The following is a 141,843-nucleotide window of genomic DNA, read 5'->3' on the forward strand; positions in this document are numbered from 1 at the left end:
TGGAAGGCTGATGAGAAGGCCTCTTGATTCTATCAGCTGGTCACATGCCTCACAAAAATCCCACCATTAAATATTTATTCCTTTGGGAGTCCCCAGTTGAGAATCAAATACCTCTGGTCAAGGCAATACACCATAAAGTTATCATCTAACATTTTGGCAGGAACTCCACTTCTGCCCAGGGAATTTCCTTCTCCTTGGCTGGCTGACTCTTTCACATTCTTCAGGTCTGGTACAGCCTTCTCTGCCCACTCTGCACCCCTGATTCAGAAAGGAAGGTTAGTCCTCCTGTTTTCTACTCTCATTACTCCCTAGCGTTTTCCTTGGATGCACCTATTATAACTGTTTAAATGATTATTAGTGTGGTTATGTACCTATAGTCTGTGGCTTTGGTGAATGGACAGCTCCAGTTGGTTACCGGCTACCTTTCTCTGCATTCTTCACTCCCAGAGCTAGCACAGTGCCTGATACAGTAGACAGTCAATAAAATTTATATGAAGTTGGAGCATTTGGGGAAAGAACAGAGAAAGAGGGAAAGTGTCACAAAAAAAGTTAGAACAGATGATTCCAAACCCTCTGATCATAGGCCTTCAAATAACCTGTATTTCCCATGTCACCCTGCATGGGGCCTATTAAGATGCCCAATGGAACTACAAGGGACTGCAATAGAATTTAAGGAAGCAGAAGCTTCTTAGCTGAAGGGAAGAGGCTTGAGGGGCATTCTGGCCTAGTCTAGCTCCCCACTTTTCCAGAATGCAACAGAGAGCTTATAGTTCTAGACCAAGACTTATGTGAAGAAATCTCCTTTTCACATTTTTTGGTTTGTTTCTGAGGTCGTAGAGTATTGATAATTATTACAAAAACACTAACAGCTACCATTTATTAAAAGCTTACTATATGCCAGGCACTGGGCAAGTACTTTATACCTATTTAAATACAATTATCTTAACTAATCTTTTCAACCATCTTGGGAGGTAAGTACACTCTTATCCCCTTTTTACAGATGGGGAAGAAACTCAAAAAGAATAAGTGATTGACTGAGGTCACACAACTAGGAAGCAACTGAGCCAGGACAGAACTTTGAGGCCAAGCTCTCAACCACAAGCATAGGCTACATTCCACTTACGTCCCTTAGGAGATGCCAGACCGTCCCTTGTCCCTGCACTCTCAAACTCACTCAACAAATATAAACTGGTGCTCTTTAATTTTGGATGTATTTGGGATCTTGGGATTGCTGCTATTCCCTCGTCTAGGAACCACCAAGACCTGGCTCATGATTCCTGGAATCAGAGAAGAGGAGAGATGCCAAAACATCTGGAACTGCAGGAAAGAACAGGTATTAACAGCAGGAAGGCCCCACTTTCTTGATGTTCCCCTGCAAAACACTCCCTGGCTCCTGGCCCTGCTGTTTGAAAGATGGGCTCATTTTCAGTCTTTCCTCTGCATGCTTCTCTTCTTCTGGTGGTGATGTGGAGACTCATTTGAGAATGACGGTCTTCAGGCATGTGACAAGTGAGCCACACAGGACCACACAAACCAAAATCAGCCAATTTAGGAGAGAAGCTGCCACTGAAGCTGGGCCCTGTGATCTTGGGATGGTCAAGACCCTGGATTATTGTGTACAACCCTTTACAGGAAGTAAGAACATCATATATCTGACACCTGGAAATGGTCTTTGTTCTCTTTCTTCCCTAGTGCTCTGGTGGTTTTGTTCTTCCAATCATTCTCAGAGACTGAACTCCATAGCTCCAAATTAGGTCTAGAATCAGTTTGAATCTATGATGGTACCAGACTCCTGCCAGTGAACTTGGTCTGAGACACTTTCTGATTTGTTTTTTCAACTTGCATTGATCCTAAACTGGCTGCGGTGGTGCACACCTATAATCCTACTGACTCAGGAGGCTGAGGCAGGAAGATCACAAGTTCAAGACCAGCCTCAGAAGATTAATGAAGCCCTAAGCAACTTAGTGAGACCTTGTCTCAAAAAAAAAAAAAACAGGATTGGGGCTGTAGCTCAATGGCAGAACACTTACATAGCATGTGTGAGGCACTGGGTTTGATCCTTAGCACCACATAAAAATAAACAAATAAAATAAAGCCACGCTGTCCATATATAACTACAAAGTGTTTTTTTAATAAAAATAAATAAAGGGCTGGGGTTATGGCTCAGTGGTAGAGTGCTTGCCTAGCATGTGTGAGGCACTGGGTTCGATTCTCGGCACTGCATATAAATAAATAAACTAAAGGTCCATTGACAACTAAAATGTATTTTCCTAAAATAATAATAAATAAGTAAAAGGGATGCATCTCAGTGGTAAAATACTGGGGTTAAATCCCCAGTATAAAAAAGAAAAAGAAAAAAAATCTCCAACCTCTATTGATCCTGATATTACCTTCTCTTTACTGGCAATGAACTCCTAAGTGACAGGGTCCAAGTCGGTGTTGAATTGGCCAATTGGCATCTTCCTCTGTTCCTACTTTCTTCATTTGTGTTGCAGAGATCAGAGAGCTAGACTGCGTTTCCCTGATTCCTTTGCCATCAGGTACATTTGTATGACTGGAAGACAGAAAGGAGGAAGAGGCCTTGTTTCTCCTATTTCGGACTTTTTGCTGGCAAGAAAGATCCTGGAGATAGAGGGTTCTCCCTGTAACAGCCATTCCAATTTGCTGGTCTCCACTTTCTAATTCCTGGTTGACAAAGATCAGGCAATGTGTTTTTTAAATCAATAGTTCCAGTGGGGGCCTTTTGATTTTTTAAACTTACTGATCATGTCAAATATATGAGCTCTCCTGGTGTATTTTCTGGGAGTCCACTTCACAAGTACTTACAATTTTGTAATCACAGTTTCCCTATATTAAATTCCCTTCAGTTTAAAATACCTAGAGTGGTCTGGCATGGTAGCACATGCCTGTAATCTCAGCGACTCAGGAAGCCAAGGCAGGAGGATCGCAAGTTCTAGGTCAGCCTAAGCAACTTAGTGAAACCCTGTCACAAAAAAAATAAAATTAAATAAAACTTGGATGTATGTAGCTCAGTGGCTGAGTGCCGCTGGAGTCAATCCCCAGTACTGAGAAAAAAAATTAAAATACCTAGAGTAGCATCTGTGTCTGCACTGAACCAAGCCCTCACATAGTTGTAAAATGACTCCTTGGAGAGAAAGAAAGGAAGGGCGGGGGGAGACAGTGTTGGAAAGAAAAGATTTCTTTTTGGAGAGAAGAATTTCTTTTCTTATCTATCACTAGGTTCATAGCTAAGATCCCTATAACAAAAGACAGATTAACAAGAGAAAAGCACACAAATTTATTTAATATCAGTTTTATATGACACAGGAGACTTCATAAGAAAATGAAGACCTGTAAAAACAGGGAAAACTGTAATATTTCTGCCTGGGTTGGATGCAGGGTGGACAGTCATGCAGAAGTATGATCGGATCAAGGCAGTATGACCTACTGGAACACAGTAGAGGGAACTCAGTAAGGCCTATTTGCCCAGATTCTTCTTATTGACTCTGTGTCTTTGAGGACAAGGATATTCATTTCCTACTTGTTTACAGAAGGCACCTTTGGAATGAGGGTCTTATGGCTTACTTCAGGGAAGAAAGGAGGAAAATGGCCTGTAATCCCAGTGACTCGGGAGGCTGAGGCAGTAGGATCATGAGTTCAAAGTCAGCCTCAGCAAATTAGCAAGGCCAGAAGCAACTTAATGAGACTCTGTCTCTAATAAATATACAAAAAGGGCTGGGGATGTAGTTCAGTGGTTAAGTGCCTCTGGTTCAATACCGGGTAACACACACACACACACACAAAAAAAAAAAAAAAAGGAGGGAGGAAATCAGAGAGTCAGAGGTATTATAGCCTGTGTGAGGGAAGAGGGAGAGTGGTGTTTCCTGTTTTTGCCAAGCTGCTGTATTTTAGAATAGTGTGTCCCAAATTCCATCACTAGTATGTGAAAAGTAAGGGGTCAGTTAAATAGAAATAAAAATACATTATCATAAATAAGCCTCTCTACTATAACTGGTAAACTGTCTCATTCATAGTAAAACAATGACATTCAAACTTCTCAAATCATACATATTAAATGTTTTTGGTTCTTGATATATCATTTAGATCTCAACAAAGATATTTAAAGCAATCTGGGCATGGTGGCTCATACCTGTAATCCCAGAGGCTCAGGAGGCTGAGGAAGGAGAATCATGAGTTCAAAGCCAGCCTCAGCAAAAGCGAGGCACTAAGCAGCTCAGTGAGACCCTGTCTCTAAACGAAATACAAAATAGGGATGGGATGTGGCTCAGTGGTTCAATCTCCAGTATGAGAGGGAGAGAGAGAGAGAGAGAGAGAGAGAGAGAGAGAGAGAGAGAGAGAGAGAGAGAGAGAATATTTAAAGCAACAGGGAAAAAAACCATAAAAACAAAAATAAACAACAACAACAACAAAAATCCCTAAAAACGATAAAGGCAGGGCTGGATGCATTGGCACATGACTGTAATCCTCAAGACTCAGGAGGCTGAGGCAGAAGGATTGCAAGTTCAAGTCCAGACTCAGCAACTTAGTGAGACCCTGTCTCAAAATAAAAAATAAAAAATTCTGGGGATATAGCTCAGTAGTAAGTGCTTCTGGGTTTGATCCTCATTACTGACTCCCACAAAAAAATAAAGGCAAGGATAGAGCAGATAGACAGGTGGGCAAAGAAACAGCATATATTTCAAAGGTTTATTATGGCTATGGATATGGAATAGACAGCAAACAAGTGCACAGATACAATGTGAAAGTTCAGAAATGTGGAAGTTGACTATAACAAGTATGTGAGTGAGTGAGTGAGAGAGAGAGAGAGAGAGAGAGAGAGAGAGAGACTAATAATTCTCTTTCCTAGTTTGAAAATTCAACCCCTTTTCTCTCTGAAAGTCCCAAATGGGATGAGGAATGATATAGAAGGTAAAAGATGGATGTGCGTTAGGAACATAGGAATCAAGGTGAAGTGATAAGCCTGCTTAAAAGAAGGAACAATGGAGTGGGAATAATGAAAGAAGACCTGGAAGCATTCAGGAGGTTGTAAAAGGAGTGAACTTAAATTAAAAGGAAGGAAGGAAGTGGCCAAAGGTGTTTTGAGGAATAGATTAGCAAGAAAGCCAACTTCCTCACTCCTAGATAACTTCATGTCAGCTGCACAGGGCCTGGAAAACAGTACAGCTGACATAAACATTTACTGAACTGAAGAACAAAGTCAGGGAGGAGCAGGGAGGTGAAATGGCACAGGGGATGATATGTGTATAATAATAATCACTGATTTTTTTTTCTTATTCATTTTCATTTTTTTTCTTTTTCATTCTGGGATTTAAACGCAGAGGTGCGTAACTACTGAGCCACATCCCCATCCCCAGCCCTTTTTATTTTTTATTTTGGGAGAGGGTCTCAACAAGTTTCTTAGGGCCTCACTAAGTTGCTGAAGCTGGCTTTGACCTTGCAATCATCTTGCCTTAGCCTCCTGAGTTGTTAGGATTACAGGTGCATGCCACTGCACCTGGCAATAATCACTAACATTTACTGAGGACCATAAGCTCTGCTAAGCATTTAAAATGCATTATCATTTTGAATCCTGGCCAACACCCCACGAGGTAATTATTAATATTCCCATTCAATAGATTAAGAAACTGAGGCTCAGTTTAAGTAACTCCATCACACAGAGAGTAAGTGATGGAGTCAAGATTTGAATTCTGACTTGTCTGACTTTAAATTCAGTGTTTCTCACTGCTACACTATATGTATTCCCTTTGGAGTCAAGGGGAGGTCTGTATTCCCCCAGCTCCCCTAACGCCCTATACACCAAAAATGTAGAGAAGATTCCAGAGGGCATTGTCCCAAACCTGGTCTACCAGTGAGGAGAATACTAAGAGAGGAGGGATGGGGGTAAGGCCCTCCAACTGAGGAGGGACCATATTAAAACCTCATCTTCAACAACACAAAGAAAAACAATTTGAAACTTAATCATCTCCCAGAATTATGATCCCTCCCCGCAGCAGGGAGCACATTAGCAGAGCTGAGAAATGATAATTCAGCAGCCCCCAACCCAGCAGGGAGGGAAAGAGAGGAGGAGGGAGGAGGAAACAGAAGCAGAGATGCAGAAATGGGGGAAAGGGGGAGAGGCAGGGCCTGACTTCTCTTTGCTTCTTTTGCCTGCTCAGGTCTGAGACAGGGCACCAGGGGAATGGCCTAGTGGCACTTGATCCTTCCACTCTGCTCAGATAGGACAGGGATCAGGTTGCTCCCTAAGTCAGTTCTCAGCACCGGTGGATTCCTATGTCCAGAGTTGTATTTAAGCCCACCCAGGTCAGGTCTGCTTTGTGGTTTTAGCCTTGGTGGGGAAGAGCTCGAGCCACCAGGTGGCCCTCGGCGCCCCTTGTCCGATGGCACCTAGGAGAGTCAGAGGTCCGTCAGGACCCGAGGTGCTGGACAGCTCCCGTCCGCAGCAACGTTTCTCCCGAGCGCTTTAGAGGGGTGGAGCGAGGCTCCTCAGCGCCGCAGCAGTCCCCACCCTCAGGAGAAGCCCGAAGGCTGCCGGGAGCTCCTGGGGAAAGGACTCGGGGTCATGAAAGGGTCCCGATGGAGATCTGGTGGGGACTTTGAGATTGGAGCCCCGGGGGCAACTTCTCCAGACGCATTCCTTCCTTCTGAGTCGAGACCCCCTCACTCCCCACACCACCCCCCGCGGGGGACAATGGCGCCTTCAGCCCCCAGAGATGAATGGGGCCTTTGAGAGCGGCACGCCATCGGGTCAGCAGCGGCCACCGGGTCCGGGGCTGGGCTGGGAAGGGTGGGGAGCTCTTGGGGGAGGGAAAGTATCCCATGGTCCCTGTCTTAGAGATTGGTGGGTTCTGCAAAGAGATTCATCCCAAACAGGCAGTTCCTGGTAAAGGGGTTCTTAAGAGGGTGGGGAGGGAAGGATAGGCTGCTCCTGCCCCACACCTCCTACCGGGAAAGGGGCAGTTCTGTGTCCTCTCCTTAGAAGGCAGCAGAGCAAATTGCATGGAGAGAGAAACTAGCAAGTGCCTGCTACCTCTTGTCTTTCCTCCCCAAATCAGGGTTCCAACCTTTGTTTGGATGGCCAGCTTCTCCCACCTCCTGTAAGTGCCCATGTCCCTTCATCTGGGCTGCCCCTGAGGCCTGGTCCCCTTTTCCTGCTTCTATCTCCCTTCCCCTTCCTGCACTACATAGCCTACCAGGTTTCTATGGAAACGGGCTAGGAAGGCTCTGCCAGGAGGCCAAGGCCACTACTGCTCTTGAGGGGAGGAGGGATGGAATTGAAAGTGAGGAGCTGGAGGTGAGTTCTAGCCACTCATAGAAGGGAATGGAGCTGTGCTGGGAATAAGACTTTCAAGTGTTGGTGGGGTACAGCAGGAACAGGGAACAGAGATGTAACTGAGTGATGTGACTGAGAATTGAGGGGCTCCTTTTCATTCCCCCAATTCTCAGTGCTCCAGATATCTAGAAAAGCTCCCACAGAGGGGAACTTAGTGGGTGAAGAAGGGAGACAGGTAGTACCAAAAGCTCTGACCTTCCCTCCTTCATAAGGCTCTATTCCTTTTTTCTCTTCCTGTGGACATGTCCTCTTGAGAGGAGGCCTCCAGGGAACCAGACTGTACCTAATGGGAAAGGAAATCAGAGTGGGGTGTGGGTGTTCGGGGATGTTCAGGAGTCTCCCCTAGATAGGAGGCTAGAGGCCTAGGAATGCCAGGTAGTTTTACAGCATCTTTCCCTAGTGCCTTCCTTGAAGAGTTGGTGGGTAATGCCTGGAGGTTAGCTTCCTCCCCTCTGTCCATCCCTTAAGAATGTTGGGGTATAAAAGGAGGAAAATGGAGGTGGCCTGGGAGTGGGGAATTGGGAAGCAGAGAAGGGTGAATGGGCCTAAAACAGAAGGGCCTGGGGAGGAGCGGATGATGGGTGGGGAGGAGAGTGCATGGCTAGGGCAGGTAGGGGGGTTCTTAGAAGCTTCATCTGGCAACTCCTAGGATAAGCTCCATCTCTCACCCACTCCCACCTCAAACAAAACTGCCTCTTGGCCAGGGACTATTTATTGGAAATCTCAGAGTCCTGGGAGAGTGTGTTGTGGGAATCCCTTGAGAAGGGGCCTCCCAGGTTATCCTAAGGTTCAGCAAAGCTTCCCTGGGGAAGAGGGGAGTGAAAGGGGTCCCCTGAGAGCCTAGAGTTTCCTGGATCTGAGCCATTGCTTCTCCTTTGGCCATAGCCCCCAGCATAGCCGTCTTGGTGTTTGCTTATTTTGGTTATTTTTTGATCAGATATTTTGGCACTGTGCACACTGCCTCCTGTTGCCATGGCAGCCGTGACAGGGGCTGAGGCACCGTGAGAAAAATACCAAAATTAATGAGTGAGCGAAAGTGCAGCCGAGAGAAAAACAAGGTTAAAAAAAGAGTTAAAACAGTAATGAAAACAGGCTTCCCAGCTCTACAGCAGAGCAGCTGCTGAGGCCTCCCCAGAGCAGCAGCCCCCACCCAGCCTGGGGCTCCTGGCATCTCCCAGACCTCGAGGCAGGACTCACTCACCTTCCCCCACCCAGCCAGTCACAGGCCCAGCAACAGCCACTTGGGGACCATCCTAAGCACAACTGTAGATCAGCTCCAACAGCAGATCAGCTCCCATATCAGGTAGCTGCCTGCCTCCCAGAACAGCATCTCAAGGAACAGCTTCTCATCTCCTAGACAACGGATTCTCAGCTATGGCCCCCACACAACAGTGGTCCAGCTATATTACCAGGAAATGGCCTCCCAGCTACAACCGAGCTTCAGAGTTATAGCTGCAGGCATAACAGCATCCCAGCTAGAGTTCTGCACCCAAGAACAGCCCAGCCACAGTCCTGGGCAACAGCATCTTAGCTATAGCCAATCCCCAATATGCTATCATCATAGCTATAGCTTCAGGACCAATAGCATCCCAGCTACAGTCCTATATACAACAGAAGCTCCGTTCTCATCCCAGATAACAGCCTGCTTCTCAGGTACAGGCTCCTAGCAACAGCTTTCTATCTCCTAGGACCTAAGCATTGGATCCAGCTAGAACCCCCACCTTTATCATAACAGCTTCTCATCTATAGCCAGCCTCAGGTGGGCCAGCCTTATATCTATAGCTTCAGGCCCAATAGCATTTCACTTACAGGTTTCCTCAACATGTACATATGCATAAAATATAAACACACACACACACACACACAGCTTGACAACATCATTTCAGGTAATCTGATTTTCTGGCTATACCTAGGCACACCAGCATCACAATATCACAACAGTGTCCCAGCTATAATCAGAGGCCATTATGATTTTGGTTACAGTTGCAGGCCCTAAAGCATCTCAGTCCTCTATCTACAAGCCAATCCAGGTACCCATATATCACAGAAAGCAAATCCAACAACTCCCATACCTAGCACCAATCCAGCCTCCATTCCCTAGACACAGTCCCTACTGGAATCTCAGTCACTATCGGTTTCAGGAGCCTCCCCCCCGTGCTCCACTTGCCAACCAATACTTCTTCCAGTTCGGTACAAGGCCTGGCTTCTCTCATGTACAAATGCCACTTCCCTTATTCTTCCTCCCAGCCCCAGCCCTCTTGACTGCCCTCCTCAGGGAAAACATTCCCAAGTACCCATACCTACATTGACCCAACTCATATCCCCACAGAACAGCCTGGCAGTTGGAGTAGGAGGGGATGGAAAGCAGGGAAGAAGTGTAGACACACCCTGGTGGTATTGCCCTGGCCCAGTTCTGCTCCAACCACTTGGTGCAGGATTTGGGTTTGATGGTAGTGGATCAGGGAGGATGGAGGAGAACATCTGGGAGATTAGCATTTCCTGCCCAGCTCTGTGGCTGCCGATCTTGCTCAGCCCAGAGCAAGGGAGGAGAACAGAGGAGCCTTTGAATGGCTCCCAGCAAGCAGCCTGGGGAGGGTTTGCTGCAGTGGGCAGCAGACAAACACTGGGGGCAGGGAGACTGGGGCAGCTCCCTGTGGAAGATTTCTTCTCTCTAGGCCACTGATTCCCTCTTTGGAGCTGTCCTCAGTGATGGGATGAGTATGGGCTTTTCAAGAGACAGACGTTACTTAGAGGACAGATCCTCCTTTCACCAGCTGATCCCACCTCCCATCCAGAGACCCCAAACTTGGGTTCCTGAGCTGAAGGCAGGAGCTGAGGGTCAGAGTGTAGGGTACAGACCAGAAAGGGAGTCCAGTTGGGTGTGGGTGTGGGGGCAGTTGCTGCTCTAGGAGAGATTTTGGACAGTCCTTGCTTGCTTCCTTAGCTGGCCACAAATTCCACCCTTACCCTGAAGAGGAAGAGAGGTCAGAGCTGGGAAGAGGAGGAATCAGAGAAAAGAGACAAGGGATAGAAGAATGGTAGGGATGGGGAAATGGGTAGGATAGGAACAGGAACGAGAAATTAGAAAGTTAAGGCAAAGAGACCCAGAGACCGGTCATAAAGATGCCTTTCCATAAGCAACACCAAGCCTTGCTAGAGTCAGCCTTCCTCATTCTTATGACCTAGAACACCCTTCCTGGGCCTATTAAGAGGAGGCAGGCAGGAGGTCCTATTGAATTGGGGCACTTGGCAGCCTAGGGTGCCAAACCCGGAGCGCCGGAGGTATTTCCCAAGCTGCTCAGGGACCCCTAGATGGCGCCAGAGAGCCAGAACTGAGAGGGAGAAACCGAGTATTGGAGTGTGTGAGACACTGCGTGTGACATCGTGTGTGACTCGTTGAGTGTGAGTGTGACAGAGAGCGTGTGGCACTGTGAGGGCGTGTGACACAGGCCATGACACTATGCGGCCTCGCGGGGTAGGGACCCGTGTGACTTGGTGTGAATGTGTGTATGTCACCGGTAAAATGTGTGTGGCCATAGCTCTACACAACCCCAGGGGGCAAGTGATCAGGCGACCCTCGAATAGCCTGAGCTCCTCCGGCAGGCCACTTCATCCTCATACTTGTATATTTTCCTCATCCTCAACCTAGAGCCCCCAGGTCCCATCACTTTCCGCCTCCCACGGTCCCCTCTATAGCCCCACCCCCATGGCTTGCTGCGGCCACCGAGGCTGACCGCTCTGCGGCTTCGGTAGGAGGGGGGAGGGGCGGACTTCCCCGGAGCGCAGTGGGAAGGATGGGCCAAATGGGGAGATTCGGGGGTCTGGGCGGGAAGACCGTGGATCTGAAGGGGAAGTGCCCAGGGAAGAAAGCGCTAGGGGAGACACTTCCTCGGCCTCGACTTCCAGGGATGCAGAGTGGGGGACAGGTGTTTGAGTGAGGCAAGGAGGGGAATTCGGGAGGGGGTCCTAGATGCAGGCTTGGGTGGGATAAGTGTTAGGCGAAGAGCGGAGGAGTAAACCTATGTACCCAGGCCTCCGGCAATCGGGAGATGGCAATGGGGAGGGGGTCCCGGCTTTAGGGAACGGCGCTCAGGGTCCCCTCCCAGCGGGACCAGAGCAGTCCCGAGCTCCACCTCCCGGCCGGAGGGGGTGCGGAGAGGCGGGCGGGAGGCAGGCGGGCGGGCCAGGAGGGAGGGGGAGGGAGGGGGCGGGCCGGGCTGTGCGCTCCGCTCGCTGCTGGCTCCGCCGCCGCCGCCGCCGCCGCTGCCGCCTCACACACTCCGGGAGCGGGAGCGCGGCGCGGACGCGAAGCCGCCGGGCTGCTGTGCCCAGAGTCAGCCGGAGCCGGAACCCGAACCGCAGAGCCAGCCCCAGCCGTGCGGAGCCGCAGCCCGGGCCGGGGCCGGCAGCGGCTCATGGACAGCGGGGCGGGCGGCCGGTGCTGCCCCGAGGCGGGTAAGGATCCGGAGGCGGTGGAGGCGGCAGAGGCTCGGGGCCCGGAGCGGCCATGGCCGGCGGGAGCTGAGGGAGGGGCGCTCAGCGGAGCGAGGCCGAGGGGATCCAGTCCATGCCCAGCGCGCGGGGGCCGAGGTGGGGGCTGCTGGAACACCAAGTGGGGGTTGCAGCCGGGCACCCTGGCCTCAAGGTCCACTACAAGAAACCGAGAGAGGGGAGGAGGTACCGAGCCGGACCCCAACCCCGGTGTCGCGCACTCGGGCGCGCCTTGGAGCGGCTGGGATGAGACTCCAGGAGCGCGCGAGATGGAAATGGTTTTAGGGAAGCGCGCGGCCCTCAGTTTGGTGGGGGGCTCCCCGAGGATGAAGCTAGCAAGAAACCTTATCCCCAACACACACACAAACACACACACACACACACACACACACTTGTTGGGCGACTAGCTCATCTCACTCAGGCGCTTCCAGCTCTCCGCGGGCACCTGGAGGACCGTACCAGACATACACACGCATACATACATCCGAACATATGTGAACACAGACATACCTCCCGCACACCAGCGCCCAATGGGGCACCGTCACCAGCTTAGAATCTGCTTCGGCGTCTGCACGATCAGCAGCAGGGACACACAACCTGTGTCCGTAGACAGCAACAACACAACCGGGTGTGACACTGGGCAACATAGACACACAAACACAAACCCATGCCCTCGTGTACGAGTGCCACGGCCATAGTTCTCAAGATGAACACTCAAAACCTAATCCCCCCATCCTCGTATTTCTTTAAGGAACACACCCTAACATAAATTATGTTCCCTACTCCTTGGCCAGAGCACAGGTACACAGAGCACAGGTCTCACTTGCTCCCACCGCCTGCACCCACACAAACACAACCCAATGTCTCAGCACACGCCTTGATGGCACACACCCTAACACAGTAAGAAGCACCTACAGCAGCGCCTCACGGTCACAAACACGGAACCTACTGCTTCACACATCTTAACACTGGGTGTCACACACACCTTACACCAACACTGTCACATTACACCCTGCGGGGCATACACAGACAAGCTCTGCCCCTCTCCCTCGGAGGCCAGATTCCGTGGGGAGAAACCGACCCAAGCGCCCTGTCACCTTAATAGCGACATTGTTATTGTAAATATCTGTACAGCGGGAGCCCTGTGGCCGGACCAACCGGCTTCCCGGCGGGCGCCTCCCCCAACCCCCACTCCCGGGCCGTACCGGCCGAGTATTCCGGGAACAAGCTGGACCTGGCTGGCCGCGCCATACCGCCTCCCCAGGCTCCAAGGCCCTTGATTCCTTTGCAAAAGGTGCAAGCCTGAGGCTCTGTTTACGACCCTTTCCGGACCACTTAGCTGAGTTCTGCGAGGCACCTGGGTCTCTGACTCACCTGGGTCCCGCACACCTGGGTCAGTCTCACACCAGGGCGCCCCCTCTTCCCGGTCCCGGCTGCAGGCCAGTCGTGTGTTGGGGAAAGGCCTGGGGGCCAGAAGGGAGACCGTGGCAGGCGCGGGAGTAGAACTGGTGGGTGAAATGGACTCGCACCCGTTTCCCCCTCCCCCAGCTACCCTAGCTCAGACTTCTGGCCTCAGTTTCCCTAGCAGTGGTGGGCAACGATTCGTTCCGGCAGGAAAGATTGGGGGTGATGCTGAGGCCACTGGGAATTGACCGTAGGGCAAGAGCCCCTTTTCCGCCGGTCGCGAGAGCATCGGTTTTACGAGAGTGTCCCCGCCCGGCTGGGTTCGCGGCTTTGTGATTCCGGCGCCGGCTTCCTCCCCGCCCCCCTCCCGGCGCCCGCTGCGCGACTCGCCGCGGCGCCGGCTTGCGGGGGACCCTAGGCCGAGGCCGGAGATGCCAAGGAGCAGGGATTCCCCGCGGCCGCCCGGGGGGCGGGGGACGCAAGTGACCGGCTGGCCTAGGCGCTTTCTCACTACGCTGCGCGCTCGCCTGGCCTCGCCTTAGGCTTCAGGAGGCCGGCGCCGCGGGGGTGGGGGCGGGGCCACTCGAACCCTAGGAGCCGCCGCGGTCCCCCAACTATACACTGGCTCAGCTGCCTCTGGGAGGAGACACTCCGTACGCTGGGTGTGTTCTGGGAGCGCCCGCTGACCTTAGCGGTGCGGACCCGGCCGCCAGAGCAAGCAGAGGCCAGGACTTCGTGCCGGAAGACGCAGGGCGCCTTCCAGCACCTGCTCTGGGTCAGTCCTAGGGAGCTGCCAGAAGGTGTTTGTGAGAACCCTGAGGTCTGTGTGTGTGGGGATGAGTGGGTGTTACCTTCGTTCTTGACGTGGGAGTCTGAGGGGATTGAAACGTGTAATAACTAGACTAGGGCATGGGCTGGAATCCAGAAAAGAGGCGTGAGAAGAGAGGCCTCCAGAGATGGCCAGAGGCAGGGTGGTAGAGGGCAGGCCTAGGTTCAGTTCTGGTCTGGCCGCATTAATTTTTCCCCTTCCCCCTTCCATCCCCAGTTCCCAATTCCTGAAGGCACTTCCGCTGGAAAAGGGTGTCTGGCTGGTCTGGTGTCCTCCTACCAGAGCCCTTTCTACTGTGGTTACTTCTGCAGAGAAGCTGGCCAAAAAACATTGAATATTACTAGGAAGAATGGGGTGGAAAGCCAGGAAGGGGGCCTACAAAGGTGGGGAAGGCCTAAAAGGGAATGAAGGTTGAATAAGGGGAGGTAGTGAAGGAGGAGGCCCTTCTGATGGGGTGAGGGCTGCTCCTGCCCTGAGCAAGGATAGTTGGTGCTGCAGAGAGCAATTCTGTTCAACAGATTAAGCATCTTCTATCTGCCAGGGCCCGTGGCAAGTGGAAAGGATGCAGTAGTAAGATATGTATTATAATAGACTTTAGATGCACCAGATCTCCTTTAATCCTCCCAAATAACTCCCAATTTCCATTTCATTGTATAGAAACTGGTTCAGAAAAGACAATTCACAGCTAGGAAGTGTGAAGTGAGGGTTCAAACAAACAATCTGGCCCCAAACAACAGATGCCTGGACGTCTGCAGAAGCTAATGGAGGGTGGTGGAAGAGGGGAAAGAGCTGAGGGCCGTGCCCTTGCTTGCTGTGGGTGGCCTCTGAACAGCTCCACCCCATGCAGCTTCACTTGCTTACCCTTCACTCTGTTCCTTTGGTGTTTGCCTGAGGAAGCAGTGGTTATTGTCTAATAGTGCTGGGGGCAGGGGACAGGGAGCATCCGAGGTGTCAAAGCCTGACCTGGCATAGCTCTCTGGTCATAGCATGCAGCAAAAACTCTGGAAATGAAGGTTTCAGGTGAACCTCTGTCATCAACCCTTCCCAGGTATGGATACAGATGAGGTCCCCTTCACTTTCCTTGGACTCTTGTCCCCTCATCCGTTGCTCCTATACCCCTGATGTTTCTTCTGCTCCTGAGGGAGATGGGTCCCTGTGTCTGTCCCTGCTTAAGCTCTGGCTTCTCAGTCCCCTGGACACCCATGCCACTGGGTGAATGCGAAGCACCCCTGCCCAGGAAGGCAGCCAGAGCCTGGGGAAGGGCAGATAAGGCACCAGTGGCTTCAAAGGCCACCGCTGAGACTAATGACTCCCCATACCAACTGCAGAGGACAAAGTTCAGAAGTGGTGGGGGCAGGGATGAGTAAGGGCCACTTAACTGCTGTTCCTGCCCTTCCCAGGAAGGGAAAGTCACCTGGCTTTCTATATCCTGATGGACCTTTGAATGAGCCACAACAGCCTGGGAGGCCTGGGTTCAATCCTAGAAGGCTAGCCTCCTCTTCCCTTTCTGTTCTGATGGTGGGCAGTGTTGGCAACAGGGCTGAGGTTCCTGTGTGCTGGGGTGGAGGTGGGGGGTAACACAATAAACATCCCTTTCCAGCCTTAGGGATTACTGTTGATTCCCTTCCTGAATCCAGCCTTTCCTCCAGACTCTGGTATTTGAAGAAGCCCTGTTTCTCACATCCGAGCTCTTCCTCATACTGTTTCTCTGGCCTAAGACGATTAATATATTTTTGAGTCTCAATTTGACTTGTAATACGGGGACAGGGCTGTAATAATGAATATTATCTGTTTCAGAGGGTGGGGGGATTAAATGAGATCCTGTGTATGAAACGCTTAGCCGTGCCTTAGTGAAACCTTGCCTGCTGGGATGGTAATCGTGGTGCGCAATGATGGTGGTGTGGTGATGAGAGAGTTTGTATGGCCTCAGGCTTTTTCTTTCTTTTTTGATGCTGGGGATGGAACCCGGGACCTGGTGCGGGCCAGGCAAGCCCTTGACCACTGAGCTACACACACCCCCAGTGTTCAGTTTCTTAACTCAGTGGATCTATTGTATCCCAGAGTTGTTCCCAGATTGTCTGGGACCTTTGCATCACAATTGCCTTGGGGGTTTCTCCCGGTCCCACCTTCCAATCAAAATTCCTAAGGGTGGGGCCAGATAATACTTATTTTGAAAGAACTCTCCAGGTGCTTCAACCTTGAGAGGTTCTGCTTCTCTCCCAGAATTTACCACTCCCAACTCTTGCGTCCAATCTGGGGAAGACTCACTCCAGGCCCTTATTCCTCTACTCTTCCTGAATCTCAGGAACACCCCTGCACATTGACCCCAAGCTTTCCCTGTCTTGCATTTTACCCTGTGGTTCTCCTGGTTCTAACTTGGAAGCCGAATACTGTAATCCTTCTGGACTCTATCCCTTACTGGAAGTAAGGGATCCTCTAAGGGTGAGAGAAATAGTGGGGTGGCGGGGGAGGGGGGACTACCTAAGAGGTCTCAGGTATTTGACCCTGAGATGGGGAGGAAGTCCCAAGTTGAAGACTGAATCTGTGGTTTTTGTAAAATTCTTAGGGGCTGGGGATGTGGCTCAAGTGGTAACGCGCTCGCCTGGCATGTGCAGGGCGCTGGGTTCGATTCTCAGCACCACATACAAATAAAATAAAGATGTTGTGTCCACCGAAAACTGAAAAATAAATATTAGAAAATTCTCTCTCTTTAAAAAAAAAAAAAAAATTCTTAAAGGTTTGCCTGAATGGTTAAGTAACCTTGATCTGGAGAGGGGGAGTACAGGCAAGCAATTACTGTTAAATTTCTCTTTTCTGCAAGGTTCAGGGTCATTCCCGTGGGCATCCCATCTAACCCCTAACCTGCCAACGCTTACACAGAGAATAGGGTTGCACAGTTATCCCATGTTGTGTATGTGGAGGAGGGTGGTGGCCAGGTGAAGGCACCCAAGAGAGAATGGGGTTCTTTGGAGACAGTCCCTTGGGGATGGATTTGGGTTGGGACTTGAAATGATAAAATGAACTCTTTGCCAAGGTCCATGCAGATGAAGGGGATGTGGCTGGAGGGCAGATCCAAATGGAGCATCAGATATACTCCTCCTTCCTTTAAAGAGATTAAGATTGTAGCTGAGAATAAACATAGACACTAATTTGATAATGGCCTCACACACATTGAGTACTTTAATACTGAGGAGCTACTGAGGAGGGGCTTGTGTTTAGGGAAGTCTCCCCAGAAGAGGTGAAGTGTTTGAAATGTGTAAGGAACCATGCATTCAAGGAGCATTTGCTCTGCCCCCTAGGTGGAGAAAGGGAATCGGGCAATCATATGCAAGTTGTCAACTAAACAACCCGTGATCAAGTGCTCCAGGATTAGCAGATAGTCATTGAGTAAAAATAACCAGTCCCTGGAAAGCTATTTATTGAGAGCCTACTGTGTGCCAGTCAGACCTGTCAGCTGCTGGCCCGGTATGACTGCGCTGAAGATGTTGAAGTAAGCAAAGTAGAGACTCTCCCACTCTGCTTACTGTCTTGTGACAGAGGTTAGCAAGTTTTTCAAAGAAGGACATAACTACAATTGTGCTGAGTACTTCCAGAGACCATTTATTAAGTACTTACATTGGGTTAGGTAGTCAGTCTATATTTTCTCAAACTGCCCCCCTTCCAGGAAATAGGTAGTATCTTTACTATTTTCAGATAAGAAAACTGAGGCTCTAAATAATTTGTTCCAGGTCACATAAACAGGAAGTGGGAAGCCTGGCATCACAGTGATGCATGCCTATAATCTCAGTGACTCAGGAGGATTGCTGGTTCAAAACCAGCCTCAGCAATTTAGCGAGACCCTGTCTCAAAATTTTAAAAAGAGATGGTGATGTGGCTCAGTGGTTGAGTGTCCCTGGGTTCAATCCCTGGTACCACCACCACTACCAACAACAACAACAACAAAAAACAGGAAGTGGGCAGCTGAGGTTTGCCTTCGGATAACAACTATTCTCCCCACTGCTGTCTAACATATGCCAAATGGGTACAGAGAGGCAGCCCAACAAAATTGACAGGTAGTTCTTGCTAGAACCATTGTCATGGTAGACTGGGCCAGTCTTTACTGTTGTACCCAGGATTATAAGTGCCCAATAAGCATTCGTTGAATGCATGAATGAGCACCTATTCTGGGCCTGGCTTCGAAAAGCCGCATGGGTGGGGGTTGAGGGAGTGAGTATACAAAGTTCTACCCCTTCCTTCAGGATGCTTGGTGTCTGCCGGGAGAGAGAACAACACAGGCGGGCGGTGTCCAAGGCAGCCTATGATTCATTGCTTTAGGATTGGAGCAGACAATAAGTGGCTGTGAGTTGGAGGAAGGAGAGGTCACTGTGGGTTGGAAAGGCCTGGGAAGGCTTCCTAGGGGGGCCAGAACCTGCCTTCAGTGGGGTGGGTGTGGTCATCAATAGGCCTGGGGTGGGAATTCCAGAAGTAGAGCTGGTCTTCCAGGTATGCTGAGGGGAAGTGGGGAAAGGAGACTGAGCCTGAACCCTCCACAGAAATGCTGTTAGAGACTTTGAATTTGAGTAGAGAGGCTCACCATGATTTTGTTGCAGAGGAGCGCAGTCACAACTGGGCCAGCAGCTAACAGGTCTGACTGGGGTCAGCAAATGGACAGCCTTGAAGTGGAGGGGGTGGAGAGATGGGTGAAAGAAGAGGGTGATAGTGGTGATGGGGATGCAGCTTGTGATTGGCTAGGACATACAGAGCTAGCTGGGGTGGGCAGGGAGAAGAAGGTGTGAGGTGGGGCTGGACCAGTTAGAGAGGAGGAGAGGCCGGGTGTGCAGTCGGAGCTGGACCTGTGTAGGGATAGGGGTCAAACAGGAGCCAGATGATCACCCAGAGTGGGGGTGGGGAAGGGGCCAGGGATAGGCTGGTGGTGTCATCGAAGCTCTGTCCCAGTTAGACCTGCTGGGCTTCAGTTGCAAAGGACAGGTCAGGGCAGCTCCCAATGCCAATTTGAGGGCCTTTCAGCCCTGTGACCCCAATCTTGACCTCTATTCTCTTTGTGCACCTGCCCATGGAAAGAGGCAGAGAGAAGAGCCCTAGGAACTGTTCACATGCATATGTGTTTGTGTACACACACAAACGCAAATGCTCCTAGACACATGTTTGTGGGGGAAGTTGGAGAGGGCTAACACCTATTCTTCACCCTAGCCATTTTTACAAGTCTTGGTTAGTTCTGATTCAAGTTGGACCCTTGTGGGGGTGCTGTGGGTGATTATTGTCAGGAAAAGGGAATTGGACCTGTCACACTTCATATACTTATTATTGATGTGGCATCTCAGAAGAGAGAAATGAGATGTGTTCCCCTCTCCCTCCAGACAACCTGAGTAGCTCTAGTATGGGCAGTAAATGACCCCAGAAACTGGGTCATCTAGAGAGTACCTGCATCTCTTTCCTACTACATAGGTGGGAAGGGGTGATCCAGTTGGGGGTGCCCAAAGCCTAACCACTTGCTCTCTCGGTATCTCAGTATCAGGGTAATTACCATGGGTGACTAAGGCAGGATGCTGGTGAGAAGGAGGTGTTGGGCAAAGCAGAGAATAGGGAGGGAAAGAGGAAAGGAGGGAGGGAAAGAGGAAAGGAGGGAGGGAGGGAGGGAGGGAGGGCTGGGACCCAGGGAACATCAGGTGGGTAAGGGCGTTCCATGGGCGGGAGCTACTCTAGGCCTGCCAGGCCTCTTACAGGATCCTCCAGCTGGGCCAGGCACAGCTGCTACACCCAGCTGTGGGTAGAACTCAGGGTTCTGGACTCTGGTTTCTGGAACTGGGTTTGGGGGCTAGGATTGAATCTCCTTGTGGGAGAAGAGTGTGTAGGTGGAAGGGGGACAGCGGGGGCCTGGCTCTGGGCAGTCCTCAAGAGCAGCTTCCATTTTGCCTCTTTTCCTTGCAGCCCTCCTGATTCTAGAGCCTGCCAGGATGGGGTCCCTGAGGCCCAGCCCGGGCCCTGGGGGGCAGCGATTGCTGCTGCCCCCCTTGCTGCTGGCACTGCTGCTCCTATTGGCTCCATCCACAGGCCACGCCACTCGGGTAGTATACAAGGTACCAGAGGAACAGCCACCCAACACCCTCATTGGGAGCCTCGCAGCCGACTATGGCTTTCCAGATGTGGGCCACCTGTACAAACTAGAGGTAGGTGCCCCATACCTTCGAGTGGATGGCAAGACAGGTGATATTTTCACCACTGAGACCTCCATTGACCGTGAGGGGCTCCGTGAATGCCAGAACCAGCTCCCTGGTGAGCCCTGCATCCTGGAGTTTGAGGTGTCTATCACAGACCTCGTGCAGAATGGCAGTCCCCGGCTGCTAGAGGGCCAGATAGAGGTACAGGACATCAATGACAACACACCCAACTTCGCCTCACCAGTCATCACTCTGGCCATCCCTGAGAATACCAACATCGGTTCGCTCTTCCCTATTCCACTGGCTTCAGACCGTGATGCTGGCCCCAATGGCGTGGCATCCTATGAGCTTCAGGCTGGGCCTGAGGCCCAGGAGCTGTTTGGGCTGCAGGTGGCCGAGGACCAGGAGGAGAAGCAGCCACAGCTCATCGTGATGGGCAACCTGGACCGCGAACGCTGGGATTCCTACGACCTCACCATTAAGGTTCAGGATGGTGGCAGTCCCCCGCGTGCCAGCAGTGCCCTGCTGCGTGTCACTGTGCTTGACACCAATGACAACGCTCCCAAGTTCGAGCGGCCCTCCTATGAGGCCGAGCTGTCTGAGAATAGTCCCATAGGCCACTCGGTCATTCAGGTGAGAGATCCCCTCTATCTTCCTGTCAGGGTGACCCACCTTTAAAAATGGGAGCCCACCCCAACCAGCTGAGAACTCCTTTCACTTAGGGGATAAAAATGTCAGAACTGTGTCTAGATTTCTTCTCCCCATCCCTAGTCAGGTGAGACCCTCCCACCACCCAACTGGTGATTTTATTTTTCTCTGTCAAGCTGTTAAGTGACATCACATCTGAACAGTGCCTACCCCTCTCCAAGGCAGATGTGAGTTAGAAACTCTGGAAAATGAAACTCCCCCTCAAGTCAAGGAGAGCCTTCTCCCCTTGCAAGGGATGCTAAGGTGGAACAAAAGGGCTGCTTTTTATCAGGTAGAACCTTCCCAAACAGGAGCAGGTGCCCTTTAATCAGGTGGGATTTTCCTGAAACTGGGGATACAGTCTCACTGCACCCCTCCCTGATGGAGTCCAATGAGATCATTTAAGTCAGATACTTCCTCCAAGTTCTGAAAAGTCATACAGGGGTATTTGTATACTCGCTTCTGCCCCTGGACATGGGGCACCCACGGGTGTGGGGTGTTTGGCACAGTAGGCGGGGGTCAGTTCCCCTCATGGAAGTTCTCAGCACTCCTCTCCATGGGAACTGCCCCAGGGGCTGGGCAGCTTGGTGGGGCTGGGGCCTGGGAGGGAGCAAAGAAAGCGTCCCTGCAGACAGGTGGGCGTATCTCCTGCTGTCATCTCGGCACTGGCCTCCTGCCAGCCCAGCTCCTTTTTCCTTCTCCACGGGCTGAAGCTGTCTGTTTGATGAGAGGGAGCTGAGGAGGGCTCAGCTGCCCTGGAGCCCATCACCCAGCCCAGGAGACCCTCATCCTAGGTCCCCATGCTGAAGTGGGTGGTGGGAGTTTCATCTTTTTTCGGAACTGGTAGACTGGAATCTGGACAGGAGGATGAGAAAGAAAAGGGAGACAGACAGTGGGAATGGTGAATAATAATAGCCTAAGTGCCAGGCTCTGTTCTAAACACACCATGTGTATTATATAATTTAATTCTTACAGTACAGGGTAAGTGAGCATATCCCCATTTTACAGATGGGAATCTGAGCTCACAGAGATTAAGAAACTTGCCTAATGTCATAGCTGATAGATTCAGAGCCCACCATGGCTCACGTCCCACAGTGTGGATTTTTATAGCCTATGCGTGTAACAGCTTTACATCCTCCCAGCAAGATACAGCAGAAAAGCAGGACAGAGGGTCAGCTGAGAGGTGGACAGGCTAAAAAGAGAGGATGGGAGAGAACAGGTGATGGGAAAGAGGCAGGATCAGAACTTAGCAGGGACAGGAGGCAGACAGACAGAAGTCAAGAGTCACAGACAGAGACAGAGACAGATGGCAGGAGACAGATAAAGGGCTGAGCCACCAATCTAGAGACAGGGAGACAGTGGGGCGCATAATCACATAGTTGGTGACAGATAAGACTGAGGTCTGCAGTAGGAGAAACTGTTAGGGTTGGGCCCTCATAGATTGGAACAGGCAGCAGGGTAGCTGGGAACCTCTGTAATAAAAGCCCTAGCAGGTATGGTATGAGTCCCTTCTAAGGGGAAGAAGGCCAGACAAGCAGTGGCTTGAGATCCCACTACCTGCAGTGCCCCGCATGGTATTAGCAACTGGTTTTGCAGAGACAGAAAGGAGGATAGATGGACAGATAGATAGGCTGATGGACAAAAAGAAAAAAAAATATTTAGGGAGCACTCTCCATGTATCAGGCAGAGTTGACATTTTGACATGTATCATCCCACTTAATATTCCACAGTGAAATCAATTCCATGATTAATCCCCATCTTACACATTTGTAGACTAAGGCTTGGGGAAGTTCAATAATTGGCTCAAGATTACATAGTTATTTGAGAAGTGGTAGAGCTAGGATTTGAACCCAAGACTTCTGTTTTAGAGAGTCTACCAAGTTATGCCTATCCCCCTCTGCACCCTGCCCTGCCATCACTTTGCCCTGGTGGTGACCTAACCCTAACCCTCATGTTTCACTCGAGAAGTGGTACCTCATGGCCAGTTCCACCTGGTTCTTTTTGTCCCATTCCTGCCCGTGTTTGTATAGACTTGGACCCAGTGCGCGTCGGCGTTGGCGTGGGAGGGCGTGCCCACTGCAAAGGGACAGACAGTTCATTGTTTGATGCTGGGAGCCCAGCCCGCTGCCAGCAGGCTCTGTGGCCTGCACCAACCCCTCCCTCCTGGCCGCAGGCTCAGGCCGGATTCCTCACATTGGTGCCTTGCCAGCACCAGCCAGCAGTCGAAGGAACTGCTGAAACAGGTTTCCCCAGTTTAACAGAGCAGTGGCTGGGCCTGGCCTGGCAGGCTCCCTCTGACCCACATCACTATCTGGCTGCTTTCAGAAGAAATTCCCTCACCTGTAGCCTCCAGGTGGGCATGTGGTTCTCCACTCTTGCATACACACATTCACACATACCTTCTCATGGTTACACATAAGCACACACAGCTCACAATCATATGCGTGTTTGTGCATGCATGCACACCATCTCTACTACCTACACACCTTTCCATCTCAGCAGTTGGTTAGGAGCCACTTTAATTGGATGAAAGTGTTGCTGGTTAGATCCTAACCGCCATATTTGGGTGGACCAGTAGAGGAATGAGAAGGAGTTTAATTCTGCCATGTACCATCTCTACTGGCAGTTTGCATCACTATTGAGGATTTGCAGGCTGCATCTGGGCTCTTCAGGAAAAGAGCCAAAGTGCCAGGGCTGGGGAAAAGGTTGTACACATGCCACTTTTGGAAAGGGCACTAAGTCAGATTTGTTGTGTTTGCCATGATCATTGGAAAGGACTTTGGCAGCACACATGTACCCCTGAACTTGCTATCCCTGGTCTAACCCAGTCTGTTCTCCTTGTTTTTTGCTTCTACCCTATAGGTGAAAGCTAATGATTCAGATCAAGGCGCTAATGCAGAGATCGACTACACGTTCCACCAGGCACCTGAAGTTGTGAGGCGACTTCTGCGACTGGACAGAAACACTGGACTCATCACTGTTCAGGGCCCCGTGGACCGTGAGGACCTGAGCACTCTGCGCTTCTCTGTGCTTGCCAAGGACCGAGGCGCCAACCCCAAGAGTGCCCGTGCCCAAGTGGTTGTGACTGTGAAGGACATGAATGACAATGCTCCCACCATTGAGATCCGAGGCATAGGACTGGTGACCCATCAAGATGGGATGGCTAACATCTCAGAGGATGTGGCGGAGGAGACAGCCGTGGCTCTGGTACAGGTATCTGACCGAGATGAGGGAGAGAATGCAGCTGTCACCTGTGTGGTAGCAGGTGACGTGCCCTTCCAACTTCGCCAAGCCAGTGAGACGGGCAGTGATAGCAAGAAGAAGTACTTCCTGCAGACCACCACCCCACTTGATTACGAGAAGGTCAAAGACTACACCATTGAAATTGTTGCTGTGGACTCTGGCAACCCCCCTCTCTCTAGCACTAACTCCCTCAAGGTGCAGGTGGTGGATGTCAATGACAATGCCCCTGTCTTCACCCAGAGCATCACGGAGGTGGCCTTTCCAGAAAACAACAAGCCTGGTGAAGTGGTGGCTGAGGTCACTGCCAGCGATGCTGACTCCGGCTCTAATGCAGAGCTGGTTTACTCTCTGGAGCCTGAGCCGGCTGCCCAGGGCCTCTTCACCATCTCACCTGAGAATGGAGAAATCCGGGTGAAGACGTCCCTTGATCGGGAACAGAGAGACAGCTATGAGTTGAAAGTAGTGGCAGCTGACCGGGGCAGCCCCAGCCTCCAGGGCACAGCCACCGTCCTCGTCAATGTGCTGGACTGCAATGATAATGACCCCAAATTTATGCTGAGTGGCTACAACTTCTCAGTGATGGAGAACATGCCAGCGCTGAGTCCAGTGGGCATGGTGACTGTCATCGATGGGGACAAGGGGGAGAATGCCCGGGTGCAGCTCTCAGTGGAGCAAGACAATGGTGACTTTGTTATCCAGAACGGCACAGGCACCATCCTGTCCAGCCTGAGCTTCGACCGAGAGCAGCAGAGCACCTACACCTTCCAGCTGAAGGCGGTGGACGGCGGCGTCCCACCTCGCTCAGCTTATGTTGGCGTCACCATCAATGTACTAGATGAGAATGACAACGCACCCTTTATTACTGCCCCCTCCAACACTTCCCACCGGCTGCTCACCCCCCAGACACGTCTTGGTGAGACTGTCAGCCAGGTGACAGCCGAGGACATTGACTCTGGTGTCAACGCTGAGCTGACCTACAGCATTGCTGGTGGCAATCCTTATGGACTCTTCCAGATCGGGCCAAATTCAGGTGCCATCACCCTGGAGAAGGAGATTGAGCGGCGCCACCACGGGCTGCACCGCCTTGTGGTGAAGGTCAGTGACCGTGGCAAGCCTCCACGCTACGGCACAGCCTTGGTCCATCTTTATGTCAATGAGACCTTAGCCAACCGCACACTGCTGGAGACCCTACTGGGTCACAGCCTGGACACACCACTGGATATCGACATTGCTGGGGACCCAGAATATGAGCGCTCCAAGCAGCGTGGCAATATCCTCTTTGGTGTGGTGGCTGGTGTCGTGGCTGTGGCCTTGCTCATAGCCCTGGCAGTGCTTGTGCGCTACTGCCGGCAGCGGGAGGCCAAGAGTGGCTATCAGGCTGGTAAGAAAGAGACCAAGGACCTGTATGCCCCCAAGCCCAGCGGCAAAGCCTCCAAGGGAAACAAGAGCAAGGGCAAGAAGAGCAAGTCCCCGAAGCCTGTGAAGCCAGTGGAGGACGAAGATGAGGCCGGATTGCAGAAGTCCCTCAAGTTCAACTTGATGAGTGACGCCCCTGGGGACAGTCCCCGCATCCACCTGCCCCTCAACTACCCACCAGGTAGCCCTGACCTGGGCCGCCACTACCGTTCTAACTCCCCACTGCCTTCCATCCAGCTGCAGCCCCAGTCACCCTCGGCCTCCAAGAAGCACCAAGTGGTGCAGGACCTGCCGCCTGCAAACACATTTGTGGGCACCGGGGACACCACGTCCACGGGCTCTGAGCAGTACTCCGACTACAGCTACCGCACCAACCCCCCCAAATACCCCAGCAAGCAGGTAGGCCAGCCCTTTCGGCTCACCATGCCCCGGCCCCCACCCCACCCCTACGTCGGGGCCATCTGGACCGAGGTGTGGGAATGACAGCAGGTGTAGCATTCCTGCCGCATTCACTAGTCCACCTGGGGGCCAGCCTGAGCCATAGTGGGAGGTGGGACCTCAGATCTGGAGACACTGGGGCCTTAATGACCTTGCTGCCTCACCTAGGCATGGGGGTTAGGCTGAGTGGAAACCAAGGGAGGGCATGCTCTATGGTCTCCTCCCTGCCCCCTCCCCACTGGGGAGAGGCCTGTGACTTGTCAGATCCCTGGGTGCTGGACCAGCTGCTGGGGCTGATGGGCAGGTGAGCAGAAGGGTTTGGAAATGGGGGTCAGGAAAATTGGGAAGATGTCTATTCCAAACCTGGGTCTCTGAGACCAGCCATAGGTGCTTTTCTAGAGGGGAAACAGGGAGATCTAGGGTCCTGGTTGGGAACCAGATGGGGAATCTGCTAGGGAGGGGGTCCTCCCAACTTGTGCCTTCTCTGTGTACTATGTATTAACCTCTTCCTCACCCGGGGCTGGGCCCCATATCCCCTACCCCAGCCCTATACACTTGTCCCTGACAATAAAGTTCTCTATTTTTGGAGTTTTGGTTTCTTATTTTCCTGGAACTGAGAGAAGAAGCGAGAGAGACTGGAAGCAGCCCTTGGTCCTCAGGTCCTGCCTCAATTTCCCCATCCCTCCTCTTTACCCCTTCCCAGCTTAGACTTGCCTATTCTACTGCAACCCTATCTTAGCATACCATCTCCCCACCCACCCCACACCCAAATCCATGTCTAGGGAAAGTTCCCTCCTGAACAGCCTTCAAATGGAGGCATCTGGTAGCCTGTTCCCTTGCCCCATGCTTCAGACCTTCTCCCTAAGAATGATACCCTTCTCCAAATAAGGGTGGGTAGAGATGCACACAAGTCTTGCGCTGTCTCCATGGTCCAAGACTTAATTTTTCCAGACTGTCCAATTGGGAAGCTCAACAGACCTCAGACCAGACCACCTGTGGTGTAGCAAGCAGCCTGCTTGCCTTTGGTGACGCCAGAGAACCTCTTTATTACACCAGTCACCCTCCCTCAGGGCCAAGATCTTCCCCCAAGTCCCTTTCCCAGCCTCTTCATCATGACACCACCTACACCCAGCAATTAGCTAGCCCTGCCCTGTGTCTCACCACTGTGATCAGGGCCTGGGCTGTAGGGAGGGAGGGCCCAGGGAGAGGCAAGGGACTTCTTGAGTCTTTGCCATGACCTGCTCTGCCCCTCCACTCTTGGGTGCTTCCTTCAGCTCCTTGCTCTGACCAGCAGGGCTGCTGGCCTTCACTCTCTCTCTCTCCATCTCTCACTTCTTGCTCTCCTAGGTCTGCCCTGTCCTTGATTTGTCCTGTCCTTGGTTGTGCCTAAGGGAGGCTAAAGTGTGGGTGAGGGGCCTCAGGTCCTGGGGGAGTCTCTGAGGCCAGAGGCAACCTATCTCCATGGTGACCGAAGAGGCTCAAGACACTCCCAGGAGGTCCAAGGCGCCTGCTTTCTCCTTGATACCATCTACAAACTCCCTGATGCCCTGGGATACCTCCAAAATAAAACCTCTTAAGGACTTTGGAGGAGTGGGGAAGTGAGATGTGACTGAATCATATTTCTTTTGGGCAAATTAAATATTTATAGCGTGACCTCCAGCAACTCACATTCTTTCTCTTCCATTTCTGGCCTTGTAACCTCTGCTTCTTTTCCCCATTTCCCTAGTTCCTTCATTTCTTTCCCAGGTCTGATTTTTCCCTCATCAGCTCCATCTCAACCCAATCCATCCATAGAGCCACACCGAATATATTCTTCCAACATTTCAACACAGCCAAGCCATACCACCTGTTGTCATCATCAAAATATAGGCCAGGGGCTGGGATATAGCTCAGTTGGTAGAGTGCTTGCCTTGCATGCACAAGGATATGGGTTCAATCCCCAGCACCAAAAAATAAAACAAAACATATATATGCTAGGATGGGGATATAGCTCAGTGGTAAAGCCCTTGCCAAGCATGTGCAAGGCTTCAGGTTCAATCCCCAGAACTGAAAACAAAAACAAACCACCATGGGCCGAGCTCCTACTGTGTGTTCAGACTCTTTGATGAAAAAATGGTTGTACTTGTAGCCCAAGACACAAGTGAGATGAATCATGTCAAGTGAGAAGTTCCAAAGTAAATCTATTCCCAACTTGTTCCAAGCAACTACTTCGATTGCTGCTATTCACTGCCATTTTTTGAGGCCTTACTAGGTTAGGTGCAGGTATCTAAGTTCATTCAGTCCTCATGACTGATATGAGCTGGTAGGTCCTCTTATTCTTCATTTTTCAGAAGTGAAAACTAGTTAGTGATTGAACCAAAATTCACACAAAACATCAGAAAATCTGATTTCCAGAATTTCCCATTATCCATGTGCTATTTTAAAAAGGGTTCGTGATTGGTAGTAAGAGATTCACTATCATTAGCCTATTAAAGGATCTGCAAACCATGCAAGAAGGGGGAAAAGGGTTAAACTCAGCTCTTGAGTTTCCTGAATTTATCTGACCAGAGTGTCTTTCCCTTTTTTTGAGGAGCATGGTATGGGCTTCTGGGAAGAGATTGTGAATTCTGAACCAACTTGTCAACCATGAGCCAGGACTTGGGCAAGAGGGTCCCATCCCCTTGCCTATGGTCACCGTGTGAGCAAACTCCTGAGGCAGGAGTGAGCATGACTACACTGGAGGCAGGGAGAGGCCAGAGAGGAGTGTTTGGGCTGGAGTGGAGGGTGCAGGAGAGAGCTGAGAGATGAGATTGAAAGCACGGTAGGTTGTGGAGGACATGGATGCCTTGCCAAAGGAAATGGAGGTCCCTGAAAGCTCAGGCATTTTTCAGATGAACTGAGTTTAGAAAATTCACTGGAACTTAAAGAGGAGCAGAGGTGAAGGTCCAAAGTCAAAATTCTAAGGTTTGAACTAAGAGGGTGGCAATGGGGGTGATGGGTGGACTTGGAGGAATTTAGGGAGAAAGGATCCCCTGGATTCAAGGCCAATATGGATATGGGATGTGGGGAGCTGCCAGGATTCCCAGATGGATGGAGGTCTGCCTTCTGTGTGTGGGTAATGGAATGGTGATGAGATCATTGTCTCTGTGGAGGCTGATTGAAGAAAAATATTTCGGTTTCAGACCTGTTGACTCTGAAGGGTCAGAAGGGGCAGCTAATTAGAATGATCCAACAAGTGCCTCAAACATCAGAACTGGAGTTAGATTCAGTTCCAGGCTTTGACGCTTTGATAGTCATAGAATTATAGGAAATATTTTGTTGAATACAACCCAACCCTCCATTTTACAGAAAAACAGCATAGGAAAAGAGCTCAGGTGACTTGCCTGGTGGGCAGAACTGAAGCCCTCCATTACCAGATGTGAGCCCTATAGGGAGGGAGAGCTGCTAATCAAAGTCTTAAAAGAAAACTGAAAAGAGAAACACCCACAACCACGCTGCCCTGTGCCTTCCAGAACTTTCCTGGAGCCTGTTCACCCCAAAAGCAAGAGGACTATGCTCCTTTATAACCCCAACCCCAAATGTGCATGTTAATTCTGGGGGCCTCATCTCTCATTGCCCAAATTTTTCAGCGTTGGGGATCACAGTATAGGTTCCCAAGGTGGGGCAGTTCTGGGCCACCTTCCCATTGGTGCCATAGTTCCTTGTCCTGATAGCCTCCCCACCCCAGCTGCCCGCAGTCAGATGGAGACTGTGTGTGTGGTAGGGGGAATCAGGAGGGAGGTCTGCAGACCTGGGACCACTTCCTCTGGTCATCCTCACAACCTCCTACTGAGAGCTAGAGAGTAAAGACAAAGTGCTGCCAACGCAGGGAGGATTCGAGGAGTCTGGAGGGTCAGTGGCAGGGCCTGGGCCCTGCTGCTCCCACCTGGCCTCCAGGGAACCTGGAGGTGCCTTCCACACTTCTAGTTTCTGGTTGGCAGGAAAACCAGTGGCAAATCCCAGGTGGGTGTTTGGGTGGCTGGCTGATTGTGCCAAGTGCCAGGCTGAGGTTGCCAGGTTCCTGGGCTGATTGTTAACCCATGGCAGGCAGATGGGGGCTGCTGGCTGGAAGCAGCCTGCCACTGCTCCACTCTCCTGAACCCCAGCACCCAGTCTAAGCTCCAAGTCTAACTCCACCAAGCCAGAGGCCCCTCCTGGAGCTCCTTCCTATTTCCTAGAAGGAGTCTCCGTTTGAGGCCAACTTGCCTAATTTCTGATGGATGCCATTCCCTCCCCCATGCCAGTCTCCTTTCAGGGCCCTGCCCTCTACAGTCAGTATTCTGTTTGCTGATCTGGAGGACAGGGGAGTTTCCACTGTTCTGCTCCCCCACCCCAGGTGCCCTGGCTTGTTCTCAGGCTCCCTCTCCAGTTCCCTTCCACCCCTTTCCACTCCCAGGTCTCTCTGGAGGGGAATGAGGTGAGGCTGGGGGTGGTGGGTGGTACTCAGCAGGGAATCCTGAGGTGGCCTCAGCACTCAAACCAGGATGAGGAACAGGATGAGAAAGAGTTGGCACCTCATTCGGATGGAGGCCATGGGAGTAACAGAGCAGTGAGACAGGTGAGGAGCTGGAGTCTGGAAGGTGCTCTTGGGAAATTAGGGGACTATTCTGGCATTGGAGAGCTGTTTGGGAGTTAGAAGTACTGCTTTTAGGAAGCTGTTCTGGAAGCTTGAGGTTGTGCTGGTGTTTAGAAGCCATGCTGGCATTTGGGGAATTGGCTGGCGTTGTGCTGTTCTGGTGTTGGGCTCTACTCTTATCAGGGACTGTTCTGAAATTAAAGGGAGACTGTGCCTGTATCGGGGAGCTAAACCAGAACTAGAAGGGCTGTGCTGTAACAAGTAGTCATGCTGGACAGAGTGACTAGAGTGGCCTGGGGGCTATAATAACACTGAGGCCTGAGCTATGTGGGACTTTCTTTGTGTGGACTTGGCTGTTCTGGGAGCTGTCCTAGAATTGAGGAGCAGTCCTCTACTGGAGCCTCTGCTTTCTGGGGTCTACGCTGTGCTCTGGGCTGGGACTTCTTGGTTGCTGCTGAGGCCTGAGGGGGCTTTGCTGGGGCTGGGGCCTGGTGTGGTGCTGGCAGCCAGCAGTGACACTCTCTCTTCCTGCAGTTACCTCACCGTCGTGTCACCTTCTCGGCCACCAGCCAGGCTCAGGAGCTGCAGGACCCATCCCAGCACAGTTACTATGATAGTGGCCTGGAGGAATCTGAAACACCATCCAGCAAGTCATCCTCGGGGCCCCGACTCGGTCCCCTGGCACTGCCTGAGGATCACTATGAACGCACCACCCCCGATGGCAGCATAGGAGAGATGGAGCACCCTGAGAATGGTGAGGAGCGTCGGCATGGTCGAGGCACCCCAGGAATGAGTAGAAGCCTGAGAATGGTGACAAGACCTTAAAAATATCCTCCATTTATTGAGTTCTTCTTGTGTGTTCAATAGTATTCACCGTGCTGAGTGCTTTCAGGTATATATTCGTTTACTCCTCACAACCACTCTCTGATCTGAGAACTTTATTGTGCCCACTTTACAGTGGAAGAATCTGAGGCTCAGAGAGGTTAAGTCACTTGCCCAAATTCATACATCTAGGAAGCAGCAGACCTGGGAGGGATACACACTCAGGTTTCTCTGAGACCAGAGCCCTTGCATTCAGCACTACCTTTCACTGACTCCCTGGGAACAGGGACCCTGAGAACAGTGGCCAGAAGGCTCAGGTAACGGTGAGGAAAACTTAAAGGCAAATGGTAGCCCCCTAATAAGGTGGGAGGGCCTTGAGAATAGAGAATGGAACCCAAATGCTGTAAGGAGCTCAGAAAATTATAGGATGACCCCCTGGAGAGAGAAGTGGGAGAAACTGTGGCTGAGGAAGAGCTGCAGGGAGGTCTGGGAGGGGAAAGACTGTCTGGGAGGGGTTTGGTGGGTGATGGAAGGGAGGTGTGGGCCTGAGCAGAGGTCAGCGTGGAGATGGATGATGTGTACTGTCAGAATGTGTGTGCGCTGTGCATGTGTATGTGCATGGCTGTGTGTGCATGAAGGCGTCCAAGGCAGCTGTGAAGATGGGGAGCCTGAATAAGCTAGCCCTTGGGGTGGCGAGACTCTTAACTTGGAGTTGTCCTTGGTTCTCATCCCCTCCTTCAATCCAAAATCACCCCTCTCCAAAAGATGAAAACTTCCACTCCCCACCCCTCAGTCAGAGGGCCCTGTCGAAATCTCCTTGGCCCTAGGTCTCAGAGGGCCCTTTGCCCCACGCCTGCCCCTCCATGTGTGATCTCATGCCCGTCTCGTCCTTTTTGTGCCCGCGCAGAGCCGGCTGGCCGGAGCAGGCCCTGAGGCAGAGTGCCAGGTATGTGGGAGCTGCTCTGGGGTCTGGGGTCTGTGGGACTCTGCCCAGCACCCAGCCCCGCCCACCAGTGCTCCGTGCCACACTGGGTCCCCTAACTCTGCCCTGAAGATTGGCACATTGAGGGTTAACAACAGAGCTGTCCCCTCCTCACCTTGCCCTGGCTAGAGGCCAAGCCAGGGTGGGTGGTGCCAGGGGAGCCCTGCCCCAGGCAGTGCTGCTCAGTTATGTCCCTAAGGGTGGGTCACTGCCTGGTGCTATCCCAGAGCGAGGGCGGGATAGGGGCAGCTGTGACAGGAAGTGCTCATGGCCCAACCGTTCCCATGGAGATCCCTGCTGCCCAGCAACCGCACCGGCTACTGCTGATGTCAGGCGGCCAACTCCTGTTCCCGTGGGTGTTCTTCTGGGCAGGGAGCCGGGGAAAGGCCAGGGGTGGTGGTTGGCAAGGGGGCTGGAGTGAGGTGGGCAGGGGCTGCATGAGTGTGCTTGTGGGTGTATGAGTGTGTGTTTGTGTATGAACATCTTGCATAGAAGCTCTCCCCTCCCCCTGGCTTTAAAGCAAGGCCTCCCGTGCTGGGCAGAGAGGGCTTCCAAGATAAGTGGGAGCACAGGAGGTCTGAGGAGCCTTAGACAGAAGGTATGTGCCCATCTTTGAGAACAGAGTTGTCCAGTGCAACAGATGTGTGTCCATGCCTATCAGACTGTGTGTGTGTATGTGTGTGTGTGTGTGTGTGTGTGTGAGAGAGAGAGAGAGAGAGAGAGAGAGAGAGAGAGGGAGAGGGAGAGAGAGATATGAGAGGAGTCTGGTGAGTTCTTAAATGAGGATGGGGGGGTTTCCTCCAAACACCAAGGGGTAGAATTGCATGTTTAAACCTGTCTGGAGACAGACGACAAGTGTGCAGATGAGTTGTGTGTTTGTGCACCTGTCTGAGGGCAGATTTGGTGGGTGTGTGAGAAAAGCACGGGAGGGTGGGTGAGACTAGAAGAAACGTGTCTATTGAAGGAACGTGTCTATTTAAGGATAGGTTTTTGTGTGTGTGCATGTGTGCATCTGAGAGGGTTATGTGCACAGTGGGCTTTTGGTGGAGAGTGGGAGGGTGTGTGTCTATTTGAAGGGTGTGTGCCTGTGAGCTCAGTGGGCAGGAAGAGTCCCACACCCCTGTGTAGATACCAGTGGGAGACCATGGAGCAGATCTTTTCCAGGCGCCATGCCCGATGACTGTCCTCCCTGCTCTCTCCTGCAGACCTCCGCCCTCTGCCTGATGTTGCCATGACGGGCACGTGTACCCGGGAGTGCAGCGAGTTTGGCCACTCTGACACATGCTGGATGCCTGGCCAGTCATCTCCCAGCCGCCGGACCAAGAGCAGCGCCCTCAAACTCTCCACCTTCGTGCCTTACCAGGACCGAGGAGGGCAGGAGCCTGCGGGCGCCGGCAGCCCCAGCCCCCCGGAAGACCGGAACACCAAAACGGCCCCCGTGCGCCTCCTGCCCTCCTACAGTGCCTTCTCCCACAGTAGCCATGATTCCTGCAAGGACTCGGCCACCTTGGAGGAAATCCCCCTGACCCAGACCTCGGACTTCCCACCCGCAGCCACACCGGCATCTGCCCAGACGGCCAAGCGCGAGATCTACCTGTGAGCCCCCTTCTGGCCGGCCGGCTACTCCTCCCCTAGCCGCCGGCCAGCTCCCAGATGGGCCCATTCCAGGGCCCCCACTCTTGACCCCTCCAGTGTGGACTCCACGGCCAGGGCCCCCCAGTGTGGGGGAGTACTGGCCTCCTGACCACACTGGCCCTTCCCCCATGCAGGGTCCAAGTCCTCTCCCTCATTTCCATCCCCCAGCTCCCAGGAGCCTCTTCTTCCCCTTTATGGGGCTCCTCCCAGCTGATGCCCAAGAGGGCTCCTCTACAGTAACTGGGCTCCCTTCTCTCAACTTCTAGGGAGTACCCCCTCTCTTTGGGCAGACGGTGGAGTCAAGGGTGGGCAGCACACTTTTAACTCATAGTTTCCCACATGACCAACCAGGGTGGGGATAGCATGCCCCATTTCAGCCCTGAAACAGGGCTGAACTGGGGAGCCCCTCGCCCTTGGAACTTCCAGAGGAAACTCTTGACCACCAGGGGCTCCCTGAAGGGCTTTTGTTACCAAAGGTGGGATGGGGAGGGGTGGAGTAGGGCGGAGGCCTTGTCTTCCAGTACTGCTCCTGGGCTGGCCCACCTACCTACCACATGTCCATGCCTGGGCCCATCTGAGCTCCCTACTTCCCTACTGGTCATGCAGTGTCTGTATATAAGGACCTTGGAATGATGTCCCCATTTCTGCCTGATTTGCAACTTTTCTCGTTGATGTTGTGTTGTCTAGGGGGACCCCTCTGGGGGGGGACCTGCCCTGTGCCCCTCCTCCCTGCCGCAGTGCCCCCCCCCCAGGCCTCTATTGTTCCATGTTGTAAATACCCCTGGGCCGTGGTGGGATGGGGTGCAGGCCAGGGAAACAACGGGTGGGTGGGGGTGGGGATGGGGGTAACATTCGCCTATCAGCAGAGCTGGGCTTTTATTTAATTTTTTTTAAAAAATACAAATCTCTATTTTTTTGGAACTGTTGCGCTGTGCCCTGGGGGGGATCCCCGCTCAGGCTGGCCTCCCACGTCCAGATGAGCATCACAGAGGGGCCCTGAGGCTGTGGGGGGGCAGCTGGACAGGGGTGGGATGACTGTGCCTCTGGCCTGGTTGGGTGAGTTGGGAGCAGGAAGGTTTGCTCAGGGGGTGGCTGGTAGCTGCCTCCAATATGGGGGGGGCCTGCACCCTGCCCCCTCCCTGCCTCTCAACCCCCAGCCCCTGCCATGACTGACCCGTCAGCCTGTAAAACCACCATTGCCTTGATCTCAGGGGGTGGGAAGGGCTGCCTCAGGGCACCCTGGGCTCCAGGCCCCCTTCTTCCAGTTGGGCTTCCCTTCACCAAGGTCAGAGGTCCCATGAGGGAGGGGGAGGGGAGTTGGGGGGCAGAGAAGCCCAGTCAGCCATGATGAGGTGGGGTTCTTTTCTTCACCTCAGGGGGCCAGGGTGTGAGCGGCATCCTGCAGAGCCCCCATCTCCCACTGTGGCCATCTCAAAGCCTCAGCCCCTCTTCCTTCCAGAAACCCCCACTGCCTTGGCCCATAGCTCTCCGGCTTCCCAGGGGCCCAGGCTGGGAGGCTGGAGACTCAGGGGTATGGCCCTTGCTTGACTTAGTCTAAGCTTGGGGCAGGGGTGGCCCAAGTGTGGGAGGGGAGGGTACAGGCTGCTGGGTCATCTGGTGCCTTTGGGAGCTGTGCTGCTGGGGTCTTTACTCCTGTAACTCCAGAGACCCCACCCCAGAAAAGCCAGGGGGCTATAGAATCACCCTATTCTCTGTCCCCCTTACCCCTCACTTGGTTTGGGGTAACAGTGCTGGGAAGGAGAGCATTGTTAGGCTGGTGGCCCCGGCCTCCACAGCCCTTCTATGGAGGGTAGTGGGTAGAGTGGGCTGGGGTGGCAGCAGCCAGGTCTAGGGGTTGGCCAAAGGCTCCTTTCCCTGGGGGAGGCCCAGAAAGTGGGCTGGGGGCTTGTTAAAGAGACAGCCCCTTTCCCCTGCACAAACGGGGCAGGTGCAATAGTGGTAGAGTTGGTAGCATGAGGTGCCCATTTGGTGGGGCTGAGGCCTCGAGGGCTGTCCTGGGTCCTGGAATTCTGGATTCAGGCAAAAAGATTGTATGAGGCCTGTTTGCTTGGTGGAGAGGGTGGTCCAGACAAGAGGCATTCCTCAGGTCAGTGGACTCCTGTTGGAAGCCTCTGAGGCCTGGTCCCCTGCCCTGGCCTTGGAAAACTCCTGAGCACTGAGTGGAAGGGCAGAGGAGCATTTTGCACAATGGAGAAGCCAGAAGGAAGGGGGTAGCCCAGATGGCTGGGAGGGCTGAGAAGCACACAGAAGTCCTTCCCACAGACCAAGGCAGAGCCCCGGCCCCCTGGTTGGGGTCAGGGTTCTGAGTCTGTTACCACCTGGGCACTCAAGAGGTGAAACCAAAGGTGGGCAGGGGATGGGTGACAGCACTGGGGACTAGGTTGGTCCTAGGTCTGTGAAGCCCCTCCCAATGCCTTGTGTCGCTGTACAGTTTTATGTACAAATAGGCGACATTTGGCCAGAGGAGACCTCCCTCAAACCCAGCCTGACCCAGTCAGTGTCTTCCTAGAGGGGACCTAGTTGGTTCCCATCCCCCTACTTCAGAGCATATCTCTTGGTAGAGGAAGAATATATGGGGACAAATTTCTCTCCTAGAGTCCCTGAAGCATCTCATGGGGCAGGGAGTGTCTCTGGGCAGCCCTGACCTCTGGGGGCTCCCTAGCCCCTATGTCTCCCCTTGGGAGTCTCTGGGGGACTTGTATTCCTGCTGGGGGCCATGGGAGCATGTCTCCCTCCCTACTCAGGCTCTTGGGGAGCCTGTTTTTCTCCCAGAGTTCCTGGGAGCACTTGAGACAAGTCAGTCTTGGGCCAACTCTCTTCCCAGGGAAGGGGGCTATCTCTGATGCGCCCGAAAAGGGATGTTTCTGGCCCTCCCCCCATCTCTCCCATGGGGGGTGTCTTTGCCCTGCAGCACTTTGGGATGAGGCTGGGCATCTCTGAGTTGTCTTTTCTCCTAGGGGCTCTGGGATACCTCTCTCTCCCGAGGGCGGGGCCTCTGGAGCCATTTCTTCCCTGGGTGGGGGTTGTCTCCGGGCGTTGGGAGGGCTTGTGTTGGCTGTGAGAAGGTCTCTTAGGGGGCGTCTCCATGCGGGACTTCTCTGGGAGGGGGGACTGTGTCTCGCCCATGGGGTTCCGGGCGGGTATGTCTGCCCATGGGGAGGGGGAGACTGTGTCTCCTCGGGTTATCTGAGTGGGGAGGGGGGCCGTGTCTCTCTCGTGTGTCGGGGAGGGAGGTCGGGGAGGGGGGTTTTGGGCGCGTCGGGTGCCCACTTTGGGGTCGTGTTTCTCTTGGTTCGTGCCACTTCCCACCGCCTCGCTCCTCCCGGGAAGGGCCCCCGCCCCGCCCCCACTCCATCCCCATCCCTGGCGCTGCGAGCACAATCCCGTTGATTTGTAATGATTTCTGTCTCTTTCTGTCTTTCTCTTTCTCTGACCTCCCCCCTCGCCGCGAGCATGCGCAGGCACCGCCCCTACCCCCTCCGGTTCGGTTCGTTTCCGGTTTGTTTGCTGAGCTGTCAATGAAAGACCCGTGTAATTATTCCCGAGCTTTACAATAAAAGTGTGAAAACCGGACCCCACTCCACTTCTTCCAGGCCCTCGGGTCTGCGTCCCGGGGAGAATGAAGCTAAGTCTGGGTTGGGGGGCTTGAAGAGGACTGGGGGGACACGAGGGAGAGAAGGGACAGACCCAAGCTGGGGTTAATCGGTGCCTGGGGCATGGGGGCGAGAGGACGCAGACTGAGGACAAACCTAGTTCGTGTACCTCAAAGTGACATCTACCCCATCTGCTGGGCCCCGCCCGCTCCGGGGGCTCCATCCGCACCGAGCTCAGGTGCAGACCAGGGATGGGGGGACGCTGGGGAGGATTATGCTGTGCTGCTTTCTCCCATAGGTCGCCCTCCTAGGTCATGCTGGTGGGGACTGGGGCCCTTCTGTCGTTCCCTGGTGTATCACTTCCCGCTCCTCTGGCAACGCGTAAGAATTGCGGAACTGTATGGGAGAAGGGGCGGGAGACATCTGTCTGTCTGTCGCTTCCTCCCACGCTCAGGAACGAGGGTTGGAAGTCGGTTTCGGGGAAGCGAACCGAAAAGGTCTCAGCCCGGGTCTCTGATTGTGCTCCCCTCCCCTCTTCCGGCCTTCTCGGTCCGGTCCGGCTCCGGGGTAAACACCGGCTCCGGAGAGGCCGGAGAACAGAGACCGGATTAGCAGGTTCCCGGCCCCGCCTTCCCGGGCGCGCCTCCTTCTCCCGCCCCGCGCCCTTCCGCCCAGCAGGCGCCCTCTCTCCCCCGGCCCGCGCTGCGTGGGCCTAGCTCCCGGACCCCGGGGTCGCTCCAGCCACTGGGATTAGCTGAGCGCAGGGACTAATCCCGGATGAGCCTCCGTGTAAACCCGGATCTACTGTGGGGACCGCGGGCGTCGCTGGCGCCCCTTCATCATTCCGGGACGCAAGGCATCTCGGGACCTGGAGCTCACACCGAGTCCCCCCTGCTACTTTTGGAGAGACGTGGTTCTGTGTGCAGTGGGTAGGGACCAGGCCGGGGTGGCGTGAGGGGCGATGAAGAAGACACAGTGAGAGCAGGCACACCGCGAGCTTGGTGTTGGAAGGGAGATGGGTAGGGAGGACGATGGAAAGGCAAAGGCCACCTTGGCGGCCTCTGATTCGCCAAAGATTAGGTTAGCCCCCCCCCCCAGCCTGCAACCCTGTGTGTGCCCCCCACCAACCCTCCAGCTACAGAATCACAAATCCTCCTCCTACCAGTGTACATGGTGACCCACCCTTAACCTTAATCCGTGAAGCAGTCAGCTGGGAAGGGCTCACATCATCCCCATCCCTGACTTGATCAGAAAGTGGAGGGTGAGGAGCCCTTCCTAATAGTGCTAAGCCCAGAAAAAGATGTCAGGGTTCAAGAGAGTTGGGGGGGGGGAGGTTGGGTGTGGCCAACTGGGTACCAGAAGAATCATGACCCTGATTCATTTACTCATTCTACAAACATTTCCTGAGCCCTTCCCTCATGCCAGACCAGCACAGGGTACTGGGACACCCCAAGAATGACACACAATCTCTATGGGAAAGGCAGACAGGTAAACAATGACCACACCATGTGTTCAGCCCTGCCTTAAGCCGGAAATTCCAGCTGAAGAACCAAAGGAGTTGCCTCCTCCAGAGTCCAGAAGACTTCCTGGAAGGGGTGGTGCCAGAATTGCATTTTGAAAGGCACATGGGAGAAAGCTCACTAATGAAGGAATCGGCATTTCAGGTGGAAGGAATATGTGTGCAAGGACCTGGAGGTGGAGAAGAAGGTGGAGTGGCTCAGGAGAGCAAGAAAAGTTAGAGAATAACCTGGGCCAGACTAGAATGACCTGCTAGTCAACCTAAGGATTGAGAGAAGGGGAGGGCTGTTGAAGGATTCCAAGCCTCTGAAAGAAAGGTCAGATTTACATTCTTTATAGATTCAATCTTCTTCCTGTTCCTGCCCCAAGTTTCTCTGGGAATGCCTGGATGGGAAGTGGAGAGACAGACAATAGGAACCAGGTATACTTCAAGTTGGTTAAGATGATCTCTACTTCCTTCCATTATACCTAAGGTCAAAGAAACCTGGCTGTACCGGTTCCTTAGTAGCATGATTTTGTGCATGTGACTGACCATCAATTTCTTCATCTATAAAATGGAGATAATAATGAGGTTTATGGTGAGGCTTCAATGAAATTATTTGTCCACTCTTGTTTAACACATATTTGACACTATGTGGCAGGCATTGTGCCAGGTACTAGAGTTAAAGCACTGAATAAGACAGGCAGGTTCCCTACTCTTTCTCTCTCCTGAAACATACATTCCAGTGGAGAAGACAGACAATAAACAAACAAACAAATGAGATAATTACACATTGTGTTAAAGTGTTGTGAAGGAAACAAACAGTGGGACATGAGAGAGGGTAACTGGAGGTGGGGTAGAGGAAGGGGCTGCTTTCCTCAGCAATGCCAGAGAAGCTCTGAAGAAACCTGAAGGTTTGGAATTCAAAAAAAGAACATTCCAGGTACTAGAAATTGCATCTAAAAAGTGAGAGGCAAAGAATTTAGCCTGAGTCCACTAAGATGCTAAGCTTCCAGAATTACTCAGAATTTACCCAGAAGGTCAAGAGACCTTCTCTCACTTTTCCTAACCTTCTGGGTAAGTTCTGAGTAAACTGAATAGGAGAGTTCCTGACTGGCTGAACCACATGTCCCCACCCATCACCTGGATGGTGTTGGAGAGTTGCTGGCCTATCTGCCCAGCTTAATCTTGATTCCAGCTGTTCCATAGCTGCCTCCCTCTAACCCCCACTCTGCTCGAGGACTGGTTGATCTGGTCCACTCTTGTTCCCCCCTCTACTCTGGGGGTTCCTAGTCCTCTCCTTAGGCAGGAGGGACAGATTTGGCTCCTCCAGAATCTCCAATTCAGAACCTGGGCTGGACAGAATTTAGCATCTGGCCTTCAGGAGCTGAGGGGAGGAAGACACCCAAAGGAAGATAGCCAAAGTGTTGAAAGGTTTAGTCCTTGTGCAGTTTCTCCCTTGGCTTGGGTCTCACTTCAGGGAGGGGACCTGGATCCCTGTCCAATGTCCCCTTGAAGAATGCTTTCCACACATGGATACATTTCCCAGAGCCACCCGCCCTGTTGCAGAGCGCACACACAGCTCCTCTCACACACTCACCATCCAGCTGCACACTGTGTCTCCATGACAACCGGGAGGCCTGGTCCATGGATGTTAGAAATAAGTGCCAGAGGAAAAGGAGAGAGGGAAGGAGGGAGGGAGAGGAAGAGAGAGAGAATATGAGGAGAGTAACATCAGAAATAATGAGACTTAGAAAGGTAGCCTTTCGAGGAGGCCCCTATTCTTCCCTGGCACCCCCTTCCAGGAAGACATGAGTGGACTGAGGGAGGCCCTGAGGATATGGTGGGGACTAAGGACGGGCTAGGGGCTGTCTGGACACAGGTAATGGGGCACAGTGGGCAGTGAGAGAGGAGCAGGAGCAAGGGGAGCTTGAATGGCAGTGAGGAGTCAGGATGAGGATACTTGGTCTGGGTAAAAGGCATATGAGGGGTTGGGTGGGGGGTGGGGGACTTGGGGGAGCTACTTTCCCTTATTCCAGGCCTAATTGGCTGTTCCGGCTGAAACCACCTCTTAGTCACTTAGTCTAATTAGAATTGTTCCGGAGAAGACTGTGGGGGAGGGGAAGGAGATGCAGGGGTGTGAAGGGGGAAGGGTAGGTGAAGACAGAGTTGGGTGGGGGAGGGGTGGGAGTTCCTTCTCCGACCTTCTTCCCATTCTATCACCACGGGGTGGGTTGTAACTGACCAGGTTGGGGTCACTCTAACACTGGCCTCTCTAGTTGTCACTGCCTTCTCACACTCACCTGCTTTCTGCTCTGCCCTGTCCCCACCCATGCTATCTCTGTGTGTGTCTCTCTGGTTCTAGATCTCTCTCACTCTCTCCTGCTTTCCCTTGAGAATCACTCACCTTCCCTTTTCTCCTTCCTCAGAATCTCCTGACCTCTGGCCAACCACAAAGATTGTCTAACAGATAAAGCCAGTGTGGTGGCCACCCCTGTCATCCCTGCTACAAGGGAGGCTGAGGCAGGAGGTTTGCAAGTTTGAGGCCAGCTTCAGCAACCTTGGTGAGACTCTGTCTCAAAATTTGAACGGGGAGGGGTGATTTGAGGAGCTAGGGATTTAGCTCAGTGGTAAAATGCCCCTGGGTTCAAACACCAATACCAAAAAAGGAAAAATAAATGAGTACAATAACTCCTAAATTTGTCATTTGTCCTGTGGATTTAAGATGATCATGCATACAAACTGCTTAGGAAAGGAAATTGTAAGGGCTCAATAAATGACTGCTCTCATGGTCACTCCAGATTCCCTTCCTTTCTTTGGAGCCCTGCAAGAGCCAGGACATCTGCATCTTCCAAATCCCTTCCTCCTGTTGCTACTTTCCCCTACTCTTAGGTGCCCAAATGACTTCTTCCTAGACCCCTCCCCTTGCCTTGCCCCAATGGTCACTCAATGGGTGTCCCTGTGAAGAGGAAATAGATGCTCAGCAGGTGAGGCTTGGATTCTGCCCCTGCCTACAAGATCTGGAGGACAGACTGCTATAGCCTAGGGTCTGTTTTTCCCTGCTCTGTGGGTCTCTGAGGGGTGGAAAGGGGACAGCCATAAATGATGTAGGGGAAGCATACTTGCTAAGGGGGACAATAAGAGATGAGCAGCGTCCAGAAGCCTAAATATTTCATGGGGCTGCAGCACTGCAAAGGGCAAAGTCCCTGAGCTGTGTTTGTGAGTGTGCATGTGACTCCTGCACGTGGTTTAGAGCTGTTCCACCTGCACTGTGTCCTCTGCATGCCCAACCTTTAAATTCCTGCACCCTCAGAAAGCTGCCCCCAGGTACCCTTTCCTAGCCATAATGCTTCTGAAATCCTCCCAGTAAATACATATTTTCTTTCTTACAGCTGTGGGAATCTGTTAGGCTCTGGGGCTGTGTTTTTACCAGGTCACATTTCTTTTTGCCTGAGTTTTCAAACCCCTACTTAAAAAAAAAAAAACATTTTGGGAATTGAACCCAAGGCCTCATGCATGCTAGGCAAGTATACTGAGATATACTCCCAGCCGAAGTTTCCTTCTTTAGCTTCCCCAAGGACCCTTACTCATCCCCTCAGCATTATCAGGAATCCAAATGTTGGAAAATCTGGTAGTTGGGTGCAGAGGTAGACGTGTGGGCTGGTGGGAAGGAGGTCAAGGTCTCCCTAATTTTATGTTGACTGAGAGGAAGTGGTCCATCTGAGCAGGTGGGAATGGAGGATAGCAACAGGGTCTAGTGGCTTCCATGCCTACACTCACAGATGAGCTGGGGGACTGCCTCTGCCAAACCTATACCTCCCTCCAGCTGATCCCAGGAGGGATACTCCATGAATCCAATCTAACTCCATATGGAAGTAGGGGAGAGGGGAGAGGAAGGTGTCCCTTTCAGTCTTCATCCCAGGATTCCCTTTGTCCTTTTCCCTGACCTTATCCCTCATAGATCACTATTTTGTTTACTTGTTCAATTTTTGTCTCTTCCCACTAAAATAAAAGCTTACGGGATTCAAGAACCTTGTTTAATTTATTTACCACCACCTAAGTACTTGCTAAGTGAATGAATGAAAGAATATCTGAGGCTAGGGATATAGCTCAGCTGGTAGAGTGCTTGCCTTGTATGCACAAAGTCCTGGGTTCAATTCCCCAGCAACACACACACACACACACACACACACACGAACACACATGAACAAGAAAAAGAAAGAAAGAAAAGAGAAGAGAAGAAAAGAAAAGAAAAAATCTGCTTGGGGATTGTGCAGCCAGAACAAGAAAAGGGAGGAAGAGGGAAAATAGGCCCAGGTGAGTGGGATGTAGGTGCCAGGGACTGTGGTGGGGTGGAGGAGGGGAGTTTGGGAGGAGGGGAGTGTGGGTGGGAGAGGATGGGAGAGCACCAGGGAAGAGATGGGGTTGAAGAAGACCTGGGATGGGCTGGACCCAGTGGCGCACCTCTGTAATCCCAGCTGCTCACGAGGTTGAGATAGGAGGATCTTGAGTTCAAAGCCAGCCTCAGCAACGGTGAGGCCCTAAGCAACTCAATGAGACCCTGTCTCTAATAAAATACAAAATGGGGCCAGAGATGTGGTTCAGTGGTTGAGTGCCCCTGAGTTCAACTCCTGGTACCAAATAAAAGAAGACCTGAGATGGAAGTAGGCAGAATTAGACATGGGAGAGCTTTGGAGAGAGGGATGAAGATTCATGCAGGGGCTTTGGGAAGAAGAAGACTGAACTTGGAATAGGGAGCCCTCAGCAAGGCTAAGCCTGAAATTGGGGTCTGGGGCCACCAGGAGAAACTGAATCTTAGGGGTTTCCCAGAGCCTCTGGTTCCATCAGTGTCCCTCCAAATCATTGTCACCTCCAAATCTGGGCTGGATGCCCAGCCCAAGTACCTTCCTCTAGCCCTTCCAAGCCCAGAAACAGGAAATTGTAAGGGCTCAATAAATGACAGCTCTCTTGGTCACTCCAGACTCCTTTCCTTTCTCTGGAGCCCTGCAGGAGCCAGGACATCTGCATCTTCCAAATCCCTTCCTCCTGTTGCCAGCAGGGGTACCTGACCCTCTGATTACCCTGCTATATTCAGAGAGGCCCCTCCGGAAACCTTCATCCTCCCAAATCAAAGGTGACGGCAATATTAACTCATTAGCACTAAGCCACCAGAGGAAACTGGGTTGGAGGGAGTAATTGGTCACAGGGTTCAGCCTGGTCCCTTTGCCCTCTCCCCAGGCAAGGGGCTTCCTGAGAAGGCAGGCAGGGGACAGGGGAAGTAGCCTAGAATGAGGGTGGGGAGATTCCTATCAGAGGGATAGTGTCTCCCCCAGAATTGGCCAGAGTGGCTGTGTGCACAGGGGTGGGAGGGGAGCAGAGGAGATTGGAGGTGTGCACCTGCAGTGGTTGTCATGGCAACCTGACTTGGATCCCAAGGGGGTGGCTTCTCCCCCAAAGCCCTATGAAGCCTGGAAAAGGAGAGTGGAGACCGTGTGTGTGTGTGTGTGTGTGTGTGTGTGTGTGTGTACCCACAAAACTCTACTCCTGGGAGAGGATTGCTAGCCTCCTCCCTCTTCTCTTCCCTACTTCTCTGGGTGAGGCTAAGACCAAGCAGGTGGCCATGAAGAAAATGTGTCAGGGTATTAGGAAGGAGGATGCCCTTCATAAGGAGGACAGGGCGGGGTAATATGGGCCTTGTACTGGGGTGGTGTCCCAGTATATGTAAAGGACAGTTATACTCAGCTGACCTACTCCAGTCCTGCAGCCAGACCACACAGGAGAGGGATTTGGGAGGAGATGCTTATTAACAAAGACAACAATAATCACAGTTAACTTTAATTGAAGGCTTATTAAATCCAGCTTTGTGGTTATGGTAAGCATTTTACAGGCAGTGTCCCATGTGACTCTTACAACAGTACAGGGTAGGAATTATGGGCCCCATTTACAGATGAGAAAACTGAGACTCTAAATAACGTGATTCCAGGTCAAGATGCTGGAAAGAGACAGGAAAAGACTCTGTAGGAAGGGAGGAGGCATAACCCAGGTTGCCAGCCCCTGAGGCCTTAGTCCTGTCCCAGGCCCTCCAGGTCACTCATGCTCAAGGGTCCCCATGCTCTTTGATAAGATTAGACTGGTACTATGCCAAGGGGTAGGGCCTGGGAACTTTAGATCTTGCTTGGGCTGGGCAGGAACAGCTGAGGGCACCTGTGAGGGTGTGGGGTACGCTGAACATTGGGCATCGTGATTGGCACGAGCCAGGGGAGCGGCTGGCAGCCTTGTTCCTGGTAAACACGAGGAGAGGTTACTTCACAAGGAAACAGTAATTAACTTTAATTAGCACCTTGCATCTCAGAATATTATTAACATCTCAATTTCTCTAATCAAGGCAGCAGGAGAGGGGCGGCATCTGCTTTGCCGACTCCTTCCTGGCTCTGCTCCCTGGCTTGACATGGCTCCTGCTCAGCCCCCACCCCCTGGATGGCACCCAGGAGTGCCTCCTCAGGGCCGGGTTGCCAAGGGGAGCCAATAAGTGAGGGGTGCTTGGGTCCACAGGACAGAGAGCAGGTACAGGCCAAGGACACACAGCTGGCCTCAGCCAACAAGGGGTAGGAGGACAGAGCTGTGTTTGTGGCCACCTTATCTTTCCAAATAGACTATAAGCTCATAAGGCAGTGTTGGCTTATAATCCTACCCAGACAACAGCATGGCTGCCTCACTGTTTGCCCTTTATCTCTTCCTCCCTTTTTTCTTGCTTCCTTCTTCTCTCCCCTCCCTTCCCTTCCCTCCTTTCTCTTCTTTGAGTTAGCCTTCTTTCTTTCTCTGTCACTGTCTCCTTCCTCTCCTTTCCATTCCTCTCACTCCCCCTCTCCTCCTCACTTGAATCCTCCATTTCGACAAACACGTTAAACATCCCTTACAGCATGGGACTCCACTCTCACCTCTGCCATACAGCAGTGGGCAGAGGATAAATCCCATCCTGGAGGAGTTTAGAATCCCACAGGGGAGATAAGGCTTGGGTGTAAAGAACTCTAATTTGGGCTCCATACAGATAGTCATCAAAATGTGAGGGATGTACAGATAAAGCATTGTGGGGGTTCTAGGAGGGAGGGAGGAGTGGGAGAGGTGAGGGACCTAACTATGGGGCACTAAGGCAGAGATCTCATGGGGCACCTCGAGGGCAACAGGAGCCTGAGGCCATGAGGGCATGTGATGCTGACCTGCACTCTTTAGAAGAAGGCCCTAACATCAGGGAGGAAAGCCCTGAAGGTGTGGGAAGTAACACTCTCTTCATTATCCCCACCCTCAATGGCCGTTAACCCTGCCACGTGTCTGATATTAATAACTGACTGTCCTTCTTGGTCTAATTACTGCCGACTGCTGCTTGCACAATTGGTTATTTGGCAGTATCCTCAGGGCTTTCTCTCTGGTCCATCCCATTTGTATTATCGAGTGCCTATTATGTCTCCAGGGCAGGGTCTGCGCTGGTCCACAGTGGCCTCATCAGTACCCCTCACCTGTGGCTGCACTTGAGACTACAGTATCACCCCACAATCTCCAACTTTGAAACAGCTAGAAGACAGTGATAAGATTAAGGTTCAACTGTAAATCTTGTTCTACAAATTTAGAGGGCCAGTTCAACATCTGTGGAGACCCAGTCTCAAACCCACAGGACACACACCATTTGATTTTATTATGTTTACCTTGGTTCCGGAAACTGATCTCACATCAAGTGTCCGGGTGCCAAGTAGGGACAGGCTATATTGGACCACCCTGCTAATATGGGCCATGACACCAAGACACCATGACACCTTTCCTCTGCTATAGTTGTATTCACCATTTAGGATTGACTTTCATGAAACTTAGAGGATTAATGTAATTCTCACAGTAACCTGGAGAGGCCGGAATCATAAACCCATTTTATAGTTGAAGACACAAGACAAAGAGGTGAAAAGTCACCGGCTGGGAAGAAAGTGAAAACAGGGCGGGGACAAGCAGTGCTGGGATCACGTTCATAATTGCTGTCTCCCCGCTTTACTGTGAGCCCTCGGTCCACCCAGAGCTGGGGCCATGGGGAGGCCTGAGCATGGGCCTTGGCCAGGGAACTAGAAGAATGGCCACTTGCCGGGTTAGCAAACAGAGCCTGTTAGCTCTCCCTCTCCTCCGACTCCTCCCTACCTTCCACCCAGCTCCAGCTCCCTGAGGGAGGGCCGGGGGCTGGGCCTCTATAATTATAGAGTAGCCTGCACAGGGCGGAGAAAAATCTGACGTTTCCAAAGGCCTTTTTGATGTTGATGATTATGGCGATGACGAGGCTGTCCGAAGACTGGGGACTTTTTTGTTTCTCTCTCCATCGGGGTCTCTCCTTCTCTGCCCTGAGGACTGGTGTAGTGGAGGAGGACCAGCACCGGCTCCTCTTTGCAGGGGGATGAGGACGGACTTGGCCAAAGGGAAACCCGGCGACTCAGCCCACCCTTCACCTCGCGCTGGGCACAGGGGTGCGCTGACGCGATCATTAGCATAGCATTTGCATAAAGAACAATTGAGGAGATTGGAGTCGGGCCTCAGAGGAAACACCTGCAAGGAACTGTGAATGAAAGGCTCTCCACCCCCACCCGAGGTCCCTCCTACCTCCACCCAGGATCCCGGGAAGCGGCAGAAACCCAGCATAACAAATGATGATGGCGATCAGTTGTAATTTACAGAGCGCCTACTAAGGGCCAAGCACTGACGTGGGTGTTCCCTGCCTCACGCCCCACCCGAAGTGATGATGTTTATAATCCCCATTTTTACAGAGGCGGAAACTGAGGCTCAGTCCCCACCCCACCTGTCCAGGTCATGTAGACTATGTCATGGCTTTTTTTTTTTTTTTAATTGTATTTTTTTTTTAGTTGTAGGTGGACACCATACCATTATGATTTTATTTGTTTGTTTTTATGTGGTGCAGGGGAAAAAACCCAGTGCCTCACGCATGCCAGGCAAGCACTCTACCACTGAGCCACACCCCGGCCCCAGAATTGGGCTTCTTAAAGGGTCTTGTGATTCAGTGCTCCCAAATCTCACTGTGGGGCAGAGTGCTCTGGGCTTCCCTCAGGCTCCATGATTCAGTCTCTATGGGTTCCCAGGATCTCAGGAGGCTTGGAATTGGGTCTCAAAGACAGGCTTTTACACACAAACACACATGCTCACGTACACATATGCCCTGCGCCCTGCCCCTCCCCCACCATGCTTCTGGAGGCAGAGGAGCTGGCTGACTTGGCCCATAACCAGGTTAGCCAAGATCCAATTAACTAGTTAGCGCAGGCAGAGCTGGGGGCAGGCAGGGCGCGCAGGAGAGCGGGACGGATGGGTCGGGTAATGTGCAGAGACAGCCAGAGACAGCAGCTCCGCTCTAACCTGATAAGCAGCTCCCAACATCTATGTGCCCCGCCTGGCAGGCTGAGCCACCTGATTCCAAGAGGCTGAGGGGCGGGTGCCAGCGGTCAACTTCTGAGTCCTCTGTCACTTCACAACACCCTAAGCCTGTGTCCTCCCCTCAGCAACACTCACTCCTGCTCTTTTTTTTTTTTTTCAGGGCTGTGAGGCAGGCAGCTTCTGGGAGATACATCTTCATCCAAAGGAGGCCAAAGGAGAAAGCTGGGAATATCTGTCATGTGCAAGGAAGGAATGGGTGCAGTCACTACCTCCAGGTGGGAGGGTGGGGGAACGCTGCTGGAGGAGTTCATGGGGATGTGGAAATAACAATAGCCACTATTTATGGAGTTCACATTTATGTGTACTCTCTCATTTACACTCCTGCAACCCTTGGCTGTGGGTATTATTAGAAGCCTCAATTTGCAGATGAGAAAAACGGAGGCTTAGAGAGGTTAAGAAACTTGCCTAAGGTCACACATCTATCAAGCCTCCTTAGCCTCAGAAACCCACAATCTACTCCCCTGGACTAGGTCTAGCACTGAAAACAATGTCACTGACAGCAGTACTACTTGCTTTTGCATATCACTTTGATACTAGAGATGGGAGCTGTTCAGTCCCTGTCTCAACGTCAGAGCTTACAAAGGCTTTCTGGATTTACCATAGGTAGTTGTTTTATCATAAGGTAGTTGTTGTTTTAGTTCTGACTTCAGTTTTACAGATAAAAGGAATTGGAGCTTGGAGGGGCAATGTGACTCCCAAGACTCACAACTGGCAAGTATCAGTCAGAACTTGAACCCAGGCTAGTTCTCATCTGTAGTCTAGTGCTCTTTTTTTTGGAGGAGGGTGGTTACCAGGGATTGAACTCAAGGGCACTCGACCACTGAGCCACACCCCCTGCCTTATTTTGTATTTTATTTAGAGACAGGGTCTCCCTGAGTTGCTTAGCACCTTGCTTTGCTGAGTCTGGCCTTGAACTTGTGATCCTCCTGCCTCAGCCTCCCAGACTGCTGGGATTACAGGTGTGCACCACTGTGCCCGGCTTAGTCTAGTGCTTTTAAGGAGACAATGGAAAAAGAAAGACATTGCATCCTGAGGTCAAGGTGGATCATTTGTCTATTTATTTGTTTTTCATAAGCTTGTTGGAAACCATGTGTGTGGTTGGCATATTTATTCGGGGTGGAGGAAGCAAATGGCTTCTTGCCTTCATGCAGCAGAAGGAGAGGAAAGCCCTGAAGTCTGTGAACTTGGAGCTGTCTTGGTCAGGGGACTTCAGGGAAGGAAGGACCAAAAGACATCCTTTCTCTGTTCCTTATGGCTCCAGACTATCTTTTGTTTGATTTTGTCATGTTTTTTCAGAGGCAGCAACTGAATCCCAGAGACCTTAGGAACTCTCCAAGGTCACACACAGAGACAGAAATACAAACCAGGCCTCTGGACTTGAAGGCTCATTTCCTGTCAACCTGGAACCCCCACTCATTGCAGGATGGAGGCTTCCTAACACCACAAGCCCTGAGTTCTGGTTTGTGTCCTCCTCCCATCCTAGAATGAAGGAAGCCCATTTCCCTCCTGTGCTCTGAGAGGAGAGAATCAGTGGAACCCCTGCAGCTAGGGCTTAGAGTTCTGCATGTGGGATGAGCACCATGGAGCAGGAAGAGTAAGAGGACTGCTGCTTTCATGGGACACAGTATTTGGGCCACGCCTGCAAGAACATGTGTGTACTCTCTGTTTTCTCTGATACCAGCACCAGAAGGGTTAAGACGTCCCCAGCCCAGGGGACCAAGGAGTTGTCCACACAGGAAGCTACTCTCCCAGTCTCAAAGGCCTCTGGGGAAGGGGGAGGGGAGCAACTTTCTCAGTCTCTTTCCCAGGCTCCTCAGCCTCCCTGGGGATCCAGCTACATGCCAGAGAGGTGACCCCTGACCCGGCCCCCTCCACTGACTCCCCAGCCCGGGTGAAGGCTCTGATCCAGGCTCAGGGCCCTCAGGGCACTGGGAGGCTGAGACCACCCCCACATCCTCACCTTGTTTTTTTTTCCATCATCCCATTTACTCCCCTTGGGCCTCGCTCCACTCCTGTTCCATATTCACCATGTCCAGACCCCTAAACTTCATCCTCCGCTCCATCTCTGGGCCCCCTGTCCTCTCCTCCCAGCCCTCGCATTTGTAATCTTCTAAAAATAAAAGCTTGTGATTCAAGTAGGCAACTCCGGAAATATACAATCCGGCTCAGGCATCCTCTGGGTGGGGACAAGGAAGGACCCACATACAAACAAATGCCCAGACCCAGCAGCCCTGCACCCACAGGTAAACACAGGAACCCAGTCTGTTCCTGAAGAGAAAGAAGGCAAGGGGTGGGGGGTGGAACGGGTGGGAGGGAGGAGAACACTACCAGGGAGCTCTTGAACTAAGGTCCCTAACAAAGATGGTCTGGGGTCTTTCTCCAGGAGTGATTGCTGTCTTCCCACTTTCTAGGCAATGGCTTGGAGAAGTGTGGGCTGCCTCCCAGAAGGCCAGTTCTGACCATCCAGGGTCAGGACTAAAATCTAGGGAACCCTCCCAACCCCTCAACAGGTTGGGGTCATATCCCCTGAGGGTATCCAGTTGCTCTGCTTCCCAGGGATGGATGGGAAGAGGGCCATTTTGGGCAAAGCTGATCAAGCATCTGTTCCCAACCCTCTGCCTCCTCCTGGATCCTGGCCAGGACAGAGGCCAAAGCAGGCCCAGGAGTTTGAACATCTGAGATCTGCTTGTGTTTCCAGCTGTGCAACCAAGTAACCATGGGAAATGGGTTCTACAGTAGCCCAAAAGGACACTCTAACTCATCTGTGGCAGTCCAGGGCCACATCCTCAGGATGGCAGAAGGACCAGACTATACTGTATTTCAGTGAGATTTACTTCCCTACTGGGTCCTACAGCATTTCTTTTTTTTTTTTTTTTTTGGCGGGGGGGCGGTACTGGGGATTGAACCCAGGGGCACTCAACCACTGAGCCACATCCCTAGTCCTATTTTGTATTTTATTAGAAACAGGGTCTCACTGAGTTTCTTAGGGCCTCACCATTGCTGAGGCTGGTTTTGAACTTGCGATCCTCCTGTCTTAGCCTCCCAAGTTGTGGGGATCACAGGCGTGCGCCACAGCGCCTGGCCCTACAGCATTCTGATGGGAATTGTGGAACAGCTCAGTCAGAGTGCATTCTGGGGGCCTCATGGACCATAGAAATTAATGAAAAGAAGATTGGTTAACATTTTTCAAGTATTTCCTGGGTGCCAAACCTGGACTAAACAATACATATATATTATTCTCAGTCCTGTCAGGAAATCACTTTTATCATCCCTAATTTAAAAGTAAGGAAACTGAGGCACAGATTGCTCGTAGAGTTGGTCCTGGGTCCCAGTAGTAAATGGCAAAGCTGGGACTGGAATTCAGGTCTGTCTGATTCCACAGTCTTTTCCTCTTAACCCCTGTGCTAACAGCCTGAGCGTATGGCCCACCACTGAGGCGGCAGCTTGAAAGCAACAGTGTTCCCAAATTTAAGTGCACACTCCGCATGTCCCAGGGTAGTGACCTGCTGGGAGACTTGGGTTTCCTCCTGCACTGATTTGGGCTTGTACTCTGCCCTTGTGCCAAAGTCAGTGGGCACAACACAAGGGGTCAGACCATCTCTGGCTCCTGTTCCTGGCCACCCTCAGTTCAAACCTCCCGGTGGCAGCAGAGAGGACTGCTGCAGGGGCTCTGGGAAGCTGCCCATCAGCCTCATCCCTAGATTCTTGTCCCTAATGACTAGCATCCTGACTGCCCTGACTGCCGGCCTGCAGGCCTGGCTGACCCTTGCTGACCCCAAACAGGCTGTCTGCTGTGGCAGTCTCCCAGGGGCAGCAGCAGAAGTCCTGTTTGCCTTTCCATTTCCTTTGGGGGCTAGGGGCTGGGCGGGCCTGATGGTGGGCTTGGAAGGGGCCCTCCCATAGCAGGATTGCAGGGGAGATAAGACTGGGGCTAGAGAGATAGCTTAGTGGTAGAGCCTTTGCTTAGCTTATGCATAGACCCTGGGTTCAATTACCAGTACCTCCAGGAAAAAAGAAAAAAAAAAAAGAAGAAGAAGAAAAAAAAAAGAAATATTGACTTGAGAACTTGCCCTTCTCTCTTCTTACCATATTTGGGTCATTTTCAGCCAGTGTTTTCCTGGCACATCCGGCTTTACATCCTAGGGAAAAATAATCCTATCCTCCTAGGCCCTTAGGAAGCTGTTCAGCTCTTCCTATACCATGAATAATTCCCAAGAGCAGGCATTTTGCATTGAAGCCTTTTTGGTTTAGACAAAATTTATCTATCATATCAGAAGGAGATGATGTTGAAGGATCCCACCCTTCAAGTTGGTAAACATGTACTCATAAACCAGTACCTGATGTGTGTGCAGTGTATATGTATATATGATATATATGCATATATATCATATGTGTGTGTGTGTGTGTATATATACACACACATATATACCATATTTGTATATGTATGTATATGTGGTTGATATATGTGACACTGCTGAGCATTTCATGTGCATTCTTATTTAATACAATGAAGGCTGGGGGAGTAGCTCAGGGGTAGAGCACTTTCCTATCATGTAAACATCCTGGGTTCCATTTTCAGAACCAGGAAAAAATAAAAAACTCAGCCTGTGTGCAGTGGTGTGTGCCTATAATCCCAGCTACTGATGAGTATGAGGCAGGAGAATCACAAGTTTGAGGTCAGCCTCAGCAACTTAGTGAGGGCTGGGAATGTAGTTCAATGGCAGAGCACCCCTAGGTTCAATCCCTCGTACCACACACACGTGTGCACACATGCACACACAAACCACCTTCAAAATGACCCAAAGACTTAGGGTCTTTTTGATTTTGGATGAGAAACTGAGATTAGAATCTTACAGTTAGTAAGCGGATGAGCTGGAATTTAAACCCAGGCCTGTAGATTAGGGAGCTTTTTTGTAGTCACTTCTTTTTTTTTTTTCTTTTTTGATACCAGGATTGAACCCAAGGGTGCTTGACCACTGAGCCACACCCCCAGTCCTATTTTGTATTTTATTTAAAGACAAGGTCTTGCTGAGTTGCTTAGTGCCTCGCCATTGCTGAGGCCAGCTTTGAATTGAGATCCTCCTGTCTCAGCCTCCCAAATTGCTGGGATTACAGGCGTGTGCTACCACTCTCAGCTCTTTATTTTTATTTAGAGACAGGGTCTCAATAAGTTGCTCAGGGCCTGGCTAAATTGCTGAGGCTGGCTTTGAACTTGTGATCCCCTTTCTCAGCCTCCTGAGCTGTTGGGATTACAGGCATGTGCCACTATACCTGGCTTGTGGTCACTCTTCTAACTTATGGGCCTTTGTACATGCCCCACAAGTGCACATGCCCCACAAGTGCACATGCCCCTCAGATAAAGTGGGCAGCATTTCCTGAAATTCTGTAACTGCTCGGGGCAGTTCTGATGGGCTAGGCCATGTCCTGCAACCTGGGTCAGGCTTTGCGCTAAGCCTCTAATTGGCTGCTGGCCAATGCCTACCTTTCCTACCAAACTCCTCTATCAATCACTTGTGGTTGCTTTGACCCTCAGGAAGCACTGTTCCGTCCATCTCATTATGGCAACTCTTGATAGTTCCCCCTACCAAAGTAGCCCTTTCTTCCTTTCATGTTTGTCAGTTAAGCTACTAATTTTTATGTGTTCTCTGTCCTTTGCTTTATAGGTTCAACCTGAGCCTCCTTCCCACTGTGACCTTGGGGTTTCAGGAAAAATTCCATTCAAACTTCTCCTCCCCATTCCTACCAGGATGACCTTGATACATAAATTTAATTCTACCCCTCTGTCTGCGGCTCTCTTATCTCAACATTTCTCTGGTCTTGTCCCTCCTGTACCTCCTCTGACTATCTCTGCTCTCTCTTTCACCACCTCCCCCGAGCCAATGCCACGGAACCACCCAACACATGTAAGTGTGACTGCCTTTAAAATGTAACTTTCAAGGAACCTGAAGTTGATTGACAGTAAACAGAACCTTGGAGACCCAGACATCATCTAGGGCTTACGCGGACTCAGCCGTGGAAACCTGAAAACACAGCAAGATGGGAGAGAGAGAGAGAGAGAGAGAGGGCTGGGGATAATCAAAAGAATGAGCTGGAGGGAGAAGTGGGAAATGGAGGAAGCGATATTGATTCAGTCAGGCCCCAAGAATTCTTTACTGTGAGTATGCAAAGGGCCCTCTCTCTCTCTCTCTCAGATCTGCCAATCCAGGAGTGACAAAGAAGCTTCGAGTCACAGGCTAATGTGGAATGATAAGTAGGAGCTGCCTAGAAGAGAGTGCCATTATTGATTAGCAATGTCTGCCGTGGTCGCTGGGTGAGAGATGGTGGGGTGTGCTAGGATTTACATCCTTGCTCTGGTTTCAGTGTCTTCACTATTGAGCAACTAAGGAGCCCAGGGTGGGGGCGGGGGAGTATTTGGCCAAGGTGAGCTGCAGGCAGCTCTCAAACCTCTTGCTGTCTCCTAAAACCCAGGTGGCATTTCTCAGTTAGACTTAGACCAGGGACTGAGGGAGAATGAGGAGTTCAGAAGCCTTGAGTAAGGGATAACTGCAGAGGAGCAGCAAATCTGGAGCTGTGGGAAGTTCGTGGATACATTGGACTGGACCCCAGAGGGATGCCCAGTTTTTATTGGGGGATCAGGCATCTCACTTTGCCCAACACCTCCTGGGTATCTCTGCCACCTCTCTCTCTCTCCCCTCCCCCCCACCCCCAGCTCTTTTTTTTTTTTTTTTTTTTTTTTTGGTATTAGGAATTAAACCCAAGGGCACTTAACCACTAAGCCATATCCTCAGCCCTTTTTAAAGGCAACCACTAGGGGCTGGGGCTGGGGCTTTGTGGTAGAGCGCTTGCCTCATGGGTGTGAGGCACTGGGTTCAATCCTCAGCACCACATGAAAATAAATACATTTAAAAAAAGATATTGTGTCCATTTACAACTTAAAAAAAAATATTAAAAAAAAAAAAAGCAACCACTAGGTTGCTTACATCCTCACTAAGTGGCTGAGGCTGGCCTCCAACTTAACAATCCTTCTGCCTCAGCCTTCTGAGCTGTTTAGATTACAGGCATGCCCACTGGACCCCGGCTCTCTGCCACCTTTCTTGAACCTCTTCCGACCTCCTCTACTTTTTTTGTTTAATATTTATTTTTTTAGTTGTAGTTGGACCCAATACCTTCATTCCATTTATTTATTCTTATGTGGTGCTGAGGATTGAACCCAGGGCCTCGCATGAGCTAGGCGAGCACTCTACTGCTGAGCCACAGCCCTAGCCCCTGGACCTCTTCTACTTCTGTCCGCCACAGAGAAAAAGGAAGATCCTTGAAGCAGAGGCCTGGGCTTTCTTTAGAGAATCCAGTCAGAGGGAAAGAACGGGAGGTGAGAACAGGGCTAGGGTGGCACAGCGCCCCAGGGGCAGAGGCCCTGGCCATGTGGCAGTGAAAGAGCTCTGAAAAGGGCAGCAAGGAGGAGGAGACGGAAGCCGGGCAGGAGGTGAGCAAGGAGCACCTGTGCGCAGGTTTGGTGTGTGGGCTGGAGGGAAGAAAGAACCTCCAGGTGACAGGAGCTGCAGAAAGGGGATAATGATACCCTGGCAAGGCAGCAGGGGCCTGGAGCCCAGCCCAGCCAGGGGGATGGCACAGCTAAGCCATCACGTGCCACCCACAGGCTGGGGGACATGAGCAGGGAGGGGAAGTTGGCCTGAGGTGGCCGGGACCAGCGCAGCCCTGGGGGTTTGCTCTAGAGCTTCTGCCTGCCTGCCTCCCTCTGTCTCTGTTGCTCTCCTCTCTCTCTCCTTCCCTCTCTTTCAATACTCGAGATTGAATCTAGGGGTCCTCTACCCCTGAGCCACATCTCCAGCCCTTTTTGATTTTTTTTTTTTAGTCGTAGACACAATACCTTTATTTTATTTACTTTTATGCGGTGCTGAGGATTGAACCCAGTGCCTCACACATACTAGGCAAGTGCTCTCCCACTGAGCCACATCCCCAGCCCTGTTTTTGATTTTTATTTTGTGAAAGAGACTGTGTTTCCCAGGCTGTTCTCAGACTTGCAATCCTCATGCCACTGAGATTGCAGGTGTGCACTGGTGCCAGCTCCATCTGTCTCCTACTTTCTCTCTTCTCCCTCCTCAACCCATCCACACCCCAGAGTCTCCACTGGGAGCAGAATAGTGAGAATGCAGGTGTCAGGAAATACCTGGGAGCTGCGTTAATCCAGACCATGTGCCCAAGGCTGTGAGAAGAAGCCAGGCCACTAGAGTCCCACGAGCAGAGAATCAGATCTGGACACTGCACACCCAGTTTTCACAACAGAAAACTGAGCTGGGCATTGTGGCACACGCCTGTCATCCCAGCAGCTTGGGAGGCTGAGGCAGGAGGATCACAAATTCAAAGCCAACCTCAGCAATTTAGGGAGGCCCTGAGCAATTCAGGGAGACCCTGTCTCTAAATAAAATATAAAAAGGGCTGGAGATGTGGCTTAGTGGTTAAACGCTCCCGGGTTCAATCCTGGTACCAGAGAGAGAGAGAGAGAGAGAGAGGTGAAGATCTCCCCAGAGCTGGTGTCTCAGACAGTCCCTTCAGTTTGCCATCCACTTTCATCTCCCTTCTTCTGGGGAGCAGTCCTTCTCTAGGGAACTCCCTTCCCAGTGTCTATTCAGAGAGGGCTGACCTTCCTGACCTTACCTCAAACCCCAGGGTGGACACGAGACCGAGACCGTATGTCAATTTGTGCCTGTCATCCCCAGGCCACTGTGATTCAATAGAAATTGATCCAATGACATCAGCACTGAATCTTTTGCTGAACTACTGGGAAAAGGGTGTTTCTTTCTGTTTGGTTTGTCACATGGAAGATTTAAGCCTCCCATGCTTAGATTATTTGGAGTGGGGCTACCAGAGAGTAATGCTATCTCCAAAGGAGAGCAGGCCCAAGTCAGAGAGGCAGATGTCAGATGACATCATCTGAGTGCCTGGATCCAGCTATGCCTGAAGTCTATTCCTGAGCTTTTTAATTATGGGAGTATAAAAGCTTAAACCAGTTTGAGCTGATTTTCTGTTGCTTGCATCCAAGAGACTCTAAGTCAGCTTTAGAGAAATAAGTGGAGAGAAGAGCAACCCAGAGAGAGAAACGACTACAGGGGTAAAGACTGAGTTTGATGGGAAAGCAGGAGTGTATGTGGCAGAAGGTGTCCATTAGGATCAATACTGAGCTGACACTTAGCAGTGAAGCAGGAATATCAGAGTTTATTGAAAAGAACACAGCCAAAAATGTTTTTCTGAGAGGCCAATCTGAGATGGGGAAGACCTTGTTGCTGCTCACTTGGTTATCTGTATAATAGTAGTAGTCTATAGGAGCCCCTTGTCTGTGCAGGGTGTGGGTCTAAATGGGGTGGAGAGGAAGACAAAGTCAGTTGGAGTTTATCCGGTCAGCGAACAGTTGCAACAGACATCTATACTAATAGATCCTATGATGTCAACTGAATTCCAAGACAGATCTTTAAAGACAAGCGAAAACATTCAACCTCCCCCTCTTGTTGCATGTACTGGAACTCCTCCCCTAACTCAACCCCTTCCTTATTGGATGTTCCCAGATTCCATCTGAGGTACAGTATGTAAATCTCAGGGATAAACACGAGAGACAGATGGCAGAACTAAGTGGTTCAGGTTGCACAACTCCAACACGTTATGAGATGCAGCCCAGAGAGGGCAAGCCCCGCTGGCCCCCTCACCCTCTAGTGGCAAGATGTGCTGAACCCTCTTTAGTTATAAACCTAATGAGAGGAGCTCTTGGGGGTGCCAGGTGGGGTGGAGGCCACGGGAGGAAGCAGTGTCCAGAACTGATAAGAAACTCCCTTCCCTGGTCCCACGCACACTGTTATGTCTGCACTGGGAATCCTCAGGGGTGAAAGGGAGGACAGGACCCTAAGGAAAGACAGAGAGGGTAGAAGGTCTTGTTCCTGGTGCCTGGGAGACTCATTACCCCACTTCCTTCACTGGGCAACTACTGATGTCTTTAAAACAAACAAACAAAACAAAAAATACTGCATAAATACGATACAGCCTTAGCTGAGCATGGTGGCACATGCCTGTAATCTCAGCGGGTAGGGAAGCTGAGACAGGAGGATCATGAGTTCAAAACCAGCCTCAGCAACAGCAAGGCGCTAAGCAACTCAGCAAGACCCTGTCTCGAAATAAAATACAAAATAGGGCTGGGGATATGGCTCAGTGGTTGAATGACCCTTAGTTCAATGCCTGGAGGTAATAACAATAATAATAATAGTAATAGCAGACTTCTAATGTATTTGTACATATAAAATATACCTAAGCTGGGTGCGGTGGCCAGTCTGTCGTTTTTTTTCCCCCTAATAGTGGAGACTGACCCCAGGGCCTCCCACATGCTAGGCAAATACTCTACCACTGAGCTACATCCCTAGCCCTTTTGTTTTTTTTTATTCTGAGACAGGATCTGGCAAATGTTGCTCAGCCTGGCCTTGAACTTGTGATCCTCCTGCCTCAGCCTCCTCAGTAGCTGGGATTATAATTATGCACCACTGTGCCTGGCCTAACTCTTCTTTTCTTATAGTTATATGTTAATTTGATTTATTTATCCATTCTTTTACTGATGGACGTGTAATTTGTTTCTGAGTTTTCGCCATTGTAAACAAGAGCATTGAATATACTCTGTGCACATGTATGAGTGTTTCTTGAGGATTCATTCCTAGAAGAGAGATTCCTGGCTTAAAATGTGTATGAATTTTTCATTTTGAAAGATAATGCTTTCAAAGTGAAGGCTTTTCCCTGTGAAGGAGCCCTCTCTCCCACGGGCTGAACTAGAGACAAAAGACAATCAGGGTGGAGAGAGCATGGGTTGTCCATTCAGACATATTCAGTTCAAATCCTGGCTCTGCCGCTTTCTTTCTGTATGAACTTGGTTAAGTCTCTTAACCTCTCTGAGCTTCTGTTTCCTTAACTGCCAAGGAACACATAACGGCTGCCTCACAAAGCTATCGTAAGGATCTAATGGTGTCTTTTGGGCCAAGCCTTCAGCATGGATGGGCCTGGCACACAGTAGGCTCTTGACCAATGCTAGCTTTCTTTCCCTCCTGAATCCCCTTCTGCATTCATCATGGAAGAGCAGGTCTGAGGAGAGGCCTGGGAGACTGATTTATTAGTGAATGTCATGCAGAAGACAGCCTCCACTGGGACCTTTCTCTAGATGGTCTCTCCACCCCAGCCACTGCCTTTCATACTCTTGGTCTCTGCCCAGGAGAAAGAAGAGGATCCTTGAAAGAGCAGTGAGGTGTCTGGATGCTGTTCAACCTGGCAAGAGTGGAGCTGAGCGGCAGGTGACGAGGCCTGTGGTAGATGTAGTTATGATGGTTTGGGGAGGTTGTGGGCCTGAGGGAAGTAGCTTGCCCTATTTGTTTATGTATTTGTGGTGCTAGGGATGGAACTCAGGATCTCAGACATGCTAGGCAAGTACTCTACTGCTGAGCTGCATCCCAGCCCATAGCTCACCCTTTCTGAGCTCAGTTTCTTCCTCAGTAAAAGAAAGGAGCCAATACCCCCAGTCCTACCTTCCTCAGTGTCTCTGACAGTAGATGTCTCCACAGGCCAAAGGGCAAGAGTGAATCCAGGTAGAAATACTTTTCTTTCTTTCTTTCTTTTTTTTTTTTTTTTTTAAATACTATTCCCTCTACCTCATATCCTTTTTTTTTTTTAAATACTTATTTATTTATTTAGTTATTGGCGGACACAACATCTTTGTTTGTATGTGGTGCTGAGGATCGAACCCGGGCTGCATGCATGACAGGTGAGCGTGCTACCACTTGAGCCACATCCCCAGCCCTAGAAATACTTTTCTAAAAACAGTCCAGATGGGGAAGGAAGGACTGAGCCAGACTGGTTGAGTTATCCCTAAAGTGATTTCCCGTGTTCCCTTGACTGTATTTCCTGGTTCCCGATTCCTGGGCGCTGGGGAAGCTGAGATCTGGCCATCGCCTCACTTAGCATCTCACAGTGACATCCTGGCTTCCTGCCCAGGCCCACTCACAGGGTGTAGTGCTGACCCTGTAGGCCCCAGTGCCCACCCCATCAGCCTCACAGCAAGGCCTGAGCTGGCGGGAAGGGACAGACAGGAGTTTGAAAGCCCAGTGCTCTGTCCAGCTCCACCTGACTTCAGTGGCTGAGAGGCTAGACCTGGGCCATCTCACCCAATGCCTTCCTCTCCAGGGTCAGGACAGCTTCAGTTCTGTGCCTGAGCATGATCCTGGGCTGAGCCGGAGAGAGAAAAGGCAGGACAGAGAGTGAGGAATTGAGCAGTGAATGTGTCCCCTTTATGGTCCCTTAACCCACAATGGAAGTGGGCCCTAGGGTGCCTTGCCAATAGCCCCAGGGGATGGACAAAGGAGCAAGAATACCTAGTAGAACCAGCCTTCAGGTTGAGATTGGGGATGAAAGGCACTCAGTGCCCCCTCGGTTGCTAAAAGAAGAAAAGGAAAAAGTAAAATAAACCAATATGTGCAAAGAAATGGAAGAAAGCAGTGCTTGGGGTAATGACTTCCAATGGGGGAGAATCAGGAAGGGAGTTACCATTTATGGGACACTTAGAAGACCCCAGATACTGTACCAACATAATTCCTTTCTTCCTGGTGACCACCTTCAGGGGTATGGGCTATCTTCAGCGCTCCAGTTAGCAGATGAAGAAACCGAGGTTCTGAGAGGTTCTCAGTCACACTGCTAGAAAGAGGCTGCCCTCCAACGGAAGCTCAGCTCTACCTGTCTGACCGCTAAATTGAGGCTGCGTGTTCCTCCGCGGGGCTCAAGACCATCCTCCAGCGCATCTACCTAGCCTCGGCCTTGCCTCACACCCAGCCTCCTCCAGCTTCTCCATCTCCTGAGAGCTGCTCCAGCCTCCCCACTCGCTCCTCACTTGGCTTCCTCTTTGGAAACCAGCCACAGGTTTTTTTCTTCCATGTGAGGGAGAAAAAAATGGTCTCGTTCCCCACCCCCAGGTCTTCCCATCCTCTCATCCATCCAAACCTAAGCATCTTTCTCTCTCTTCCCCCCTCCCTGCTCTCATCTTGTTTTTTTTTTTTTTTTCTTTCTGTTTATCCATCACTAGAATCCACCACCCCCTTCCCTCTTGCCTGTAGGTTCTGTGGCTATAATCAAATCATAACTTTTATTAAATTTAAGATTACTTTTTAATGGAATCAATTTCTTGTGTGGTGCTTCTCTGCCTGCCTGCGGGCTCCGCCAGCTCTGGGCTCAGCACCCACCCGCACAATTGTCTCTGCCGCTGGCATTTCTGGCTAAGCTGCTTCCCGAGGAGGGGCAGCTGTGCCATCCCGAAACACACACACACCCAAGTGCACCTTGTCGCCGAGCCCCAGACACACAACCACCAAGCCCCAGGCGCCCACACGGAGTGGTGGTGGGGGCCAGGGAGCCGGGATGGAGGTGGCGGGGGCAGGAGGAGGGAGCTGCAGAGGGACGCCGAGGGCGCCCACCAAACCCGGAGCTGAGCAGACATTTCTCAGCCTGTTAATTTCCTACAGTTCTGTTTTCCAGCCTCAGAAACAAGCTGGTTTCTGCCAGTCCACCTCCTTCCCACTGCATTGTGCAGCTAGAGCAGGGAGGGGCTGTGTGTGGGGGGAGGGGAGTACCGAGGAACAGCAAGGAGACCCGGGTCTTCATTGGATTTTTAGAAGTCCAGGCATCCAGGCAGGATGCAGAGAAGCATCTGAAGCTGTGACCCCCACCCCCTCAAAGTGAAGCCCAACTGAGAGATTTGCAGTCTGAACCTGCCTAACCCTACTGTCTGGGCCACAGGAGGAAGGGAGCTTGGGGGTACTGCAGGCAATGTTGTTCTGGAGGTAGGAGAGGGAACAGGGAGGGCAGGGGTTGGAGGGTCACTTTGGTGGAGGGGATATGGCTGGAGAGTGCTGTTGGGTGAGCAGTGCCCTCATGGGGCCTGTAGATGAGGGTTTGCTGATTCAGCAGAGAGACTTAGACACATTCTTGAGCTGTCTGGGCAGTTCTGGACTCTGCTCCTGCTTTTCTGGGAGGCTCCCTGGCAGTGTCAGATAGACAGAAGATCCTGGGTGGACAGGTGGCTCTGGGGCCTGAGGGTGGCCATCTTGTCTTCCCACACTGTCTCAGCGCACCTGGTTACTGAGTGTCAGAAGGGAGCCTTGTGTGCATGCAGTTGGACAGATAGTGGGGTGGGTAAGAGTGCAGGCTCAGGCCTCAGGGAGGTCTGTGACTCTACATTCCGATGCTTTCTAACTGTGTGACCTTGAACAAGTGACCTAATATCTCTGACCCTGTTTCTTCACCTGGAAAGGAGGATTCCACAGAATAATGCACGTGGAACATCTGGCATGAAGCCTGGCACAGTCGGAGCTCAACAAGGGGACTGCAGGTCTTCTCTCTCTTTTTTTTTTTTTTTTTTTCTTTTTTGGTGCTGGGAATGGAACTCAGGGCTTCCTGCTCTCCTGCACACTAGGCAAGTGCTCTGTCACCGAGCAACAACCCAGTCTTAGAAGACTGCATGTCTTTTAAGCACCAACCAAATGCATCCACATAGTTCACAAGCTGCCTTGCCTACAGGGGTTGGGACCTGAGCCATGTGGTAGAGGGGACAGACTTCTCCAGGCGGGGGGCTGGGCTTCTGAATGAAATTCAGGCTGAGACCAGAGAACATGACGTGAGGACAATTCCCAGGATTGGAACCCAGGACATGACAGGGCTTTGATCAACCTTCAAGAGGAGGAGTGGTTAATGTCTGTTGGGAAGACAGGTGGGAGACTGATGAAGACACCTGGATACCGAACCCATTCCCTCACCTTGGACTTCCAGGGACCAGTGAGCTGGAAGGTGGATTCCCTCTGGGGCAAGATAAAGGGAGAATATTCTGTGGTCTATCCCTGCAACCTTGCAGCCTGGGCTAGCACCTGTTGGTTTTGGAGACTTTACAGGGCTCTGACATCCTTAGACAAGGGGAGTCTATAAAGATTTAATTAGGCACTGTGAATGGGTGACCTTTGCTTCCCATGCCTGTCCTCCAACCCTAGGGAGAAGGAAGAGACTTGTGAAGAATGCAAACAAGGGGCAGAACTGGAAAAGGCTGAGTTTATTAGTAAAACCCCACGTTTCCTGGAGCTTGGGAATAGAAGCCAACATGACCGGGATCACAGTGCAACCAGGGGCTGCAGCAGCTCACCCCATCAGGGCTGCACTTTGGGGCTTCGCAGCTGCCAGGGGTGGCTGGAGCCTCCTCCCCTAGGCAGGAGCTCACCTCCCCTCTTTCCACTCCCCTTAAAAGGAGGCCAGTCCAACTGGCTCAGCATCCCCCTGTGTTTGACCCCTGGCACAGGCATACCTGCTGAGTCTACACCTGGACCTACACATCTGCAGGGGCTTGTCTGAGCCTAGATGTTCCCACAGGGCCACGTATCAGGCACACGTAGAGAGTTTTAGTGCCCACGGGGACTTTTGATGTTTGAACATTATCTCCAACTCTCATCTCATTCACAAGGCAACTTAGGCCCAGACAGGGGTGAGGTGGGAATCACAGACCACGTGACAGAGCCTGGCCAAGGCCTCCTGACTCTTTCCCACACTGCTTGCTGTGCTTTGTGGCGCGTGCTTCTGATACAGCTATAACCCCACCTCCGTGGCACACCCTTCCACCACATTTACCACAAGCCAGGCACTTTCTGTGTATGCCTAGAGACCATATGGGGCAAGCACTATTGGGATTCCATTGTATAGGTGGGGAGACTGAGGTTCAGAGAGGTTAAGTAATTTCCCTAGGAAGTGGTAGAGCTAGAATTGGGGATTTTTTCCCCTTAGTTTCTAGTGCTGATAACTGAACCCAGAGCCTCCCACATGCCATACAGGCACTTTCCCACTAAGCCACATCCTGGAGTTGGAATTTAGAACCAGAATGTCCGGCTTCAGACTCTAAGCTCTTCACAACTCTGCTATCCATTTCTTCTCCAAAAGCTTCACCTGCACCTGCACACATGTCCTTTCCCTTCCCCTTCCCCTAGCCTTCACTTTCCCATTTGTCCTTGTCATCACCACCATCTTCACAATGCAGCATGTTCTTACTTTAGTCTAAGCCACAAATTCACCCCCATCCCAGCCTCAGCATGGCCATCCAGCTTGCCTTCCTCTTCCTCTTCCTCACAGTCATCTTCAGCCTCATTATGTCCACTATCATCACCAACTTCACCTTATATGACATCCCTAATTGCTGTCCTTATAGATGACCCAGACCTGACTCCTCCCATGGGATGGGAGGCGGGGCTTACAGTCGAATCCACATAAGTACAAAAAGCTCCGTAAAGGTACAAAGCCAGAATGTGGAAAGGCATTACTATGGTTTGGATGTGAGGTGTTACCCAAAAGCTCACGTGTGAGACAATGCAAGAAGGTTCAGAGGAGAATGATTGGGTTGTGAGAGTCTCAACCCAATCAGTGAATTAATCCCCTGATATGGATTAATTCCTGAGTGGTAACTGAAGTGGTAGGGTGTGGTTGGAGGAGGTGGGAACTGGGGTGTCACTTTGAGGTATATATTTTGTATCTGGAGAGTGGAGATCTCTCTCTGCTTCCTGATCATCATGTGAGCTGCTTCTCCCTGCCACACTCTTCCGCCATGATGTTCTGCCTCACCTCAAGCCCCAAGGAATGCAGCTGGCTGTCTATGGACTAAGACCTTTGAAACCGTGAGCCCTCAAATGAACTTTTTCTCTTCTCCAGTTGTTCTGGTCAAGTCATTTAGTCACAGCAGCGAAAAAGCTGACTAAAACAGGCATTCTCCCTCTTGGAGATTTTCTGGAAATAAACGTGGGGGTAAGGGTGAAAGGGGAAGTTTTAAACAGCCAAAGAGTGTGTGCTGAGGGAAATGAATCAATGGTCAAGGAGATTGCTTGTCATCTTTCAATATCTATAGAAATAACAAGTCTCCAGAGAGGGGGCTAGAGCGCCAAGGGAATAGAAGACCAGAAGATACTCTACCCAATGCGGCCTCTAATGAGCTATAGGGGAAGGACAGAACCATAGACAGCTTCCGCCCACTCTGGGTGTTGGCCAACACCCCATCTTCTCCAGCCGCAGTAGCTCTTGCAGGCTCTGGAAGCCAGCGGCAGCAAACAACACCGCCCAGGAGTTTTAGAATTTATTATTCCTTTGAGTCCAAACCCTCCCCACTTCCCAACCCAGTGAGCTCGCTCCGTTGGCTCTTCGTGTGTGTTGGCTGCCAGAGGTGCCATCATCCTGCACAGGAACTAGGAAGAGAGGGCATTGGCTTCCCGGATCAGAGCCTCCACCCAGAGTTCCAGCCAAGGCCCCAGAGCTCCCAGGACCTGGAGGATTTTTTTTTCCCTTGGTTGTGTTTGGAATTGGCTGATTTTCTGGGCACCAGGCCCAGCTCAGTTTAATTTTTGTTTATTTTTATGTACAGATTCTCTTCTGTTTGGGGAAGAGCTTTGTGTAAATTATTATTATTTATATGATAAAGAATAAATCACACCAAATAAAAAAACCCACAATCTCTTTTTCTCAATAGAATTACTAAATTAGGGGCTGAAAAGAACAGCCGATATGCTGGGGTTTGGTTTCAGGAAGCCTTTGGACATGGATTCTCACAAAATGTCTTAGTAAACGGGCTCTGTTATCCTGGATTTGATGCTACTCTAAGCCAGCAGAGGCACATAGGGCCTCCCAGGAAGGCTATGGTGGTTTAGGCCTAAGGGTATGGGCTCTTGGTCCTCCACACATCCCATCCCTTGGGAGATGAGTTGGACATTTTGAAGTGATTTACTAACTCAGAATGGGGAAAGAACGGGGGAAACAGAGTTGGGGATCCTTGCCAGAAACATGATCAAATGCTTTGAATTGGGTGGGGGTGGGGTACATAGAACTTACTTGAATAGTGGCATTATTACATCAGGGGAAAATGAGCCAATCATTGCTTTGCCTATTCATTAAATTTGCATGCTTCAAATCTATTGGTTGGAATGAAATAAGTCAGGAGGGAGGGATACAGATGGGCAGAGGACTAGCTTGGCCCAGAGAGTGTCCCCAAGTGGTTCCCATCCCCAGTCAGGGTAGGGAGAAGGCCAACTCATTAAGAATATTGTACCCTCTTTGCCCCTCCTCAATTCCTCACCCCTCTCCTCTACCTCTCTACCTCATCCAGCCTTTCATAAAATTCTGTTTGGGGACCAGAATAAGATCCACCCAGGGCAAGGAATCCATCCTGAGAGCTAATATGCTAAAGGCTAGAGAGAGGGAAAGTCATCAATAGCTGGTGTTTTGTTGTTGTTTTTTAATCTCTTAGAAACTTAGGCTACCAGAGATTTTTAAAAACAGAACAGGCAGCATTGCTTAATGTGTTCGAATTTAAATTATGTCCTCTTCCTAGAATGGACCCCCATCTGCCCACCCAAGTTCCACCTCTGCTTCAAGCCACCATCACGGTTAAGAGCATGGGTTTTGGGGCCTCCTCTTGAGCTTGAAAATCTACTCTGGCATGTCATAGCTGTGGAAAATCTGAGCAAGTTACTTAACTCTCGCTGAGCTTTGGTGTGCCAGTCCCAATCTGTAAATTTCATAATAGCTCGTGCATACGCACACACATTTAGAGTAAGGATTAAATGAGAAATCCATGTAAAAGATGCCTAACACGCAGTAAGTGCTCTATCTGTGTGGTCATTAGTTATTTTAAATACTTCAGTAAGCTATCCCAGAGCTTCTGAGCTGGGAATTGACCTTATTCTGCCCCAAGACATACTATAAGTGCACCAAAATTTTACCTTAAAGCTGGGTGTGACTGCACACACCAGTAATCCCAGTGACTCAGGAGGCTGAAGCAGAAGGATTGTAAGTTGGAGACAACCTTAGAAACTTAGTGAGTCCCTGTCTCAAAATAAAATAATTTTAAAAGGGCTGGAGATTTGGCTCAGTGGTAAAATGCTCCTGGGTTCACTCCGTTATTCTACGTACAAAAAGAGATCATGCCACTAAGGTTTCCACCTAAATAACTTTTCACAGTCTGTCCTGAACCAGCTATTGTGTATGAGTCTGGCAGTCCCTACTCATGCTTTGCACTAATTAGGCACTCAATCAACAAATGCTTAGTTAAAAAGTTGTCCCAGGCCAGGCCTGGTGGCATAGTCATTCCAACAACTCGGATGAGGCAGGAGGATCTCAAGTTTGAGGCCAGTCTGAACAATTTAGTGAGGCTCTAAGCAATTTATCAAGACCTGTCTCAAAATTAAAAAATCAAAAAGGGCTGAGGATGTGGCTCAGTGATAAAGCACCCCTGGGTTCAAACCCCAGTACCAAAAAAAAAAAAAATGTCCCAGGCTGGAGGTGTAGCTGGGTGGTAGAGTACATGTTAAGCAAGCTCAAGGCCCTCAGCTCAATCCCTATCACCAACAATAAATAAGTAAAATGTTGCCTAACTAGTCAAATTTCCATATCCTAGACAATCCCCATTAAATTCTAATCTCTTTGTTCTAGCTCCCATACAATGCCTGGTTCAACCACTCACAGGAGAGTAGGCCACAGGGAACAATGAGAGGTGGGCTGGGGACTAGAGGGAGGTAGGAGAAGGGAGGTGGGAAACAGAGGGGGCAGGGAAGGGCTCCCAGCTCCCAGGCCATGTGGATCAATCTCTTTCTACTGCCCCTCTGAGGGCACTGACAATTCCATCTTCTCATAGGCATGTTGGTGCACGCCTGTAATCTCAAGTTTGAGACTAGCCTGGGCAACTTAGTGAGACCCTGTTTCACAGAAAAAAAAAAAAAAAAGAAAGAAAAAGAAAAGAAAGACCTCACCCCCCAAAAAAAGTTCTGGGAGGTAGCTCAGTGGTAGAGTACCTCTGGGTTCAATACTCACTGTAGCAAATAAAATAAAGAAACATTCACCTTCATTTTTGATTAATCACTAGCTGACCTGAGACAAGTCTGCTTGTCTAGTTCCTCCTTGTCCAGCCAGACAGGATGAGTATTGATTAGATAGGGGATCAACTGCACAGGCCTTGACTCTATGTTGTCTAAGAAATTCCTTGAGAGGCTCATGTTGGTGAGGCAGGTCTCTGAGTGACTGGGCACTATGCACTTGCCTATAAGTGCATATACACTTATATGTGCATATTTGTGGATAAGCACTGGCCCTTTTATCTTGGAATGCAGGCAATATTAATTTGTTCATTGATTATTTATTGAGGCCCTACTATGTGCCAGCACTATGCCATAGGCTATGATGCAATAGTCACTAAAGGGTGGATCTCCTGCCCTGGGTATGTCTTTCTCTAGTTCCCACACAGAATTTTATGAAGGAGGGGTGATGGGGCCACACGCGGAACACTCTCTGGGGCAATCGCTTCCTTGCTCATCTGCATCCCTACCTCCTGACTCATTTCATTCCAACCAATAGTTCGGAAGCATACAAATTTAATAAGTAGGCAAAATTCCTACCCATACAGAGCTTATTTTCTAGCAAAAAGAGGAAGTAACAGTAAACAGAGAGAGAAATAAATAATTTAATTTCAGCTTGCAAAAAGCTATAAAAATAATAAAACTAGCTAAAGGGATAGAGAATGGCAATGCGTGTTGAGGGAGCTCCTTTAAGCTGGGTGGTTTGAGCAAAGAACTTAATGATGAGAATAAATCAGCCTCAGAAAATTCTGGAAACAGCACCCCTGAATGGTGGCACACGCCTGTCTTCCCAGCAATTTGGGAGGCTGAGACAGGAGGATTGCAAGTTTCAAGGCAGCCTCAATAACTTAGCCAGACCCTGTCTCAAAATAAAAATAAAAAGGGCTGGGGATGTAACACAGTGGTAAAGCACCCCTGGGTTAAATTTCCAGTACAAAACAAACAAATTTTCTGGAAACAGCATCCCAGGCAGAGGAAACAACAAGAACAAAGGCTTGGATGAATATTTTGAAACTATGACTCTAGGTACCTATGTCTTCTTGAGGTAAAAGTGAACCAACTTTTATTGCATACATACATCTTTTCATTGCTTTTAAGAATCATGTCAAACTTCTCATTGAGGGCTACAGCTCCACTCCAAGCCCACTAGCCCTCCAATTCCATTGGCCTCTTCAGTTCCTTTAATAAGGCAAGCTTCCTCCTGCCACAGGGCCTTTGCAGTCAATTCCTACCATCTTGAATGCTGTAACAACCCCTTTCTGCAGTTAGATCTTCCCTTCTTTAGACCTCTGTTAGTTTGAGATAGGCTATCCCTCTCCCTTCCACACTAATCAGATTTCTCTGTTGGATGTTTTCCTGTTAGGAAGCTCCTACAGACACACCCCTTATCTCATTTAGTAATTATGCATTAATTCCTATCTTATCTGATATCAATATCTGACTTCCCCACCTCAGGAGAAGTGGAATCTTGTCTGACCCCTAATTCCAAATACAGTGCCTGGTACCTGGAAGGCACTTGATAAATATTTGTTGAATAAAGATTATCGTGCTCGGGTCAGCTTTGGGCACCATTGAGTCCCCAAGATGGGGAAATAAGATAGGGAAGGAACTCAAAACTACTGATGAATGGGGTGTAGGGGAAGACGTCAGAGTCGTTCAGCCTGGGGTGAAAGAGAGCTTCAGGGGAGTACCATGAACGCCTTCAAATTCCAGGAGCCTGCCCCATCCTGGAGGAAGGCAGTGGCGCTCGGGGCCCAGGAGAAGCACCGGGCCTCCGATGAAGTGGGTGGAGCTCCCCAAAGAAGGTCTAGTACTAGGGAGAAGTTTCAGGAGTGGCACAGGTGTCTGAAGAGGGGGTGAGTTCTCTGTCCTTGGAGATCTGAACACAGACGTCAGGATAGAGGGAGGGGCCCCTGGCAGTCTCCACTTCAACGCCACTGTCCCCAGAGTAGGATTCCGCCAGCGATCGGGTCCCTCCACCCCACAGTTGGTCCATGTTAGCTGGAAAACGCGGCCGCCGGGTGCTCCTGGGCTGGGTGGGGGCAGCGGGCGGGGGTCGGCCTCCCGCGGGACCCGGGACTCCGGAGGCTGCTCCTCCCCCGCGGCCCGGCTCCCCGAGGGTAGGGAGCCGGGGGAAGAGCCGGGGAGGGCGGGGGAGGCTCTTCCGCGGGTCTTAAGTGGCTCCCCAGCTGGAGCAGTGGAGCGTATTTTAAGTGGAGTTTACAGACAATGGATCTCTCTAGGGCTTGGAGGGGAAGGAAGCTGAAATTCAGGACCATTCTGTGAATTCCCAAGTTCTTTGTGTCCATTGTGTGGGGGAACAATGCTGTTTGTTGGGCTTATTCACTCGAGGTGGGGGGTGGGGGAGACGGTGGGGCCCGAGTGGAGGCTCTGGGAGGGCGGGGCTGCGCAGGGATGTGGGACGCCCTTGCGAGGCCTGGGTGGGACCCAGGGGAGGCTGGGAAGGAGCGAGTCTGGTCGAGCGGGTTTCATTTCCAGGCTGGGTGTCTACCCCTAATAGAAATATCACTCCCCCTCCAGCTCTTCCCCACCCTTCCTCAGGGATTCTAAGCACCCCTCACCTCTTCCTGTACCCCTCAAGCTTTTGACCTTGACTTGTTTTCCAAAGACTGCCTACTATGGGGTGGGGGGCCAAGTAGAGCTGTAGAGTAAGGTTGGATAAGTCACTTCCTCCTTGGGGGCTCACCTTGCTCTGTGTCCAGGGTCAAAGAGGTGGCTAGGCATAGTCACAACCCTGTGGGCTCAGGTGCTCCTTGGACCAAATCTAGTTTCTCCTCCTGTACCACATCCCCAGTCTCACCAAGTCTGAGCCCCTTCCTTGACCTTGCCTGGTGATAACACAATTCAGGCTGCCAGTGGAGGCTGTGCATCTGTGGAGCAAGGAAGTGAGATATAAAGCCCCAGCTCAGGACATAAAACCCACTCTTCAGAAGATCCCCATTTGCCTGGTGTCCTGGCACCTGCCTGTTATCCCAGCGGCTTGGGAGGCTGAGGCAGGAAGATGGTGAGTTCAAAGCCAGCCTCAGCAACAGCTAGGCGCTAAGCAACGCAGTGAGACCCTGTCTCTAAATAAAATACAAAATAGGGCTGGGATGTGGCTCTGTGGTCCTGTGCCCCTGAGTTTAATTCCCGGTACCAATAAGTAAGTAAATACATAAATAGGGCTGAGAATGTGGCTCAGTGGTTAAGCACCCCTGGATTCAATCCCAAGTACACCCCCCCAAAAAAAATCCCCAGTTTTGGGAGATTTAGCAGCTGCAGAACCCTATGCATACCTTATCTTATACTGCCTGGATTGAAAGCTCTGCTCTCCAACTTTAATATCGGTGGGCCTCAGTTTCCTCTCTGTGTAATAGACATATAAACAACATCTACCTCACTGGGTTTACCAGAAAGATTAAGTGAAATAATGTATCTCAAGACCTGTCTGGAAGGGATGGAGGGCTCATGAGTGTCAGTCACATACTTGTATGTAATTGTTTCTCCATTTTTCAGGTATGGAAATCAAGGCTCAGAGTAGATAAGCATCAATGAACAAATGAGGGCATTATAACTCAAGATCAGTCTAGTGGATTCTGAAGCTGAGTTTCTGACCATTGCTTAGGGCCCTCCTGCAGAGATGGGACTGGTGCCCGTTCTCAGTAGGCCTCTCCTGACTTTCCAAGAGCTCCTGCCAAAGCCCCCAAATCAAGTTTTCTTCTCTGGCCTGGGGAGTTGCACTGTTTAAACAGGGTTGGGGTCTGAGGCTCCCTTCTAGTCTTTCCCACCATCTCATCCTACAGCTGAGTCCCCTTGCTCCTCAGTTACCACTGCAAGGTTGTGTCTTATGCAAGAGGGGTACCAGGGTCAGAGCAGCCTTGGGTCTCCAGGGCTGATCCTTTGCATCTGGCCACTGAGTTACAGTTTGGCTGGTGCTGGAGGCTCAGACCTGGCCCTGTTGGGCTTGGGGCCTGGGGATAACAAGGGAGGCTGTCTGAGCCTTGGATCTTCACAGAGAGCAGGAGAGGTACAGATCCACAGAGCTGGGAAGAAGATGAACAGAGACCTGAACCTTGGGGTGCCATGATGGGGGTGGGGGTGCTGAGCCGTGGGCTCCTTTCCATTTCTAGCCTACCCTTCCACCCACCCTAGCTCAGTCTTGTTCTCACCCCCACTCTCTCCATCCATTTCTCTGGTTTATCGTTCTCCACTGAAGGAGAAGAAGGAAAAAGAAGGGGATGGAGAGAGCAGGGGGAAGGGGAGTCCACTCTGTCCACATGAAGCAGTTCTTGTTCTGTGAATGAAGGTGCTGAGGGTTCAGGGTGGAGGAAGCGGGTGGAGGAAAGCACCGGGTAGGGCAGCCTGGGATGGGGTTGCCATGGGAACAGCAGCTTGTCAGGAGCCCTGCCTTCAAAGCCGAGGTGGTGTGCTGCAGGTTCCTGGGGGAGGTGGTGGTATATGCAGGGAGCAGTTCTGATGTGAGCCCCCTGGGACTCCAGCTCCTGGATTCCAGATCAAAACCCTAACCTGAGCGGGAAGTGGCATCACACGATGCTTCCTGGCAGACTCCCCTCAGCCTCAAGCCCTCTCTTACTGAATGTAAGGAAGGGATGGGGGTGGAATCTACACTGGCGGCGGTGGTGGGGGTTGTGGTGGAAGTTCTCTGCCAACACTGCCCCCACTATTTCAAATGGGGCAGAAGCAAGATGGGCTCTTGGGGGGGGGGCAGTGATGGGAGATAGGGGGGTTTGCTTTGTCCTCTAGGCATAGGCTTGAGGCCAGGCTCCTCAATGACATATACTTGAGCCCTCTGGCTCTAACCCCCTGCCCTGGGGTTTCCTTGGAGCCTGGGAATAGGACTCAGAGAGAAGCTGTGGGGGCTGTGGGTGAGGTGTGGATGGCACTGTCACTTCTATCAGCAGGGCCCTCTGGCCACTAGGGGGGGCCATGACCCAGCTTCCATGGGATTGAGGGACAGTCTGTCCTAGAAACCAGAGGTGACTCAGTGAAGCAGTGTGACTGAGATGTAGCCTACATGGTACTTGTCTTTCATGCGCTGGCCCAACTAAAGCACATCCCAGCCAAAGCTAGGGCCTTAGTGGGAACAGCACCCTGGAGTTGCCAGTTGGCCCTCGTCTTCTGGGCTAGATGCCCTGCTGCCCACTCAGACCTTTCCAGAAACCACCAGTAGATTCAGAACAGCCCTCAAGCACCTGCCCCTCACCAGACATGCTGGGCACATCAAGGAGCTTCGAATTCAACGGTGGGGGAGGGGGGCGGGGAGTGGGGATGGGCACTCTGTGCACATCAGAGGTTAGAAACATGTTTACTGGGGTCCTGACTTCCTGAGTCTGAGTCCTGACTTTGTTATTTCTAACTATTTGAAGGACCTAACTTGAGTCATGTGGGCAAGTTTTCTAACTAGAGCCTCAGTTTCCTCATCTGTATAACGGGGATATTAATGGAACCTAGCTCATGGAGTCATAAGGAAGATTGAAAAAATATGCTTAGAGCCTTTAGTCAGGATCCAGCACACAGAAACCCTCAGTAAAGGTGTCTGTGTTGGAGGTGAACCAGCGTCCAACTGCTGGCACAGAGGTAGAAGCCACATAATGAGGAGTCTTGAAGAAAGAAAAACTAGTCTGAGTGAGAGAATCTGAGAGGGCTTCCTGGATGTGGTGCCTGATGTGAGCCCGACGGAAGGCAGCTGGGCAAGGCTGAGAAGGAACCAGAAACCTCAGTGAGGAAAAGGTTATTTTTTGTTGTTGTTTTTTCTTTTTCTTCCTTTTCTTTCTTTCTTTCTTTCTGGAGGGGGGAGATGTACTGGGGATTGAACACAAGGGTGCTTTACCAGTAAACTACAACTTCAGCCTTATTTATCTATTTATTGGTAACAGGGATTGAACCCTGGGGCACTCAACCACTGAACCACATCCCCTGCCCTTTTTTGTATTTTATTTAGAGACAGGGTCTTGCTGAGTTGCTTTGAGGCTGATCTTGAACTCCTGATCCTCCTGCCTCAGCCTCCTGGGCTACTGGGATTACAGGCATGTACCACCATGTCTGTCTTATTTTTTATTTTAAGACAGGGTCTTGCTAAATTGCTTGGGGGCCTCACTAAATTGCTGAGGCTGGCCTTGAACTTGTGATCCTCCTGCCTCAGCCTCAGGCATGTGCCACCACACCCAGCAAAGAAAGGCATTTAGAGACCTTATTTTATTTAATCTCTGCGGCACAAATTGGCAGCTCCTGGACCTGTCTATTTCCAGAGGCTCACCCCCCCAACCTGGAACCCTGCCCTGGGCTCCCTCCTCCCCTTTCCCTTCCCCCTCTTCCTCCTTCGCTTCAGAGAAGCCAGCTCAGAGAGAGCAAGTTTCACCGACAGTGACCACTGCCTGTGAGTGCTTAGGAGAGTGGCTCTCAAACGGGTGATTTCGACCCCAGGGGACATTTGGCAGTATCTGGACATTTTTGGTTGTCACAGCTGGGGGATGGGGGGTATTACTAGCTTCTAGTGAGCAAAGACCAGGGATGCAGTTAATCCACAGCCTCCCATGACAAAGCGTTACCTGGTCCCCAATGTCAGTAATGCCGAGGTCGAGGAACCCTGGGTTAGGCAGAGAACTGCAGCCAGGGAGAAATTCAGCCCCCTACCCCAGGGCTCCTAATATTCTACCTCCAGATCTCCATGCCAGGGGTCTCTGATCCCCTTCCTCCAATTTCTCCTCATCTCCTAATTCAGTGCTTAGCGCCCCTGGCTTTGCACTCCCGCTGCTCTGTTGCCTCTGCCCCCTCCCCTAGGGTCTTGTCCCTGCTTTTATCCTCTCCCTTGGCAGGGGCTGGGGAGGGCCTGTCAGGCAGGAGTCAGCCTGCGGGCTGCACGAGGCTTCGGAGACCAAGCTGCCCGCTGCACTCGGAGCTGCCTGCCCACTGATTGGCCGAGGCTGCTGTTTCCATGGTGATCCCTGGCAAAGCCCTGGGCCCCCCCCTCCCGGCCCCCCCACAGGCCCTATTCAGTGGCGAGAGCAGCGACAGGCAGGTTAATAAAACAGGAGCCGCGTGAGGAGCCAGGCTGTGGGCCGTGGTCCCAGCGTGGTGGCCCGCCCAGAGGAGAGAGGGACGATGGGGGTGGGGAGAGAGAAGCAAGTCTGCGGCTCAGTCAGTGCCCTCCCTGCTCCAGCCAGCGGAGGGGACTCTACCTACTGCAGGTGCTGTGGCTGCACTAGCCTGGGGGATCTGGGGCTCATCCCCTGGAATGTGCCTTCCCACAGTGGCCTCTGGGGGCAGTGTGGCCTCTGGGGCAGTGTCCCCTTCTCTGTCAGTTCCCTTGGATCCCTGCAGTTGGGGATGGGGATGAGGAAGGACGGAGATGGAGATGGCAGAAACTGAGGAGAAAGGGTAGTGAAAGATTGGAACTGGGAAGGGGATCAGGTGAGATGGGGATGAGATGAGGGGAGCTTGGATGGAGAAAGGATAAAGAGGGGAATGCTGAAACAGACTCGCATGGAAGCCAAGGAGGGAGAATGTGCTGGAGGGAGTGGAGGGTGGAGTGTTATGGGGACTTGGGCACAGAGATGAGGCCGGGACAGGAGTGCAGTGGCGCACATCTGTAATCCCAGAGACTAGGGAGGCTGAAGCAGGAGGACCATAAATTCCAGGCCAATCTCAGCAACTTAGCAAGACCTTGCCCTAAATTAAAAAAAAAAAAAAGAAAAGAAAAAGGAAGAAAAGAGAAAGGCTGGGGATTAGGGGCTGGGGATGTAGCTCAGTTGGTAGAGTGCTTGCCTTGCATGCACAAGGCCATGGGTTCAATCCCCAGCACCACCACCACACACACACAAAAAAGGCCAAGGATGCTGCTCTGTAGTAAAGCACTCCTGGGCTCAATCCCCAGTATTGCAAATAAACAGATAAAACCGAGAGGTGGCCAGGAGGGGAATAGAGGCAGAGCAGGTGGAAGATAGAGGTGAGAAATTGGGACTGGGATCTGGGACTGGGTGAGAAGGCTATGGGAAGAACAGTGAAGACAAGTGTGACAGAGGCGCCTCTGGGCTAGGGACTGCCTCTGCCTTGCTCAGCACTCAGACCCTGGCCAGTGTAGGTGCTCAGGAGATGTGTGCTTATTACAAAGCTGGTGCTCACACATCCTTGTGGAATGAATGAATAAGGTGAGCTGTGGCGCTGGAAGCGTGCTTATGCTGGAATCAGTAACCCCAGTGCCACTTCCTCTCCCCCAGATCAACATGAGTGCTTCCTGTGGGGTCTACGCCACACTCTGACATGGAGGACCTCATTCAGTATTTTCAACAACCCTTTGAGGCAAGCATTATTACTATGATGGAGGTTCAGAGAGGCTGAGTAATCTGCCCAGGGGCCACTCAGCTCTAATTCCTGCCTCAGATGGTGCATATATGGTGAGCTTCTGTGTCTGGACCTGGGTATTTCTGGCCAAAGACTCAAACCATGTAGATTGGTGTCACAAGGGCTCAGGATGGAGTCTGGCTGGGATGCTGAGCTGGGCGTCAGACTACCCGGTTGCCTTCCTGGAAAGTCACCCACTGGCTACAGTTTCCCCTGCTGGGGAAGATGCTGGCTTGCTGTGACTTGGTACTTGGCAGTCACAGCTCCATGTGACAAACACAGAGACCCTTTAGCAGTTCTCAGATGCTGTCCTTGAAGTCACTCATTTTGAGACAAGGCCTGGAGTGGGAAGGGCTTTGGAATAAAATAGAATAACTTGTTCCTGCCATCTGTGGTGTGGCCTTCGGCAGATGTCACAGCTTCCCCAAGTCTCAGTTTCCCCATCTATAAAACAGAGGCGATATCAGGTGGTGATGGAGACCATGTGAAACCCCGCCCAGAGAAAGTTCTCTCAGACAGGGGTCCCCTCTTCCGGGGTCAGGTTACCGGCCTCCACAGGTGTTCTCTTGGGAAGTGGGATCCCTTACTCTAGGCCCCAGGTGGGGGAAGGGGACCTTCTGTATTGTCACTCCTTCCAGAGGTCTCGGTGCTAGAGGAGGAAATTTTGTGGGGAAGCCTCATGGGGGAAGATACATTTTTAAAAATCCCCCCAGGATGGGTAGGTAGGTCCAAGACGAAGGGATGAAGGGAACTCACCCCCATCACCTCTCCCAGCCCTGCAAGGGAAGCCCACAGAAATCCCGAGCCTCTGAGCAGGCGCACAGAGCCTCGCTGGCTGGCTGCTGCCCTTCCAGCCTGCCCGTGGCCAGGCTGGCTCTGGGGGCCACGGCTGGACCGCCAGGCCAGTAGCTAGGAGCCCAGGCCTGGGAGGGCACAGGCGGCTGCAGCAACCTGAGTACTCGATAAACCATTAATTCTTAATAAACGACAGGCTGTGCATTATTTAACAATAATGATACTTTCTGTTCCATTATAGATTAAAACACCGGCCTCTTCTTATTAATCCTGCATTTCAAAAGCTTGTAAATCCTGCACAGCCAGAGGAGATAAAAGCCAGCTCATCCCCATCCCGGGGCTGACACACTCGCACTGACACAGTGGCTCAGTGGCCGTGCCTGTGAGCACACGCGTGTGCCCTGGGCCCACCCACAGCTGGCCTCCTAGACAGCTGCAAGTGCAGGCTGCGGCGCCCCTCTCCACCCCTCCCTCCCTCCCTCCCTCTCTCTCTCTCTCTCTCCTTTTCTCTGAATTTCCTCCCATTTTGATTTTTTCCCCTCTCAGCATTTTTCTCTGATATTTCTTTTCCTCTCTTTTTCTGCTCATTTGGTCTTTGTGGTCTTTCTTGCTCCCTCTCTCTCTCTGCGTCTCCCTCTATTTCCTGTTTCCTTTTTCTCTTCTTCCATCTCCCTCCCTCTCTCCCTCCCTCCCTCCCTCTCACACATACACACCTGCCTCTCCATCACCTGCGGCTCCTTCCTATCTTCACACCATTCAGCCAAACAAACCCACGATATGCGCACACTCTATCCCCATATGGTCTTTGCTTTTTCTCAGGGGTCCTCAGAAGAATGGGGTGGGGAGAAGGGAAGAGAATCCCATAGAGAAGGAAAAGAAGGAGCAAGGAGCACAAAAAGAAGGACAAGGGCCAGAGACCCCAGGACCAAGCAAGCAGAGTAGGTTCTGAGCTCCAAGCCCCTCTGACTTACCCCAAGGCTCTGACTACACACAGCACCCCCCAGAGGCAGGAACTCACTTTCACTGAAGCAGCCTCTGCATTGCTGCAAAGCTCCTAGTATTCCAAGGCTCCTAGGAGCCCATCTCCACTTTCAGACCCCCTCTGGCCAATGACAGTCCCCTAGGAACGGGAGGCTGCTGTTCTTCTCCCTGACTCCTTCAGTCTCCCTTGCTGAGCTGTGATTCCTCCTTTCTCCAGGCCTCATGTCAGTGGGGTGAGTGTCCCCCTTCATCCTGGTTCCTCTGTGCCACCAGGACAGAGGTCAGTGGGACCCTCTTCATCTGGGGATCAGAAACCATAACTAATGGGGCTGGGGTTGTGGCTCAGTGGTAGAGCGCTTGCCTAACATGTATGAGGCCCTGGGTTCGATCCTCAGCACCACATAAAAATAAATAAATAAAATAAAGGTATTGTGTTCATCTACAACTAAAAAAAAAAGAAAGAAACCATAACTAATGATCTGGAAAGAAAATTTACTCTGACCTTGAATATCTCTCCCAAAGTCTTTGTGAAATCTGTTGTCATTTATGAATTTTTACAACATTCTAGGCACCCCACTTTACATCCCTTATCTCAGTGAATCCCAGCAAATCTGTTTTACTATCATTTTGCAGATGAGGAGGTAGAGGAAATGAGTTAACTTGGCCATGGTCACACAGCTACGTAAAATGGGGAAGCCAGAATTTGAGCCTGGTACTGATGCTCGAGCCCATGCTTTTAATCTTGGATGTTCTCCCAGAACTAAGTGTGGTTTTGGTTAACTGAACTCTCAAAGTTGGAAGGCCTGGTGCCCCTCAAGATCAACTTTCTCTTAGGGACTGGACTTTCCCAGAGGAGGTGCAGGTGAGGCAGGAATTTCCGGCATCTGGGGCATTTGTGGCATTTCTTCAGGTGGAGGAGGAAGAGATGGTCCCAAATTCTGAGTCAGGTCGGCCTGCCAGGCTCCCGCACAGTAGAGCTGAGTCCATTTTAGAGAGTGACACTGAGGCCCAGAGAAGTTCAGTCTGGGGTATTCATGCTTACCCTTTGCTCTCGGAGCTGATCTGTGATGACCCTTAGGGGCAGATGAGTTCACGTATGTGTGTGTGTGTGTGTGTGTGCATGCGCACGTGCATGCGCACATGCACAGGTGTGTGTGTGTGAGGTGTTTGGAAGAAGAACAGTCATCATTAAGAAACACAGAGATGGGGTGGGGAGCCGATGGTTTTCTTCTTTTTTTGAATGCACAAGTGGGAAATTAACTTGATCCCTTGTGGCTTCTGGGCCAACCCCTGAGTGAAGTCAGATCACTTTTGCAAAGGAAAATTTTATCCATTTTCTGGCTTTTATGGGGCTTCCGCAATGAGCAAGCCCTCTCCTGTTGGTGCTTAGAGAGGATTTCTCTGCGTGGCCTATAGTGACGCTCTGTAATCTCCCAAAAAATATGGTACTAATATTCACCGGGTTAGGGTTAGTTATTTTTATGTCTTTGTCATTTTGTTTCTCGGCAGCTCCTTCTGCCGCCTGGAAAGGACGCGGCGGACACTTTATTTCCACAGTCATATTTTTTAATTTGATCAAAGCAAATTTCACTCGTTCTCTGTATAAATTATTTAACTCATTTCTTTTAGGTTAAATGTCTCAATAGAAAGATAGAAAGTCTTTCCATCACATTTTCTTCCAGGATTTTAATCAGTTCCTCTAGATCAGATGAACTTCCTTCTTGGTCTCCATCCTTCTCTGTCTGAGGCTCTCCCCCTCTCTGGGCCTCCCTCCCTCCCACGCTGTCTCCCTATCCACTCTTCCCCACTCAACCCTAACCCTTCCTGGGTCCCTGGGCTCAGGGCCAGCTTCCCTTCACTAGACTCCGGGTGGGAAGAGCAGAGCGGGGAGCCGTGTGCTGCTGGTGTGCACTGAACCCCTCCAGCTGCAGGACTTACCAGAGGTGCCCTTCGTCTGCAGTGACTCCCAGCATGAGGGCTGCGTCTCCCTCAGCCACGGTTGCTGCTCCTGCCTCTTCAGGGACCTGTGTCCCCCACCCCCATTCTGCCTCTGCAGTCTCTTGCTTAATTTCAATGTAGGAGCCTCTCTCCAAATTCTGGCCCTTTCTTAATTAAAACTCCATCCTACTCTCTCAGTTGGCCCTGGTTACAGGCCAGGTTCCTCAGTATGTTATGTCACTCTACTCTGGTTCCCTTGACCCCAGGGCCCCTGGCACAGCCCCCTCCCCTTGGGCAGGAGTTCTCTGATCATGTGCAGGCGGGGGCAGAAGTTGGACGGTCCCCTGAAGGAGGGGCTTGGGTGCCTCCCACCTCCCAGCGCCATCTCTGGCCCCAGGCACTGTCAGAAGGAGCAAAGGAGCAGAAAGCATCAGAGCAAGCTCATTACCCCAACACTCTCCCTTCCCTCCTGTCACATTGTTTCAGCCAAGAACAAGTCTCCAGTGGGAATTCCCTTTCCTCTTACTTTTAAAATATACAGTAATTAACAAACTAATGCTATTAACCGAGACAAGGAGGAAATTACAATAAAATCAGCGCAGAGTCCACAAGCAGTTAGTGCATGGGTGGGGGTCTGGCTCAGGGAGGAGGGAGGGGCCAGCCTGCCCAGGTGTCATCATCACAGTGGCAGAGGGGCCTCCCGGGCTGGGGGATTTGTGTAGTGGCTGGGGCGTCCTCCGCAGGTCAAGCCAGGCCTCCAGCACAGCTGCTGCATTTCCTGTGCAGGAAGAGTCAGATCCCGGCCATTCTTCCAACCCCGGAGGTTTGTTCTTTTATGAAAATCTTAAATAATAGAGTTGTGTCCTGGTGCTGACCTGGGCCTGTCTGTGAGGACACGACCCCTGCTCCGGAACGGGCCCAGTAACTTCCTGCCGAGTCACAAGGCCTCCAGAGGATGAGGCTCAAAGAAAGCCTGCGGAGGATCTGCCCTACCACATACCAAAGCCGGATCCCTCTCTGGCCTGAGGAAGCACCTTTGGGGATACCCTGTCCACTTGTCTGCCTTCCAGCACAGTCAGTCTGAGCCCATTCTCTTGTAGGAGATTTTGTTCAGATACAGTCAAAGATCCCAGCAAGAGGTGGGCTTGTTGTTGCCCGATTGCCCCAAAGTCCATTTCCAGTCTGACTTCAGTCTTTTGTGCTGCAGTCCTCTGTAATTTCCATTTGTGATTTCCAAGTAAGCTTAGTTGATAAATTTCAGGGGCCTTTCCCACTTCTGCATCCCCATCCCAGGTCTCACAGTGTCCCCTGTCAGTTCTTTGAATCCTCTTTCTTTGTCAAGCAGCTCACCAGGAGAGACATCTGTTCTAGTTCTCCCAGAGATCTTTTGTCCTCTTGCACATTGATGAATGCCTGCTCAGAACTTTCACTTTTGTTCAGAAACCCACAAGAAGTCTGTAGGCTTAGCCCATTTTACAGATGGGAAACTGAGGCTCAGAGGTGTAAGTGACTTGTTGAAGATCACACAGCCAGGAAGAAACAGCATCAAGACTCCAGCTGTGGCTATGTTTTCCCATAGGCCTCTCTCTCTTTTCTTCCCTTGGCTTTTAGGGAAATGGATAAACCCAATTTTCCTTGCTCTCTATAACCATGTCGGACCCAGGGAGGTAAATAAGAAGTAAAAAGATAGTCACATCGTTCTCCTCTTACCCCATACAGTAGTATGAATTATGCTGTCATCATGCAGATTTTATATGTAGGGGAACTGAGGCTTGGAGAAGCACAGTGCTTTTGCCCAAGGTCACAGGGTCAGTGGGGACAGAGCTGGAACTTGAACCCAGTCCTATTTGCCTCCAGAGCCCACGCCTGCCCTTCGCCATTTGCTGAAGAGAGAGACCCAGCCGGACTTGAAGTCAGTGACACTGAGTCCAGCCAGGGTGAGTGTCAAGTCCGAGAACCTCATTAGGAGTGAAGCTGCCACATGTGTCAAAGCCTGGGCTGCCCAGCCAGCCCCATCCTGACTCCGCAGCGCAGTGTAAACATCCCTACTAATTCACCAAACTCAATCACGTTACCCTGATGGATTTTCCCATCATTACTCCTGAGTGAGTGACAACCTGCTCAGACACTTGCCTTCCCCGCTGCCTTCGGAGAGTTTCAGAAATCAGAATGCTTTGCTCCCTAAGTTGATTTCAACTTGTCCTAAAGTCATTTTAATTGGTGAAGCGTCAAAGGCAATTTGGGTGACTTTCTGAGAGCCCCTTCCCGTTAGCCCTGGGCTTGTGGGAGGGGGGGACTCGAATGTCACCTCGGTGCTTGGGTGGCACTTTCCCCTCCCCGGATTGGTCAGGAGACAGAGCTCCGTGCTGTATTTTCATGTTTCTTGCTGAGGTTCCTAGGCTGGTTCTTGAGGATAACAAGATTCATTTTCTCAATGGCTCTGACAGATAGGATTGTTATTGTTATTACACTCATATACCACCTTGCCTCTGAGGAGCTTAAGGCGCTTTACAAATTTGAAAATTATCTAATAATCTTCCAGCAACCCTGGGAGAGGGGGAGAAGCTGCAGTTAGAGGCGCTGCAGTAAAGCCAAAGGACCCCGACAGCCACTGGGGAGGGGGACACGTGGCCACGTCGGGTCGGGTGGGGGGCACTCGGGGCTCCTCCTCCCCCTGCAGAAAAAGGAAGAGGAAGATGCTGGGTGGGAGGAGGGAGAGGAAGGAGAGAGGGCAGGAAGGGAGAGAGCCCCGGCTCCAAAGGACAAAATCCAATGGGAGGGAGCTCAGGCAAGGAGAGTTTTCTTTAAAGACACAAGAAATGAGAGGAAGCAGGAGGCTCCCAGGGGCTTGCGGGTAAGAGAGCTGAAATTCAAAATGGAAATCTACCAAAGCAGCAGCTAGGCTGGCTGCAGAAGACCCCGCGCAGGCGTGGGGCTATGGATGGCGATATCCAGAGAACCCACATCACAAACTGAGCTGGCTGATTTTTAGGGGGGTGTGGGAAGCCTCTGTGGACCTCTTTTTTTTTTTCCCCTCCACCTGTGAGCTAGAGGTGTGGCATTAGGTCTCTGCCAGCCTGACATCCTATGATTCTGTCTTCCTTTAAATTCCCTCATGGCAGAGGTGGCCACAGTAATTGCAGCACCTTTACTAAGCGTGAAGGGAAAGCTACTATCAAAATGACGGACAGGCTCCACTGTATCACCATTATTTTCTCAAGAAGAATGTATGCAGACCCCGCCTTGTTGGAGGCTGTCCTTTTGGATTAGTTATTTGTGATGGTTCAAGGCAAGTAGGCTTTGGGGGAGCAAGTATAGAATTGTGGTTAAGAGCTGAGCCCTGAGATAGACAAAAGGGGTGACCTTGGACAAATGACTCACTCTGACCCTCAGTTTCTTCATCTGTTCAAGGATAATGATAGGGATGGCCTTCTGTGACTGCTGTGAGGATGAACTGAAAGGTGTGTGTAAAGTGCTTAGCACACTGTCAGTCACAAAGACGGTGAAAATGAGAAGGATGGGCTCTGGATGTTGGTTATATGGCTTCTTTTCCCTCAAGGGGCTGGGACAGTCTGGCAAGATTTCAGGGGACATTAACAGCCTGGGGATCAGGTTGGGAGGGCAGAATGAGGGGATGGCTGAAGGTATCTTTTGTGGGGGGACTGGTACTAGGGGATTGAACTCAGAGGCACCTGACCACTGAGCCACACCCCCAGACCTATTTTGTATTTTATTTAGAGACAGGGTCTCACTGAGTTGCTTAGGGCCTTGTCATTGCTAAGACTGGCTTTGAACTTGAGATCCTCCTGCCTCAGCCGCTGAACCACTGGGATTACAGGCCAGTGTCCCCACACCTGGGGTTAAGGTATCTTAGATGGTCTTTGAAGCATCTTCTCTCTGTCCTCTCTGCACCCCAGGCCCCTAGATCTTGGCTCATATTCTAGCCATTCTCCTTCACTGCCCTCTCCCCAGGGGCCTGTCTTCCCTCTGCAGCCATAACCCATGTGGGAGGTTATGGGCTGGGAGGTTGCCCCTGGCTGCATCCCTCGGGCTCCCCCAGCAGCCAGTCTCCTGAGTCCCCATGGGACTCCTGCAAGGTGCCCTACTGCACTGTCCCATGAGCAAGGCTCTGGAAAAGGTCCAGGGCCCCCTCAGCTTTGGCCTATGGGAGGATGGGAGGAGGCAGAATCCATGCTGCTGGAGGAACTGTATAATTAGGACAGGGAGCTGGAGCAGGGCAGAGAGGCTCCTAGGGTGCAGGAGGATGTGACAGAGGGGAGTCCCTTGGCTCTCCCCACAGTACTCCAACTGAAGTGACGTCAGAAGTACAGTCATCCCTCCTCCCTCAGGAGCCTTGGGGTTCCCAGATCCCCTCAGATGTCACAATCCACGGATACTCAAATCTTTTATATAAATTTGCATGTAACCCACACACATCCTCCCCCATACTTTAAAATCATCTCTGGATGACTTATAATGCCTAACACAATGTAAATGCTATGTAAATAGTTGTTATACTGTATTGTTTAGGGATTAATGGCAAGGAAAAAATTCTCTTCATGTTCAGTACAGATGCAATTTTAAAAAATATATTTTCCATTTGAGGTCGGTCGACTCTGCAGATGTAAAACCCACAGACAGGGAGGCTCAACTGTACTCACTAGATAAAAGCTGTTATTAATATATATATACCTTATTTATTTATTTTGGTAGTGCTGGGAATTGAACCTAGGGGTGCTGTACCACTGAGCTGCATCCCCAGCCCTTTTTTTAAAAAATTAAAAATAAATAAATACACACACACACACACACAAAGGATTGAACCCAGGGGGTGCTTTACCACTGAGCTACATCCCAGCCCTTTTTTAAAAAAATTATTTTGATACAGGGTCTCACTAAGTTGCTTAGGGCCTCCCTAAATTACTGAGATGGCCTTGAACTTGCAATCCCCCTGCCTTAGAATCCCTGAGCTTACACACCCAGCTGCCACCACACCCAGCTTTATTGTTTATTTTGAGACAGGGTTTCACTAAATTGGTGAGGCTGACCTCAACTTGAGATTCTCCTGCCTCAGCCTCCTGTGTTGCTGGGATTACAGGCATGTGCCATCATGCCACAGGCTCTGATTTGTGTTTTATGACCTCTGGCTGTTGATGTGTGAGGGGCAGGACTGGAAGTAGCTGATCAGCAAAAAGGGAAGAGGGCTTCCATAATTGTTATCCTCCACTCACTTGAGGTCCAGGATACAGTGCTTCTCAACTTTGTTTGAGCAGCAGAACCATTTGAGGAGTTTTAAGAATCCTGAACTCCAGGTGCAGCTCTTCAAATCAGTCTCTGAGGCTAGGACCCAGCACCAGGCCTTCCCCACACTCACTCCAGTACTGTGGATTGAACCCAGGGGATCAGTAGTGAAACCAGCAGATCCTAGTAGACCCATTTGCCATCCCTTGTCACTGAGGACCCAAATGGAGCCCAGAGGTTCTGGTCTGGGTCACTGTGCCCATGCTATGACCCTGTGAGTGCTCCCAGCCATGTCATAGAATAGAGCAGCTAGGTACACAGGCTCTGAATCAGGCAGAGGTGTTTTTCAATTCCAGCTCATCCTCTTTGGAGTTATAGCACTATGTGAAAGTTTCTTAACTTCTTTAAGCCTCAGTTTTCTCATCTGTGAAATGGAAAGAGGTGGAAAATAAATGTAGATTAACTTGTCCAAGAAGAAAGGAGCTCCAGGATATATTATTCGTTGAAAACTAAATGAAATCAGGATGCAGGAAAGTGTCAATATGCTAGTACCAAGTCATATTTTAAGTTATTGATTCAAGCACTGTAGCCCTGAGCTGTGTCCTCAGCTCAAGTCTTTGTTTTTTTTGGTACTGGGATGCTGAGAGCCACAGCCAAGTCGGAATGGCCCCTGGCATTTTGCCAACAGTATTGGTTGAGAGGCTAGCCATTACTATCCCCCTCTGCCCGCTACTTTGGAGTTCTCGTGGGGATTCCTGGAGAGTTCGCATTGGTTGGGGAAGTGCCGGAGGAGGGAGTTCCGGTTGGTGGTTCCTGGAGAAGCCACATGGCGTTCGGGGGAGTTCCCGGGAGCGTGTGTGGAGTGTGCTGGTAGAGTTCAGAAATAAAGTTTGTTCCTGCTTCAGTGGCTCGTGATTTGTGCCCAGCCAGACTGCGGCACTGGGAGTTGAACCCAGGGGTTAACCACTGAGCCACACCCCGCCCCTGTTTATTTCTTATTTTGAGACAGGGTCTCACTAAGTTTCTTAAAGTCTGTCTAGTTTACTGAGGCTGCCTTTGAACTTTGCAATCCTCCTGTCTTAGTCTCCAAAGTTGCTGGGATTATAGGTATGTGCTACCGCACCTGACTCGAGACACATTTTTTAAAAGAGATGTTTTACATGCTGCACATGTATGTGCCTTGTATATGCATAGACTATATCAGAAAGTCTATAATACAACTAAAATAGTGCTTCCTCTCTAGGGAGTAGGGCTGGGGTTGGAATAGGAAGGAGAGTGACTTTTCATCTAATGCATTTGGTATGATTTGAGTTGTTTACTTTGTGCAGGTTTTATTTTTTTCAATTAAACTACTTTTTAAAAATGGGGCTAATAATAACTTCCAGGGTTTGACTCGAGGACTAAATGAATTAATGCATGTAAAGTGCTTAGCGCAATGCCTAGCGCAGGGCAGGTATTCTCCTCCACACCTCAGAGAGTTACTAGCAGAGTTCAGTTGCTTCCATTCTTCTCTTGGTCCACCACACCCACACCCTTGCCTTGGCCTCAGGACTTCTTTGGCCAAAGTGGTTCTTGCCTGGTTGTGTATGTTCTCTTGCATTCCTATATTTTGCAGAATATTCCTGGGGTAGATGTACCCAACCCACAGGTTAGAACCAGGCCCAGGGGAGCTCAGCCCAGAGTAACCAAACCCCAGTCAATTGGAAGGAAATAGCATTGATGGTTGTATGACTCTGACTTTGAAGTGGTTTTGGACACAGCATTATTACAGCCATAACCTGACTCATACGGAGCATTTTTCTACGACAGACCCTATGCTAAGTCCTGGGGAAACAGTGGTGAGCAAAGCCAGGCACCATCCTGTCCTCACACAGCTTATGCTCTAATGAGGAGAGAACCAGGACAGCATATAATTGTAGGGAGGCCAGGGTGGACCTAGGCAGGGGTTCAAAGAACATTCCCTGAGGGAGTGACACTTGAACTGAGACTTGGGGGTAAACTGACAGAGGAAGGGAATGTGCAGAAGTTCTGAGGCTGGAATCGAAAAGGGGTCTGACAGTGGCTGGATAAGAGGGGCAAGAGTGAGATGAGGAGCTGGGGACAGTGGCGCACACCTGTAATCCCACTGACTCTGGAGGCTGAAGCAGGTGGACTGCAAGTGTGAGGCCAGCCTCAGCAACTTAGCAAGACCCTGTCTCATAATAAAAAAATAAAAAAGGGAGCTGGGGTTGTGGCTCAGTGGTAGAGCGCTCATCTAGCACGTACATAGACCCTGGGTTTGATGCTCAGCACCATATAAAAATAAATAAATAAAATAAAGTTATTGTGTCCAACTATAAGTAAAAAATAAATATTAAAAAATTATTTAAAAAAATAAAAATTGAAAAGGACTGGGGATGTAGCTCAATGATAAAGCATCCCTGGACATTACAGATCAGGTAAGGAGTTGGTTTTCTTTTTCTTTTTTACCAAGCAGTGGGTTACTGTGGAAGGGTTTGGGAAGGGTAGTTGGTGGAAATGAGAAGCAGTCCTTGGACTGAGGTTCTATACACACAAGAAGTCATGTTAGTGGAGGTGGTATTATTAAACTATTCCAAGATCCGCCTCCGTCTGTGTCTTTGCTGCATCTGTCTATAGCCACACCAGTGACTCTACTTTTATGTCCAGCTCTAGAGGCTCCAGGGCCCCCAAGTGCTTCCCCAGAGTACTGGGGTCCTTGAAAACTTAGGATCTTCTTCATCCACAATGCAGGAGTTTCTAAAACTCATGTCTTTACAGTCTCTATTTAGACCGTGGGTCTCTGGAGGCTGCACGGGTGGCATTGACCTCAGGACCAGTAGAGGATGTAGGCTGACCCAGGCCTCCTGAGTCCAAGGCTGGATGACACCTCCCTAGGGGCGGGGTGTGTGAGGAGAAAGGGACCCAAGGCAGCCCAAGGTATCTGCAGCCTCACATCAGTGCAAATCAATGCAAGATTAAAATTCATAATGGTTCCGGGGCACAACTGCAAACAATTTGTTCAGTAAACTTTGCTCTAATTGGCATTCGTAGAATTTCCTGTTAATCAGGACCCTTGGGCTCTGTGGGTCTGGGATGCTCTGTCTCCCCATGACAGGACAGGGAGTGTGTGATGGGGTGTGAGAGGAAGCAGGCGGGGAGGGTCTTCAAATGTGGGCATCTCACTAGGTGGACTCAAGCGCCCAGTTGGGGTGTCCATAGCCCCACCTTACCCAGGGGGTACCTCCATGCCACTCAGTGCGGTTGCAATGGGGGGTGTGGATCTGCCTGAGTCAGCCTGGGTCAGTCCGGCAGAGACACCATGTCTGCAGCGTGTGCATGGGTGCTGTGGTAATGCACCTCAGCTGAAGCGTGTGTCCAGGTGACAGGGTGTGCTTTTGGCATTTGGCAGTGTGTTGGTATTTGGTGCCAGCACATTGGTCTTCAATGGATCAGTAAAGCATAGTGTGTGGGGAGTCCGAGCCTCAGTGTGGAGGCTGCTGGGCTACAGTCTCTATTTAGATTCCTCTCTGGATCCAAAAGCTGTAACTGGTGATGATCCAGCTGGGTCATCAGAGGTCTCCTGCCTGTGGATCCATGCTTGCTGTCACTAAAGCAGGGTGGGCTCCCAGAGACAATGTTGCTCCTGCCCTGTGCCCGCCACTCTTTCCTGAGGTCTTGCTATCCATCACCCACCAGAGACCTGAGACTTAGACCAAAGGCTTTGGAGGGTTCTGCTGAAAAAGATCAATGACCTAAAATATGTCAAGAATTCACATGAAGAACTCATAAGCAACGAATGCTTAATTAAATGCCAGCCAAACATCACATTATGCCAACTGCAAAGCTGCTCAACTCATATGGTTATATACAAATCACACATAACGTGAGATCCGGGTGTATTTTATTATATTTGATGTTATATGAAGTGTAGTGAGGAAACAAGCAGATCTAAAAACAGCCTCCAGCTCGTCCCTTGGGTTGAGGGCAGGTGTCCCCAACTCTGCTCACTTTTTCAGGAAGGAGTCCTCTATCCTTGTGATGGGGGTCACCTTGACACATTAAGTCAGATCCTGGCACATAGTGACTGAAAAGGTGTGTGTGTGTATGTGTGTGTGTGTGTGTGTGTGTGTATGTGTGTGTCCTGGGCCTCAGAGTGCAGGGACAGCCTGCAATTCTGAATAGTATTTTTTCTTCTTGTTCTTAGTCTTGGGGATGGAACCCAGAGGTGCTTTACCACCAAGCCACATCCCCAGTACTTTTTATTTTTTATTTCAAGACAGGGTCTTGCTTAGTTGCTGAGGCTGGCCTCAAATGTGATCCTCCTGCTTCAGCCTCCAAAGTCACTGGGATGACAGGCCTGCACCACCATGCCCAGCTTCTGAATCCTTTGATACAGAGAGCGATTGCAGGGCTTGTGTAAGGGTGTGTGAGGGGCTGGCCTCCCCCTGAGATGGCCACGGTCCTTCTTTTTGTGTGCATGCGTGTCCAAACACATAACTCGCTGCTCTGTGCGCCAGGCCTGGGGCGGGGCCTGCTGGCACAGGCTTGTGTGGCTCCAGCCTCCCTCACAGTCATTATCACAGCAGGAGCAGCTCTTGCCCTGGGGCCTCCCTCACTCTTCTAAGCAACTGCTGCTTTTCTCAAATTAACCCCTCTGCTCCAGCTTCTCATTTTCCTGCTAGGGGGCCGTGGGTTGGCTGGGGAGGGGTCTCCGAGGATAGTGGCCCCAGCAGGCAAGCTGATCCTCCACAGCCCCCTCCCGCCCCTTGTCCACAGGAGGACCTCTTTCTTCTTGAGTCCTGTGGCTGTGGACCGCAGAGACTGTGTGATTGAACAGCCGAGGGTCAGTCGCATGGAGCTCTGGGCCTGCGTGGAAGGCGGGGTCTGAGTGCATGTGGCTGCCGGGGAGGGCTGAAGCTGCTCTCTGAGGGGAAGCAGAGGGGGCCAGAGTCCCTCAGGCAGTGGGGCAGGCCAGAAGGCCTAACTGCAGGCAGCAGAGACCAGCCAGGGAGGTGCTGGATGCACCCTAAGCTTATTCAGGGGTACCCGAGGAGGGCCCACCTAGGTAGAGGGCCTGCAGCATCCCTTCCACCTGCCCACAGGGCCAGATCCAGGTGAGGGAGCCCCTAGATCTCAGCAGCAGTTGCTGAGGAGAGGGGGAAGAGGGGAAAGTGGGGAGACCAATGAAAAAAAGGGAGGAAAGAGTTAATCCCAGAGGACCCGGATCTGAACTGCTGTCTCCCACCTGAGTTGGGGAAGAAGGAGTGGGCACCCCAGAGACAAAAGGAGACCCAGGGAAGGTGCACACCAGGGAGCCCGGGGCTGGGGGAGGTGGATGAACAGTCATCTCCAAGTTGGGCTCGCTAAGCTCTCGTGGCTGCAGGGAATGACCCTATGTATGACACAAGTCTGCAGGCCCTGCAGTGGGGGCAGGATTCCCACCATCAGCATTTTGGTTCTGACTCCACGGCGTTCAAGGTGTACCCTGTGCTGCTGGGATAGCGCCATGAGCAAGATCCAGTCAACCCTCATGGAACAGGCAGTCTGCTGGAAGAGAGCGAGGTGTAACCAGCCTGGGATGGGGAAGCTCAGAGCTGTGGCTGCCCAAAGGCAGCCTAGGGATGAGGGAAACCGCTTGGAGGAAGCCTGAATGATTGCCATCACAACAAATTCATATTTGTAACAATAGTAACATGATAATAAATACAGAGTATCTGCCACACGTGAGTAAAGTATCTCATTTAATCTCTAAAATCGCCCTGAGTTAGATACTAGTATTCCCATTTTATAGATGAGGAAGGTGAGGTTCAGAAAGGTTTAAATACTTTATTCAAGATAATGTAGCTAATAAGGGGCAGAGCCAAGATTTCAAGTCCACAGCCCGGCTCAATGGTGCATACCTGGAATCCCAGCGGTTCTGGAGGCTGAGGCAGGAGGATCGCAAGTTCAAAGCCAGCCTCAGCAAAAGTGAGCCACTGAGCAACTCAGTGAGACTATCTCTAAATTAAAAAAAAAAAAAAGTCTGGGGATGTGACTCAGTGGTTTGGCACCCCTGGGTTCAATCCCCAGTACCAAAAAAGGAAAAAAAAAAGATTTCAAGTCCACAAAAATCAAAATATATACCCAAACTGGGACAAGCCCCCTATGGTCTTGAGTCACCTTTCCTAATTTCAGCAGCAGCACAGGCCTCTGGACAACCGCTGCTCCTCGGCCTGGCAGCCTGGAGCAGGCCCCCGTGGGCAAGCTGCAGCAGTAGGTGAGGCCCAGTTTGCAGAGACTGACATCTACCTGGCCCTGTTTTCATTTGCTTTGGGTTGAGAAGGGAAAAGGCCCACGTTTTTATGACACCAGCTTGTGATTCTATTTTCTGTTTAAATTCTGGGTGAGGGAAAAATAAGAGACATCAGAGAAACCTTCAGAATCTCATTTGGAGAGTCTGAGCTGCAGATAAATGAGCCTCCTGCAGAAACGCTACATCAAAGCGAATTTTCTCAGCTGTATTTTCTTTCTTTTAATAGGGCCATTTACTACATTAATATTCCAGGAAGTCATTTTAATTTCATGTTTATCATCCATTGGGAAAGTTAAACAGGATCAATATGTAACCAGTGGCGAATTTGGGGATCCTGGGGGAGAAAGGGAGTGTTTGGAGGCTTTGGTGATTCCACAGCTGGGAGTCCTTAGGAGGGAAGGGGAGGCTGGGAGAGGGAAGGTGGGATGGGAGGGGGTGAGGAAGCGGGGGCACAGGGGAGTCCTACGGTGGTAATCATCAGAACGCACATTATAGGAACAATAATTGAGCATCTACTAGTGCAAGGTATTGCTCATGCCTTGGAGTACAATCCCCACAACCAGTCATGAAGTAGGTGTTCTTCCCATCCTCAAATATGGGGAAACTGAGTCTCAGAAGATTTTTCCCAAGATCTTATATATATATTTTTTTAAAGAGAGAGAGAGAGAGAGAGAGAGAGAGAGAGAGAGAGAGAATTTTTTTAAATATTTATTTTTCAGTTTTTGGTGGACACAACATCTTTATTTTTTATTTTTATGTGGTGATGAGGATCAAACCCAGCGCCCCGCACATGCCAGGTGAGTGCATTACCACTTGAGCCACATCCCCAGCCCAAGATCTTATATCTTAATGCCTAAGATCTTCTAGAACTCTGCTTCATTTCTTCACTACATATACATCAAGCACTTGCTCTATGCTGGGCATTATCTAGCAGATGGAGACTGTAGGTCAATGAGAGTTAATTTATCAAAAGTGTAAGGACCCATATCTAGTCCACTGCATGTCTCTTTTGGTGATTTGCCTTCTTCTTGGGACACCTCTGGGCCCCTGCCCTTGTAGAGGTTACAGTCAGGTGGTGGCAGGGCCAGGTTTACAGCAAATAATCACACAAAGACTGGGTGCGGTGGTGCACACCTATAATCCCCAGCAACTATGGAGGCTGAGGCAGGAGGATTACAAATTCAAGGCCACTTAGACCTTATCTCAAAATAATAATAATATAATAATAAATTCATTAAAAAATAAAGGGTTGGGGATATAGGTCAGTGGTAGAGTGTAGAACACCCATGGGTTCATTTGCCAATATCACCCTCCCCAAAAATTTAAAAATTAAAAAAAAAAAAAAAAAAAAACTATCACAGGAGGAAAGAGGAGATGGCCTCTGTGGCGACAGGAGAGCTGGATCCAGGGGCTTCACCTAGAAAGCAGGTCAAGAAAAGCTTCATGGAGGAGGGACTCTCCAGCTGGGATCTGAGGGCAGCAGGGGAGGCTGCTGGATGACAGGGACCAGGGTCAGTTCTGGGGAGTGAGGGGCACCACAGTCAGGAGGAGCCAGAACCCTCCAGGGGCAGCTGAGGTGGGTGTCAGAGTGCAGTGGAGCCTCCTGCACCAGGGGCAGGATTTGGGGAAACCCAGAAGTCCAGGAGGCAGATTTATACACTGGGTCAAGTTTGTACCAGAGAAGGGGACAGGTGTCCAGGGAACTGAGAGAGGGAGGGAGGACCTTGGAATCAGCAGTAGGTTCCTCTCTCTCCCTGCTTTGGATCCCAGCTCATCCTGTTGGCCTCACCTTTACAGTAGAGCTCATCTGACCTCCAGCACCCTCTCCGTCACCACCTTCCAGAACTAAGCCACCACCTCCCCTCTCCTGAATTATTGCCATAGCCTCCCAACTCTCCTCCCCGCTTTTGCCCAGGTCCCCAACATCCATTCTCAATGCCACAATCAGAGTGGTACCTTTAAATCATAAATTAGATCATATCTAAAACCCTCTGGTAGATTAGTGTCTCATTCAGATAAAAGCTAAAAATCCTCGCAAAAGCCGACAAGGCCAGAACAATGTGCCCTTCTCTCATTATTTCATAACTCCCATTCCTACTCTCTACCTTTTCTAATGCACCTATTCTGGTTTCCTTGCTGTTCCTATAACATCTCTGGCACAGACCCACCTCAGGACCTTTGCACTTGCTGTTCCCTTTCCCTGGAATAATCTTTCCCCAGGTATTTGCTTGCTGAAGTGTTTCATTCCATGGATTTTATCCATTTCCTTCCCTATTATATCCCCAGTTTCTAGAGCAGTGCCTACCCATTGTAGATGCTCAGTCAATCATAAGAAGGGCCACTTCCCCACTTTGGGAGGCAGGGAGCAAGTCTCCAAAGGGAATGTTATCTCTGTGCTTAAGTTGTCTTTAATTTTTTTCTTTCATTGATTCCTAACAACAGCTTTCTATGGCTATTACTGGCTCCATGTCCTAGGTGAGCCATCCGAGACTCAGGGAGGTAGTGAGGTTGAGCCAGGAATCTCGAATCTCGAAGGACAATGCACTGGCACCAGACGGCTGGGACTAAAATATCGGTGCCTCCATTTCCCAGCTGTGGGAGCTTGGACAAGCTTCTCTTCTCTGTGTGCCTCATTGTCTTTGTCTGCAAGATGGGAACAACCATAGTACTCACCCGCAATGGCCGCTGGAGGATTCCCTGGGATAATACAGGCACAGGCCTTTGCTTGGGCTGCGAGCAGGGCCCTCAACGTCAGCGCGCTCTGCCACCTAAGTTGCAGGCCTCATGGTCATTTCCCTACTCAGGGTGTCCAACCCTTTTCTACCAGGAACTGCAGGTCAGCCCAGGGCCCTGCCTCCAAATGGCAGCGGCTGGGCTTGTCCAGTCCCATTTGTTTAGGTGGAATTTAATTTCTCCCTAAGCCAAGAGTCTTCTGCCCCCTCCTGCCCTCTCTCTTGCTCTCATCAGCAGGAAAATGAGCTCCGGGAGCTTTCCCCCTGGTCCAGAAATCCAAGGTGAAGAATTTCATTAACAATCAAGAGGACATAATCAACATTCTAATAATTCCAGATCCACACTCCCCGTTTGGCAGCCCCCCCAAAGTGCCCCGGTTCCCCCCACTCCACCCCATTCCCAGCTCTCCCAGACGTTCTCACCTTGACAAAGAAATCTCATTTCCTCTCCAGCCAAATTTGCTTTGCTATTAAATTCAGCACCTTACCTTCTGCCCTGACGATGAGGGGATGTACTCCCGGCTTCCCGGACTTCTGTTTCTGAAGGAGACAGGAGTGGGGACAAGGGTGTCACCAGGGACTTGCTTCTCTTACACCTCCTGGAAGTTCCAGGGTGAGTTCCCTCTAGGGACTCAGGGACCCCCTACCCCGTGCCCAGAGAAGCAGAACTTCTTCCAGGGTGTGTGGGGGAGGGACCCTGGTATTTCTCTGGACTGCGGAATGTTCTAGAGTGATAAAAAGCTTTTTTGAGTTCTAGATGCATTTCACACAGAGCGAGGGCTCCACCTCCAAGCCCCTACCCCAGCCCTTAGGAAGATCTAGTCTGTACCACCTTCTGACTGTGCGACCTTAGGTAGATTAACCTTTCTGAGCTCATGTCTGGTGACGGCCTTCTTGCTGGTAGGGACTCTGGAAATCTGGAGAAGGCACAGGACACAGGAGACAGAGTCAAACTGGCTTTTATACTGACCCATTCTGGAGATAACCCATTAACCCACTACTCCATGATGGGGGCTGGGGATGTCGCTCAGTGGTAGAGCACATGTCTAGCATGTGTAAGGCTCTGGGTTCCATCCCAGGATTGGGGGAGGAATCCCTGAATAGATTAACCCATTGGCGGGCAAGCCCCTCAATATCTAATCACCCCCATGAGGTCCCACCTGGCCCCACCTCCTGGTACCTCACAAGGAAGATTAAGCCTCATGAGGTTTGGTGGGTATAAGTCATATTCATACGATAGCAGTTTCCTTATCTATAAAAAGGGGATAATAGCAGTAATGTCTCTCTCAAGGTCTCAGGGGGATGAAATGAAGTAATGCTCAGGCGAGTGCCCGGCCTGGAGTTGACACAATCCCTGATAGCTACCACATTGCTATGAATCCAGTAGTGGTGTCTTTGGCACTTGGGTACAACAGGGTACTGCCATCTTGCCGGTTCCCCTTATTCCTCAGTTCATGCACTTGGAATACATTATTAAGTTCTTCTGGGCACAGCGAAGGGCTCCTGGGATAAATATGTTAATTAGGCATTTACAGTAGGTGTGGTCAGTGCTGAGGCAGGGGGAGTTCTAGAGAACACCTAAAGGGGGCATCTACCTGGTGGGCAGAGGCTTCTGGCCTCTAGGCAGAGCTAACTTCTGAGTTGAGACCTGAGAAACAAGGAGGGATTCGCCTGGAGATGTGTGATGGGGACTCGGAGAGTGGAAACCATCAGTGCCATGACCCGGAGGAACCAGGCAGAGAGCCCATGGACCCAATGCTAGAGACGGCTGGAGAAGAGGCTCCTTAGGTGGTGCGTGTTGGGGGCAGTCGCCACTGAGGTCCGAGTGGCAAACTGGGCCTTGTAAGCTACAGGGAGGAGTTGGCTTCCGCCATGAGGGCAATGGGGAACCATGGAAGGGCATTAAGGAGAGCAGTGACCTTAGTGTCCTTATGGAAACATCTGTCTGGCTGCAGTGTGAGGGCCGGATTGGGGGGGCAGGGGTGCACAGGGAGGGAAATGAGGAGAGTGAGGCTGCTAGGCTGAGGCCAAGGATGAGAAGAGTAGACAGAGGCAAAGCAGAAGCCATTGAAGTGCCCTGTGACGATGCTGGAGTCTGGCTAGAGCACCCTACCCCTAGGAGGTGGCTGAGGGGAGAAAGGGGCCCTGCATATCTGGGCCCCAGGTACGGCAGCTCCAGGTCCCTGTGTGGGAATGTGCTTTAGGAAGCCTTGGGGAGCTGGAGACAGGGCCAGGAGCAGGAGCCCAGGGGTCCATGCAGCTCTGGCCTGGCCAGCGGAGCACTCTCTACAGTGGGGGCCAGGAGCATTCGAGCATTCTAGGTTCCAGGGAGACTTGGCAGGAAGTTGAATTCTCTAATCTCTGAATCCTCCTGAAATCTCTTTCCAGCCTTGAGGCACCCTCTGGCACATCTCCCTTGTACTTCCTGCGCACACCACACACCCCAGCACCCCACCCCACACACACATGTTCCCGGCTCCATGATGAGCACTGGGTGATGGAGGCAGGGAACTTGAGAGAACCCAGGAGAGGAAGGGGAGGTGGGGGAGGGGAAAAAGATCCCCAGGGCTCCCTGGAGCGGATAAACTGGAGATACTTGCAGTTGCAGTCTGGTGGCTTAGACCTGGACTAACCCCTGAGGGAAGGAGGTGTGGTGTGCTGCGTGACAGGGGCTTTAAGTTCCCTACTGGAGCTTCAGCCAGGTGGGGACCCTCCAGACCCCTTCCTTTCTAGCTCTCCTAGGGCAGATAGCTGTGTCACCTCCTGCAGACATTCCTGCCCTTCTTTCCACCAGGGGATCTGCAGCAGGACTTAGGGGGTATGTGTGTGGGCTTTGGGAAAGGGGAACCGAGGAATTTGGGCGAAAGAAAAAGAAAAAGCAAAGTCTTGTCTCCTTTTCTAATGGGGACAGGAGGAGTATGAAGAGATGAAGAGGAGGTAGCTGGTGGAGGAACAGAGGCCGCCGTGGGGAGAAGGTCAGTGTGAAGGTCCTATGGCAGGAGGACCTGGAGGCATGTGGCAGGGGTAGGTGTGGGGGAGGAAGGAGCCACCGTCAGGAGCCTGCCTGCAGGCCCCTGGCCGAGTCCTTCTCCACATGGCAGCTGGATCATGCTCCTGCCCCAAGTTCTTTTTTTTTAGTTGTAGTTGGACACAATACCTTTATTTTACTTATTTTATTTTTCTGTGGTGCTGAGGATCGAACCCAGGGCCTTGTCTGTGCTAGGCAAGCGCTCTACCGCTGAGCCACAACCCCAGCCCCTTGCTCCAAGTCTTGCTAGAGCTCTTCCATGTTGCAGTGATTTAGATATGAGGTGTCCCCCGGAAGCTCAGGTGTGAGACAGTGCAACACAGAGGTGGATTATAAGAGATAACCCGATCAGTGAGTTAATCCCCCTGCTAGAGATGAACTGGGCGTCACTGTAGCCAGGTGGGGAGTGGCTGGAGGAGGTGCGTCACTGGGGGCGTGCCTTTGGGGTATATATTTTGTCCCTGTGAGTGAAGTAGTCTCTCTCTGCTTTCTGGTGCCATGTTCTCAGGTGCTTTCCTCCACCACACACTTTTGCCATGATGCTCATGGTATTTTGGGAGGGTGAGGGCCCTGCTGGGAATTGAACTCAGGGCCCCAACACATGCTAGGCAAGTGCTTTACCACTGAGCCACGTGCCCAGCCCACTTTTGGCATCATGTTCTACCTCATCTCAGGCTCCAAGGAATGGAGTCAGCTGTCTATGGACTGAGATCTCTGAAACTATGAGCTCCCAAGTAAATGTTTTCTCCTTAACATTGTTCATGTCAGATTTTTGGGTCACAGCCGTGAAAAAGCTGACTAAAACACATGCCCTCAGAATAAGGTCCAAACTCTTCCAACAAGGTCTTGGTCCAGCCTCCAGCCTCTACACTTGATGCCCTCCCCCCCACAAAGGCCATTTCCCAGTGCTCCTCCCTCTGCTTGGAACAGTCTCTGTGTCCAGCCCCACACATAGCCTCATTTATGTGACAAATTCGTCCGCATCCTTTAGGCCTCAGAAACTAGGATGCTTTCTCAGACCACACCTCCAAGCTAGACAAAGCTTCTCTTCTAGGTTCCCTGGGCCAATACTGGCCTCCCCGCCCTCCACGGCATCCTGTGCTTCTCTCTGCTCTCCCTGATGGCTCTGTGTGGTAACTGTGAGGGCAGGAACTTGCCCTGCTAGACTCCTCAAGCCTTGGCAGCATGCCTAGCACTCTAGATATCAGTGGAAGGAAATCCCAGGAATCACCAAAATGGCAACCTTGTCTGCTAAAGTGAATTAGAGAAAATAGGCCAGTCTCCATATGGTGGAAAGGACTTGCCCAAGGTCACACAGAGAAGAAAAGCACTCAGGATTCCTAACTCCCAGATGCTTGTCTTCCCACTCTGAAAAGAAGAGGAGGAGGTAGTGAGTGGAGGAACACAGAGGTCGTGGTGGGGACAGGGTCCGTGTGGGTCCCACAGCAGCTGGGCCTGTGAGATGTGGAAGCAGAGGTAGGTAGGTACACTATACATGACTGGCTGGGGACATTCCCAAGCCAGTGCTCTTGGCTGCCCCATGGTGGGTGACCGACTCTCTAGAGGAGGTCATTGGAATAGGGATGAGGGGATGGGAGGAAGTACTGGGGAGCCAAGCAGGCCAGGCCCTTGGATTGGAGATTGATGTCATCTCAAACCCCTGTGGAAGCTGAGAGCATGTACCCAGGGGGCAAGGCAGACACTGGGGATGCAATCAGGGCTAATAGCCTCCCAGCCTGAGATGCAATTAGGGGCAGGTTCCCAGTGGGCCTCAGGCAGCGCTAAAGGCAGTTAGTTGCTGGAGTTGGGGTGGGGGCCACCTCTGCAATCCTGGCTGCGGGTCTGAGGGGCCAGGATGAGGGCACAGGAAGAGTAAGGGGACCTTCAAATGGAAGGCTAACATGGGTGATTAGTAGCACTTAGAGATGAAGCGCAACTATGGCAGATTGGTAATGGGGGGCACTTTCCCCAGACCCCAGATATAATAGTGAAGAGCAAACAAGTCACCTTAGGGCCTTAGACTTTCCGAGGGGCAATTTCCTTCCCTATAAGATGGGGAGAAAAATAATAGTCTCTATTTCAGAGGGTTGTCGTGAAGGTTAAGTGAGAAAGAATATCTAATGCCCAGCCCAGAGCCGGGCCTTGCCCCATTTCTCAGCACATCATCATCTTGATAGGGATGACTTAGGAAGGTGGTGCCCCAGGCTGGACTTGAACCTTGGAATCATGAAGGCCTGGGTTCCATCCCAGCTTTTCCGCTTTCTAGCTCCAGGACTTTAGCTCAAAGGTTACACCTCTAGTTTGTCATCTGTAAAAAGAACTCACAACAGGGCTGGGGATGTGGCTCAAGTGGTAGCGCACTCGCCTGGCATGCGTGCGGCCCGGGTTCGATCCTCCAGCTAAAATAAATAAATAAATAAATATATATATATATATATAAATTCTTCTCTCTCTCCCCCAGCCAGGGGCAAGAGGGCCTCAGGCTCTGCCTAAGTGAGAGTGCCACCTCCACCTGGGTCCTGATCACAGCCCAGGCCCTGACTCTCTCCAGAACCTTCTGCCCCAGAGACCACATGGCAGCCTGTTCTGAAACCTGGGTCTGACCTTGGAAGCCCCAGTCTGTCCACGATGAAGGTCTGGAGAGCTGGCTTTCTACAGAGCCTTGAGAAGGCCAACAGGTACAGATGACCATGCTTTATAGGATAGTTCTATGGAGAAACTGCCACCAGCACACTGTAGATCTGAGGAGCCTAGAACCTGGGAAAGCTTCTCTGCTTCCAGACCATAGCCTCAGGCCTGGCTGGGGTGGGGCAGGGCTGATCATCTGAACTGGAATCATGACCACTTTATAAGACCACTTTATACACATCCTCCACCCAACCCAGGAGAAGGATATAGGCATCCCTTAGTTTTACAAATGGAAAAACTGAGGCTAGAGAGGTGAAGGGCCTGATCCCTAACTCCTGACAGCCCAGGAGTTACACCTGGGTTGCCCCAGGGGCTGGGCGCTGGAGGGAGCTCAGTAACAGCTTCTGTTAAGCACATTCCTGCAAGATCTGCCTGGAAGATCCTGGAAGTCCAGAAAAACATGAAAATGGACTTGGCTGTATGAATAGCCCCGCCCTTTCAGATGTTAGTGGCCCAAGGATTACACTGAGAGACTAACTTACTCTAGGACCACTGGGCAAAAGCCAGGCTCATGCAGAGACCAGTGTCCTGCCTACAAGGTCATTAATGGGCCAGAGGTGTTGGTGCTGCAGCGTCAGAGGACAGCCCTGTCCTGCCCTTACACCTGTGTCAGATTCTGTGGTCCTGCCCCACCTGCCTACCCCTTGCCCCAAAGCCCAGGTGCCTGGACGTAAAGAGCTGGCACAGTCCCTGCCCTGCTGCCCGCTGCGGTGGCTGCTTTGGGATAAACAAACTTGGACTTTTGTAGGCCCTGAATGACTCAGCACAGCTGGGCCCAAGGCCGCCCCTCCTTAGTTGGTTGGCAGAGAAAGCGGAAATCTGCAGCACCCAGAAGATTCCCTCAAAGAAGTATTGACCTGGTTGCCCACCCCCAGCTCCAACACAGGCTTTGGAAAAGAGCCGCACTCCATCTGTGTAGCTGCAAGAGCATGGGCTGCCGTGGGCCTGGGTTCAAATCCCAGCCCTGGTGTTTACCAGCCGTGTGGGCTGAGTCCCAGTTTCCTTGTCTGTAAAATGGGGATAATGGGATCTAACTCTGCAAAGATGAATAAAGAACATTTGTGAGGAGAGCACAGGCATTGTGCAAAAGCTTGCTTCCTTTCCTCTCTGGCAACTGAAATCCACCATTAGTGGCAGAGCCATCCCCAGACTCCTTTAAAATGCATGGAGCCGGGAAGAGAGGGACAGTTATTAAGTCCACCTGAGCTGGAGCACGTGTGAGCCTGACTTTTGCAGCTGTGGGATGGAAATGATTCTGTTGCTCCTGTTATTGAGTTACTGACACCCGAGTAAAGCCGGGCTGGCAGGGCTGTGGAGAGCAGATCCTGCCCCACTCCCTTCTTGTAAAAAGGGAAAGGTGCAGAGGGGGAACTCCTAGCTCAAGGTCACCCAGAGTCAGGGGCTGGAAGATCAGGCTCCCATCCAGTTTGCCTGTGATTTGACTTCCTGTGTCCAGGAAGACAGGTCCTGGGGGAGGGGCTGCCCCCACCCCACCCCCAGGCCCTGACAAGGGGCCCTAGATTCTGGAACAGTGCTTGGCAAATGTAAGTACCCAATACGTATTCATGAGTGGATGAGGGAGTGAGTGAATGGGGTGGCAAAAAGAGGAAGGTGCCCCTCCAGGACAGGAGGGTGTCTTCCCAGGGCTGAGTCCACTGCTCCTCCTCCAGATGGCACTGTGTGTGTGTCCAGGGTGGGGGATGGTATTCCCCAGGGAAAAGGATCTGAGCTGCAGCCAGAGGGATGGAGGTTAGACTGCAGGGAGCCAGAGGAGGAGTGGGGAAGGGAGGCTGGGTGGCTGCTTCCTGGGAGCTCTGGGAGGAAGGAGTAGAGCTGTGTCTGGGGGTGGGGGAACTGGGTGAGAGTGCTGGGAGATCCCTGAGTCACACTTGCTCAGAGCCTGGGACACCTGGGGCCTCTATGGGCAAAGTCCACCTCTGCCTCTCAGAGACAAACCAACCTCAGCTCTGGCTGCTCAGGATCCTGTTGCCATAGAGATGCAGAGATGCCTCCTCTAGAGCATTGGAGTCCCTGGGTGTGGCCTCCTCTCAGCATGGTTTGGAGCTGAGGGTGGAGGGGTGGGTGCAGTTGGACCTTGTCAAACACTACGCCCGCCCACTGACATATGCAACATGGCTGCCACTGACCTTAGAGTCCACAGGTTGGACCTGTGGACTATTTACTAACTGGTGGTCCTGATGAGGGACGTTGGATGCAACGTGAGCCTCAGTTCCCTCATCTGTAAAATGGGGTTGGTGGTGTGTTCCCTTGGGCAGTTGTGACAGTCACTTGAGCCTACTGCTGGCACACAGTGAAGCCCCAGCGAGGGGGGGACCATTATTGCTGCAGCTGGTGCCCAGGGAGGGGCTCTGCAGGAGTCTGTCCCAAGGCAGCAGCTCCCTGCCCTCAGCCTGTGGTCTGGGACTCGCCCCCAAGGCTGGAGAGAGGCCGGGCTCCTTCTCCACAGACAGAGGGGATCAGGAGTCAGGAGTTATGTCATCCTTTGAACATGGGCCTGGAGGCTCTGCTGCAGGCGTATCTGAAAAATAAATAATAACAACGTGAATAATTCACAGAATCTGTGTGAATAATTCACCATGGCCTCCCAAGCACCAGCCAATGAGTCACCGCAGACCCAGGCTCCTGTCCTGGCTGCCCCTGGCTGCCCTGCTGGCCCTCAGGAGGGCAGCCTGGTTGCAGGGGCAGGAGGTGCAGGGTATGCAAGGACAAGCAGGACAAGCCTTCTGGGGCTGCAGGTCCTGGGGAACAGCGGGGCAGTAGGGCCGATGGCCTGTGTGGGTTCTATAAGGACACACAGTCTGGAGATGCCAAAGAGGACTGATCTAGGGTCCTCAACTGCAGTTGGCCATCTCAAATCGTTCCCCCTACATGGGCTACATGGTAGAGGCTGATGCAAGGAGAGCCCCTTCGTAGCCTTGACATGAATCCCGAGGAGCCCACACAGGCCCTTCAGGCTTCTCCTGGGCGTCTGGACAAGAAGGAGTTAAATGTCTCTGCTCAGAACTCAGTTCAACCCTTAATCACTTAGTGTGTGACTTGGCCACATGGCTCCAATGTTCTGGGTCTCCATTCGCTTATCTGTAAAATGGGGACTAAGAAACACCTAGTCTACAACATTTTGATTGTTCTGTGGATGGAATGATGTCATGATCATAAATTGCCCAGTGCAATGCCTGACACACCGCGCTTAAAAAACAGTGGCTGCTGGAGACATTCATTATCTTTCCAAAGATAGCATGGTGGGGACTCGGGGTAGGAAGGGGGCTGCTCTGACATTGCTGATGTTCACTTAAAACATGATCTGCAGGCCCGAGAGATGGGTATCAACTGCTGGTCAGCCCCGTGGAGGGCTGTCAGAGAATAGGGGGGCCTCCAAGCTCCTCCCAGTAGATATCGGCTCAAAACAGCCAGTGTCCTGTTTATTTCCTCTTGAGCATTTGCCCTATTGATGATGTGGGTCATCTGCCTTCTCCACTAGGACAGGGACCTGTCTGTCTTATTCACGTTTTAATCCCAGTCCCTAGAATACCACCAGGCACACAGTAGGTATTTAATAAATCTTTGTCAATTTAATGCCTGGATTCATCAAGTGGCATGTTATCATGAAGGGTTGTTGGAACAGAGCCCTCTTTGTGGCTGGCTCAGGAGGGGCTCTCAGGGCCGTAGCTGGGTGTGCAGCTCAGTGGGAAGGTGGTTCTGGGGACAACCCCTGCCAGACTGGCTGCTGCTGATGCTGTAGGGCCGGGAATGTGCCTCTCTCCCTTCCCAGGTACACTTTCCTGAGACCAAACAGTATGAGGGAAGCTTAATGGTGGCACAGGCTCCCTGTGCCTTCCCCAGTAATGATTTAATCACTTGTTTAGAATTTCCTGTGGCATTAATGATTATCCCCCAGAACACGGGGAATAATTGGCTGCGTTCTCGCGGTGAGCGAGTGCCCTGTTAGCAGGGAACAGCGCCCGTTCTCCTGTAATCTTCCTCTCTCACCTGCCCACCGCTCACTCACAGGGTGATAGAGATGGATGAGCTCATGTGTGCAGCGGAGCTGGGAGGCCCACTGGAGAATTCAGGGAGGGTGAGGACTGAGGAAGTATGTGGAAACGTGGCAAGGAAAGAGAAATAGCAGAGTCAGAGCGAGAAAGAACGAGGCCAGGGTCTGTGTTCTTAGGCCAAGGAATTCCCCATCTCAGTTCAGAGCTTTCAGTTCTCCCCAGCTACCTGGCTTCCCTTGCTGTTTTGCAAAGTCTGTGCAGGAAGGTGTCCCCGGCAGTGCATGCTCAGGTGGGTATCTATGGAGCAGTGATTCTCAGGGCTGGGTTCTGGGACCAGCAGCCACCGCAGTGTGGGCCTGTGTCCAGAGTGCAATGCATTCTCGTGCCCTCTCCAGACCTAGAGGATCCGAAACTCCAGTGGGTGGAGCCTCTCACTCTCAAGCTTTCTAGGTGATTCTGGTGCACCCAGGTTTGAGAAGCCCTGATGTGAGGTATAAGGGTGTAGAGAGGTACATACATGGGGGTGTCTGAGCGTTTGGACCTCTGTCCTAAGCCAGGAAGCTGCAGCAGAAAAGGCCCAGGCAGAAGTCAGGCCTGTCCAGAGGGCCCAGAGCTGCTGCTGCTTATGGAGAGGGTCTGGGTATCACCCACTTCCCCAGCCACTTGCCCCTGGGTGGCCATAAGACCTCTATCTGGGGAGTCTGCAGCGAGGAAGAGGGGGCTGCTGTCCCTGTCCAGGCCTCTGTCCTGCCCACAGTAGGCCAGAAGCTTGTTGTCATACTAGGGACCTGTCCCTGCCTGTCCTCACTGATGTTGGCTTTGAGGGAGGGAGTTTTCAGGGATTCAGCCATTTAAAGAGGACTTTGCAGGGCTGGGGGGAAATGAAATATCCCCTGAGAATGCTACAGCACAATTTGGGCCTAGAGATATTTCAGGGAGCGAGGGGTGGGCTGAGAGAGATATTGGTGCTCTGAGGGTGACTTGGGAGTGTGAGGGTGCTGTGGGGGGAGGGGAGAGGGAGTTAAGGATATGGAGAGAAAAGGAGCCTCAGGGAGGAGGAGGAGGAAGAGGAAGAGGAAAAAACTGGCCAAGTGGAAAGGGGAAGCCATGGGAGTAGGCAGCCTGAGAGAAGGAACAGAGGTAGAAGGGATGGGGTGGGGCACAAGTGTGTGTTGGGGAGCAAAGAAGAAAGAAGCGGAAGTACTGAGGGAAGGGGAGGCAAGGAAGCCCAGACAACAGATGAAGGGAAATATAATCCCCAAAGGAGAGTGGAGGCTGCTGGTGGGAGGGAGTCACCCAGAGTTGCGTGTCCAGGGAAGAGAGGACATGAAGGCCTTTCCCACCCTAGGCTAACCTGAATCAGAAAAGTACTTAATAAGACAAATAAATGGAAGCTGTATGAAAAATTAGGAAGCAATAAAGACCTTGCAAAAAAAAGTTTCTGGGAAAAAAAGAGGAGGCTCCAAAGAAAATACCAGAACAGCCGGGTGCGCATATATATATATATATATATATATATGTAATTCCAGCGGCTCAGGAGGCTGAGGCAGGAGGATCACAGGTTCAAAGCAAGCCTCAGGCTGGGGCTGGGGCTCAGTGGTAGAGCGCTTGACTAGCATGCGTGATGCACTGGGCTCAATTCTCAGCACCACATATAAATAAGTAAATAAAATAAAGGTCCATCAACAACTAATAAAAATATTTAAAAAAAAAAAAGCCAGCCTCAGCAAAAGTGAGGCGCTAAGCAACTCTGTGAGACCCTGTCTCTAAATAAAATACAAAATGGGGCTGGGGATGTGGCTCAGTGGTCAAGTGCCTCTGAGTTCAATCCCTGGTACCAAAAAAAAAAAAAAAAAGGAAGGAAGGAAGGAAGGAAATACCAGAACATATGCAAATTGTCCATCCTGGGCAGGCGAGTCCCCAAATCAAGACACCCAGTCCCCCAACTGCCCAACAATGGGGCCCCAGTGGGAGCTGGGAGGAAGAATGGAGGCCGCCCCAATCCCACAGCAAGTAGGCTAGAACTTGGAGATCCAGCACCTCCCACATGCTTTCCCGCCTGTGGCACCTGGGAACCATCTGGGGAGACCAGGGCAGTCCCCAGCATGATGCAGACCTCCAGGGTCTAGGCTCAAACTCCCAGCATCTCTCGTTTCCTTCAATTACCTCGGGGGACCTGCCATCCATTACTTTTGTGCGGCTCTTTCTGAACTCCTTTCTATTTTCAGTTTGTGAAGACCCCTTGGGAGTAACAAATTCCAGAAGGTGGACAGCAGCTGTGTAAAGTAGGACTTCCCTTTAGAAATCCTAAACAAAGGAATTCCAGCTTTGGGGGCCTTCCTTGTGCGGGGCTGCTGCTTCCTTATCAGGAACTTGGGAGTTGAGGTCAGCACTGCCCCCTCTCTCCTGGGCAATGTTCCCAGCAGCCCCTTTGCTCTCACATTCCAAATATCCTGAGCTTTGGGTCAGACAGACAGAGGCTCAAATAGGGGCTCTCTCAATGCCTACCTGTGTGACCTTTGAGCAAGTCACTTATCTGCCTGAAGTATTTCCATCCGAACAGTGGAGAATGATCACATTCCCTATTTCAGAGAATATTGGGGCATGATGAAATAATGTTAAGTCATCGCCAATCAGTCCCTGCACACCGTGGTGGCTGTGGAGCCACGAGTAAGACAGGGAGACTCTTGCCCTCAGGGAGCACGCATCCCAGGAGGATGCCGGGAAGTAGCCACTGTGATTCTGAAGAGTGATTTGAGTTCCAAAGGTCATAAAAAGATAAAAGGGGGCTGGGGCTGGGGCTCAGTGGTAGAGTGGCAGAGCTCTGGCCTAGCATGCGCGTGAGGCACTGGGTTCGATCCTCAGCACCACATAAAAATAAACAAATAAAATAAAGGCATTCTGTCCATCTACAACTACAAAAAAAAAAAAGAAGAAAATTTCCATTTAAAAAAAAGAGAGGGTCTAGTGTAGCTCAGTGCTAGAGTTTTTGTGTAGCATGCACGAAGCCCTGAGTTTCATCCCCACACTGAGAAAAAAAAAATGGAGGAGGAAAGATGGCTCATCAGAGAAGGCCTCTCAATTGAGGTGACATTTGAGCTGAGAAACCAGATAACTGTGGATCTGGGGGAGGAATTTCCGTTATGAGTTTCAGGATTTGTAGGAAGTTCGGGGCCACATATTTTGTATCCTGTATGGTTTCCTAGAATCTGGCCCCTCCCACCCCTCATCCCCACTCTCTGGGCTTAGAGTCCTCCAGTCTGCTAATGGGTCCCAGGCCTGGGAAAGTGCGGGAGCACGTGGGCTGAGAGCTCTGTCTCCTCCTTCCCTCACTCCCACGCTGTCTCCCTGGTTTTCTGGCTGCCCAGGGTGATGGATGCTTCCTTCCAGGACCGAGTCACATGCTGCCTCTTACAAACTCTGGAGGATATCTCTGCCAAGGCTGCACTGCCTGCTCCACCCCCACCCAGCCCATGAGAAGGCAGATTTATAGAGGGTTTTCCCCAGGGACTGAGCATGTATCCGCTTGACTCTGGCTCAGAAGCTACAGAAGTGATCCTGTTCAGAGACACTTTCTTCACACAGATGAGGAAACCGAGGCCTGGGAGAAGATACCCACCAGGCAGCAGCTGAGCAGGGGCTTGAGGCAATATCTCCCAGTGGCTCACTCTTCTGGCACTTGTGACAGCTTGCCTACATTTAGGGCTTTGCCAGGGTCTGAACTTGAGCTCCAGAGCTGGATCTGTGCAGCCCCCTTAGAGGAGTCCCCAGCAAGCACTCTGTGCAATTAGCCTGCATTAGTACTGACTACTTAGAGGGCCGTCTTGAGGAGGTCTTGACTCTGCATCAGGGCTTGGTTAGGAAGGAGTGTTGTAGTTTAGTGGCTCTCAAATTTTAGCATGCATCAGAATCACCTGGAGGGCTTGTTAAAACACAGATGTCTGGCTTCCACCCCATTCAAGGGTCTGATGTGCGGTATGATCATTTGCATTTCTAACAAATTCCCAGGTGATGCTGATGCTGATGGTCTGAGGACCACACTTTGAGAACTGTTGCTATAATTGATTAGTGCTGTCTGCTATAGGAATAAGAACGGGGAATTTTGACAAGTAGGGCATATATTTGCCATTCCTCTTCTAGTAGGACTGCTGAAGATTTTTTGTCATAAATTTAAAATCCTTGTTTCATAGGCAGCCACAGTCATCTTTTCAAAATACAAGCCTAGTCGTATGATTTAAAATCCTTTGAGGACCTCCCCAAAGAAAAAAATGCCATAATGTGGTCTACAAAGTTCTGCACAGTGTGGCCACTGCCTATTGCTCCAGCCTATCTCACATGGTCATATACTTCTCCCTTCATTCCATCTCATTGATCTTAACTCTAATCACAGGGTATTTGCACATGCTGTTCCCCTGTCTGGAATTCTCCTACTGTCCGCTGGGCTCCCTGCCTAGTGAACTCCAACTTGTCTAGAAATCTCGGGTCAGAGATTTGTGTCTCCAGGGAAGCTATCCCCTACTCCCTGACCTGGTCAAACTCCCTCATCATGTGTTCTCACAGCCCACTGGGTTTCTTATCTGATGCATTTAACACAAAGTAATTCCATTATTTATAGTGATTATTTGATTAACACCTGCCTAACGCACCGTACACAAGCTCCAGGAAGGCAGGGACCATGTATCCTTTTTTTACTTTTTACTGATTCCCTGGAGCCCAGCACAGTGCCTGTTACATAAAAGGGTCTCATTAAATATTTGTAGAAAGAAAGAAAAAGAGAAAGATGTTCTGAATTTCCACTGGGCTTCTGTTTAAAGTTTTTCTGCAAAGAGGAAAGGGGAACATGGCCAATCTGTAACCAACAAAATTCACAGAAGTACATGGGCCACCAGACACAGTAGCATATACTTGTAATCCCAGCAATGCTGGAGGCTAAGACAAGAGCATTGCAAGTTCAAGGCCAGCCTCAGCAACTTAGTGAGGCCCTAAGCAACTTAGTGAGACCTTATCTCAAAATAAAAATAAAAAGGGATATGGCTCAGGGGTAAAGAGCTTCTGAGTTCAATCAGTACCAGAGAGAGAGAGAGAGAGAGAGAAAGGAGAGAGAGAGAGTACATGAACTTCAGTAGCATGAGATCCCACTGCCTTGGACAATAGTAAGCTCTGAAGTGGCCAGAGAGAAGTGGGGAAAGAAACATGTCTACTGGGCCCCTCTACATCCCTCTGTGAGCTGGTTCTTTGCTTTTGCCTATGCTACCCCATTGTACTCTCAGAATAGGTCAGCATTATGATCCCCACTTTCCAGATGGAAGGACCAAGGCTCTGAGAGGACAAGTGAGTTGTGTGTGAAGTGTGGGCATGGATTTGTTTTTTTCCTTCAAACTTGGAGGGGACTGAGGTCCCAAGAAGAAAGAGCACAGGTGGCCAACAGCTGAGAGGAGGATCTCTGGGTTCTGGTCAAGCAAACAGGCTATTTTCTCAATCATGTTACAGACCTCTCTGTGCAAGAAACAAGTTAATCAGCGGTGACAAAATAAAGTCCCTGCCCCCATGGAGTTTCCAGGATACTTACAGGAGACAAAACAAGGAAGCTAATAAACAAGAAATTATCAGGTAGTTGTAAAATCTGTGAAGAAAATAAATCAGGAAATAAATAAATTGGGGCTAGTGTGTGATCAAGTTTTAAGTGGGGTGTTCAAAGTAAGGCTTTTAGAGGGTGACATTTGAATGGAGCCCTGAGTTATGAGAAGGTTTCGATAAGGGCTAATTTCTCCATTGGGAACAGTAACACTACTACATATACTGTATATACTACTGTATGTACCATACTTGTAGAGGCCCTGAGAAATTTTAATTTCTTTGAAAATCAAAAGAAAACCATGAGCTTTCAGGTTGAAGAAAATATTTTCATACATAATGTGAATGTATCTGTGTTTATACCAAGGCAGTCATAAAGTATGATTTGTGTATCTTTTTATGGAGGAAAGGACTTGCAAAAGCAAAAAGGCCCTGGAGCCCAGGAAAATCATAGTGTGGCTGACTCTAACTATGGGACACGCCACACAAGAGCATTTCAGGCCAAGGGAACAGCAAGAGCAAAGGTCCTAGGTGGGAATGAGCTGGGCACGTTGGAGAAGCAGAAAGAAGGTCTTCAAATGAAGTAGGTAGATTGGGAAGAGTGATGGGAAATGAAGTTGCAGGGTCAAGACCATCAAAGGTCTGTGCATAGGGAGATGTGGACCAAGGTAAGGAGGAGAGATGGTAACCAAGGGAATGTCCACTGACTGATCTTGGAGCCGGAGGTGGTAGGTTGCTTCTCAGTGTCTGAGTGGCTGGGGTCACACCTGAGCTTGGAGGATCAATATGTCTCCTTTAAGAGAGGGCCTGAGTGGACACCTGGCCACGGCATCTTTTCAGCCAAAATAAGCCCACAGTCCCTTGAGCAATTTTCTGGATCCCTGCCCACCCACCCAAGAAAAAAGTGGGTTTTGTCTCTTAGGCATCGTCAGGAACAGGTGTTTCTGTGACAGGAGGATGTTTTTGAGTTGGGGGTCTGAGCCCCTTTCTCTTGGCCTCATTTCTGGGGCTCACACAGCTCCTCCCTAGGGCAGCCAGACTTGGGGGGCTGGGGCTTCGGCAAGTGAGATACAGCAAGGAGCTATTTAAAGCTGCCGGCAGCTCACCCCTTCTGTTCACGGCTCTGCTGGGTGGGAGCTGCCATCGTCACGCACCCACCGGCGCCTCAGGAACACAGCAGCCCAGCGCACCCACACAGAGAGGTGGGGGGAGGGTCCTCATGCACCTCCATGGGGCCGGCAGGGCTCCCCCTGGCTGGCAGGGCACGGCTGATAAGCAGGAGTGGACCCTCAGACCCACCCCATGTTTCCATGACAGACCAGAAAAGTGCCCTAAATTTAGGTCACCCCCCCACACACCGTTGGCTACAAGTGTAACCAATTAACAACTTTCCAAGGGTGTTGGTGGAGGCAGGGGCATCTTCAGGCCCATGTGGGACCAGAAGTGCTCCTTGTGCCTTGGAGGTATCCCAGGCCTTGGGGAGAGGAGCTATGAGCACCCTGCCCTACCAAGGCTGCAGCTATGAATGAGTGGTCTTTCTGGAATGTTCCTATGGCCTCCATCTCTCATACCTCCCAAGGTCCCAAGCAGGGAGTTGTCTGGAGGTGGCTGCTCAAGGTCTGCAGGGGTTAAAAACACCAGCTGAGGGCCCTTGGTGTGAATCTAGGCAGGTGACTTAACCTCCCAGAGTTTCCTTTTCTGTGATATGGAGATAAAAATAATGTCATCTCAGATACTTGTGAAGATTTTATTTGAATTAAAAATGTACAGAGCCTCCCCACAGCCTAGTGCACGGTGAACTCCACACCTAAGGGCCACAGCAGCACCTCCAGGCCCCTCTGGATACAGACACAGGTTAGAGGGTCCTGGGAAGGGAAGGCAGCAGGTGGGTTTGGCCTCATGTGGACTGTTATGTGCCAGCGGGGACCTGGACACACACTGTCCCCAGGGTACATGGGACTTTTTCCAGTGAAACCATTAGCCCGCAGTGATGACTATTGTAGCCTCGTCCTCACTCTCATCCTAACTAGCAGGACAGACCCAGGCTCAGGAGCACCCAGCAGCTCCTCGGGAGGGAACACCTGAGTCAATCAGATGAGGGAGGGCAAGTGGGAATTTGGGGTCCTGTTTCAGGGCCAGACAGACAGATAGTTCTATGCAGGGTCAGACCACAGTGATAAGGGGACTTCTAAGGGGAATATCCTGAATTGGGAGGGCCACTAGAAACTGCACAGGGAGAGGAGAGATGGTGAAGCCTGGGCACTGACAGGCGAGGGCTAAAAGCCGCAAAGGGAAGAGCAGGAACAGAGAGGTGCACGAGGGCCAAGCAGGGAGCCAGGTGAGGGTCAAGCAGGGGAAGGCCCCCAGGAGGCCCACTGGACAGCTTCTCACCTCCTTCATGGGTGTGTGTTTTGGTTTGGTTTGGTTTGATCCTGGGGATTGAATTTTGGGGCACTCTACCACTAAGCCACATCCCCAGCCCTTTTTTGTATTTTATTTGGAGACAGGGTCTCACTGAATTGCTTTGTGCCTCGCTAAGTTGCTGAGGCTGGCTTTGAACTCACGATCCTCCTGCCTCAGCCTCCCAAGCCGCTGGGATTACAGGCATGCGCCACCGTGCCCAGCTTCCATGTGCCTTTCCTTCACTGACCGTCTCCTTATGACCCACTCCTTCACCTACATTCACCCTTGAACCCTCACACAATGTCCCATCACTCCACCCAGGGACCCCTCTGCCCGACTCAGGGTACCCTTCATCATGCCCAGTGCCCCCACCCCTCCCGTGCCTCCTTTGCCGAACCTCTTCACCTCCCCCACCCAGTCCACATACTGCATCTGGTGGTGCTATGACCCCCACCCAAACCCTCATGAGATCACCCTGGGTCCTCTCCAGGGAGCCTCGGGTCCTCTGCCAAAGTCCAGGACTCCATCTCCAGCCCAGCTAACTCGCTTCTCCAGGTCCCCATCACCCCCTTCCGTCATCGTGTTCCGCAGCCAGCCGCCTGGGAGCTGAATCAGAGCCATAGAACTAACATTTTGCACACACGTCTCTCCAGATGACAGGCAAGATGGGCCTTCTGCCCTCAGCCCACACACACCCGTGCTCAGGAAGCACACAGAGCCAGGGCTGTACCCAACATGGGTGGGGAAGAGGGCTGTGGTGGGCCCCTTCCCCGCCTCAGATACCAACCCTGGCCTTTGCCCTTTGGTCTCTTTTGTTCAAGGCTTGGAAGTCCCCTTTTAGGGAGCAGAAAAAGTACAATGGGAGATGAAGCAAGACCAGAGACTGGTACAGCCCGGCAGCAAGAGCTGATAACAAGCAGAGAGAGGGATGGGACAGAAGCATGACGGAAGAGCAGTGGGGGAAAGGCAGGGATAGAGACAAGGCAAGGAGAGGCAGAAAAAGGAAGAGAGAGAGAGAGAAGAAGAAGCAGGTGCAGCACTCACCAGAGGGGAAGAGAAGAACAGGGACCCTGAGCTCAGTGCAGCCAGAGTTCAGATGGGAGGAAGGTGTCAGGAGCCCAGCAAGCCCTGAATGCGGGCCTCAGAGAAGCCCAGGGGAAACAGAACCCCAGAATTCCCAGGGATCCAGGCTGGGCCCAAAGTGGGAGAGCAGAGGCAGTTTCCGGGATCCCAGGACCCAGAGGTGAGCGAGTGGCGAGTGAGAACAAAGACAGTGCGGATCACACACACTGTGATCAGGAAGAACCTGGGACCCAGGAATCTTGCTAGGGAGGGTTAGCTGACCTCTATGGAGGTCCCTGCTGCTAGCCCAGCATCCTTGTGTTTCTGCTCAGGATCATTCCCAGTGGTCACCATTGATTGAAGCCCTATTATGCACTAGGTACTTACAGCCATCGCCTCTTCCAGATCTTTCACACAAAACGCTTGTTAGGCCAACACTGTTTTTTTTTTGTTGTTGTTGTTGTTTTTAAAGAGAGAGAGAGAGAGAGAGAGAGAATTATTTATTTTTTAGTTTTCGGCAGACACAACATCTTTGTTTGTATGTGGTGCTGAGGATCGAACCCGGGCCGCACGCATGCCAGGCGAACGCGCTACCGCTTGAGCCACATCCCCAGCCCCTAGGCCAACACTGTTTTGACCCCATTTTACAGATGAGGAAACTGAGACTCAGACACACAAAGAGCTTTGTCTAGATCTGTTTAACTCCACCATGTTATCTGTGAGCCTCTCTTTTTCTAGTTCTGTGAAGGTCCGTCTCTGCGCTAACATTTTGTGATTCCAGTTTTCTTACTTGCCAACACATACACGTGGGTGGACCCCAGAAGACACTCACACAAGGGTCTCGGTATCCGTTCTTCATCAGTCCCAAGGCTTCCCTACCCCACCCCCAGCTCCTCCTGCTTCCCCTCCACAGTGTCTCAGATCACCTCCCTCTGGCTCAGCAGCTAAGCATGAGGATGATGTCATTCCTTTTATTTAAAGAAAAGAGCTGAGCTGGAGCTTCAGGATGGGGGTCCATGTGGGAGCAGGAGCCAACTGACTAGCCTCTTCTGTCCCCTTAACTGCAATCTGCTGAGCTGCTTCCTGAGCCCTGGCACATCCCCCAAGAAGCACCCCTGCTCAGCATTGGAGCAGTGAGGGAGACACTCAAGAGTTAACAGGGAAGCCAGGCACCAAGGTCTGTGGGGATGCTAGTGTGTTTGTAAGAGCTCTCTGCAGTCAAAGGACACACTGCTGTTAAAGCCACACTGAGGGGGAAACTGAGACTCCTGGCCTGTGCCTTCAGTCAGTCACCTAAGGTTATTATCTATGCATGGTTTCCCAGGAGGAGGGTGAAGGGAAGGAGGACTGACTGAATCCGGAGGTCTGTGCTCTTTCTCTTTCATCCTCTAACAGTCAGAGGCCAGTAACTTGTTCTCTCTGAAACAACTGAGAGGGGCACGGAGGAAAGAGCCCATGGCCCAGGGATGGGGTCTTCTCCTGGGCTCCCAATTCCCTTTCATGGCCTGTCCTCCCATCCATGCCAGGACCTCTCAGCAAGATCTCTAATTCTTTCTTACCTCAGCCCCGCTTCCTTCTGAAAGGTTTCTTTTAACATAACTAAGTACCCTACTAAACCTGCTAACATCGATAAGAGATGGGCACGCTTTTATCCTCATTTTATAGGCAAGGCAAGTGAGGCTTGGGAAGGGTCAAGAGTCAGCCCAAATCACATAGCTTATAAGTGGCTGTTAGTGTTGAGATCTTAAATGTCTCTGAAGCGCCATCTCTTAAAGGCTTATGACCCGCCTGAGGTGCTTGAGGAGTTGGGGTCTAGTGGAAGGACGTTAGGTCATTGGGAGAGTGTTCTTTAAGGGGATATTGGGACCCTGGCCTCTTCCTCCATCTCTTGTTGCTTCCTGGCTGCTGCGGGGTGAGCGGCTCTGTGGCACCACATAGTTGCCACTTTGCTGTTCTGCCTCATCACAAGCCCAAAGCCACAGGGCCAACCAAGTACAGTGCACTGAAACCTCTGACACTGCAAGCCAAAATAAACCTTTCCTCCTTATAAGTGGATCATCTTGGGTATTTTGTCATAGCAATAGGGAGATGACTAACATAGTGTCAGAGCCAGGGTACCAACCCAGGTCTGTCATATTCCAAAACCACTGTTCTCGGTCCTTCACTATTCTGCAAGACTCTCCTCCAGCTTCCCCAAGACCCTCACGGCTCCGGTGTGTGCCCCTGCAATGTACTGAATGTTTATGTCTCCCCAAGTTCCTATGTTGAAATAATCCTAAACCCCAAGGTGATGGTATTAGGAAATGAGGCCTTTAGAAAGTCATTGGGACCTTAGGCTCAAGAGAGGGATTTGTGTCTTAAAAAGTAGATCCCAGAGAGCTCTTTGTCCTTTCTGCCACAAGAGGACACATCGAGAAGATGCTGTCTATAAGGAAGCTGGCCCTCAATGCACAGCAAATCTGCCAGTGCCTTGATCTTAGACTTCCCAATCTCCAGAATTGAGAGAAATAAAATTCCATTGCTTTTGATATTTGTTATGGTGGCCCAAACAGAGCACGGCATCCCCCAACTCTATCAAGGCTGTTTTTTAAGTCACCAAGCCTCTCTTCTGTGGGCCCTACCCCAGCAAGAGGCTCCAGATAAGGTGACTGGGGCCACCATCTTTGGATCCTCTGTCAACTTCCAGGGTTCCTTGCCCCGGCAGCTTTCAGCAGGTCCCTGCCAGGAGCAGGCAGAAATGCTTGTTCTATATTTTATTTAGCCACTAATTGCCTGCGTTTAAAAGGCATTGCAGTGCCACAGTCGTCCACTGCTTCATGCCCTGATGCGTGCTTCTGCATGAAGGGACAGTTGGGCGGGAGAGTGGGGAGGGCGAGGGGCCACAGTCTCCCCAATGACAGCTTTAAAAGCCTGACCCCAGCGCTGAGTGCTGGAGGATGTCAGGTTGTCACCCTGAGAAACGAGACAGGGCATGCAGGGGCTGGGGCCTCTGCAGAAAGAAGGAGAGAGGTCAGGGCCCTGGCAAGGGCCAGGAAGGCATTGGAGGGGGCACTCTATGTCCCCACTCACCCCTAGGATGAAGGCGCAGCTGATGGAGCCTACCCAGAATGCTTTGGTTCAACTCCACTCCTGCCTAGAAAACTCTGCAAAAACCAGCTGCCTGGAAAGGGACTTAATACTGTCCCCAACAGGCACATCTCCTGAGATCAGCAAGAAGACAGATTTTGAACCTTGACTTTGTTCAAGAGCAAGAGATGGCAGTTGAGGAAGACAGGGAAGAGGTGGGAAGGTAGAGGTAAGTGCTGAAGCAGGTGGTGGGTGACCCCTAACTCTGGAGATGGCCCCAGCAGTCTTACTTTGGGTTTTCCACCTGTTTAGAAAGTGCTCACCCAGGTAAGGGAAGAGAAAACTTGTTTCCCACCATTTCCCAACATTTCCATTCTGAGCCATATGAAAGCTTTCTCTGACTCCAACCCTTACACCAGCAGCAAGCCTACAATTCAACCACAACCCTATTGAACCTCTCCTCAACTCCAACTCTAAATCCAACCTTCATCTCACTAGGATTTCAACCCTAATCCCATATGTAATACAAAAATCAAGCTGATATCTACCCCACAGTCTAATGCAAACATCAGTAATAATCCTAACCCCATTTTCAACCCCCCCCCCAAACCTCTCCACAATAGGGATTAAACCCAGGGCCTCACACATGCTAAGCGGGTGCTCTACCATTGAACTACACCCCAAACCCCAGCCTCCAATATATTTCTAATCTTGGTTTGTTGTTGTTGTTTTTGTACTGGGGATTAAACCCAGTGCCTTCAGCATGCTAGGCAAGAACTCTACCCCGAAAGCACTCCCAGCCCATGCTTCTAATCTGAACCAATCCCTAACCATATCCCTGACCCCAACCCCAGTCCTTTAATATCCATCTCAGATGGAAAACCATCCCAATTTCCTTTCCATTCCTCATTTTTTGGGGGGAGCCCGGTGGAGATTGAACCCAGGGTGCTTAACCACTTAGCCACATCCCCAGCTTTTTTTATATTTTATTTTGAGATGGGGGTCTCATTGAGTTGCTTAGCGCCTCACTTTTGCTAAGGCTGGCTTTGAACTCATGATCCTCCTGCCTCAGTCTCCCAAGCCACTGGGATTACAGGCCTGCGCCACCGTGACCAGCTTCCCAGTCACGGACTTGACCCAATCCTTTCTCCAATCTCTATTTGACCCCCTAACTGTGACTGATGCCAGTCCCTCACCCTGGCACTATGCCCGGGACCTGGCTTGGTCCCAAGGCACCTGGACTGGCTGAAAGTAGATTTGAGGTCTTCCATCTTGAGCCAAGCTATAAAGCCATGGGGCCTTCAGGGTGGGGCCTCCCATTGCTGGAAGTGCTCAGGGCCCCCATTTTGAGTGGATAGGTCTGAAGCCTTCCTGCTCTGTTCAGCTCCCAACCAGCAGGACTTGGGTAGGGGTGTGACAGGCTTCCTGCTGCCAAGACAGAGCTGAGCAGCCCTGCTTCTCCTGAGGAATGGCAAAAAATTAGCACTTGGCTGAGCCGGCCCACCCCTGCGCTCCTCACACCTCGGTGGGTAATTTCTACATGGCCAAAGGCTGAGCTTAATGGGCCGCTGCTTCCAGCCCGGTGGACAATCTGGGAAAGCAGCCCCCAGGGTCTCCCACAGACGAGGGGCTCTGCCTCTGCTAAAAGGATGGCATTTGCATCCATCAGGAGAGGAGGGCAGGCTGAAAGCTCAGAATCCTACAGTTGGGAGAGAAGGAGGGAGCCAGAGTGCTCTGCGGAGCCCCAAGAAGCAGGACAACATCCTCTGGAGATGGGCAAAGAAGCCATTCCTGTTTGTGCTGGGCGTGCCAAGGAGCCATCTCTGAGCTCGGCAAATGCGAGTGATTAAGCCGCCAGCGAGTGAAGCTTCCAGACAGCCCTCCAAGAACAGCTCTGTTCCTGGGCCCACCACCGTCCACCCTCGAGCCACCCGGTGATGAATGCCAACCGTTGCCACCACATGGGCTGCCCCCCATTGTGCTGTCATAACCCACCCCTCTTCCTGGGGTCAGTCTGTCTGTCTGCTCAGATGGGGAGCTAGCTGGCTGGCTGGGCTGGCCGCCAGCTCTGCATTTCCTGCCTGGCCCCGCACACCGCACTGTGGTTGCTCACCCAAAGCTAACTGAATGGGCTGAACTTTCTCCAGCTTCATCCTCAGCAACTCCCACTTCCTGGGAGGGTGGAATTGTGACTATCACTCTGTCTTGCAGGAAAGGCAAGATGGCCTAGTGGTTAACAATTCGAGAAGCAAACAGATACTCCTGAGTGCTAAACATACTTCCAGCCCCATCATTTCTAGCTCTGTGGCCTTGGGCAAGGTTTCCTCACTTCTCTGAATGAAGATAGTGGTTCCTGTCTCACAGAGTTGCTTTTAGAGTCTGTACTGGGTATGGTGGTGCATACCTACAATCCCAGCAACTGGGGAGGCAGAGGCAGGATTGCAAATTCAAGGCCAGCTTAAATAACAGCTCAGTGGTAGAGCACTTCTGGGTTCAATCCTAGTAACTAAAAGAAAAAGAATTCAATAAGGGAACTGGGGACTCGGCTTAGTGATAGAGCTCTTGCCTAGCATGTGCAAGATCCCGGGTTTAATTACCAGCACCAAAAAAAAAAAAGAAGTAGTATTCAATAAGTGTGTGTGTATGCACATGCATATGTGTTTAAAGTGCTGGTGCACTGGCTGACACACAGTGGGTCCTCAGTAAGCACTATCTATGATAATGGTGGGGCTGCAGATACTGGTAGCCTGATTGAGAAAAGTCCTCAGGAGAAGAGATCAACTGGGGCTCTTCTCTGAAGGGGCAGCCCCAAACCTGATGTATTTACAGTCCTGCCTGAGCACCCATTGACTTTCCCTTCATTCCACCAGTCTCCCTCCCCTAGGCCAAGGAATCGAATCACTCATTCATTCATTCGTTCATTCATACCTTCGTCTAACAGCTGCTTATAGATGGCTCACTCCAGGCCAGAGCCTGTACTGTGGGCTGGGAGGTCAGTCAACAGGCTGAGGTTTCTGACTCCCCTGAGACTAGACGGGGGACTGGTGCTCTGTCTGTGCTAGCAGGGGGAGGACCCCTGGTCTAAGGGCTGGATTCCTAGAGGAGGGCTTTCTACCCTAACTTCTGGAGGACGGGGGGCAGTTGGCTGGACAGAGGGGAGAGAGAGAGTCCAGGTAGAGGCACGAGTCTCGGCAAAGTGCAGGGTGGGAGGCCACATGGATTTCGGGCTTTGAGAGTGTCCTGAGTCTCTGTGGAACAGCAGGTGATGACACAGGACACTGGCTGGACATGGGACTCTCCTCATGGGGTGCTTCCTTCAGGGATGGGCCCTGGCTGATCCTTTTCTTTGTCCACACACAGCCTCACTTCTCAACAAAGGCCTGTCCTGAGGGAGAGGGAGAGGGAGGTGGAGGGAGAGTGAGACCAGGAGGGGAGTTTCCACCCAGGGTAGCGTGGGATGGAGGCTCAGAGGAGAGGGTGACCACAAAGCAGCCCCCCCCCAGCCTTTGCTTGACTTCCCCACTCAGTCTGCATCACATACCCGTACTACTTCCTGTCACAAACGAGGAGACCAAGGCACCCAGATTTTCAGTAACATGCCCCAAGGGTCACACCTACAGCATGGGACCCTGGGGTCAGTCCCCAGAACCTGTGGCTCTTAACATTAGGCCACCCTGGATAGGGGGCAGTACTGGAGGAGATGACCTGGGGGCAGGAAGCAGTGGAGGGAATGAGCTTTCTTGGGGTGACCTCTGGCCTTGCGACCAGCCAGTCACCCGACACAGACCTGGGGAGCAAGTGCCTGCCAGAGCCCGGAGGGACAAAGCCCCCATTCAGTGCTCAAGGATCTTTGCTCCCAGCTGCTCAGCTCCTTGCAAAGCATTTTCCCTTAATAGCCTCCCATTCAGTGGCGGCTGCAGCCCACATCTGCAGAAACCAGGCCACGCAACTCCTCCCACCAGGCCAGCAAGGCTGCCACAGCCACCATGGTCACCATACCCCAAGCTGCTCCTTCTCTCTCATGTCAGAAAACTCCCGGTCCCCTACCACTCCACCTGCTATTTTCGGGACTGCCTATAGTGGAGGGACAGAGCTGAGACCCTTTCCCTCAGGTCAGCCTGTCCTTAACTTTTCTCTGCAAAAAATGTATCTTAAAGGTATTGGTAGAGGATAGGATGAAGAGAGGGACTCCTAGGTTCTCCTCTGCTTTCAATTTGCTGTGTAACCTAGGGAAAGACACGTCACCTCTCTGGGCCTCCTGATAACTCAGATGCAGACTGCCCACATTTGAATCCTAGATCCACCACTAATAAGCTGTGTGAACTTTGGCATCTCTCTCTAAACCTCAGTTTTGTCTTCTGTATAAATGAGTTGACCTACTTCAACAGCTGTTGAGAGGATTAACCAGATGACCCATGTGAAGCATTTAGTTGGTGCCTGGCTCACAGTAAATAATTAGTGCTAGTTGTCATTGTTATTATTATTATAGGTATTTTTCAAATATTTTAACTATGGGTTTTTTTTTTCTTTTCAGATACATTTTTTCCAGCAGAGCCCTAATATTATATGGAGAAGGTGAAATGATGTGTGGTGGGCTTACCCCCCTGTTCTTCCTGCAATTCCTATACTGTTTTCTCTGGTTTTGACCAGTAAGTTCCAGAGGTTGCCCCAAGACACTGCAGGCCACACTCTCCAGATTCTCATTCAGGAAGTCTAGGGTAAACCCAGACAGCAGATCTTGTAGAATCATCCCAGGTAATCCCAAAATCTCCCAGGTTGGAGCGCCATAAGGTCTTTTCTGGATCTTGCTAAGGACTTTGGGTACATGGATTTCCTTTCCCGTGCCCCCCCCCCCCTTAGGCTGAGAACCCACCCCTCACAGACATAGCAGGTTCCAATTGTTCCCATTCTCTGGCTCAGCAACCAGCCTCCTCTGCCTGGCCTCCATCCGGGCGCCCTTCTGTGAGTTCTTTCTTTTGGAGCCTGATCAAAAGGGGGCACGAGGAGGAAAGCGCTCCTTCCCTCTCCTCCAGCCCAGTCCTCCTCCACCACCATGCTCCTGCCCCTCCTTTCCAAGCCAACGTGTTTTTTCTTTTCTTTTTCTTTTTTTCCTTCCTTCCTTCCTTTCTCTTCCTCTCCCTCCCCTATCCCCCCATCCCTCCCTCCCTCTCTTTCAGTGCTGGGGATGGAACTCAGGGCTTCACACATGGCCTCTTGCATGCTAGGCCAGTGCTCTACCACTGACCCACACCCCACCCCCACTTTTAATAATAATGTCTAAATGTCACCATGTGCCGGACACTACACTAGGCACCTTCCATTTATCAACTTGCTAAATCCTCATACAGCCCTCACATCCCCCTTGACAGATGAGAAAACAAAAGCAGAGAGGTTAGGTGACATGATTAAGGTCACACAGCTATGAATAGTCAAGATGAAGTTCTACCCTAGGCCAGCCTGACCCCATAACTCAGGCTCTTATCCCTTCTGCTGATGTCCTTCCCTTAGCACTTCCCACCTACTCCCTGCCTCCCACATCCTCAGGGACCAGCTAAAACGTTTCTCAGGGGACAGGGCTTTGGGCCACACCCCAACAGCTGACCAGATGCATCACAGGAGGGGCTGGTCTAATTGGTGTCTGAGGTGCTGGGGTTCTGAGTCCTGCTAGAGGGGCAGAGCACTCCCATGGTGAGTCCAGCCACCCAGCCATTCCTCCTAAGTGAACCCCACTGGACCATCCATCTGCTGTGTGGCAGTCATCATTCATCCATCCATCGGATGCCAGCTCAGCCTGTGCTTACTGGCCCTGGTCATCTGTCAGTCTTCCTTCTGACATCACAAGCCACCAGATGGTCTTTACTTGACTCTTAGTTCACCAAGGGGTCAGTCCCTCTCTACAGGCCAAAGGCCTCAACTTATGAGTCTCCAGGGTGGAGATTGCCGACTCAGGGTCGGTGAGAACAAACCTAGCCACTGTCCCTGCAGACCTTATAATCGGATACCCACAGAGCCAACATTCGCACAGCAGTCTCCCAGGTCAGCCTGTTGAACCAGGTCTCTCTTCCTGCTCCCACCACCACCTCATCTCCCCTGGGCCCAGCTGCCCCCACTGCCAGGGGACCTTTCCCTTTGTGACCTGTCCTGGTAATTTGGAAGGTGATTAACAGCAATCACGCTTGAGTTTGACATCCAGGCACGGCCGCTAAATTGAGGCTCACAAAGCCTCCTTGACATCCAATATGTTATATGCTTTTCCCCTTAATTAGGAGCTAAAGTGGATAAATATGAAGTTGCCATGGCAACAGCCTCCCGGGTTGGTGGAGGGATGCAGCTCAGTTTCTGTCGGCTGGCTGGCTGACATGTTGGCTGATGGACCAAACCAGCTCCTGGGAAGGAGCAGGAAGAGGCCCTCTCCCACTTTCTTAGCCCCTCCCCCTCAAGTCCCAGTTCTGATTATTCTCTTCTTCACTGCTCCTTAGACTTCATAGAGCCTCAGGATGCCCCACCTGGACCACAGAGCTCGGTTGGCCGAACCACCTCATGGAACAGTTCAGGAACCTGAAGAGGAAGGAGCCAGAAGGAGATGATATCTGACACCCAGATCTCCTGACTTCTGGATCAGAATCTGTAGTGGTTCTTAAATGTTGTGGGGTACCAGATCCCTTGGAGAATCTTTTGAAAATTATGGATCTGGTAACATAAGTCTGAGGTCAGCTGTGCAGTGGGGCTCAGACCCAGGACTGGGCTGAATCTGCTTTTTAAATTTAATTAACTGGGCTGTGGACGTGGCTTAGTGGTAGAGCACTTGCCTGGCATGTGTGAGGCACAGGGTTCGATTCTCAGCACCACATATAAATAAATAAAGATCCTTTGACAACTAAAAAATATTTTTTAAAAAATTTAATTAACAGTTGAGTTCTTACTATGCATTTTCCTCATGTCATCTCATTTAATCCTTCTATGGGGCAGGTAATATGATTATTTCTACTTTCCAGATGAGAAAACAGAATTTCAGAGGTTTGACTGCTTCCTCAGTTCACACAGCCATGGATGAGGAGCCAGGATTTGGACCCAGCTCTGTCCGCAGGCTGTGGGGTCCAACCTCTGCAGTGCCTTTCCCCAATCTACAAGTAATGGCTGCGATAGCTGAGGGGCTTCAGCCAGGAAGTTCTTCTCCTGCCTAGGAAGATGAAGGGGACCCTGAAAAGCTCCCCCTCTCTGCCCCCCAGTTCTGCTGTTGGGGTGGGTGGAGAAAAGTCTGTTGGTTATGCCTCATTCAAGCCTCCCATTGAAGAAGAACCAGCCCCAAACACCTTCTAATAGAGATCAAGTCATTTAAACCTTGAAGGAGAAAGCAGGGGCTCCATTCAAAGAGCCGAACCCACAAAAGAAAGCACCTCAGAGCTACCAAAGTCCTATTTTCAGGAGACCAAACTGGGTCTTTACCTTTTCACCTTCCCTTTTTTGCCAAAGAGAGTTCCTGCAGAGCCTTGTGCTTGGCCAGGGAAATGAGGCACACTCTGTCCCCAGCCCGCAACCAGAGTATGTCCCCTCAACTCAGAAATCCATCCGGCCCTGCGCCTGTGATGGCAGGTGGGAGGGGAGCACTGTGCCTCCTCCCTGAGGAGCTGGGACTCGGGGCTCCTCCAGCACCCCCGCACCACGAGGCGTGGGTGCTGGCAACGAGAGCTGGGGCTGGTGGCTTGGCCCCCGAACTTCCTTTCCTTCCAGTTCCAACTAAAAATAGAGACGGCAAGGACACAGCTCGTTTTGTCAGACAGTGTGAAGGGGGGGGACGCCTGTGCAGACATAGGCCCCCCGTTTCTGAGCATGTGATACCCAGCCCCCAGTTTTCCCCATATGCCCCCCACCTCTCAAGGCCTTCCTCTGCTGTGACAGCTGTTGCTGTGGAGCCAGGGTCTCGGTGTACCTTCTGATTGGTCTTTGGCTTTGGGGAGGGATGGAGGTCAGAGTAGCAGAACAGTGGAAGGGCTGACCTCAGGGAGTTTCCTCTCCCTCTCCCTCAGGCCACATGGGGTGGGTGGGACAGGACTGGGCGCTTTACCCCTTTAGGATTGGAATAAGACCCAGCAGTTCAGGCTGCAAAGTGGAGCCCCGGGGTGGTACTTGGGGGTGTGAGCACACTAGGTCCTGGGGGCATGGACAGCTGGGGAAGCTAGTGCTGGGCTTATGGACAGACATAAAAAAGTTAACTCTACCAAGGTCCTTGTCCCCAAAGGGCCAATTTCTTCCCCAGGATAGAGACCAAACTGGAGATCTCTTCTGATTCATCCCATGCAATCCAGCCTAGGCACTCAAAAGACTGCACATCTATACTTCTAGGTTGCAAATAGGGTGGTGAGGAATAGGAGAAGGGAAGCAGTTTACCATGGTGTCTCCTGTGCCTGGAACAGTGCCTGGTGCATCGTAGATGCTTGGAAACATCTGTTGAGTGACTGAATGAAAGGATGAATAAATGAATGAATAGGATGCAGTCATGACCCAAGATAAAAAGGGAATCATTAAAGCCATCGTTATAGTACTTTTGCAGCAGGGCTGGGCTGAAAAATTAGAGCCAAGGGCAGACTAATAATTTGATGCCTCTTCAAAATAACATTCTTTCAATATGTGTTCAATATTTATTTGAAGGAGAGGCTATGCAGGGCCTGGGCAGGAAGGAGGGGCCAGAGGTAGTGCTCAGGGAGCTGGCTGCAGCCCTCAGCTTCTCCTCCAACAGCCAGAAAAATTCTATTCTTGCCCTAAAGTCACTAGCCCCAGTGAGCTTCACAGAAACTCTTGGGTGCTCTAGGACCCTCATCTTGACAGGGAAAGAGTTCAATGAACAATTGTTGTAGCCTAAGCACCCTGTGAGGATCTTACCTCTGCACCCAGAAGCTTCAAAAAGGCTCCCATTCACCCCCCAACTAGCCCCCTTTTTGTGCAGTAAATATTCTTCTCCAACTTATAGGGCCCTTTAGAGATGGGGTCTCTTCTTCAGGTGGAGGAGAAGGGCTTGGTGGTGGGTCTACTCAGTGTTCTTCTCAAGGCCTGACAACTTCTCTCCCCCATGTTCAGGAGGAAAGTTCAGGATGGGGAGGTGGAGGGTAGAGGGGTCACATCCCATGGTTTGCAGCTCTAAGCAAGTGAGAGGAGAGTGCAGGCTGCCAGAAAAGACTCCTGCTCCCTCCCAGTGAGCTCCCTGACCAGACCTGTAGTTCTAGGGCCCCCAGTCTGCAGGGAAACTCCGGGAGCCCCTCAGTGAGTGAGTTCAAGCGGCCTGAGGTGGATGGCATTGGAGCCGCTGAAGTAATGCTGTCTGACTTCCATTCCCTTGGGGATGCCTGGGAAAACGGGTATCTAGCCAATGAAGTGATCACCGGAGCAAAATCTTTAAGTAAATACAGTCACTCACTTCCGTTTCCTCTACTCTACTCGCCTCACTCTCTTTGTGCTTTCTGCATCCAGTCCCACAGTCCCACCTCAGTCCATTGGTCCTTGTACCCACAGTGTCCCTATAGCTTCTTTCCTATCCCCCATCCTTACAACCAGCTTCTCCATCCCTTCTTCAGCCCCCTGCTACCTGCTCATCATAAAATGAAGCCTCTGAGTACTTGTGCAGATGAATAAATAATAGCAACATTATTTCTTGAGCACTCGCTGGGTGCCAGGCACTAGGCTAAATACTTCTTTATGTACATTATCTCATTTCCCCTTCACAGTGACCCCCAAGGCAAGGCTTGAGATCAGAAGCCCAGCTTTCTCACTTACCAGTAGTGGGATCATAGGGAAACCACTTCACTTCTCTGGGACCCTGTTTCCTTGCCTGTAAAATGGGGAGATCAACAGTACCTACTTTATCGAGTTATATGAGGATGGAAAGAAACAGTGCCTAGCACCGCCTGGCTCATGGGCTGTTTCATGCACTGTCATTACTATTATTGTCCCCCATTCCAGATAAGGGAACAAGGGGAAGCCATTCACCAGGGTCATATATGGCTACAACACAGCAGCATCCAGATTCTAACTAGGGCCTCCCCCTCAGTCTTGACCAAGAGTCTGCAGGCTGGACCCTGGTCAGATATCTCCCCTTCCCCCAGGGTTACAGGTTCCTCCTTTTCCTTGCCCATGGAAAGGAAAATGGAACTAAATGAACTCCAGCAAGCCTTCTGGCTTCCTAGTGACAACCAACATCCCACAATGCTCTAGGAAATGTGTGCACACACCCACCTGCCAGGCCTGGAGGAATCCAGGCTTTAGACTTGAAAGGTAATTCAATCCCGTGGTGCTTCCTCCCATACCCCCCCCCACCCCCCGCAGCGCTGGGTGTTCCAGGGGGTGATACAGACCCAGTTACAGAGGAATTAGCAGCTGTGCTCAGCCTTGCTCAGAGATAGCCCCCTTGGCATTGGCACAGATTCTGATTGGGGTGCAGTTACTGGAGACACCGGACACCCCTAAGTCCAACACTCATCTACCCTTACCTCATGCACCCCTGCCTTTCAGAACTCCTTTGTCCTCGCCAACTCTCTACCTTTCCTCAGCTCCCCAAGGCCAGGCTCCCCTGGCCCTCTCCCACTCTGAGGAAGCTCCTTTCTAATTCATCACTTCTCCTTCCTTCCAGGCCCCAGGCCCAGGGCCCATCTCCTTGGAGTGTTCATTCAATGACTGCCCCTGCATTTCCCCCTTCATCTGTGGATGCTACCCTACACACCTGTTTCTGTCTGCCCATTAGCCAAGCTCACTCCTGAGTCTGGTGCCCAGCACTTGGGGCTGGGGTAGAAGGAAACCTGGAGCACGTCAGAGCTCCTGTCTAATTAGTAATGAGTAATAAGTTAACATATAATTAGAAGGTGAGGGCAGTGGGCTGGGTTTCTTGGCCTGTGTAGCATGGCCATGCACACACCCATTTTCCCCACCAGATTTCCCTCTTGATTCCACACCCTCCCGGGTTCGCGCTGGGTCAGTCAATTCTCTGACCTATAGTCCTTCATTCATTCAACCCTCAGGTTCAATCCTGCCTGGACTCATCCCCAACCTTCCCTACTAAGCAGAAAAATCTTATTCCCTATAGTTCTGGGAATTCCAAAGTCTCCTGATATCATAATTTCATGAGGGTCCAGGCCAGTCCCCCACCCCCACCCAGGCCTTGAGTTCAATACTTGGAAGAAGAAATTCCCCCAAAAGAAATCCACAGCAGGTCAAGCCACAGACCTCTCCTTCCTACCCCATTTATATTCAGTTCATTGACATTCTCCCCACTTGCTCACCTGGGACCCACCCCCCTGCCAGCCTGTCCTGTTTTCTTCCCCCGTAACTCTAAGGAGAGCCCCTTGAGTGATGTCCTGGCCCACCACACCCCCCTTGTCCACAGGAGGGAGCATGTTGCCCTCCAGTGGCTACGTCAGGCAGTGGCCTAGGGAGGAAAGGGTATCCAGGCTTCTTGGAGTATCTGGGCCCCCGCCCCCCACTGGCATGCGTTTGTAGACTCACCTCTTTCAGGGCGGGGGTTGGGGGGCTGCCTACATTTCCCAGCAGCCTAGTTTACTCTTTCCTGTTACTCTGGCCCTGTGGGCCTGCTCAGTCAGGTTCACCCTTCCCCTCCCGCTAAAGGATCAATTAATCACTAAAATGGCAATAGGTATGACCAATAGGCAAGGGTTTTATAGGCATTGACTCACTGGATCCACATAGCGATCCCAAGCAGCAGGGGCAGTTTCCAATTTTGTTTTACAAATGAGGAAAGAAATCAGGTAGTTCACTGGTTCACCCAACCAGGAGAGACCAAGGTAGATGTCTGACTCTAGAGGCCAGCTCCTCACCAGGAGATATTTAGCCCTAATGGTTATTGATATAGGACTAAAAGCAAGGGAGAGGGGATTAGGGATAGGAGGGTGTGGCACACACAGGGCAGGAGTGAAATGGAAGGTAAGGGAGTACCCGTAGCACAAGATTCTAGAAGGTCAGGTGAGGAAGGGGTGAGTAGTGTGGACGTGAGGAGGCTTGAGCCGGTGAGGCAGGAGCGAGGGATGTGAGTGCAGAGGACTGTGGGTGAAAGGTGAATAGAGGGTGTTAGTGATGTGTATGAAATGGAGGTTTGAGGGGTGAGCCCTTGAGGGGCAAAAGGGCAGTGTGAGACTGTGGTAGAGGTGGGAAGGCCATCAGATCAGGTTGTGTGCTGTGTGAGGGGGGAGGGGCAGGTATGAGAGCCGGGAGGGGTGAGAAGGTGGCTTGAGGATGAGTGGGAGGTGAAGGAGGTTAGGTGTGTGTGGGGGGGTGAAGTGGGGGGGTGGAGTGGGGGAGGGTGTAGAAGAGGGCAGGAGGTGGTTAGGGGGAAAGTGAGAAGGGTAGAACTAGGTGTAAGGATCCTGCAGGTCCCTGAGGATCTGAAGAACTGGTGCAGGGCAGAGGAGTGGGGGATGGGGATGGGTGGCATGGAGAGGGGTGGATAGGTCTGTGGTGCTTGGACAGTTCAGCTTTTGTCCCTGTCCATGTCCCCAGTTGTGCAGCCCCCACAGGCCTGGCCCATACTGCTAGGCTCCATTTCAGGGATGGGTGGAAATTTCCATTTCAGCAAAATCCATTTGTAAAGCCCTGGAGCTTTCAGCCTCGTTCTGCGTTGCCCGCCTAGCTCTGCTGGTCTGGTTCTGGCCTGCCCAGCTTGCCCCACTCTCTACCCTGGACCTCCTTCTGTTCTCCTTCCCCGCAGCTGGAGCTGGGGAGGCCTTCCCCCAGATCCTACTTCAACACCAAGAGAGTCTACAGAAGACCCCACCCTTGCCAAACAAGCACCCTGACATCCTGGGTGGCCCCAGGGGGCTGGCAGGTGCTGAAGATTGGCACTGCCTTGCCCCTCAGCTAGGGCACCCTGTCCAGTTCCCTCAGTGCAAAGGGTCATTACGAAATCAGAGCATAGAAGAATGGGAAGAGCTCTTTAAGATTACCCTATGAGACCTAGAGAGGGAAATACTTCTCCAGAGCTTCATGACTGGCAGTTGGCAGAGCCAGAATGACCACATTGCCTAGAGGAGGACTTGTAGAAAAAGTCAGGCAAAGTGACATTCATAGCCCGGCTCTGCTGAAGAGGTGTACCTTTAATGCATTATTTTTGCTTCTCTGCACCTCAGTTTGTTCATCTGTTCTCCCAGGCTGGGGGGATGGTAGTGAGTTGACCACTGCCAGGTGCAGCAAAATGGGAGCAGGCAGGAAAAGTATCTGGATTTGGGGGTCCATGGGAAAGATAGAGTGGTATCAGTTCTAGATTCTATGGCCAGAATCTAGACCCCTTTGCCTTGCTCCATAATTTCCCTATGGAAACTATAGCAGGGATAACATGGCTAGGGATTGAAGCGCTGGGTGGTGAGGTGAGCTGTGGTCTCCTGGGGGCAGAAAGTGTGGAAACAGCGTGAGCCATCTCACTGTCTTCTCAGCAAGACTTTCTTCCCCTAGCCCAAGAATGGCCAGTCAGGACTCTGAGTGTGGGGGTGGGTCCCTGGGTACAAATCAAAGTCCTGTGTTAGGGGAAAAGACTGGGGGCAGGTGTAGGGTCTGTCTTGCTCACTTTTGTATCCTGACATAGCACCTATCAAGGAGGGTGGGCCCCCAGGCCCGACCCACCTGGAGGTAGATCAGGACAGGTCTTAGTAACTGGTGGAAGGAAAGCACCCAGGATCACCTTACCCAGCTTGCTTCTGACCAAGTCCCCCATCCTAGGCACATACTAGGAACCCTGGCACACACTGGAGCCAACCTTAACTCGAGCACATGCCCCAGCACATCCTCCAGATGCTGCCCTCCTCCCCCTTCCCCCACAGGAATCTCAGGCCCCATCTGCTTCACTCCCTTGCATTTCCCCTGAACATCTGGACTGATCCTAAAATCTGGCTCTTGGTTCTGTCCAGAGGGAACTTCTGGAGGTAAGAGGAGACTCCAGGGTCCCATTAGTTCTGAGCTAGGGCCAGGGAAGGCCCTGGCTGACCCCCATTTCCAGCCTACAGCTGCCAGAATGAACAGGCTTAACAGAACCCTGGTCCCTATCTCCTACTCTCCCTACCCTTGAGCACCCCTCAACTGTAGGGTTGTAACTATCTCCTGCACCCAGGCACTTCCAGCACACCCTGCACAACCTCCTCAGCATCTGCCCAAGGGTTATGCTCTTCCCTGGGCCAGGCTCTGCTCATGTGTTTATCTTCACTCTCTACAGGTGTTTCTCCAGCTTTTTAGTGAGGGCTCTGCACCAGAACCCACACCCCTGAGGATAGGCTGCTCCTCCCTCTCCCACTCCTTGGTAGAGGTGGTAGTGGAGGGCGGAGCATCAAAAATTCTTTTTCTTTTTCTTTTTTTTCAGTGCTGGAGTTCCAACCCAGGGCTCATGCTGGGCAAGTACTCTACCACTGAGCTATACCCACGTCCCTTAGAGAGAAGCAAGAATTGTGAATCCCACTTCAGAGAAACCCAGTCCAGTAGAGCCAGACTTCACCCACATCCTTCCCTTATCCACCACCTCTGCCCTACTCCCGCCCTGCCTGTTGCCTCGCCATCCACCGGCAATCCAAGATTTCCTTTTGTCTTTCCGCCATAAGATGCTCTCCATGGTCCTGAACCTTAGGCGGGGTACAGAATTATTCGTGTTAAACTTGGGAGGCCTACTGACCCAGGTAAGGAAGAAGATGGTAGAGGAAGGGACGGCGGAGAGGACCTACAAAAGAGACAGAGACGGTGTGAGACACAAAGGGGCAGAGAGAAGGGAAGCAATGTGAGAATGCCAGGAGGAAGTGATTTCTGTCCACCCTACTAAGGTTGATCTTCCCTCTGGGGACTTGGGTGTGGGTCAAGGCTCCCTCTCTGGTGCTCTGCAAATGCCACCTCCTATTTGTCCCTGCAACTCTCTGGATGTACCACCTTCCAATTCCTTCTGTCACACTGTTTCCAGACCCTCCCTGACTTGGGGTATTGTGTGTCGGGGACCCCCAAAGTCTAGATCCTAAAGACTCAGCTATTACTTTCTCCTCCCTGAAGGCCAGGGATGATGACTCCTCTCCAGACTTCTCCCAGCCATCAGTCCTCCAAGAGCCGATGTGGGACACAGAGAGCCTGTTGAGTCGCCCCTGGCCCCAGCCGCCTCCTGAGTTTGGAATGCCTGCCGCTGGAGGGAGGGACAGAGTGGGGACTGATCTAGTCTGGAGCCCCCGGGACCAGGACTGTGGCTGAAAGGAAGGAGCTGGGCAAACAGAAAAGAGTGGAAAGCGGTTTCCCATTCGGTTAGGGCTGTTATTATTTATTTATTCATGTATTTTTTATTAAGGAGGCGATGTCGGCCTAATGAGCGAAGAGCCCGGCGGGCTCAGAGGGGCGGAGCTGGAGGTAATGGGGCGCTCTCGACACGCGCAGGACCCCTCTCCAGCGCCGGGACCCCTGTGGGGCTGGTACTCTCCGCCGCCTCCAACCTTTCCTCGGTTCCCCTCCCTTTCGCTGTGCTCGGTGCCTCTGCGGGGGCCCGAAGGCCGCCAGCTCACACCCGCGCCCCTCTGCGGGCGGGAGGAGCGCCCCTCCCCCTCCCCTCTCCCTTCCCCTCCCTCTCCCCTCCCCCTCCCCCATCGGGTTCTGCAGAGCCTGGCCAGGCGCCTCCGCCTCTCCGCAGAGTCTTCTGCCAGTTCCCAGCCCCACAGTCCCCTCGCCCACTGCCCCCGGGGCTTCTCTGATTACACAGCCAGCTCCCAGCCCTTCCAGTAGGGAAATAGCCCAGCCCTTATCCCCTAGACTGGAGAGACCTGGCCTCCATCAGGACCGGATTTTGCCTGAGCTTCAGCTTTCAGCCAAGAGCAAGCTTGGGACCTAGGTGCGCCTCAAGTCTTAAAGTCCAGCTCTCAGCACAGGGCTTGCCTCAGACCTAGACTAAATCCGTGAGCTCTTCAAGTGGCCAGAGCTGCAGGCTGGCCCCAATTCCCAGGGTTTATCTCGGAAGCTAGCCTCAGACCAGACCAGGAACAAGCTCCCTAGCTTTAATCCCCGTCAGTGTTTGTGGAATGGCCTTAGACCAACCTTAGTTACTAGCCCAGGCCCAGAGTTTAAAGGTGGAAGTTTTGGAGGCTAATAAAAAAAAATTAATAATAATAATAATAATAATAATAATATTAAGAATTGGAGGAGAATGACCTGGGGAATGGGGACAACAGGTTGTTCCCTGAGGCACAGACCACTGCAGCTCTACTTCACGCCAGAGGGTCCGCCTCCTGCTTGTTGTAAGGACCCAGCTGAAGGCATACACCCTGCAAAGTTCATGGATGGGGGTGTCTCTGGGGATCTGCACTATGTGAGTGTAAGACCACAGTTTCCATGGAGCTTCCACTGATGTCAACAAACACTGGACCGAGATAAGTGATTTGTCCAGCAAACATCAGCAAAGCCCTGCTGTGTGCCAGGACCTCAGGACAGGGAGAGCATCTACAACAAGCCAGCTCTGTCTAATGGTGGCTGGGGTTGGAACAGCACAAACATCTTAGAGGCACCCACTATTCAGCATGTAACTGTGCCAAGTCCTTGCTTCACAGCATTATCTCATTGCATCACCGCAGTCCTACAAGGTACACACAGTTACTGGTTTATTTATTTATTTATTTATTAAATAACATTTTATTATAGAAGCAATACAAGTGCTTTATGGAAAATTTAGAAATATAGAAACCAAAAATATAAAAACAAAAACCTTGTTATACTGTAATGTATATCCCACCAATCTTGTTTTTACATATGAGCATCTTTTTACAAAAGGATCACATTATACATACTACTTTGTGAGCTCCTGTTTTTTAGCCAGCACTCTCCACCTTTTCCATCTCAGTTAATTTCCATTTTTGTGTATTCCTTATTTTTCCATATTTTTGTTAGTGCATGATAATTATTCAAAATAGTGGGGTTTACTGTTACATGTTCACACATACACACTGTATATTAATATAATTCAGTCGATATCATTCCCCACTATTTTTTCATCTCTTTTAACACAGACTTTGTACAAATTTACCCCACTGACTCCCCAAGTCTTTTAAAATCTGTTTTTCAGAGTCCAGTTCAGGGATGGCTCCTGATCATCATATGTATTAAATTTCTTATTGCGGTGTACTCCCCCAGGTTTGGCCATTAACCCTTTGAAATATCCAGATCAGTTTCTTCCAGCTATTTACTTAATTCCTTATGTTGTTATTTAACTTATAACACTATCCCAGTGTGTTTCGTGTAAACTAGAAGTTCCATCTAAAGGCTAGAATGTCTAGGTGCAGTCACCAATGCCACAATCCTAGCAATTTGGGAGGCTAAGGCAGGAGGATCACAAGTTTGAGGCCAAACTCAGCAACTTAGCAAGATCCTGTCTCAAAATAAAAAGGGCTGGAGATGCAGCTCAGTGGTAGAGCACCCCTGGGTTCAATCTCCAGTACCAGCAAAATAAATAATAAAAATAAAAGCTAGGAGAATTTAATTTAAACATTTGTGCCATGTGAGGCGATGTGGTACCCTTCACTGTGCATTGCATTGGGTCTACATCATCCACCAGTAGAAACGTTCATATGGACACTCAATGATAATAGTTACGATTTTCTCCCCATCTTCCTTCTAGGAAATAATGAACTACAATTTTCTCCCCATCTTCCTTCTAGGAAATAATGTTCGAGGGTTACTCAGGCACCAAACAAATGTTCACTTCCCCTTCAGCCCATTTACCTAATGGTTATTAACACCAATCCATACTCCTTGCCTGATTACTCATATTTAAAGAGCAGAAACTGAGACTCCGGTTGGGGAATGGCTCACACAATCAGTACATTGTTTTCTTTGACTTTCCCACCCTGCTGAGCTGAGCGCATAGTAGGTGCTTGGCACACATCTGAATGCATGAAATATGCATAAGGGTTCCTCTCTTTATGGACCAGGCTGACCAGAGGTGGGGATGGTTCTTGGTAAGGCTCAACCTGCCTCCTGACAGTTTAGCACTTGTTATGGGGCAACTTGTGCTCACAGCTTTACAAACATTGACTTCTCTAATTTCCTCTCTTTTTTTTCTTTTTCTTTTTTCAGTTCATATTAATCACATGGTGGGTTTCATATCCTACAAAAGTGTGGCATATTTGTACAAACATGAAAACATAATTTGATCAATTTCACTCTCTGGTACCCCTTCCTAGCTTCTCTAATTCTCTCAACAAATCTGCAAGGAATGCAGTATTGCTACCCAGATTTAGAGATGAAGAAAATGAAGCTCAGAGAGGTTAAGTTTTTGCCTATAGCTACAGAGCCAGTGATCAATGGAACCAGGATTAATTCTTCCGACTCCAAAACCTAGATCTTTTACCGCTACCCTGACCTGGTCTCTCAAATTGGCCTCCTTTCCAGTCCTGAGACAGAAGAATAAACTGGCTAATAAGACTGTGGGACTCCTCCTGGTGTGGGCTAATTCTGATACTGCCTGCAGCTCTGTGGCCATCTGTTAGCATCAGTGGGTTCCCTGGGTTCCCCTCTGTTGGCCTCTACCAACCAACTGGCTCTCCAGTCTATAAATCACTTGTTTCCTCCAGCCTCTGCACCCTGAGAGTCCTTCCACACTCCAGCCCCACCCTTAGGGCCTAAGGTCCCCATTGTTGTTCTCATACATGGACAACAACTCACAGTTCATGAAACACCCCCCCCCCCCTTTTTTTTTTTAACCATTGTGTAATTGGGGTCTCACATCTACACTTTGAAAGAGATTGTGGGCTCCATTTTATAGAGTCTTGGTGAGGAGAGCCCTGGCCCCCAACCTGCCTCATGCTGGCCCCAGTCAGGATTTTCAAAGTGGGACCAAGGCCCCCAAAGGAGTTTAGCACTAACCCAGTGCTAGTGCTCTGATGCTGTTTGGAATGTGAGGTTTGTCCCTGGGTGGGGCCTGTGGTCTGAGTGGTTCTGGGCCTGGAGCTGGAGCTTTGGGGTCAGCCTTGTAGCCTCTAGCCCTGTCACAGAGCAGGTCTCTGAAATGTCACCAGCACTGAGGGCATCCTGAGAAATGTCAACAAATGCTGATTTGAGTCCCAAGGCTAAGGGTGGAGCTAATGTTTATCTGCAGAGCCTGCCTCTACTATCTCCCTATTCCAACTACAGATGGAAGAGAAGACAAAGAGCCCTTAGGGCTTTCCTAGTCGATATCAGAGGAGGGGAAACTGAGACTCAGAACTCATAAAATGTGGTGGCATTTTTTTTTTTCTCCAAAAACAGATTAGCAATGGATCTCCTCCTATTCCCCATCCTATTCCCCACTTCCTACCACCTAAATTCCTCCAAACCCTGGAGTCTGACCGGGCAAGACCTTGATTCCAAGCAGCTGTGGGATCAGAGACAGGACCCCCGAGGAGCCAGCTCAGGGCTGGGAGCCCAGCATGAGGAGCTGCAGTAAGGAGAACAGCATGAGGAGCCAGGCCTCACCCTGGGCTGACACCTGGACCACATTCTTCCTGCCACCTCCAGAATGGAAAAGAGAAAGATGCCATTGAATATCAGAGGCAGCAACACAACAGCTCCATGTGCTCTGGGAACTGCCCACCTTCTCCAGGCCCTGGGTGGCCCGAGCCCTTCCCCTCTCTCACCATCTGGCTCTAGGGGCACCTTGCTCCACCACCATCCCTGTCCCTAACCAGGAAGGCTGCTTTCTGCCTTCCTTCGTCAGTCCTGCCTGGGACAAGGCTCTAGTCCTTTGTGTTCACCTCACTGGGTGCAAAGGACCCTGTCTCCCTATCTCAAAGAATCTTCCCCAAGGCCCTGAGGAGCCTGGACTCCCTGTTTTCAACTGCAGAGATTGACTCTTGATCTCTTGGTGCTCTCACAGTATACAGCAGCTGTTCAGAGTCCTCTCTGTGCTGTATTTTGGGGGAAGCAGGTTGGTCCTGTTCTTATCTTCCATGCCTGCCATAGTACAGGTGCACAGTAAATAGTCATTGAATAAAGAAAATATTGAAGCTGGGTGTGGTGATGCATGCCGGTAATCCCAGCTGCTCCAGAGGCTGAGGCAGGAGGATCGCCTGGTGAGTTCAAAGCCAGCCTTATCAATGTCACAAGGCCTTGGGCAACTTAGCAAGACCCTGTCTCTAAATAAAATATTAAGAGGGGTGGGGATGTGGCTCAGTGCTTGAGCGCCCTTGGGTTCAGTCACCAGTACCAAAGGAAAAAAAGAAATAATAAAAAAAAAAAAAAAAAGAAAGGAAGGAAGGAAGACAGAAAGAAAATATTGACAGAGCAGGCCAGGCTTGAATTTAATAGTCTGCACTTCTGCCTCAGAGAACTTCAAGGGTGATGTTCCCTGAAGATTGTAAGCTCCCTGAGGACAGAAACCACATCTCTGATTCATCTCTGCCTCCTTTGTGATTCATCCAGCACCTGGCCTCTAGACCCCTTCTTTGTGGAAGGCTACAATGTAGGTGAGTAAATGAATGCATATGTAAATGAACGAGTGATCTAGGCAGGCAAGGATTTTTTTCATTCTCTTATTATGATGGGGAAATAAAATTTACAAAGTCTGGAAAGCTGGAGAAAGCTCCAAAACGTTAAGCAGAGAAGTCAGAATTTTAATGTAGGAAAACTGGCCTAGCAACCTTGGAACTACCAGCCAGGGCACAGGCGATAGGGGTGAGGTAGAAGGCTGGGTGGGAAAGCCTCAGGACTGAGGCCCAGGCAGATGGAGCCTCTGCCCAGGAGAAGGACTTTCCTGGAATCCTTCTGCCTCCAGGTGGAGGACCTGGGAAGCCTAATTTTTTTTCAATTCCAGGAGTTGGGTCCATAAATCATGACTCCATTGAAGACACAGGCACCTCCTCTCTAGAGACCTGGGTGTGAGTTGATGCGAATTCCCAGTGACATGAAGAGACGTGCAGCCTTCCTACACAGGGGCTTGTGCCACCCCTGCCCAGAGTAGAATGCACCGCTCGATAGGGTCTACCAGTCATCTGCAATGCTCTGAGGTGTACAGAGCCCTAAGGGAGACAGGGGAAGGGAGGACAGGCCCAGGAGCAGAAACCAGAACAAAGCCAGGGAGGGAGAGCCAGAGAGCGGCCAAGGCCGAGATAGCCTTCCCTTTAGTGAATTCAATTCCATTTGCTGTTTATCGAGTGATTACCTTGTGCCAGATGTTGTGCTGGGCACTGGGGACCCCAGGATGGCTACCATGCAGAGGAGAGAGGGAGAGGCGTCTACAGAGACAAAAATCAACATGGGTGATCAGTGCCTGCGAGGGATGTACAAAGTGCTCTGGGTGCGCAGAGCAGCAAGCCAGTCTTCCCCTGGTGGAGAGGAGTTTGGAAGACTTCACTGAAGTCGGTTTTTCAGCTGGGTCTGGTCAGCTCCCAGGTGGGAGAGGGAGGGCAGGGCACCTCAGGCAAAGGTGGGCAAGTGCAAAGGTGGGGGATGAGGGAAGAACCAGAAAACTTGTGTATGGCTGTAGCAGTGGTGGGGAAGGCAGGAGAATCACCGGACAGGAAGCCTCAGGCCAGAATATGAAAGGCCATGAATGGTCCTACTAGAGAGTCTGGACTTGATCCAGTCGTGGACAAAGGGGAGCCATTGAAGAATTTTAAGCAGGGGTGCTACAGGGCCAGATTTGTGTTTCGAAAGCCTTGCGGGGTGGGGGGGGGAGATAGAATGGACTAGGACTGTGGCCAAGGGGCAGAGAGAAGCGAAGGGTTCTAGGGACGTTTCAGAGGGAAAATGGACAGGACTTTCCCTTCCTAATGTAATTCTTTTGGACTTCCTTGCCTTTCCAGGCAGGTTCTGAATTCCCTGGGGAGGAGGGCTGTTTCCTCTTCTCTGTGTCGCGCAGGCTTCTGCATTCACAGAACTGAACCCACGGGGTCTGATTGACTGACATAAGCAGCGCACTCCCAGTGCTCCTGGAGTCCTGCCCTGAGGATGAGCTGGCGACTTGTCTCCACTCAATCCACAAGCCCCAGAGCAGCAGGAGGCTTAGCCCCGGCCTCTGGGGAAGGCCCAGGAGGTCCTCCCTCCTTCCTGTCCCTTCCCTCCCTCTCTTGCCTCCCTCCCCCTCCTCCCCAGAGCCCAAGCTTTCTTGCTGGGAGCTCTCAGAGCTAGCAGAGCTGTGGATGAAATGGTTCGGTGGCTCCAGCCCAGCTGCTGCCATGGCAACCAGGCTGCCTGCCAGACCCACAATCAGGAGCAGGCCTGGTGTTCCTACTCCAGAACTACAATTCCCAGCATGCAAAGCACCTAGGGCACTGAGAGAAACCCACTCCCTGTGTGGGGACAGCCCGAGTCTTACCGCTTCAAAGATACATATGGGCACCCCCAGGAAACACAGCACCGAACATGGAGGTGGGTGTGAAAGCTGAAGTGCTTTTGGAAGAGGCCCAGGAACCCTTCTTTATAGTGGCCTAGTGACATCCCAGAAAAAGGCCAGCAGTTCCTAGGCTGGGGATGGGTACTGGTCCTGGTTTTGCTGCCCACCTGTGGTGTAGCTTGAGAACATTCTCAAAAGCTCTCCACTACTCTCAGTCTCTACCACCACTTCATGGGCCAACCATTGGTTGCCATCTTTTCTTCCCCTTGAGCCCCTCCCCTCCTCCTCATGCTCAGAGACCTGAGTGACCTTTTCAAGATGCAATTCAGTTCATATCCCTACTACTGCTATCGCTCACCTCCAGGCTATTTAAACTCTTCAGTGTTTAAAGCCTTTGCTTTTAGATAAAGAAATGAATCCCTTACCTCAGCTAACAAGCCCTGTGTAGTGTGGCCTCTGCTTGCTTCCAACTTCCCCACTCACCTCACATACTTCATCCCTTCTGGGCTATCATTTTCTTGTAGAAGCCATGCCTCCTCTTGGCCACAGGACCTTTGCACATGCTGATCTCTCACACCAAAACACTCATTTCTTCTATGGTTGCTCTATACAAACTTCTCTAACTCAGGGAATATCATTTTCTAAGGAGCCCTCCCCTGACCTCCCTTACTTGACCAAGTCTCTCTTTTATGTACTCTGTTGGCACCACAAATCTCTCCTTTATAGCATTTGTCATAATTGCACTGTTACATGAATTTATTTGATTACTTGAGAGCTATACATCTTCCTACCAGATTCCAACCTGTGTGAGTGCAGTGAGAGTGCCCTTGTGCCTGTGGCTACCCCTTCAGAGTCTACAAAATGAATCCTAAGAACCATTTGTCAAAACAAATGACTCTATCTAAGCCTGGTCTTTCCATCTGAGTGTCCACCGTATGCCAGGCACTGTGGTGCCAGGAGTGCGATAGCAGAGGACACATGGGTGTGCTCCTCCTATTGTGGTGCTTACAGTTCAGGGGGGTAGACAAACACCAGATATACAATGACAAGAATTCTGAGTGTTGCAAATAGTGAAGGATATACAGCCAGGAGTTCTGGAAAGGCCCAGCAAGGAAGAGAGGTGGGAAAACCAGAGAAAAGGGATGGAAAGACGTAGAAAAGCATTGCAGGCAGCCGAATGGCATGTGCGAGGCTGCTTCTGAGGAAGGCAGAGTGTGGATGATTGGAGGCATGAAGCAAGGCCAGGGTTGCTGGAGCATAGGGTGAGTGGGAGGTGGTGGTAGCTCCATCTCCGTGCTTTGGGTTTCCTGGGCAGAAGTGGGATGGGGCAGCTATTTTTTTCAACTGGCTGGACCTTGATTTCCATACTCCTCCTGCTGTTCTCAGGCTTAGGCTGAGGCCCTGCGTGGACCTACCCAAGCTGTTCCACAGCTCAGGAACATTGTCCTCTGCCCCTGAGCACCAGTGCTGTGTGTCACGTGCCTTGGGAGGTCCCTGAGCTTGTCCGGCAGGAGGGTGCTGTGATGCTTGAGGAATGTGTGTGTGAGGTGGCGATGGTGGTGAAGGGGTTGTTGGGGAAGCAGCCAATCAATTCTGGAATGTAGATTGCTGACAAGTCTAGGGGAGGTCCCCGAATAAGTGGGGGAGCCTGGCCTGGGGCTTGGGGGTGGGTGTGCAGCTTGTCTGGGAAATGAGGCATGGCTTACCAGCTGCAGAGGCTTCAGTGGGTGGGGGAACAGCGGCCCCTGGGCATGCAGCAGGGAGGACTCCTTCTCTCACATCTGTTCCTGTCCTACTCTCCTTAAACATCCTGGGTAAGATGAGGAACTGTCCCCAGATGGTTAGCTTCACCTTTCCCCACAACTAGCTTGAAATAGTCTGTAGAATGAGGTGGCACCTGGCCAGAAATGTTGGACTTCAGCTTTCTTATTCCACTGTAGATATTCCAGCCACTATCACCACCCCCCCCACACACACACACACTGTGCATCCCGATCTCTGGTTCTACTGAGATGTCCCTGGGGCAGTAGCCCCCAGCTCACCTGTTTCCCAGAGGTATTTCTGCAAGTGTGAACTTCAGACCCATCACGTGGAAGTCTTGTGAAAGTGTGGGCGGCCAGGACACTGAGGCAAGTGCTTCAAAGATCACATTTTGAAAAACTTTTTTCCTGAAAGATGCTTGATTCTACCCAAAGAACCACTGAAGTGTTCCCTCATCAGAAATAGCTCCTCAAAGCTGGGTGTGGTGGTACACGCCTGAAATCCCAGCAACTCAGGAGGACAGGAGAACCCCAAGTTCAAGGGCAGTCTCAGCACCTTAGTGAGACCCTACGTCAAAATCAAAAGGGCGGGGGATTTAGATGGGTGGTAGAGCATCTCTTCCAGTACATCACACACACATACCACCCTCACCCCCAATGACAACAACCTCCCCAACCAGAAAAAGCTCCTGGAATCCAGCCGGTGATGACGATATTAGGGTTCCAGTCTGGACCCTCCAGCCTCCCATTCACTTCCAGGTCTCTACCAGGACAAGCCAGCCTGCCCCTGCTGACCCCCTTCCAAATCCCCACCTCGTCACACATCCCAAAAACATTCGCCTACTCTGCGCCAGTTGCTGGATTCTGGGAAGAACATGGCAGCAATGACCTCTGATTTGGGTCTCATAATTTAGAAATGAAGACAAATATAATAGAACTGAATAAATAAACAAAATAACAGTGATAAGTGCAATAAAGAGGAAAAAAAATAGATTTATCTGATAGAAAATGCCTGTGGGACCGC

The 141,843-nt window shown here is 51.2% G+C and overlaps 1 protein-coding gene, 1 long non-coding RNA gene and 1 other non-coding gene across 4 annotated transcripts; all 3 read left to right on the forward strand.

Annotated features, from left to right (window-relative positions):
* Nucleotides 1-11,611: 11,611 nt before the first annotated feature.
* On the forward strand, nucleotides 11,612-34,864 carry Pcdh1 (protocadherin 1). 2 transcript variants are annotated; one of them, XM_071612284.1, is made up of 6 exons: nucleotides 11,612-11,806; nucleotides 20,004-20,866; nucleotides 23,783-25,978; nucleotides 31,146-31,365; nucleotides 32,341-32,379; nucleotides 33,621-33,682. In XM_071612284.1, the coding sequence occupies exons 1-5, from the start codon at nucleotides 11,767-11,769 to the stop codon at nucleotides 32,364-32,366; spliced, it is 3,345 nt and encodes a 1,114-aa protein (XP_071468385.1). In that variant the 5' UTR covers nucleotides 11,612-11,766; the 3' UTR covers nucleotides 32,367-32,379; nucleotides 33,621-33,682. The 2 variants fall into 2 exon arrangements, with proteins under 2 accessions (XP_071468385.1, XP_027783616.1); XM_027927815.3 differs by lacking the exon at nucleotides 32,341-32,379 and having other exon boundaries at nucleotides 33,621-34,864.
* A 15,927-nt stretch (nucleotides 34,865-50,791) lies between these two features.
* Nucleotides 50,792-61,766, forward strand: LOC139705690 (uncharacterized). Its single transcript, XR_011707502.1, has 4 exons — nucleotides 50,792-50,876; nucleotides 59,891-59,969; nucleotides 60,367-60,436; nucleotides 61,289-61,766. It is a non-coding gene; the product is annotated as an uncharacterized lncRNA (long non-coding RNA).
* Nucleotides 61,767-76,336: 14,570 nt separating this feature from the next.
* On the forward strand, nucleotides 76,337-76,409 carry Trnaa-ugc (transfer RNA alanine (anticodon UGC)). The gene has a single exon. It is a non-coding gene; the product is annotated as a tRNA-Ala (tRNA).
* The last annotated feature ends 65,434 nt before the right edge of the window (nucleotides 76,410-141,843 follow it).

This window comes from Marmota flaviventris, chromosome 5 (assembly GCF_047511675.1).
Source record: "Marmota flaviventris isolate mMarFla1 chromosome 5, mMarFla1.hap1, whole genome shotgun sequence".
NCBI lineage: Eukaryota > Metazoa > Chordata > Mammalia > Rodentia > Sciuridae > Marmota > Marmota flaviventris.

Coding starts and splice junctions, on each gene's coding strand:
- Pcdh1 (XM_027927815.3), top strand. CDS start 11,767: ATGGACAGCGGGGCGGGCGGCCGGTGCTGCCCCGAGGCGG. Junction 20,867..23,782: donor TAGGCCACTCGGTCATTCAG/GTGAGAGATCCC, acceptor TCTACCCTATAG/GTGAAAGCTAATGATTCAGA. Junction 25,979..31,145: donor CCAAATACCCCAGCAAGCAG/GTAGGCCAGCCC, acceptor CTCTTCCTGCAG/TTACCTCACCGTCGTGTCAC.